The 144,179-nt window shown below is 44.1% G+C and overlaps 3 protein-coding genes, 3 long non-coding RNA genes and 3 pseudogenes across 14 annotated transcripts; 7 read left to right on the forward strand and 2 right to left on the reverse strand.

Annotated features, from left to right (window-relative positions):
• The first annotated feature begins 7,102 nt into the window (after positions 1–7,102).
• On the forward strand, positions 7,103–13,937 carry LOC102141835 (class I histocompatibility antigen, Gogo-B*0101 alpha chain). Its single transcript, XM_045390098.3, is given in 10 exon segments — positions 7,103–7,646; positions 7,776–8,045; positions 8,290–8,525; positions 8,527–8,566; positions 9,147–9,422; positions 9,527–9,643; positions 11,068–11,100; positions 11,207–11,254; positions 12,552–12,699; positions 13,761–13,937. Coding segments are annotated over 9 exon segments (1,125 nt in total). The 5' UTR covers positions 7,103–7,582; the 3' UTR covers positions 12,593–12,699; positions 13,761–13,937.
• A 27,108-nt stretch (positions 13,938–41,045) lies between these two features.
• On the reverse strand, positions 41,046–42,212 carry LOC135970438 (uncharacterized). Its single transcript, XR_010586115.2, has 2 exons — positions 42,088–42,212; positions 41,046–41,983 (listed from the first exon to the last, which is right to left on the reverse strand). It is a non-coding gene; the product is annotated as an uncharacterized lncRNA (long non-coding RNA).
• On the forward strand, positions 41,786–42,838 carry LOC102137496 (dihydrofolate reductase-like; annotated as a pseudogene).
• A 9,021-nt stretch (positions 42,839–51,859) lies between these two features.
• LOC135970336 (class I histocompatibility antigen, Gogo-B*0102 alpha chain) lies at positions 51,860–55,157 on the forward strand. Of its 8 annotated transcripts, none has more exons than XM_065543024.2 (8): positions 51,860–51,959; positions 52,090–52,359; positions 52,587–52,862; positions 53,428–53,703; positions 53,823–53,939; positions 54,383–54,403; positions 54,510–54,569; positions 54,735–55,157. In XM_065543024.2, the coding sequence occupies exons 1-8, from the start codon at positions 51,896–51,898 to the stop codon at positions 54,737–54,739; spliced, it is 1,089 nt and encodes a 362-aa protein (XP_065399096.1). In that variant the 5' UTR covers positions 51,860–51,895; the 3' UTR covers positions 54,740–55,157. The 8 variants fall into 8 exon arrangements, 6 of the variants coding, with proteins under 6 accessions (XP_065399096.1, XP_065399098.1, XP_065399095.1 ...); XM_065543026.2 differs by having other exon boundaries at positions 52,202–52,359; XR_012434006.1 differs by lacking the exon at positions 54,383–54,403 and having other exon boundaries at positions 52,587–52,858.
• Positions 55,158–66,014: 10,857 nt separating this feature from the next.
• Positions 66,015–70,422, forward strand: LOC141410131 (uncharacterized). The gene is made up of 2 exons (XR_012434009.1): positions 66,015–66,876; positions 67,001–70,422. It is a non-coding gene; the product is annotated as an uncharacterized lncRNA (long non-coding RNA).
• LOC135970339 (uncharacterized) lies at positions 69,160–78,704 on the reverse strand. Of its 2 annotated transcripts, none has more exons than XR_012434010.1 (2): positions 78,290–78,704; positions 69,160–69,995 (listed from the first exon to the last, which is right to left on the reverse strand). It is a non-coding gene; the product is annotated as an uncharacterized lncRNA (long non-coding RNA). The 2 variants fall into 2 exon arrangements; XR_010586037.2 differs by lacking the exon at positions 69,160–69,995 and adding an exon at positions 77,238–77,445 and having other exon boundaries at positions 78,290–78,408.
• A 1,272-nt stretch (positions 78,705–79,976) lies between these two features.
• LOC123571630 (class I histocompatibility antigen, Gogo-B*0103 alpha chain-like) lies at positions 79,977–99,699 on the forward strand (annotated as a pseudogene).
• Positions 99,700–109,932: 10,233 nt separating this feature from the next.
• LOC102142212 (dihydrofolate reductase pseudogene) lies at positions 109,933–110,491 on the forward strand (annotated as a pseudogene).
• A 5,131-nt stretch (positions 110,492–115,622) lies between these two features.
• On the forward strand, positions 115,623–119,205 carry LOC135970333 (patr class I histocompatibility antigen, B-2 alpha chain-like). Its single transcript, XM_065543022.2, is given in 9 exon segments — positions 115,623–115,691; positions 115,821–116,090; positions 116,335–116,610; positions 117,185–117,460; positions 117,565–117,681; positions 118,123–118,155; positions 118,262–118,287; positions 118,290–118,309; positions 118,471–119,205. Coding segments are annotated over 9 exon segments (1,212 nt in total). The 5' UTR covers positions 115,623–115,627; the 3' UTR covers positions 118,601–119,205.
• The last annotated feature ends 24,974 nt before the right edge of the window (positions 119,206–144,179 follow it).

The following is a 144,179-nucleotide window of genomic DNA, read 5'->3' on the forward strand; positions in this document are numbered from 1 at the left end:
GAAATATTCCAGTTATGGAACTGGCTTTAAAAAGAAACAGTGAAAATATTAATAGGTTAGCTGGGTGGAATGGCCCATGTCTGTAGTTCCAGCTACTCAGCAGTCTAAGCAAGAGGATGGTTTGAGCCCAAGAGTTCCAGACCAGGCTGGCCACCATAGTGAGGTCCCTTCACTTAGAAATAATAATAAGTTATTGCCAAATTTGGGGCATTTGGAAGTAAGTCCATTGTAGATAAAGCAAAAGTAAAAAAGCAAGGGGAGAAGGGTGGTTAGGCAATCATTAATTCTAGGGCAGAAAGTAGTACAGGACAGGAAGAGCATAATACTCTGTTTTTCTCAACAGTGAGCAATATGTACTTAGTCGTAATGATGTGGTGACTGCTTAGCCCCTAAATCTGGTAACTACTTTGGGACAATATGAGAGGGAAAGTGAAGATAGTGATGGTGTAAGAGCTAAATCCTCATCTGTCATATCAAGAAATCACTATAGAATGTATAAAATAATCAAGAAATGACTGAGTAGTTATGTGAGGAGAAAAATAGAGTTGCTATTTTTTTTTTGCTAAGAGAGTTAAAAGTCATTACTCTGGAGGATTAGGAGGGATGGGGCAGGGGACTGTTAGGATGCATTATAGACTGAAGAAGCTTTTTAAAATTACATGTATTAATATATGCACCCACTTGAAAAACTAAAAAAAATAATTTGGAAAAACCCATGAAGGTAACTACCAGAAAGAAAGACTAAGAGAATGCAAAGTGCTTGTCTCTGGAAAGAACAACTGGCAAGACTGTTGTTTTCATTGTAAGATTTTGGAATCATTTGATCTTACTTAACCATTTTCATGTATTTATTTAATAAAAACAATTTTATCTTAATAAAAAGTTACACTCGTGCATAAAACAAAACAAAACAAAACAAAGAAAAAAACCTTCCTGCCCAGCCCATCTCGATCTCCCCAAATCCTCCACACTAATGAGAACTGTCTCCTTCTTGCCTCCCTGGACTGAACTTTTTAACACTGGAAAGTGGATGTGATTTCTAGTTTCAGCATGTCCTGGTTTATTGTGCTGTCAGCAAAATAAAATCAAAACATACGTTGAAAAAATATTAAATAAAATAACCCATAGTGAGCAAAGGTTTACAATGTATTTTTTATGTCAAGTTCTCACCCTGTGGCCTAGGCTGGAGTCCAGTGGTGCAATCATAGCTTCACTGGAGCTTTGCTTTCATGAGCTCAAGGGATCTTCCCACCTCAGCCTCCCCAATACCTGGGAATATGAGTGCCCACCACTATGCCCAGCTAAGTTTACTTATTTTTATTCTTTTTTAGAGACAAGGGTCTCACTATGTTGTCCAAGCTGGTCTCCAACTCCTGATCTCAAGCAATCCTCTGGCCTTAGCATCCTGAACTGCTGGGATTACAGGGGTGAGCTGTCATGCCCGGCTTGTAATGTACTGATGCCATCAAGGTTTCATTCTCCAAGTGTGGACACAGCAGCAGAGGCCCCTTGTCTCTTGGGTCAGGACACTGGGTAGAGTGGAATAGCAGGACAACAAAGTCACTGCAGAAAGTGCCCATGTGGAAGAGGTCCAGCAGGAAGGGCCAACTGACCCAGGGCTACCATATTTAGGGATAACTTCTCTTTCTGGGCAGGACTGTTCTTTGATTACTTTTGTATTCACAATAGTTCTGAAATCGTAGGATGATGAGACTCAAGACTGGCTGGGATTTGTTTTCAAAAAACCATCTCCAAGATTTGTTGATCTTTTGAATGGTTTTTATTGTCGCAATTTCCTTCAGAACTTAACTCATTCTTAACATTTCGCAGTCTACTTTCAGTTAATAATGTACTAGTACCCGTAAATATAGAAATACTGCAACCATTTATCATCTATAAAATGTCCATCTTTTATGGTATATATATTATATGGAATATATCTATATAGGTTGTAAGTCCCACGATAAAAAACTTTTTCTTTAAACAGTTCTATGTATATAAAGTAAGAATAAATGAGGGGAGCAAGATAGCCTTTTGCTCAGTATTTACCATTTTTGATCATCTTCATCTTTTCTGATAATCTCATTTTCCACCTGGTGTCATTTGCCTCTAGTCTGAAGAATTTTCTTTACCAGTTGTTATTGTACAGATCTGCTGGTGAGAAATTCTCTTAATTTTCTTTTACCTGAAATATCTCCTTATTTGCCTATCCTTGAAGGACATCTATGCTGGATATAGAATTCGTAGTTGACCTTTTTGTCTTCCAGCACTTTAAAGATGTTATTCTATTTTCTTTCGTTTCTATGGTTTCTAATAAGAAGTCATTGGTCAGGACAAGAGGAACAGAGAAACCATAACTGGGAAAATAACATGGTAGACCTAAAACTTGTCATATCAATAATGACAAAAACCTGTATGAATCACCACTCTAATGAAGGGTAGAGATTGTGTGACTTGGTTTAAGAAAACACGGAACCCAACCATATGCTCTTTCCAGACATGCACTTTGTTTGTTTGTTTTAACTTTTATTTTTAGCTAAGGGGCACATGTACAGGTTTGTTATATAGGTAAACTTGTGTCATGGGTTTTGTTGTACAGATTATTTCTATACCCATTAGTACCCACCCAAGTATTAAGCCTTAGTACCCATTAGCTATTTTTCCTGATCCTCTCCCTCCTCCCACCCTCCACCCTCAAGTGGACCCCAGTGTGTGTTGTTTCCTTTACGTGACCATGTATTCTCATCATTTAGCTCCCATTTATAAGTGAGAACATGTGGTATATAGTTTTCTGTTCCTGCGTTAGTTTGCTAAGAATAATGGCCTCCAAATCCATCCATATTCCTGCAAAGGACATAATCTCATTCTTTTTTATGGCTGTATAGTATTCTATGGTGTATATGTGCCACATTTTCTTTATCCAGTCTACCATTGATGGGCATTTAGGTTGATTCCAGGTCTTTGCTATTGTGAATAGTGCTGCAATGAACATATGTGTACATGTAAGACATGCTCTTTCTTTTTAACTTTAATTTATTTTACTTTAAGTTCCAGGATACATGTGCAGAACGTGCAGGTTTGTTACATACATATAGTCTGCCATGGTGGTTTGCTGCACCTATTCACCCGTCCTGTAAGTTCCCTCCACTTGCCCCCAACTCCCCAACAGGCCCTGGTGTGTGTTGTTCCCCTCCTTGTGTCCATGTGTTCTCATTGTTCAACTCCCACTTAGGAGTGAGAACATGCGGTGTTTGTTTTTCTGTGCCCATGTTAGTTTGCAGAGGAAGATGACTTCCAGCTTCATCCATGTTTCTGCAAAGGACATGAACTCATTCCTTTTTATGGCTGTGTAGTATTCCATGGTGTATATCTACCACATTTTCTTTACCCAGGCTATCATTTATGGGCATGTGGGTTGGTTCCATGTCTTTGCTATTGAAAGTAGTGCTTCAATAAATAGACATGTGCATGTGTCTTTATAGTAGAATGATTCATATTCCTTTGGGTGTATACCCAGTAATGGGGTTGCTGGGTCAAATAGTATTTGTGGTTCTAGATCTTTGAGGAATGGTCACACCATCCTCCACAATAGTTGAACTATTTTACATCCCTGCCAACAGTGGAAAAGCATTCCTTTTTCTCCACAGTCTCGCCAGCATCTGTTGTTTCTTCACTTTTTAATAATTGCCATTCTGACTGGCAGGAGATAGTATATTGTGGTTTTGATTTGCTTTTCTCTAATGATCATTGATATTGATTTTTTTTTCGTTTGTTTCTTCTGCTGAGAAGTGTCTGTTCATATCCTTTGCCAATTTTTTATGGGGCTGTTTTTTTCCTTGTAAATTTAAGTTCCTTGTAAACAAACATGTGAGCTCATTGTTCTTGTTTAAACACCTAAGAGGCACTCTAACCAGTGCAACATTGCAAGAAAATTAACTAAGAGACCAATAGAAGGACGGGGTATGGTGGCTCATGCCTATAATCCCTGCATTTTGGGAGGCTGAGGTGGGAATATCACTTGAGTTCAGGAGTTTGAGACCAGCCTGATAGTGAGATCTCATCTCTACCAAATAAAAATAATTTTAAAAGAAAATGATCAATAGATAAGAAAGGAAGAAACAAAAGTCTTTCTTTGTCACCAGCTTCATTGCATATGTAGAAAACGCTAGGAGATTCTGAAAAAGTCTCTGGAATTAATCATTGAATTTGCAAAATAGTTCACAAAATATATTTAATAAGTCACTCAGATGAACATGAAAAGATAGTAAACAATACTAATCATCAAAGAAATGCAAGTTAAACCACAATGAGAAACCATCACACATCACCTAGAATAGGTAAAGCTAAAAAGACATATGATAAGTCTAAATACCATCAAGAATATGGAAAAAATAGGAATGTCTGATATTGCTGGTAGGAATGCAAAAAATGTGGCAGCCAATTTGTAAAGTGGTATGGCAATTTCTTATACAGTTACCCATCCATTACCACATGACCCAGCAATTCCACAAATATGTATTTATTGAAAAGAAGTAAAAATGTAAGACCACACTTGTAAGCAGTTATTTCTAGTGGCTTCATTAATAACAAACCCTAGCTGGAGTAATCCACATGTCAATCAACTAGAGAATAGAGAAAGCAATGAATAAACTGGGATTCCAGCAATACTCAGCAGCTGCTCAGCAACAAAAATGAGTGAATGGCATCATCTCAAACATCATTATGCTAAGTGAGAGACCAAACGAAAGACTACATACCATACGATTGCATGTCCATTAAATTCTAGAAATTTCAGTATTGCAGTGACAGAAAACAGAGCGGTGGTTGAGTGAAGGGAAGGGGTCAGGGTGGGAGGCAAGGATTAAATAGAAAGGGGCACAAAGAAAGTTTCTAGGGAAAAGAACCTGTTCTCTACAGTGCCACAGTTCAGGAGTAACTGGGTGGTGGGAACTAAGGGGAGAGGAAGGTGTGAGGGATGAGGGCAGAGAGAAGGGCTGGGGAAGCAGGAGGTGAGGAGAAGGAGCAGGGGAAAGGACTCCAAAGCAGTGGAGGAGCCTAGCAGGGGGTTCTCTGCATTCGGTGTTTCTCTACTGGGCAGTGTGGTAGTTACACGACTATAAATAATTACCAATATTCACCAAAAACCGCAGCTAAAACTGGTGAATTTTATTACATGTAAATGCCCTAATAAGCAAAAAAAAAAAAAAAAAAAAAAAAAAAAAAAAAAAGGAGGGGGAAGGAGAGGGGAGGCAAAAATAAAGACATTTTTAGATCATCAAAGCCATAAAATTCATTTCCTAGGAGTCCTGTACCATATGTAATTTTAAAGGAAGTTCTTCAGGCTGAAGGGAAATGATACTAGATGGTGACCCAGATACACAGAAAGGAACAATTAACAACAGGAATGATGCACATACACATGTCACATTCACACTCATTTTCTTAATTTCCTGAAGACATGTGGCTGCTTGTCTAAAACAAAAAGTATTACACTGTATCATTGAGTTTATAATATAGATTGATGTAATATATAAAACCATAATAGCATAATGTTAGGTTAAACGAAGCTACACTGTTACAAGTGTCCTCTATTTTGCCGGGTGTTGGGTGTCGTTTAATATAACCTGAACTTCACTGTGAAAAGCCAAGGAATTGGGTTTCCATTCTTACAACAGTAAAAAATTAGTGTAAAGAAATATAGCCAAAAGCCACTAGGAGAATTAAAATCATAAACTACAAAATGTTTATTTGACACATAAAAAAGTAGTAGAGGAGGAGCAGAAACAAAGAGATGAGACCAATTGAAAACATATAGCAAATTGTAGACCAAAATCCAGCAATAGTAAGTGAAGAAATGACAGGACTTTGCTCACATTAGCAGGACTGCTGAGCACTGTGGGGAGAACAGACATGGGCAGGAGGTGAGTGTTGGGGTCTGCATGTTTCCTAAACAAAGGAATGAACACACAAGACAACACAAGACAAGACAAACATGGCGGCCGCCCTGAACGGCATGTTCTGCTTTATTTTATACAGTCGTTTGTGGAATGTTGCCAAGTCACAAGACACATTGTTGTTTTTCTGACCTTCCCCTGATTTTCTGGATTTTCAAGATGTTTACACATAAACAAGCCCCCAGGGTCTGCAGTTTGCAGCTAGCTCCTTTGTCCTCCCTGTTTGCAGGGAAGGAACGCCCTGCTTCCTTTGCAAGAGCAGGACTTATCGGGAATGCCCTGCTTCCTTTGCAAGAGCAGGACTTACCAGGAATGCCTCGTTTGCGAGCACGTAGTCCTCTACAAGTGAGGGGCAGTGTTAGTGCCACAATTCAGGAGTGACAGGGTGGCGGGGACTAAGGGGAGAGGAGGGTGTGAGGGATGAGGGGGCAGAGAGAAGGGCTGGAGAAGCAGGAGGTGAGGAAAAGGAGCAGGGGAAAGAATTTTAAAGCAGGGGAAGAGCCTAGCAGGGGGTTCTTTGCATTCGGTATTTAATACATTTTGTGGGACTGCCAAAAACCTAATTGATTCCTTACGATTAAAACAAACAAAAAAAAAGAGTTACAAAAATACCAAGTGTCCAGATAAAATATGCACACTGCTTAGATGTGCAGAGTTCACGAAAATAGGCAGTGCTTGAGCGTCCGTGAAGAGCATTGGGACTGCATGGAGCACTCGCGACTTTGAGGTGATGACTACAAGGCTCTGGGTTAAAATAGACACTAGCAAAACTTCTTTGTATTCAGGAGATGTTCTGGACTCATGCAGGGAAACTCGGGCTAGGGAATGAAGATAATTTTAAATGCAACAAACCAGAGTAACAGATCCATAGTCTGGGAAAGTAAAAGTTAGGAGCTTTGAAAGTTTAATTGTAATGCTGTTTTGACACAGGTCTCTTACAGATTGGAATTCTAATCATTCAGGGATTACCAACATTGTGCTACCTACTGTATTAATAAACAAAAAGGAAACTGGTCTCTATGAGAATCTCTGTGTGGTGCCTTCAGACAAAACTTCACCAGGTTTAGAGAGAAAACCCCTGTCTCTACACCTCCATTCCCAGGGCGAGCTCACTCTCTGGCATCAAGTTCCCTGTGGTGAGTTTTCCTGTACAAAGGTCCAAGGGGAGAGGTAAGGAATGGCAGGCAGGGAGTCCAGTTCAGGGTCGGGGATTTCAGAACGAGTAGTGAAGGGAAAGGGGCTGGGTGCAGTCTCGGGGTCCTCCCTGGTTTCCACAGACAGATACTTGTCCAGGACTTGGGCAGACAGGGGGACAAAGAGGCTTGGTGTAGGAGAGGGATCAGGACGAAGTCGCAGGTCCCGGGCGTGGCTGTCAGGGTCTCAGGCTCCCAGAGCCTCCTCTGCATTGGGGAGGCGCTGGGTTGGTGATTCCCCACTCCCCTGAGTTTCACTTCTCCCAGTCTGTGTCGGGTCCTTCTTCCAGGATACTCACGACGAGTCCCCAGTTCCCACTCCCATTGGGGGTCGGGTTTCTAGGGAAGGCAATCAACGTCGCCCCGGTTCCAGTTCTAAAGTCTCCACGCACCCACCCGGGCTCAGAGTCTCCTCAGACGCACAGGGTGCGGGTCATGATGCCCGGAACCGTCCTCCTGCTGCTCTCGGGGGCCCTGGCCCTGACCGAGACCTGGGCCGGTGAGTGCGGGGTCTGGAGGGAAATGGCCTCTGCGGGGAGGAGCGAGGGGACCGCAGGTGGGGGCGCAGGACCCGGGGAGCCGCGCGGGGAGGAGGGTCGGGCGGGTCTCAGCCTCTCCTCGCCCCCAGGCTCGCACTCCTTGAGGTATTTCACCACCTCCGTGTCCCGGCCCGGCCGCGGGGAGCCCCGCTTCATCTCCGTGGGCTACGTGGACGACACGCAGTTCCTGCGGTTCGACAGCGACGCCGCGAGTCCGAGGATGGAGCCGCAGGCGCCGTGGGTGGAGCAGGAGGGGCGGGAGTATTGGGACCGGGAGACGCGGAACGCCGAGGGCCACGCACAGACTCACCGAGAGAACCTGCAGACCCTGCTCCGCTACTACAACCAGAGCGAGGCCAGTGAGTGGCCCCGGCCCGGGGCGCAGGTCACGGCCCCTCCCCATCCCCACGGACGACCCGGGTCGCCCCGAGTCCCTGGGTCCTAGATCCGCCCCGAGGCCGCGGGACCCGCCCAGACCTTTGACCGGAGAGAGCCCCAGGCGCGTTTACGCGGTTTTATTTTCAGTGGAGGCCAAAGTCTCAGCGGGTTGGTCGGGGCGGGGCGTGGCTCGGCGGGCGGGGCTGACCGCGGGGGCGGGGCCAGGGTCTCACACCATCCAGAGGGTGTTTGGCTGCGACCTGGGGCCCGACGGGCGCCCCCTCCGCGGATATAACCAGCACGCCTACGATGGCAAGGATTACATTGCCCTGAACGAGGACCTGCGCTCCTGGACCGCGGCGGACACGGCGGCTCAGAACACCCAGCGCAAGTGGGAGGCGTGCGGTGAGGCGGAGGAGTGGAGCGTCTACCTGGAGGGCGAGTGCCTGGAGTGGCTCCGCAGACAACCTGGAGAACGGGAAGGAGACGCTGCAGCGCGCGGGTACCCTGCAGGGGCTGTGGGGAGACTTCCCCGTCTCCTATAAATCTCCCGGGATGGCTTCCCATGAGGAGGGGAGGAAAATGGGATCAGCGCTAGAATGTCGCCCTCCCTTGAATAGAGAATGGCATGAGTTTCCCTGATTTCCTCTGAGGGCCCCCTCTACTCTCTAGGACAATTAAGGGATGACGTCTCTGAGGACATGGAGGGGAAGACAGTCTCTAGAATACAGATCAGGGGTCCCCTTTGACTCCTGCAGCAGCCTTGGGCTTTGTGACTTTTTCCTCTCAGGCCTTGTTCTCTGCCTCACACTCAATGTGTTTGAAGGTCTGATTCCAGCTTTTCTGAGTCCCTCGGCCTCCACTCAGGTCAGGACCAGAAGTCCCTGTTCCTCCCTCAGAGACTAGAACTCTCCAAGGAATAGGAGATTATCCCAGATGCCTGTGTCCAGGCTGGTGTCTGGCTTCTGTGCTCCCTTCCCCACCCCAGGTGTCCTGTTCATTCTCAGGATGGTCACATTCGTGCTGCTGGAGTGTCCCATGAGAGATGCAAAGCGCCTGAATTTTCTGACTCTTCCCATCAGATCCCCCAAAGACACACGTGACCCACCACCCCATATCTGACCATGAGGCCACCCTGAGGTGCTGGGCCCTGGGCTTCTACCCTGCGGAGATCACACTGACCTGGCAGCGGGATGGGGAGGACCAAACTCAGGACACCGAGCTTGTGGAGACCAGGCCCGCAGGGGATGGAACCTTCCAGAAGTGGGCAGCTGTGGTGGTGTCTTCTGGAGAAGAGCAGAGATACACGTGCCATGTGCAGCACCAGGGGCTGCTGGAGCCCCTCACCCTGAGATGGGGTAAGGAGTGGGATGAAGGATCACGTCTCTCCTCAGGGAAAGTAGGAGCCCTTCTGGAGCCCTTCAGCAGGGTCAGGACCCCTCACCTTCCCCTCCTTTCCCAGAGCCATCTTCCCAGTCCGCCATCCCCATCTTGGGCTTCGTTGCTGGCCTGGCTGTCCTAGCCTTTTTGGTCACTGGAGCTGTGGTCACTGCTGTGTTGTGGAGGAGGAAGAGCTCAGGTAGGGAAGGGGTGAGGGGTGGAGTCTGGGTTTTCTCGTCCCACTGGGGGTTTCAAGCCCCAGGTAGAAGTGTGCCCCGCCTCATTAGTGAAGGGGTGGCTTGCCCCTCCACACCTGTGGGCGTTTCTCGTTAGGTGGAAGGAGAGACTTGAGAAAAGAAATGAGACACAGAGACAAAGTATAGAGAAAGAAAAAGTGGGCCCAGGGGACCGGCGCTCAGCATACAGAGGACCCACATCGGCACCGGTCTCTGAGTTCCCTTGGTATTTATTGATAATTATCTTTGCCATCTTAAAGAAAAGGAAGTGGCAGGATAATAGGATCATTGTAGGGAGAAAGTCAGCAGTAAGACATGTGAATAAAGTTCTCTGTGACATGAATAAGTTTAAGGAAAAGTGCTGTGCCTTGATATGCATATGTAAACATCTCCATAAACCTTTTTAGTGCATAAAGAGCAGCATTGTGCTAGCAAATCCCGCCTTTCGCCCTAAGGCGGTTTTCTCCTTTCTCAGTAAACAGAACATATGATGGGATTTTATACCCAGATGTTCTATTGCCCAGGGACGGGCAGGAGACAGATGCTTTTCTCTATCTCAACTGCCAACAACCACCAAGAGGCCTTCTTTCCTCTTGTACTAGTCCTCCTCAGCACAGACCCTTCACGGGTGTCAGGCTGGGGGACGATCAGGTCTTTCCCTTCCCACGAGGCCATATTTCAGACTATCACATGGGAAGAAACCTTGGACAATACCTAGCTTTCCTAGGCAGAGGTCCCTGTGACCTTTGGCAGTGTGCGTATCCCTGGGTACTTGAGATTAAGAGAATGATGATGACTTTTAACCAGCAAGCTGCCTTCAGGCACTTGTTTAACAAAGCACACCCTGCACAGCCCAAAATCCTTTAAACCTTGAATCACCATAGCACATGTCTCTTGCAAGGACAAGGTTGGGGGTAGGGTCACAGATTAACAGCATCTCAAATACAGAACAGAATGGAGTCTCTTATGTCTACTTCTTTCTGTATAGACACAGTCACAGTCTGATCTTTCTTTCTTTTCCCCACAATTATTGGGAAGCAGCATCCACACATGGGCCATCCCAGCCTGGGGCCCTGTGTGCCGGCACTTACTCTTTTGTGAAGTACATGTGACAATGAAGGACAATGTATCACCTTGATGGTTGTGGTGTTGGGGTCCAGATTCCAGCATTCATGAGTCAGGGGAAGGTCCCTGCTAAGGACAGGCCTTAGGAGGGCCGTTGGTCCAGCACCCACCCCTGCTTTCCTGGTGTTTCCTGATTCTGCCCTGGGTCTGTAGTCACAGTTCCGAAAACTTCTCTCCGGTACAAGACTAGGAGGTTCCTTCCTCTAAGGTCTCGTGTCCCTGCCTCCTCCTTGTCCCCTCACAGAACATTTTCTTCCCACAGGTGGAAAAGGAGGGAGCTACTCTCAGGCTGTGTGTAAGTGGTGGGGGTGGGAGTGTGGAGGAGCTCACCCACCCCATAATTCCTCCTGTCCCACGTTTCCTGCGGGCTCTGACCAGATGCTGTTTTTGTTCTACCCCAGCCAGCGACAGTGCCCAGGGCTCTGATGTGTCTCTCAGGGATTGTAAAGGTGAGATTCTTGGGGTCTGAAGTGGGTGGGGGTGGGGCAAAGGGGAAAGGACTGGGTTATGGGGCTTCTTTGATTGGGATGTTTCGAGTGTGTGGGGCACTGTTCAGAGTGTCATCACTTAACATGACTGACTTGGATTTGTTTATGACTATTGCTTTCTGTAGCCTGAGACAGCTGCCTTGTGTGAGACTGAGATGCAAGATTTCTTCAGGCGTTTCCTTTGTGACTTCAAGAGCATCTGGCAAAGGCATCTGAATGTGTCTGCATCCCTATTAGCATAATGTGAGGAGGTGGAAAGACTGCCCACCCCCGGGTCCACCGTGACCCCTGTTCCCACACTGACCTGTGTTCCCTCCCCAGTTACCCTTCCTGTTCCAGAGAGTTGGGGCTGGATGTCTCCATCTCTGTCTCAACTTCATGGTACACAGAGCTGCAACCTCTTACTTCCCTACTAAAAATAAGAATCTGAATAGAAATTTGTTTTCTCAAATATTTGCCATGAGAAGATGATGGGTTAATTAAATAAGTCAATTCCTAGAACTTGAGAGAGGAAATAAAGACCTGAGAACCTTCCAGAATCTACATGTTCGCTGTTCTGAGTCTGTTGCAGGTGGGAGTGGAGAAGGCTATGAGGAGCCGAGTGTGGAGGGGCCTGTGCCCAGTTGCTGTTCAATCCACTGTGGGCTTTATGTGGTCAGTCCTCAGCTGGGTGACCTTCACTGTTCCATTGTTCTTGTCCCTTCAGTGGAAACTTGTCCAGCAGAACTGTGACCACAGAGCCTCACACATCACCAGGGCGACTCCTGCACACAGGAGTCTCTGTGCATTCTGTGACAAGTTTTCAGACCCATTCAGCTCCTGCCCTCCTTCTAGGGCTCCCCTTCTGCTCTGATCTCCTGCCCTATCTCCCTGCCCTCGTTCCAGTGATCTTGGTGCTGGCTCCAATATCAACTCATGAATCTAAAGCATAATCTAATTTAGATTTATATTTGTTTGTGAAATTGGACCCATCATCAAGGACTGTTCTTTCCTGAAGAGAGAAACCTGATTGTGTGCTGCAGTGTGCAGGTGGGGAGAGGGGGTTGGTGTGGGAGGAGGGATGGGAGAGGGAGGACCACAAGCAGCACTGTTGAGAAAAGCACAGGCGGCCTCAGTGTCAATGTGAGGGGACCTTGTGCTGTAGCTGCCACAAAACAGCATTTGGCCTGAGGCTATGTTAATAATAAAGATATTGCCTTTAGAATAGGGAGGTGCTCTACAGTGATCATTCATGCAACTGACCTTTGTTTTCTGTCAGACATAGGACAGAGTGGTTCTGCATCTGGCGAACATCACTGAAGTAAAATGAGAATAATCTCTGACCTTGTGGAGCATGTGTTCCAGTGGGAAGACGCAGATGATAGATACCTGATAACCAGAGCAAGGAAAGAAAGTGCTATAAGGTGGTAAGTGCTGTGAGGCATGTGATCCAGGGTGTGGGCAGTGGGGACAGGGAAGGGGGCTGTTGTGCTGGGTGGTCTTTGTGTGCCTTGTTGCAAAGGTGACCTTTGAGGAAAGATTTGAGGGACATGAGGAGTTGTCCATGAAGATGTCTGCGGAAGTTCTTTCCAGGCAGAGGATCCTCCAGTTCAAATGTACTGGGGCAGGAAGGTGTCTGTGTTCCCAGAAGAGCAAGGAGGCCAGGAGGGCTGGACAGAGAGAAACTGGGATGAGGTCAGAGGTGCGGCCAGAGCAGGTGGGCCAGCAGGGAATGGGGAAGCATCTGACCTCTGCTCTGAGTGAGATGGAAAGGTAGAGGACAGTTTTGAGCAGAAGCGGGACATGATGTGACTTCTCTTTTAAAAGGATCTCTGACTGCTGTGCTGAGAACGGAATTGAGAGGCGAGGGACGAGGGAGGCAGAAGGGAAAACAGTAGGAAGCGAGTGCAGTATTCCAGGCTGGAGATGTCAGTGACCTTGACTGGGGTGTGAGCAGGGGAAATAGTGGGACGTGAAGGTGTCCTGGATGCATTTGAAGATGGACTGACAGCATTTGACAATGGATTGTATCTGTGGTGTGAGAAAGATGAATCAAGGACACCCATAGTTGTAAAATGAGTGAGTAGAAGGAAGGATGGAGCTGCTGTCAGTGGAGATGGGGAGACTCTGGCAGGAGCATACTGAGGAGGGGGCATCACAGGCACTCAATAGAGGAGATGTCTACTAGGAATGCAGGTGGGGGAGCTGGGGTGGAATTTAGACAGACAACTCCAGAGTTTAGCAGAAAGGAGAAGTAGACTGGGCTGGAGAAATAGATTTAGTAGGTCACACCATATAAACAATACTTAAAATCTCAAGGATGGATGAAGCACCAAGGGAGTGATTGACTGTGGAAAAGAATGAGGGCAAGGACTGAACCCTGGACCTCCAGTTCTAAGGGATCGGAGCAGACCACACCCAAAGCAGACTGCACACTTCTGACCACAGGTCTAGAGAACACTTAGATAAGGAATGCTCATGTCCACAGGGATCACCTGGACATGGTGCTGAGATCCAGGAAGTCTGGAGTCGAGCAAGAGATTCTTGATTTATGACAAGGCTGGAGCTCATGTTGCTGGTCTCCAGATCAAGAACACCAGGATCCCACATACCTAAGCATCAGTCTCACCTGTAGCACTTGTTATATAAGTGATTCCTTGGTCTTGTGCGTAATACTCTGAGACAGACATTCTGGGAAATGGCCTGCGTATTTTCTAAGCCCCACCAGCAATCCTGTTGCTCAGCCAGATTGGGAACCACTGAGATCAGAGATCAGAGAGTGGCCAGGGTGGGTGGGTGGGGTGGGTTTTCAAACTTTGTTTAAAAGAGGATTTTTCTTGCAAAAGAAAAGGGAGGATATATATCATCAGTTATGAGATGTGACATTCCCTGTTGTTCTCTCCACCATGGGGTAGAGGCCAGGTACACAATTCAGGATGTGGCTCTCGCACAAAGAACACCCCTGATTGCCACTCTCTGACACTCGTCCACAGACTCATTTCTCACTCACTTCTTGGAGCAAACTATGGAAACCAGTTCTCTAATTTACACATGAAGAAGTATACGTGGTATTGGGGGCTAATTTTATTGTGGGGAATGTTAGGGACAAACTGCCCCAAAAAGCTTCTTGGTACTGCGGACACTGCCCCAAAACCTCTCTGAGCTGCCCACCCCTCCCCCTAATGCTCTGCGACTCTTCTCCTTCCCCCAAGCCTCTTTACATTTCTAAGCCCTTATCTAGGTGCAGCGGTGAAGCCAGCAGACTTCACTTATCACACTTTCCTGCAATAAGCAAACCCCAATTACAAACCATCCAGACTGCACAGGGGGAGGTCCTGCGAAGCATAAATAAACTGTACCTAAACCCTCCCGTAATAAACGTCACAAGGTGATATATGGCAAAATTAACCAGCAAACAACCCCAGGAGGCGGCCATACCAAAGACCTCCCTCACACTCCCCTCCTCAATATAAATCCCTCATTCTGTAAGCTTAGTGCTGCCTCCTCTGTCTGTGGTGGAGCAGCCGGCAGGTTAACAAACTTCCGCGTCTGACCTTGGGTTTCCTTCTCATCCTTTCTCTTGGCTGACCTTACAGGGAAGGCCACAGAACCAGCGTGGAAACTACACATCCAGGAACAGAATACACAGCCCACCCTGGATCAGGTCCCTCCTGGGAACAAGTGCCCCTGCTGCTGAGCACAGACGCCACTGCTCACACCTCTGACACCTGGTGCTGGACACTGGACCCCGAGGCCAGGAGAGATGTCACTGCTGCACCTGGAAACTGGACATCACTACTCCCATTCAACCACTTCTACTAAAATACATTCTACACAGTCCCAGCCTCTCTCTCCCCTGTTTCTGGCTCAGAGTCTGGCAGTGATATAGGAGTTGAGAAGAAATTATTTCGGCAGATAGTGAGGGTATGGAAGTCCTCTGTAAGGTTTTAAAAAATGAAATGCAGCCCCCAAATCATTTCCTTTTCTAACAAAGAGCATCCTGTAAAATTACTACATGTAACGATAGATAGACTGCAATACAATTAGAGAGGAGACTTCAACATCCCAACCTCAGCATGAGACTGATCATCTACACAGAAAATCAGGAAAGAAACATTGGATTTAAACTGAACTTTAGACCAAATAAAGATAATAGATATTTATAGAGCACTTTATTTAGCACTAGAGAATATACACTCTTTTCATGAACACGTGGAACATTTTCCAGGAGAGAGCCTATGTTAAGCCACAAAACAAGTCTCAACAAATTTTCAAAAACTGAAATCATATCAAATATCTTCTCTGGCCACAATGGAAATATACTAGAAATATACACCAAGGGAAAGTTTGGCAACTAGACAAATACATTTAGCTTCCACTGATAAGTGAGAACATGCAGTATTTGGTTTTGTCTTCCTGCATTAGTTTGCTAAGGATAATGGCTTCCAGCTCCATCCATGTCTTTGCAAAGAACATGATCTTGTTCCTTTTACTGGCTGCATAGTATTACATGGTATGTATCTATCATTGCCTTTATCCAGTCTATCATTGATGGACATTTAAGTTGATTCCGTGTCTTTTCTATTGTGAATGTTGCTGCAATGAACATATGTGCCTATGTCTTTACAATAGAATGATTTATATTCTTTTGGATATAATGGTACTTCTGTCTTAAGGCCTTTGAGAAATCACTGCACAATGGCTGATCTAATTTACAGTCTCACCAAAAGTGTATAAGTGTTCCTTTTTCTCCACAACCTTGCCAGCATCTTTAATTTTTTGACTTTTTATTAATCACCATTCTGCCTGGTGTGAAATGGTTATCTCATTGTGGTTTTGATTTGCATTGAGCTTTTTTTCATGTTTGTTGGCTGCATGTATGTCTTCTTTTCAGAAGTGTCTGTTCATACTGTTTGCTCTCTTTTTAATGGAGTTAGTTTGTTTTTTCTTGTGAATTTGTTTAAGTTCCTTATAGATGCTAGATATTAGATCTTTGTTGGATTCACAATTTGCAAAAAATTTCCCCTCATTCTGTAGGCTGTCTGTTTCCTCTGTTGATAATTTCTTTTGCTGTGCAGAAGCTCTTTAGTTTAATTAGATCCTATTTGTCAATTTTTGCTTTGGTGTACTTGCTTTTGGCATCTTTGTTATAAAGTCATTGCCCATGCCTATGTCCTGAGTGGTATTGCCTCGGTTGTCTTCCAGGGTTTTTATAGTTTTGGGTTTTACATTTAAGTCTTTAATCCATGTTGAGGTGATTTCTGTATATGGTGTAAGGAAGGGGTTCAGGTTCAATCTTCTGCATATGGCTAACCAGTTATCCCAGCACCATTTATAAATAGGGAATTCTTTCCCCATTTCTTGTTTTTGTCAGGTTTGTCAAAGATAACAGTTGTAGGTATGTGGTCTTATTTCTGGGTTCTCTATTCTGTTCCATTGGTTTATATGACTGTTTTTGTACCAGTACCATGCTGTTTTGGTTACTGTAGACCTGAAGTATAGTTGAAATCTGGTACCATAATACCTACAGCTTTGTTCCTCTTGCCTAGGATTGCCTTGGCTATTCGGGCTCTTTTTTAGTTCCATGAGAATTTTTAAATTATTTTTTCTAGTTCTGTGAAGAATGTCAATGATAGTTTGATAGGAATATCATTGAATCTATACATTGTTTTGGGCAATATGGCCATTTCCATGATATTGATTTTTCCTATCCATAAGCATAAGAAAATTTTCCATTTGTTTGCATTATCTCTGATTTCTTTGAACAGCAGTTTGTAGTTTCCGTTGTAGAGATCTTTTACCTCCCAAGTTAGCTGTATTCCTATGTATTTTATTCTTTTTGTGGCAGTTGTGAATGGCAGTTCATTACTGATTTGGCTCTCAGCTTACCTGTTGTTGGTGTGTAGAAATGCTAGAAATTTTGCACATTGTTTTTTGTGTCCTGAGACTTTGCTGACGTTGTTTATCAGCTTAAGAAGTTTTTGGGCTGAGACTATAGATTTTTCTAGATATCCAATCATGCCATCTGCAAACAGGAATAGTTTGACTTCCTCTCTTTCTATATGAATATCATTTATTTATTTCACTTGCCTGATTATCCTGGCCAGAACTTCCAATACTACATTGAAGAGGAGTAGTGAGAGAAGGCATCCTTGTCTTGTTTCAGCTTTCAAGGGGAAGGTTTTGCCCATTCAGTATGATGTTGGCTGTGGGTTTGCCATAGATGGCTTTTTTTACTATTTTGAGGTATGTTCCTTCAATACCTAGTTTACTGAGTGGTTTTTGTTTTGTTTTGTTTAGGCTTTTTTGAGACGGAGTGTCGCTCTGTCACCTGGGTTGGAGTGCTGTGGTACGCTCTCGGCTCACTGCAACCTCTGCCTCCTGGGTTCAAATGATTTTCCTGCCTCAGTTTCCTGAGTAGCTGGGATTACAGGCACCCGCCATCACACCATCACATGCAGCTTTTTTTTTTTTGTATTTTTTTTTAGTAGAGACTGGGTTTCACCATGTTGGCCAGGATGGTCTTGAACTCCTGACCTCGTGATTTGAGAGGTGTTTTTTTTTTTTTTTTTTAACATGAATAGATGTTGAATTTTCTCAAAAGCTTTTTCTGCATCTACTGAGATAATCACGTAGTTTTTGCCTTTAGTTCTGTTTATGTGATGAATCCATTTATTGGTTTGCATATGTTGAACCAACCTTGCATCCTGGGGATGAAGCCTACTTGATTGTGGTGGATAAGCTTTCTGATGTGCTGCTGGATTAGGTTTGCCAGCGTTGTGTTGAAGATTTTTGTGTCAGTGTTCATCAAGAATATTGGCCTGAAGTTTTCTTTTCTGTTGTTGTTGTATCTCTGCCACATTTTGGTATCGGGATGATGCTGCCCTAATAGAAGGAGTTAGGGAGGACTTTCTCCTCCTCATTTTTTTGGAATGTAGTTTCAGTAAGAATGGTACCATCTCTTCTTTGTACATCTAATAGAACTCACCTGTCAATCATCTGGTCCTGGGGTTTTTTGGTGGTTTGTAGGCTGCTTATTACTGACTCAAGTTCAGAACTCATTATTTGTTCAGGGATTCAATTTCTTCCTGGTTCAATCTTGGGGGTGGTGTATTTGTCCAGGAATTGATCCTTGTCTTCTAGATTTTTGAGTTTACGTGCATAGAGGTGTTCATAATATTTTCTGGTGGTTACTTGTATTTCTGTGGGGTCAGTGGTAATGTTCTTATTGTTTCTGATTGCGTTTATTTGAATTTTCTCTCTTTTCTTCTTTGTTAGTCTAGCTCGTGGTCTATATATTTTATTATTATTATTTTTTAAAAGCCTCCTGACTTCACTGATCTTTTGAATGATTTTTCATGTCTCTGTGTCCTTCAGAAGAAAATCTGTTAATGTTTTTGGTTATTTCTTGTCCCCTGCTAGCTTTGGGATATGTTTGCTCTTCGTTCTCACGTTCTCTTAGTTGTGATTGTAGGTTGTTGACATGAGATCTTTCTAACTTTTTGATGTGGGTACTTATGACTATAAATTTCCCTTGTAACACTGCCTTAGCTGTTTCCCGGAGATTCTGGTACACTGTATCTTTGTTCTCATTAGTTTCGAAGAACTTCTTGATTTCTGCCCTAATTTCATTATTTACCCAAAAGTCACTCAAGAACAGGTTATCCAACTTTTATACAATTGTATGGTTGGAGTGAATTTCTTATTCTTGATTTTGAATTTGATTGCACTGTGGTCTGAGGGACTGTTTGTTATGATTTCAGTTCTTTTGCATTTGCTGAGGAGTATTTTAATTGTGTAATCAGTTTTAGAGTAAGTGGCATGTGGTAATGAGAAAAATGTATATTCTGTTGTTTTGGTGTGGAGAGTTCTATAGACATCTATTAGTTCCACTTAATCCAGGGCTGAGTTCAGATCCTGAATATCTTTGTTAATTTTCTCTCTTGATTATCTGTCTAATATTGTCAGTGGGGAAATTAAAGTCTCCCATTATTATTGTGTGAGATTCTACATCTCTTTGAAGGTCTCTAAGAATGTGCCTTATGAATCTGTGTGCTCCTGTATTAGATGCATATATATTTAAGAGAGTTAGATCTCCATGCTGAACTGAACCCTTTACCATTATGTAATTCCCTTCTTTGTCTGTTTAGATCTTTGTTGGCTTAAAGTCTGTTTTGTCAGGAAGTAGGATTGCAACTCTGGCTTTTTTCTGCTTTCCATTTGCTTGATAAATTTTCCTCCATTATTTTGACCCAATGTGTGTTATTGCATGTGAGATGGGTGCATTGAAGACTGCATACTGATAGGTCTTGGTTCTTTATCCAGCTTGCCACTCTGTGTCTTTTAAATGGGGCATTTAGCGCATTTACATTTAAAGTTAGTATTGATATGTATGGATTTCATCCTGTCATCATGACGTTAGGTGGTTACTTTGCAGACTTGCTTCTTTCATTACAACCTTGGAGAATTTGATGACTATATGTCTTGGGGATGATCTTCTCATGGAAGAAATTACTGGGGTCCTCTGCATTTCTGAATTTGAATGTTCGCCTGTCTAACTAGGTTGGGGAAGTTTTCATGGATAATATCCTGAAATGTTTTCCAAATTGGTTCCATTCTCCGCATCTCTTTCAGGTACACCAATCATTTGTAGATTCAGTTTCTTTACATAATCCCATGTTTCTGGGAGGTTTTGTTCATTACTTTTCATTATTTTTTCTCTATTATTGTCTTCCTGTATTATTTCAGAAAGCCAGTCTTCAAGCACCGAGATTCTTTTCTCCATTTGCTCTATTCTGCTGTTAATACTGGTGACTACACTATGAAATTCCTGTAGTGTGTTTTTCAGCCCTATCATGTTGTTTACATTCTTCTTTATACTGGCTATTTTGTCATTCACTCCAGCAATGTTTTATCATGATTTTTAGCTTCCTTGCATTGGATTACAGTGTGCTTCTTTAGCACAGTGAACTTTATTCCTATCCATATTCTGAATTCTACTTCTGTTGTTTCAGCCGTCTCAGCCTTAGCCTGGTTCTGAACCCTTGCTGGCTTTTTAGTTTTCAGCATTTTTGTGCTGATTCTTTTTTACCTTTGTGGGCTTATCTACCTTCAGTCTTTGAGGCTGCTGAACTTTGAATGGGTTCTGTTTTTCTCTTCTTTTGTTTTCTTTTTTAACAGTCTGGCCGTTTTTCTGTAGGGCTGCAGCAGTTTGCTGGGGGCCTCCTCCAGTTTCTCGTTGCCTCAAATTTTCCAGTACCTGGAGGTATCACCAGTGAAGGTTATGTAACAGCAAAGACGGCAGTCTGCCCCTTCCTCTAAGAGCTGTGTCTCAGGGAAGTAGAGGGCTGTTGCCAGTCCGAACATACCTGTAGGAGGTGCTGGAGACCCTGGTTGGGAAGTTTTGCCCAGTCAGGAGGAATAGCATTGGAGACCTGTTTTAAAACATATTCTGGCCATGTTTTTTGTAGAGCAGCTATGGTGTGTTGGGGCTCCACTTTGACCCCTGGTTGCCTCGGACACTGTGAAGCTTGAAGGCTGGAATGGCATGGTCACCCAAACAACAAAGTTGGAGGCCCACCCCTCCCTGGGGAACTCTGTCCCAGTTAGGCGCAACACTGCAACTAGTGGCTGGAATTCCAAGTCAATTGATCTTATCCTGTGAAGCGACGTGGAAATGGGGCCTGCAGAACACTACTGTTTGGCCCTGTGGATTCAGCCTGTTTCCTATGGATATTTATGGGCGTCTAACCTCCCACTTTGCCAGAGTTGCAGTTACTTTGCCAGGAAGCTAGAAACCTAGAGTATCTAAAGCTCCATGGGTTGAGTTGTTTCCTTGATTAATCCCAGTGAAAGTACTTGGATGTTTCAGTTGAAGGTACTGCATTTACTTGCTCCTTTGTTCCTCTCCATGAGAGCCACACACCCTAGGTTCTTTTAGTTGGCCATCTTGACCACTCCCCCAGGACCTTGACCTAAGGAGTGAGGGCTCATAAGGCAAAAATGGATAAGTGGAATGCAGTAGAACTGTCTCTATTTAGAAAAATAGTAAACCACATGCAATACTATATTTCTGGAGGGAGTGCAGGGATTAGTACAATGATCAAAAGTTTAAAATATGCAGGGAAAACAATTCCCACCAGATGCCCATTCAACTCATTTATTTGATCAGTGTGGAAAACAAATGTATCTTAAAGACGTTGGTTGATAACTGTAAATTTAACTAGATTGTGACCTTAATTGCAGCCACTGTGCCAGATGTGGTTTTATTACTTGAGAAAATAAGACTTCTCCTGTTACCTGGTATGCAGCTATTGATAGGGCAACTGTTTTTTCCCTGAGATCAACTACGAAAGAGCGTAAGAAACAGTTACTTTCAACTGCCAAGACCGGTAATACACACGCACTGTCCTACTGCAGGGATACATCAGTTCTCGAGCCCTATATTATAATTTAGTCTGCAAGAAACTTGATCACCTTTCCCATCCAGAAGACCCTGCGCTGACCCCTTCCATGGATGACATTATGCCGACTGGATCTAGTAAGTAAGAAGAAGTAACTCCTCTAGACTTATTAAAAATAAATTTGGGTTTCAGAGTATGGAAATTCATCTGATAAAAATCAGGAGCCCTCCTCCACTCCCACAGTGAAATTTCTTAGGGGTCCAGTGATGGGGGCCGTTAAGATAGTCCTTCTAAGGTGAAGGATAACTTGTTGCATCTGGCTCTACCTACATCCAAAAAGCAGGCACAACACCTACTTCACTTTGGTTTTGGAGGCAGCATATTCCTCATTTGGGTGTGCCACTCTAGCCCATTTACTGACTGACCTGAAAAGCTGCTAGTTTTGAGTGGGGCCCAGAATATAAGAGGGCTCTGCATCAGGTCCAGGATGCTGTGCAAGTTACTCTGCCACTTGGATGATATGATCCAGCAGATCCAACAGAGACTGAATTGTCAGAGGCAGATAAAGAACTACGTGGAGCCTTTGGCAGCCTCCTGTGAGTGAATCACAGGGAATAACTTTAGGTGCAGGCTAGGGGAGAAAAGGTAAAGTGGCAGGACTAAGAGCCATGAGCACAGCCCTGCCACCTTCTGCAGATAACCACTCTCCTTTTGAGAAAAGCTTTTGGCTTGCAACTAGGCCTTAGTAGAGACTGAATGATTCATTACAGGCCACCAAATGACCATATGATCTGAGCTACCCGTCATTAATTGGGTGTTATCTGACCCACAATCCATAGTGTTGAGGGTGCACAGCAGCACTCCATCAGCTAATGGAATTGATATACAGGAGATCAAGTTGAAGGAAGCCCTGAAGGCACAAGTACACAACACCAGGAAATGGCCCAAATGCTCATGGCTCCCAGTTCTGCTATGTTACCTTTTCTCTCCTGGCCTGTACCTATGGCCTCATAGAGGAGTTCCTTATAATTATTGACTCAGGAAGGGAAAACGAAGGTCTGTGTATAAATAGTTCTGTATGGTATGCAGGCATCCCTTCTGAGACATCCCTGAAGAACTGTATTGAAGGGAGATGTTTCTAGTAGACAGAACTTTGAGTAGTGTAGCGGATTATTAATTTTGCTTGAAAAGAGAAATGAACACAGACATGACTGTATATGGATTCATAGGCTATGGCCAATGGCTTGGATGGATGGTCAGAGAATTTTAAAGAACATGATTGGAAAATAGTTGGAAAGGGATTCTCAGTATAAGGCATGTGGATACACCTTTTTAAATGTGCAGATATCTGTCTCTCATGTGACTAATTTCCACAAGGTGACCTCAGCAGGAGAGGTTTTGATAAAGTGGATGGGAAGACTCATTCTTTGTATACCTCTCATCCTCTTTGCTTAGTGGACTCATGAACAAAATGGCTGTGGTGGTACGGGTGGAGATGATGCCTGGCCTCGGTAACATAGATTTCTACTCACCAAAGCCAACCTGGCTACAACCACTGCTGGATATGTACCAATTCTGCCATCAGCAGAAACCTACACTGAGTCTCCGATATGATGCCATTCCTGGAGGTGATTAGCCAGTTACTGGTGCAGGTTGATTACATTGAACACTTACCATTGTGAAAGGAGCAGGGGTTTGTTCCTCCTGGAACAGACATTTTCTCTGGATGCAAATTTATCTTCCCTGCAAGCAGTGCTTCTGGCAAAACAATATTCCTGGACTTCAGAATGCCATATCTGCCATATAGTGTCGCACACAGCATTGCTCGCGATCAAGCAATTCACTTCACAGAAAATTAAATGCTGCAATGGGCCCATGCTCATGAAATTCACAGGTCTTACTGTGCTCTCCATCATCCTGAAGCAGCTGGTTTTACAGAAGGGCAATGTGACCTTTTCATCATGCAGTTACAGGGTCAGCAAGGTGGCAATAATTTGCGGGTTTTCAGCAGCGTTCCCCAGAAGTTGTACATGCTCTGAATCTGCATCCATTATGTGGTGTTGTTCATCTCATAGCCAAGATCCATGTGTCCAGAAATTACCAAATAGAAATGGGAGTCGCATGATTCACTATTACCCATGGAGATCCACTTGCAATATCTTTGCTTCCTGTTCTCACAACCTTATGTCCTGAGGGTCTAGACATTTTCCAAAGGGAGGAATGCTCCCTCAGGAGACACAGAAATGATTCCACTGAGCTGGAAGCTGAGACAGCCACCCGGCCCCTTCAGCTGCTCATGCTTCTGAATCAACAGACAAAGGAAAGAGTTATTACTCTGTCTGGGGTGACTGGTCTCGGTCCTCAGGGGGAAATTGGTCTGCTACCACACAATGGCAGCAAATAAGACTATGTTTCTAACACAGGAGATCTTTTAGAGCATCTCTTAGGAATACTCTGCCCTATAATTAAAGTCAATAAAAACTGCAACAACCCAAGTCAGGTAGGACTTCTAATGACCCATTCTCTTGCAGAAATGAATGTTTGAGTCACCCAAGCAGGAAAAGAAACCTGATGAGCTGAGGGACTTGCTGAAGGCAATGGGAATATGAGACGGTTAGTGAAAAAAGCTATTTATAAATACGAGTTGTGGCCAGCATGGTGGCTCATGCCTGTAATCCCAGCACTTCGGGAGGCTGAGGCAGGTGGGTTGCTTAAGTCTAGGAATGTGAGACCAACCTGGGCAACATGCTGAAACTCCATCTCTACTGAAAATAAATACAACAAATTAGTCAGACTTGGAGGTGTGCTTGTAGTCCCAGCTACTTAGGGCGTTGAGATAGGAGGATCACTTCTGCCCAGGAGGTGGAGGTTGCAGTGAGCCGAGGTAATGCCACTGCACTCCAGCCTAGGCAACAGAACAAGAACCTGTCTCAAATAAATCAGTAAATAAATAAATAACCAGCTGTAACCATGTGACCAGTTACAGAAATAAAGACGGTAAATGTTATGAGCATTACTTCCTTATGTTTTCATAAAGATATTAATGTCTGTGTGTACGTACCCATACATGTATTAAGCAAGTACCTTTGTTTTCATCTTTTCTTTATCATCTAATAATAAAACATAAGATGTACTACTAATAATTCCCTTTCATTAATGATGGTTTAACTTTTTTTAAACATGGTATTTAGGTTACAGTACATCAAAGAGAAGAGTGCATATTATGCATTCAGTTTGAATCTTTTTCTGTGGAAAGGGTTAGTGTGTTTTTAGTTGGATGCAAGATAGTTGTATCATCTTTGGCAAAAGTACAACTTTATAATTGTTTTTATTTAGAGACTAAGTATGGTTTGAGAGAACATTTATGGATGTGAGTTCACAAGCATGGGCTGGGATGGTTGGTCTTATGTGTCAATTTGACACCAACTTTTGGCTCTTTTTTTTGTTCTCACTGCAAGAACAAAATTTCAGAGTATCAAGAGACAGAATCAGGCTAAAGAGATTTACTCTATTTTATTCTTTAGAAAATGCAATCTCAAGGATAATCTAGATTGTTATGGGCTAAATTGTACCCCCCAAAATTGGCATGTTGATGTCCTAACCCCCAGTACCTGAGAAAGTGACTGCATTTGGAGAGGTCTTTAAGGAATTCATTAAGGTAAAATGAGGTCATATGAGTGTGCCCTAATTCAATGTGACCAGTGTCCTTATAAAAAGAGAAGATTAGACACAGACAGATACATAGGAGTGACCATGTGAAGACACAGAGACAATACATCTACAAACCAAGGAAAGAAGCCTCAGAAGAAACCAGCACTGCCAACACCGTGACCTTGAACGTCCAGTCTCCAGAACCGTGGGACAATGAATTTCTGTTAAGTCACCCAGTGTGTTACTTTGTTATGGCAGCCCCAGCAAATTAAAACAAACATATTACCCTGCCCAACACCGAGTTCTGCCTGACTCCACTCTGGCTCCAATTGGATCAAGGTATATATGTTCTGGGACCTCTCCAGCTCCTACTCAGAAATGGCAAAGAATCCCATGTCCAGCTCCTGGGGTTCCTGATGGCAGTAAGAGGCAGCTCGTCATGGGGAAGAGCTTTGGGGTGACCAAGACCTCATAGACTGTAGTACTGTTCATGGGGGGTGATTTCCCACTTGCTGGTCTCATGATAGTGAGTTCTCACAAGATCTGATTGGTTAAGAGTGTGGCACCTCCTCCCACCCCCTCCTGCTGCCCTGTAAGATGTGCCTTGCTTCCCCTTCACCTTCTACCATGATTGTAACTTTCCTGGGAGCTCCCCCACCGCCATGTGGAATGCTGAGTTAATTAAACCTCTTTTCTTTATAAATTGCCCAATCTCATGTAGTTTATAGCACTGTGAAACACACTATTGCAGGCACACATAAGTCCAAGTCAAATGAAAATGGATGCAAAAAGCAATGTCATGCAAACAGTAAACTTAAGGAGGTTGAAAGAGTTATAGTACTACCAGTAAAAAAGAGACTTTCAAATGAAATGTATTACCAGAGATTAAAAAAAGGAGACACTTCATAACAAAAGGATCAATTCAACAAAAAGACATGCAATCCGAAATGGGCCCAATTGCATAACTTCAGAGTTCATGAAAAAAATTGACAAAATTACAGAGATAGAAATGGAGAATTGCATGAGCATGATTAGATATGTTAAAATTTTCTCTAGCAATACATTTAAAAACTATAAAAAATTCCAACAAATACCTAGAAAACCAAAAAGCATTAGCCTCGCAGACTTTATTGACTTATATACATATGAACGTCAATGAAAAAATATATATGATCTCAAGTGTGAATGAGACATTTACCAAGAGAAACTGTTTCAGGCCATAAAACAATACATTTGAAAATATTGAAATCATACAAGATGTATTTTCTGACCGTATGGAAACACATTAAAAATCAGTAACAATAAGATGATCCTGTGGACTGAATGTTTTTGTCATCCCCTAAATTCACATATTGAAACCTAATCCCTAATGTGATGGTGTTTGGAGGTGGGGCCTGTAGGAGGTGATTAAGTCCTGAGGGCAGAGCCCTTATTAGTGAGATTAGTCCCCTTATAAAAAGGACCTCATTGAACTCCTTTGCTCCTTCCACCATGTAAGGACACCAAGAAAAGACAACATCTGTGAATCAGGATGCACCCTTCATCACACACTCTCTCTGCCATTGTCTTGACCTTGGACTTCCCAGGCTCTGGAATTGTGAGAATTGTGAGAAATAGATTTCTGTTGTTTATAAGCCACATAGACTACAGTGTTCTGTTTCAACAGCCCAAATGGACTAAGATACATTATCATAAAAAATACCAAGTATCTGGAAATTAAACATCACAATTCTGATCGACAATTTGGTCAATGAAGAAATCACAAGAGAAATTAGGACGTCTTCTAAACTGAAGGATATGAAAGTACAATAAATCAAAATGTATGGAATGTAGCTGTAGTACTAGAGAAAATTTGGTATCTTTACTTTCCTGTATCAAAAAAGAAGAAAGGTCTCAAATTAGTAACTTAGCTTCTGCCATAAAAAAACAAACAGGAACAAAGTGAACCAAAGCATGCAGAGGAAGGAAATAATAATGAAACTGAAGTCAATGAATCAGAAAGATAAATAAAATTAATAAATCCAAAAGTTGGTTATATGGGAAAATAATCAGTAAATTTTATAAACCCCTAGCTAGATTGATCAAGACATAAAGACCCAAATTAACAATATCAGGAAGAAAAGAACATCAGTGCACAGTCTTCAGGTCCTGAAAAGAAATATTAATAATTTCATGCCAGTAAGTTTGACAACCAAATGAACAATTTCCTTGAGAGAGAAAACTCATGAAAACTGACCCAAGAAGAAATAGAAAATGTGGCCAGCTATATATAAATTGTAGAAATTGAATGTGTAATTGAATTCCTTCCCATAGAGGAAACTCTAGGTCCAGAAGACTTCACTGATGAATTGTATGGAACATATAACATCAATTTTAAACATGTCATTTTTGAAATTAAAGGAGGCAACCATTTTCAACTCCATGAGGCCAATATTACTAAGATTAAGAAAAAAGAAGAGAAAACCCAGACAACAAAATCACAAGAAAAAAGAACCACAAACAAGTATTTATCTTGAACCCAGACCCAAAAATCTATGCAAAAATTATCAAATTCAAATAAACATAAAAAGAACAATATGTCATGTCAGACTGGTTTTATATGGGGAAGTAAGTTTGATTTAACATCTGGAAATTAAATAATACAACTCAATCAATATAGTAAAAAACAGTCTGGGTGCTGTGGCTCACGCCTGTAATCCCAGCACTTTGGGTGCCCGAGGTGGGGAGATTACTTGACGTCAGCAGTTTGGGACCAGCCTGGCCAACATGGCGAAACCCCATCTCTACTAAAAATACTAAATTAGCCGCGCCTGGTGGTCGGCGCCTGTAATCCCAGCTACTCAGGAGGATGAGGCAGGAGAATCTCTTGAACCAAGGAGGCGGAGGTTGCAGTGAGCCAAGATCACGCCACTGCACTCCAACCTGGGCGACAAAGTGAGACTCCGTCTCTAAATAAATAAATACATAAATAAATAGATACATAAATAAAATAAATAATTTTTTTTTTGAAACAGGGTCTCTGTCACCAAGGCTGAGTGCAATGGCACAATCATAGCTAATTGCAGCCTCGACCTCTCAGGTTCAAGCAATCTTCCTGGCTGTTGCAGCTGTCTGTGCCAGTGCAAGAACAGATAGCAGCAACTCCACCCCCGCCAAGCTACCACTACTGCTGGCGCCAGCATTGTAAAAGAACACCACAGCCCCACTCCCGGCGGTATCCCCACACCAGCCAAAGCACCTGCTCCCCGCGATGCTGCCTCAGCTGTTGGCAAGTGCCCTGAAACTAAAATAAAAGGCAAAAAAAAAAAAAAAAAAAAAATTTAAAAAACATGTTTAAAAGGTATCAAAAGAAGATACCAGAAGTTAAGTGCAACAAAAACAAACATTGACAAATGGAATCTAATAAAAGAGATTCTGCACAGCAAAATAAACTATCAACAGAATAAACAGTCAGCCTACAGAATGGGAGAAAATATCACAAACTATGCATCTGACAAAGGCCTAATTATCCAGAACCTATGAGGAATTTAAACAAATTAACAAGCAGAAAACAACCCCATTAAAAAGTAGGCAAAGGACATGAACAGACATTTTTCAAAAGAAGTCATACACATGGCCAATAAGCATATGAAAAAATGATCGACATCACTAATCATTAGAGAAATATGAATCCAAACCACAATGAGATATCATCTCACACCAATCGAATGGATATTATTAAAAAGCCAAAAAATTACAGTTACTGGCAAGGTTGCAGGGAACAGGGAACACTTATACACTGCTAGTGGGAATGCAAATTAATTAGTTGAGCCATTATGGAAAATAGTTTGGCAATTTTTCAAAGAGAACTACCATTTGACCCAGCAATCCCTTTACTGGGTCTATTCCCAAAGGAATATAAATCATTCTACCATAAAGACACATGCACGGGTATGTTCACTGCAGTGCTATTCAGAATAACAAAGATATGGAATCAACTTAAAAACCCATCAATGGTAGACTAGATAAGGAAAAGGTGGTACACAGACACCATGGAATACTATGCAGCCATAAAAAAGGACAAGGTCATGTCCTTTGCAGGAACATGGATGGAGCTAGAGGTCATTATTCTGAGAACTACCACAGGAACAGAAAACCAAACACCATGAGTTCTCGCTGATAAGTGGGAGCTCAACAGTGAGTACACATGGACTCAAAAGAAGGAAACAGTAAACACCAGGGCCTACTAGAGGGTCGAGGATGGGAGAAGAGTGAGGATTAAAAAACATCCTATCAAGTACCATGCTTGTAACCCGCATGATAAATTAATCTGTACACCAAACCCCTATGACATGGAATTTAAATACATAACAAGCCTGCACATGTACCACAGAACCTAAAAGTTAAAAAAATAAATTAATAAAAAATAGAATGCAACACTCACTTGTGATAAAATGTGTCAGTGAATAGGAATTGTAGTCAAGTTCTTCAATCTGATCAAGGGCTTCTATGTAAAACCAACAACTCACATCATATTTTATGATGAAAAGTGATTACTCTCTACCTAAGATCAAGAAAATGGCAAAGATATTGTCCTGGAGGTCCTGGCCAGAGCATTAAGCCAAGAAAAAGAAATGAAAGACTTATAAATGAAAGAGAAGTAAAATGTCCTAGTTTGCAGGTGACAATATTATGCAAGTGGAAAATCCTAAGGCAAATACAACTTCTAGAAATAATAAGTGAATTTATGAAAATTGTAGGGTACAATTCCTATACAAAAGTAATGTATCTACAAGTAATGTAAAATCAGAATGATGAAAAATTTAAAAATCCACTTATAAAACAATGATTAAAGTAATACCATGTCCAGGCATCAATGTTTTAATAGTGTGTATGATTTGTACACTAAGTTCTACATGGCACCACCAACAGAAAGTGAAGAAGATCGATATAAACAGAGAGATAGTGCATTCAAGAACTGGAATCTCCGATGTTATTAATTCTCCAAAATTGAGCTATTACATTAAGTGTAATATCAATTAAAACACTAGTGAGCTTTAAAAGAAATGTTTAAAGAAATGGCAAGCTGAATCTACCATTTCTATGGAAATACAAATAACTGAATAGCCAAAATAATCTTTAAAAGAATAAATTTGGAGGATGCTATTGGGTGATTTCAAGATTTACTATAAACATCTAGTAATAAAAAGCAGTGTGATATTGGCATAAAATAGGTATAAATCAATGGAATACAATAAAGCGTACATGAATAGAACCACACAGACACGGCTGATCCCAACCCTGACATAGGGTAGGCGCGCCCTCTTGTGTTCAGACCCCTGTCCTGCTGGCTGGTGCCCAGGGAGACCCAGAGGAGGTCTTGGCTGAGCAGGTGAGGTAGGACCTCAGGGCTACCATCCTTAGCCCTGTGGCCACACGGGGGACGCCGCCGCGCTGCTCTCAGATTCTCTGAGCAGAAGAAGGGAGTGGGCTGTAAGTCAGGCAGAGATGGCTGACCCCGGGCTGAGCATCAGTGGGGGTGAAGGAGCCTCTGGGCAGCAAGGGACTCCAGAACGATGAGAGGAGAGGGAAGCTCTGGAGCCTTGTGCCGTCCCTGAGGTTTCTGTCTCCTCCCTGCAAACCCTCTCTCCAGCCCTTCATGACAACACTCTGGAAAACCGAAGAGAAGAAGCATTTTCTTCCTCTCCTTCTTTCTTTTCAGTGCTCCTTCTTCATGTAACAACAATAACACGTGCACAGCTGCTTTCCAGGAAGGATGCATGAGACTTGGCAACATGCTCATTTCTGGCAGAGGACATGGGGGAGGAAATTTTCCCTGTAATACCTTTGGAATGTTTTGAAGAATCTTTTCAAAACGTGTTACGTGAAAAATCCCTCTTGGGGCCAGGCGTGGTGGCTCACGCCTGTAATCCCAGCACTTTGGGAGGCCGAGGCAGGTGGATCACTTGAGGTCAGGAGTTCAAGACCAGCCTGGCCAACATGGTGAAACCCCGTCTGTGCTAAAAAGACAAAAAATTAGCCAGGCACGGTGGTGGACACCTGTAATCCCAGCTACTCGGGAGGCTGAGACAGGAGAATCCCTTGAACCTGGGAGATGGAGCCTGGAAACTCATCTCCAGGGCTCCCGTCCACCCTGACATTCTCCTCATTCCCACGAGAGTCCATCCCTGCACTGCCCACTTCATGTGGCATCTCCCATTGCCTCTGACCCCACTCTGCTTTGTTTTTGTTCACAACCCTTTTACTGACATTTAAGAATTATTTACTTATTTATTTATTTGGAGAGACCGGGTTGTGCTCTGTCACCCAGGCTGAAGTGCAGTGGTGCAATCTCGGCTCACTGTAGCCTGGAACTCCTGGGCTCAAGTGATACTCCCACCTCAGCTTCCCAAGTAACTGGGGACTACAGGTGTGTGCCACCACACTTAGCTAGTTTGTTTGTTTGTTTGTTTGTTTTGGTACAAATAGAGTCTTGCTGTGTTTCCCACACTGGTCTCAAACTCCTGGACTCAAGGGGTCCTCCAGCTTTAGCCTCCCAAAGTGCTGGGATTACACACATTTGTGCCCAGCTATGAATGTATTTATTTTAATTGCTTATTTCTCTCCTCTAGAACACAAGCTTCATGAGGACAAGGACAGTGATTTTGATTGTTCACAGCTGCATTTCCCTTGCCCTGAATAGTGCCTGATTGTTACTTTAAATATACTAGTTGAGTGAATGAATGAATGAATGAATGCACGCATAGACTCACACACCAACACACGCAGACACAAAGATGCCGCCACACAGATTGATATACGCTCTTACTCAGATACTGTCTACACAATGACACAGTCACACAAAATACACACAACTGACATATTCTTGTGCACATGCTCTTGAATGCTCTTAAATGCTAAATATTCCTTCTTTTTTTTTTTTTTTTTTTTTTTTTTGAGACAAGGTCTTGCTCTGTCACTGAGGCTAAATTGCAGTGGTGTGATCACAGCTCACTATAACCTTGAACTCCTAGGCTTAAGCAATCACCCTGACTCAGCTTCCCAGCTAGCTAGAGACACAGGTACCTGCCACCAGGTTCAATTAATTGTTTAGGATTTTGTAGAGGTGGGGTTTTGCCCAGACTGCTCTCGAACTCCCGGCCTAAAGTGATCCTCTCACCTCAGCCTCTCAAAGCTGTGGGATTACGGGCATGAGCCACCTCATCTGGTCTCGAAACTTAATTTCCATTCCACATGATGTGGTGAACATTTCTCGTGTGATTATGTGTTATTAGCCTTAAAATTTTCTCCAAATTATTGTAAAAAATTTCCAAGAGTCCTAAAGTTTCAAAGAATACAATGGTCACCATAGATCTAATTATTTCCTTTGTATATGTAATAAATTATATTTCCATAATTTTTGTTGAAACTTTGGTAATCACTGCTAACATCACGACCCTCATTCCTAAATACGTCAGTACTCATCTCTTAACAAATAACATTTTTCCAACAATAATATTGTTATTACACTGAAGAGAGCTCCTAGAATTCCCTAATATTACAGAATTTCAAAGTAATGGGAAATTGTCTTAATAATTTCCCAAATGTCTTTCTTGTGGAGGTGAGCAGAGCTCAGGAGCTCCAGCCCTTTCCGAGGTTTCTGTTTTCCCTGCAACTTCTCTCTCCAGCCCCTTGACAGCAACATTCGGGAAAACTGAAAAGCAGAAACATTTTCTTCTTCTCTCCATTGCTCAGGTTTTTTAAAACTCCTGTTTACTCAGTTTTGTTTTATTTGGAAACAACATCTCCACTTCCACATCATATTTTAAGATGTGAACATGCATATTGGCATAATCAAATCTGAGCACAGCTCCCCTGGGCCTCCATCTCCTCAGCAGGGAAGAAGAGGGCCCTATCCTGGGGTCACACGTGGGACCCAGAAGTGACACCACCTGCAGAAGGTGTCAGAGTAGACCTGAGACCTGGAATGAGCTCACTTCCCTTCCTCACGTTCAAGGGTCAATCCTCTAGGAATCCCCCTGCCTCAGGCACTCCATTCTGTCATCAGGGGGTCAAGAAAGGTCCAGACAGCACTAAGACCCAACCACTCCACCATCCTCACCTCCATGGACAAAGCCCAGGTGAGAGCCACCCCTGCTCCTCCTCCCTCGTCTCCCACAGCCTCAGCACCATCGTCTGCCTCGAGTCCACCAGGACTGAGTTCCTCATGCCCTTTCCCTGTTTGTGTCAGTCACTCTGGGTCCCCCAAACACCCTGCACTCGCATCCCCACAAGTCACTGCACACCCCTCTTCTGTCCCCCTCATCCTCCCACCGCAACTCCAGAAATCTTTCCACTGCACCCCCTGGAATTCTCAGCCCTTGATCAGCGAAACCTCCACATCCTCTCTCAGGATGTTCCTGATCTCGCAGCTCCAGCAGGAACCTGGGTTTCCCGAAGGACACAGACCCTTCAGAAGTCCTCCCACATGGGGACTTTCCCCAGGGACTTGTACCTTTGGACTCATTTCTCATTGTGGTTTTGAGACCTTTCTGCCTCCCTCCTCCCAAACCTCCCTCAGCTGTCATCAGATTAGGGCCCCACTCCCTTCATTGTAGCCATTCCCTGTGGGCCCCAGGCCGTTCCTCTCAATCCTGACTTGTAGCTCCTGGTTCCCTGGCTCCCTCTCCAGCAGTGCTGTCTCCTTGATATTGATGACTTCAACATATGCAGATGTGGTCGGCTGAGTAATGGTCCCCAAAGAAGTCCAGCCTCAATCTTAGAACCTGTGAACAGCTTGCATTACATGGCAAAAGAGACATTACTCATGTAATGAAGATTAAGGACCTTAAAATAGGGAGATTCTCCTGGACTCTCTGTGTGGCCCAATCAAATCACATGAGCCATTAAAAGTGGAGAACGTGCTCTGGCTGGAGTCACAGATGTTGCAGAAGAGGGAAGAAGAGAAGACACAGCAGAGGAAGCCAGAAGTTCCAAGCCGGGAGGTTGGATGCGCCACGGGAAAAGAAACGGGGACTTCAGTCCTATCTACAAGAATGTGAATTCAGACAAGAGCCTGAATGAACTTGGGAGTGGATTTTTCTCCAGAGTCTCCAGGAAGGAACACAGACCTGCCCATACCTTGGTCTCAGCTCCATGAGACTGGGTGGACTTGCAACCCACACAACTGTGACATGACAAAGAGGTGCTGTTTAAAGCCACTTGGCCTGTGGTAATTTTTATGACAGCAATAGACACCCATACAGCAGAGAGAATGCCCTCACTCCCTGGTTTCTGAGGTCCTAAACCTCATCTCCTCAATGACCTTTTCCTCTGCTGTGCCTGGGCCCTGTGCCCTTGTCATCTAGGCCTCATCATGGCCAAGAACCCCAGCACTTAAATACTCTCAATCTCACACTTCCCACTCTCTGACCGTCTTCCCACTCATCCCCTTGCAGGGTGGCCACAGACTCTGAGAACACAGATACTATCATTTTATCATATGCTATAATTTGATATCAGCAAATAATTCACTCTACATGTATGTGTTTTTCAGGCTTGGTGTCCACCCTGTAGTACATCAATTCCAGCAATCCTTTGACCCCCTGGGCCCCCCGGGATTCCCAATCTAGTGATCCTGCCATCCACCCATTGTCCCTCAGCCTTGAATGTCCTCTCCTCCCTCCTCTCCCATTTTGGATTCTATGGTAGATGATTTCCCTTGCCTCTCCCTTTTGTTGTCACACTTGCTTGGCAAAACTACTCAGCTGGTGGATTCCACCTCTGCCTACACTGCACCTGCTTCCTGAGCTGCAGGAGAGCAGCACACAGGAATCTGACTGCTCTCTCTACCTTCATGACCCAAACCTCATGGGGAGCCCCCACCACGGCCAGCAATCACCTTCTCCCTGCATGGCTCACCCTCAGCCTCCTCCGGGCTGGGTGACTCTTACACACCTTCTCTCTGTGCTCACATGTCCAACCCTCCTTCTCCATTCTTAATTCAGCTGATGGCCTTGTTTCCTACCTCACTGAGAGAAGTGAACACATTAGAAGACAACTTCACAGATTCCACCACCATGAGCTCATGCATTTACAGCTGCACTGCTTGAATGGGCCTTCCACCACATAGACAGTTGCTGTAGGCTGACCTAGTCCCAGCCAGAGCCAGTTCCTCTGCCGGTGTCCAAACCGCATCCTATCTCATCTACTAATTGAACAGTCCATTCCTTTTTTTTCTTTTATCATCATCATTTTTTCTCTCACCACTGGGCCATTGTGGCAGTCACAGGAATGCACATCTGAGACCCTCAGCTAGAGGAAGTATAACTGATGATGGTCCCAGCTATTCTAGCCTGAAGCCTATCACTACATTTTCTCTGAAACCATGTTCCCATGAGCTTCTTCCAGCCAACGGTTGAGAACAGCAGGGAAACTAAAGCAAGATCTTTCCTCCACTGAAGGCAAACTGAGCTCCAGGGCTCCCTGATCCTCTTACTGAACTTCCCTTAGCCTGCACTGGGTCTAGGGCACTTCCAGCTGACTCTCCCTCCCTCTCTCCTTCACTGGGGTTTAGACTTGCATCACCCACAATGGCTCTACCAGCGTTTTCTGTCTTCCTCCCCAATTTCACTCATAAGCATTTCCCTGAATAAAATATCACACTTTTAATAGATATTAGGGTCTTCTCCTCAAGGGACCCTAACTAACAAGAGTGGTGTCAGGAGTGTTCCAAGAACACAGGCCAAAGCATGGGGATTTGGGATGAGCTCACCCACTGCCTGGCTGGCCAAGAGGACGCCATCTGGGTTGGTGGAGGACACAGAAAGTGCATAGCACAAGGTGCAGCCGAGCAACTGTGGATCTGCCCAGTGCTGACCTGAGAAGATGCCCTGGTTAGGGGAAGCTATGGCAGGTGTGATGATAGAAGCCTCTGCACAGTAACGACAGGGTGAGAGGGAAACATACAGAGACAGTGGAGTTGGCTGAATACTACTCAGCTGTGTTGGTGTCCTATAAAAGGAGAAAGAGAAATTGAGGATTGTTAACAGCAGTCGTGACTATGTGTGAGAGCCTCTGCAGTGTCTCATGGACAGTCCTTTATCTCCTCTAGAGGAAGGGCAGGTAGTGTGGAATAGCAGCTGAAGACATCATTGTGCGGGTCACAGCACTCCAGAGATGTTTGACACTCAGCCAAGGCACGCCTGTTGTGGGAAAGTCAGGGCCCTGCTGGGGAAACCTGAGATTCTACAAACTGGAACAGAGTTATCCGATTGGTGCCCTCCAGGACCCTCTGGGCATGCAGGGGAGGCTCCCTTTTCTCTGGTAATAGTTCCTGCTTCCTGTACTGGAAGATGCTGCAGAAGCCTCCCCCCTGTGATGCTGCGGGAATCCCTCTCAGGAGCTCTGCAGGAACCAGCCGGCATGGCCTTGTAGGAGCCCACGGAGCACTTCCGGGATTGGAATGTGAGGGTGTTTGATCAAAGCATCAGAATGTCAGGCTGGATGAATAAAAATCCTTTGACTTGAGGGCAGTTTCTCAGGACATGGGTTTATCAGGGACTCCAGGGCATGAGGCACACTCACTGCTGGGTGGCTCTATGTAGATGGGGAAAAAATAATGCCCAACTCTCAACAAGTTAATCATGACTTAGTTGCCCTGGAACATGCAGAGGATGAAATAAGAAGCCTGAGGAAAGTCGAGGTGTGGATGAAGCCATTATGTGAGGCCAGAGGCCCATCAGGGTCATATCCCACCAGAAGGCCCAGAGGGCACACCTTGCACCAGAGCCCTCATGAACGTGCTGGTGAGAGAGATCTGCATCACTAAGAAATGTCGGGGTTCTGTCCTCTGTAGGATGGGGATGATGATAGGAAATGTGGCCCCAGAGTTGGGCTAGTTACTATCTGTTGGGAGAGTGTGGCCCCGAAGAGATAGAGATCAAGTGGTGGCAGTGACCTGCAAAAGTCAGAGGGCACAGTTACCATGACAACCCCAACGGAGCAGCCAAGGTGGTGCTTGACCTGCAGGGATGTGGGGAAGGTTAATAGAGGGCAGTGTCTCAGGTTCAGAACAGAAGGACAGCCAGCAAGGGCGCTGCTTGATATCTATGAAAAGAAAGCAAGAGTTGAGGAGCAGGAGGGTGAGGGTCGTTGACTCAGTACAAAATCATGTTCCATTCTCAATGCCTGTAGACCTCAGTCAACTGTCAGATTCACATCCCAGTGACAGAGAAGGAGTCCATACCCATAGGAGGAAGGACCCTGGAACAGCATGGAAGTGTATGTTGGCTCAATTCCCTGAGCTCTTTTGCAAAGGAACCTACAGCCATTTACTCAGTACACTGGGCAAGGGAAATAGGCAGAATTTGGGGGAGGATTGACATTGGGTGTGAGCTGACATTGATGTCCAGATTTCCACAGCTCCATCATGTTCATCAGAGAGGGGCTTCCAGAGGCCAGGACACATTATAACTCATAATCCTGTAGTCCCAGCCCTGTTTGTTTCCCTATTCCATGAGAACGTAATTGGCAATGATGCACTGGCAGCTGGAGTCACCCCCACACTGGATCCCTCGCCTGTGCAGTAAGGGCTTTTTTTGGGCTGAAGGCCAAAGGGAAGTCTCTGAAACTGCCGCTTTCTCAACTGAATCGGAAGTGATATGACATCCCAGGGCAGGTCTTGTGGAGGTTATTGCAGGTATTGTGGGGGTGGCACCACCAGTAGAGAGCTGTAGGAAGTGGGGTGGTGTTGGGGTTGCCTGTTATCTCTGTGTATTCTGTCCTTGCTGAAGCCTGATGGGGCCTAAAGAATGAACAGGATTACTTCAGACTTGAGCTAGTGGCAGTCTTGATTGCAGCCGCCATGCTGGCCGCATATCACTGCTAGCGGAGGTTAACAAGGCTGCAGGCCAATGGTGTGCAGCCGGGGATTTGCTGAGTGCTTTCCTTTCCAATTAGAAAGTGGATATGGAGTTATTCACATTCATACCACATTTATTTACAGTTTCCCTGAGAGCTATTAGAACTCTCCTGCCATCTATAACAGAGTCTTAAGAGACCATGGACATTCTACAGAATGTTAAATTTGTTCATTTCATTGGCAACATCATAGATTGGGAAGGATGAGAAAGAAGGTGGAAAGTATGCTGGAGGCCTTGGTAAAACACATGCACCCCAGAGAGAGGAGGACAAATCTTACAGAACTTCAGGAGTGGCCACTGCAGTGAAATTGTATGAGTCCGGTGGCTAGGGGCATGCAGGGAAATTTCTTCCGATAAGAACATAACAAAACAAAACAAAAAACCCATTACATCTTTCATCCTCACGGAAACGAAAAAAGAGAAAGAGAAGCAGATTGCCTAGTGAATCTCTTCGGGTTCTGACAACACCACATTCCATACGTAGGTATATCTTTTGGCCCACATTTTGGGTGACATACGAGGATGCCAGCTTCAAGTGGGGCCTACACAAAAAAGGACACTGCAGCAGATCCACGCTGTGGTGCAGGCAGTCACCATCCCTCAGTCCCCCTGGTGCTGGAGGTGGCAGGGGTGGGGAAAGATGCGGGATGGAGCTGAACCAAGCATCAGTGGGAAAGTCACAATGGAGGGCCTGGGATTCTGGAGTAAGATCATGTCATCCACAGCAAAGACATACGCCCCCTTCTCAAAGCAACTTTTAGTGTTACTGGCCCTGATCAGATAGAATTCTTGACCATGGGACACCAAGAACCATGTGATTCCAAGTACTTACATGAATTGGCTTGTGTGTCACCTACAGAGTCATAGGTTGGACAGGCCCCTCATGAGATGGAAATAGTCCATGTGGAAAGAGCCTGAACCCCAAGTTAACACCCCATCCACGCAGAAAATACCTACCCCTGAGGTGGCACTGAACAACCAAGCAGACAAATGGAAGTTAGCCAGGCTTCACTGTGGACCAGCTCAGACCTGGCAGGATGGGAATGTGCACGCAGGAACCACACTAGCTGCCTTCACGCGCCCATCCTGCCAGGTCACTCAACGGCCTTGGTAGGTGGGAGTCAGTGCTGCTGGACCCATAGGTAGCCTCCAAAAGGTGAGACTCATAAACCACCCTCCCCAACCCTAGAGTAGCCACCCCTGATTTCTAACACAGAGGAGTTCTGCCAGTTCCAGTTGAATGGCATTATACATGCGCCTGGGTCTCATCATCTCGCTGTGTGTGGCTGTAGCCTATTCACTCCCATGGCTGTCCAATGCTCCACTTTATAAATAGCTCACACTTCTTGTCCCTTCACTGTTGATAGACAATTATGTCATATTTAGATTTTGCAAATCTTGCTGCTATGAATAATATTTTCATATATTTTGGCACACATATACATACATTTCTATTGGTTGATAACTAAGAGTGCAATCGCTGGGTCATAGCTGAATACATGCTTGACTTAGTCTCTCAAAAAACAAGTTTCTAGTAGTAAACAAACAGTAGGGGAGGACAAATCTCTTACTTTAGAAATTATTCAGATAATAAATGAAGAAGGAATGAGAGACTGAGACTGTAATAACTCTTTTGCAACCGATAATGAATGAACAGATTTAGCCATTGAACAGCAATGACGATTAACAATACAAAAAAACCCCCCAAAAAACTGGCCGGGCGCGGTGGCTCACGCCTGTAATCCCAGCACTTTGGGAGGCCGAGGCAGGTGGATCACGAGGTCAGGAGATCGAGACCATCCTGGCTAACACGGTGAAACCCCGTCTCTACTAAAAACACAAAAAATTAGCCAGGCATGGTGGCGGGCGCCTGTAGTCCCAGCTACTCAGGAGACTGAGGCAGGAGAATGGCGCGAACCCGGGAGGCGGAGCTTGCAGTGAGTGGAGATCTGGACACTGCACTCCAGGCTAGAGGACAGAGAGAGACTCCGACTTAAAAAAAAGAAAATACTGTGAGATTCTTCCTCTTTTTGGAAGACAACGATACAGTAGCATCACACAAGTAAAGTGAAAAAGAGATCAAGCCTGAATAGAAGCTAATCTCCGTAGCCAGTTACCAGTTTAGAGGTATAACAGATACTAGAAATACATATTAAACTACAATTTGGGGAGCAATCAGCAAAATGCACACTATGGGAAGCTCTACCACACAATATAAATTTCAAGGAAGAATTGATAGAATAAAAGAGAACAAAATCATATTTCTAAAGGTAAAACTAAATTATAATTTTGGATGATAAAAATATAAAATAGAGGCCAGGCATGGTGGCTCAAGCCTGTAATCTCAGCACTTTGGGAGGCAGAGGTGGGTGGATCACGAGGTCAAGAGATCGAGACCATCCTGGCCAACATGGTGAAACCCCGTCTCTACTAAAAAAATACAAAAATTAGCTGGGTGTGTGGTGGGGTGTGCCCATAGTCCCAACTACTCAGGAGGCTGAGGCAGGAGACTCGCTTCAACCCGGGAGGTGGAGGTTGCAGTGAGCCAAGATTGCGCCACTGCACTCCAGCCTGGAGACAGAGCAAGACTCCATCTCAAAAAAAAAAAATAATAAAATAAAATAAAAAAATATATATATATGTATATAAAAGAAATGATGATCATAAAAGTCAGGATGTGTTTTTACTTGGGGGAGGAAAGAATTTATTGTTGAAGTGGGGCAAATGATGGGGCCTCTGGTTTGCCCCGTAAACGTCTATCCCTAATGGTTAATGGGTGTTTACTTTTTATTAAAGGACACACATTTTAGATAGTTATTTTTTTTCCTTTTGGAGTCTTTTATTTTATGACACAAATAATGTATAGAGCATGGTTACTATTTTGCACAAAGTCTCCTTCTCATTCTCCTCTCTGGACACTGAGCAAGTAGAACAACCAGTAGCCCCAGGACCCCCAGCAGGGGTGACCTCACTTCTAGGTGTGCGTGGAGCTCACATCACCAGAGGCAATATGCAGGTCTACTCCTTGACTCTTGGAAGAATCTGATAGGACACAGCTGAGGGGAAGCCTTCTCCGCCGTCTGCAGGCTCTTGGCCTTCAGTGTAGAGGGAGCGGGTCCTCACCCCTCCAAAGGCGCCTTCATGGCCAGAGCCTCCTCTCTGCATGGGGAATAAGGTCTGGCGCTTCCCCTGAACACGGTGACATGGATCTCGCCAAAGGTGGGGAATGACACCATTCCTTCTCCAGCAACCTCACCCTTCTTTTGCTTTACAGGAAAGTTGACGCAGGATGGTGTCCAGTGAAGAAATCCCAGGTGCATGGAAAGGAGAGGAGGGTCTCAGGGCTGTGAGTGATCTGCAAAAGGAAGCGCATGGACCACCAGGGGGCGCTGCTGCGCTGCTCCTGCTCCCAGGAGGTGGATGCCCAGGATGAGCTTTAAGGTGGAGAGAGGGATGTCATTGTTCATCCTCCAGGTTCCAAGTAAAAACCTTCCGGCCAATCTTGGCCGCGCGTCCCTGTGTAGCGAGCGGGCTCGGAGGTGCTCACCGCTGCTGTCATGGTTCATTTGCTAAACTGCATCGTCGCTGTGTCCCAGAACACGGGCATTGGCAAGAACCGGGACCTGCCCTGGCCACCGCTCAGGAATGAATTCAGGTATTTCCAGAGAATGACACAAACTCTTCAGTAGAAGGTAAACAGAATCTGGTGATTATGCGTAGGAAGACCTGGTTCTCCATTCCTGAGAAGCATCGACCTTTAAAGGATAGAATTAATTTAGTTCTCAGCAGAGAACTCAAGGAACCTCCACAAGGAGGTTCATTTTCTTGCCAGAAGTATGGACGATGCCTTAAAACTTACTGAACAACCGACCGGGCGCGGTGGCTCACTCCTGTAATCCCAGGACTTTGGGAGGCCAGACGGGCAGATCACGAGGTCAGGGAATCGAGACCATCCTGGCTAACACAGTGAAACTCCATCTCCACTAAAAATAAAAAAATAAATAAATTAGCCGGGAGTGGCGGCGTGCGCCTGTAGTCCCAGCTACTCGGGAGGCTGAGGCAGGAGAATGGCGTGAACCCGAGAGGTGGAGCTTGCAGTGAGCAGGACCATATCACTGCACTCCAACCTGGGCGACAGAAAGAGACTCCGTCTCAAAAAAAAAAAAAAAAACAAAACAAAAAACACAAAACAACAACAACAAAAAAACCAAAAACTTACTGAACAACCAGATTAGCAAATAAAGTAGAGATGATTTGGTTAGTTGGTGGCAGTTCTGTTTATAAGGAAACCATGAATCACCCAGGCCACCTTAAACTATTTGTGACAAGGATCAGGCAGGACTTTGAAAGTGACACGTATTTTCCAGAAATTGATTTGGAGAAATATAAACTTCTGCCAGAATACCCAGGTTTTCTCTCGGATGTCCAGGAGGAGAAAGGCATTAACTACAAATTTGAAGTATATGAGAAGAATGATTAATATGAAGGTGTGTTCTGGTTTATTTTAAGTTGTTCCCCCTCCCTCTGAAAAAAGTATTTTTACATTAGAAAAAAAAGACTTTTGTTGACTTTAGATTTATGGATAATTATTTCTAAGCAACGTGTTTTTATTCCCCACTAATCTTGACTGTATCAGATATCATTTATGAAACACTCTTGCTATAACTAAGTGCCTCTCCAAGACCCCAACTGAGTCCCCGCACCTGCTACAGTGACCTGCCATTCCACACCCATCACACATGGGACTCTGGCCAGTCCTTGACATTGTCTGACTTTTCAAATGTCGGTAGTATTTACTAAAGATGAAGATGCACATACCCTCCAACTGAGCAGTTTCACTAGTAGGAAATACTGAAAGCTTCCTACGTGTATACCTAGAGGTTTGTAGACAAATGTTCCAGCCTTGTTTGTAACGGTGAAAAATTGACAACAACTTGGAAGTCCAGTGATGGGAAAATGAATATATTTCTGCCTTAGACTGGGGAAGCCAAAGGAGATTCCAAGACTGAAATTTCAGTGAAAACAGTTTATTTGCTATATCTTACCAGAAAGCATCAATTGAGGTATGGAGAAATGGAACTGAGAAGGTAAGAAAAGCAGTTTAAAGTCAGTGAGCAGGTTCTCATCGGTATCAAGCTCCATACTGCTGAGATACAGGGAAACAGAGGGGAGAAAGCTGGAGTGTTGATCCTCCACTCCTTGGTTGTCAGCTCCCTGTCCTGTGTGTGGGTGGAACGTACTCCAGCTGCTCTATAGCAAGTCCCAGGTGTTTGCAGTAAGAAGCTGCTGGCATGCACAAGAACAGTGGATACCAAACACTTAAAGCAATTCCTTGTTTAAGTATGTAAGCTCTTCATACTTTTTATTTATTTATTTATTTTTAGACAGAGTTTCGCTCTTGTTGCCCAGACGGAGTGCAATGGCGTGACCTCGGCTCACTGCAAACTCCGCCTTCCCGGGTTCAAGCAATTCTCCTGCCCCAGGCTCCCAAATAGCTGGGACTACAGGTGCGTGCCACCACACCCGGCTAATTTTGTGTTTTTGATGGAGATGGGGTTTCATCATGTTGGTCAGGCTGGTCTCAAACTCCTGACCTCAAGTGATCCACCCACCTCAGCCTCCCAAAGTACTGGAATTACAGGCATGAGCCATCGCACCCAGCAGATCTTCATTCTTTTTATGTAGTAAAATGTATAAAGCCACACATGGTTTATTTGAAATATTTTATGATTTAAAAAAATACAGAAGCAGGAAAACCAATTCTAAGTTCAAGTGAGGGATGATGGTAGCTTGAACCAAAGGGTTGCATGTAGTAAGAAACTGTGATTTAAGATATATTTTAAGGTTGGAAGTAGCAGGATATTCTGATGGAGTTTGACTTTGGTTTTGGGCCCACTGAGTTTGAGATGCCTTTGAGAAATGAAGGACGTAGAGAAAGAATACAAGAAAAACTGGCCGGGCACATTGGCTCACGCCTGTAATCCCCGCACTTTGGGAGGCCAAGGCAGGCGGATCACTTGTGACCAGCTTGAGCAACATGGTGAGGTCCCATCCCTACAAAAAATACAAACGTTGGCTGGGCCCTGTGGCGCCCACCTGTAGTCCCATCTGCTCAGGGCCTGAGGTGGATGAATTGAGCCCGCGCGGTCACGGCTGCAGGGAGTTGTGATTGCGCCACTGCACTGCAGCCTGGGTGACAGAAGAGACCCTGCCTTGAAAAAGAAGCTGAAAACAATGGAAGCATGCCTTCAGAATTCTAGAAAGAAAGTTATTTTCAACAGATAAATCTATATTCAGCCAAATAATCAAGGGTGAATGTAAAATAATACATTTTTAGACAAGCAAAGACTCAGGGGTTACCTCCATGTATCCTTTCTTAGGAAGCTATTGGAGAAAATACTCCAGCAAAATGAAGGAGTAGACAAACCAGAGAATGACATGGATCCAGCAAATAGGATCCAACACAGGAAATATTCCAGCTATGGAGCTGGCTTTAAAAAGAAACAGTGAAAATATTAATAGGTTAGCTGGGTGGAATGGCCCATGCCTGTAGTTCCAGCTACTCAGGAGTCTGAGCAAGAGGATTTTTGAACCCAAGAGTTCCAGACCAGGCTGGCCACCATAGTGAGGTCCCTTCTCTTAAAAATAATAATAGGTTATTGCCAGATTTGGGACATTTGGAAAGAAGTTCAAGGAAGATAAAGCAAAAGTAAAAAAGCAAGGGGGAAGGGTGGTTAGGCAATCATTAATTCTAGGGCAGAAAGAAGTACAGGATACGAAGAGCATATTACGCTGTTTTTCTCAACAATGAGCAATATGTACATAGTCATAATGATGTGGTGACTGCTTAGCCCCTAACTCTGGTAACTACTTTGGGACAATATGGGAGGAAAAGTGAAGATAGTGATGGTGTAAGAGCTAAATCCTCATCTGTCATATTAAGAAATCACTATAGAATGTATAAAATAATCAAGAAATGACTAAGTAGTTATGTGAGGAGAAGAACAGAAGACATTGCTAAAAGAGTTGAAAGTCATTGCTCTGGAGGATTAGGAGGGATGGGGCAGGGGACGGTTGGGATGCATTATAAACAGAAGAGGGTTTTAAAAATTACATGTATTAATATATGCACCCACTTGAAAAACTGAAAAAATAATAATTTGGAAAAACCCACGAAGGCAACTACCAGAAGGAAAAACTGAGAGAATGAAAAGTGCTTGTCTCTGGAAAGAACAACTGGCAGGACTGTTGCTTTCATTGTAAGACTTTTGGAGCCATTTGATCTTATTTAAACTTTTTCATATATATATCTTCAATAAAAACAATTCTGTCTTAATAAAAAGTTACACTCGTTCATAAAAAACAAACAAACAAACAAACAAAAACAAAGAAAAAAACCCTTCCTGCCCAGCCCATCTCGATCTCCCCAAATCCTCAGCGCTAATGAGGACTGTCTCCTTCTCACCTCTCTGGACTGGGCTTTTTACCACTGGAAAGTGGATGTGATTTCTAGTTTCTGCATGTCTTGGTTTATTGTGCTGCCAGCGAAATAAAATCAAAACACAAATTGAATAAATAATAAATAAAATAACCCATAGTGAGCAAAGGTTTACGATGTATTTTTTTATGTCAAGTTCTCACTCTGTGGCCTGGGCTGGAGTCCAGTGGTGCGATCATAGCTCACTACAGCCTTGAATTCATGAGCTCAAAAGATCTTCCCACCTCAGCCTCCCCAATACTTGGGAATACAAGTGCCCACCACCATGCCAGCTAAGTTTACTTATTTTTATTCTGGTTTAGAGACAAGGGTCTCACTATATTGTCCAAGCTGGTCTCTAATTCCTGACCTCTGGCCTTAACGTCCTGAACTGCTGGGATTACAGGGGTGAGCTGTCATGCCCGGCTTGTAATGTACTGATGTCATCAAGGTTTCCTTCTCCAAGTGTGGACACAGCAGCAGACGCCCCTTGTCTGTTGGGTCAGGACACTGGGTAGAGTGGAATAGCAGGACAACAAAGTCACTGCAGAAAGTGCCCATCCAGAAGAGGTCCAGCAGGGAGGGCCAACTGTCCCAGGGCCACCATATTTAGGAATAACTCCTCTTTCTGGGCAGGACTGTTCTTTGATTACTTTTGTATTCGCAATAGTTCTAAAATTGTAGGATGGTGAGACTCAAGACTGGCTAAGGTTTTGTTTTGTTTTCAAAAAACCATCTCTGAGATTTGTTGATCTCTTGAATGGTTTTTTGTGTCTCAATTCCCTTCAGAAATTAACTTATTCTTAACATTTCACAGTCCACTTTCAATTAATAATGTACTAGTACTGATAAATACAGAAATCTTGCAACCACTTATCCTCTGTAAAATGTCCATCTTTTGTGGTATAGACATTATATGCAATATATCTATATAGGTTATAAGTCCCACGAGAAAAGTTTTTTTCTTATCTTTAAACAGTTCTATGAATATAAAGAGTAAATGAGGGGAGCAAGATAGCCTTTGAACTTAGCTCAGTATTTACCATTTTTGATCATCTTCATATTTTCTGATAATCTCATTTTCCACCTGGTATAATTTGCCTCTAGCCTGAAGAATTTTCTTTACCAATTGTTATTGTACAGATCTGCTGATGAGAAATTCTCTTCATTTTCTTTTACCTGAGATATCCCCTTATTTTGTCTGTCCTTGGAAGACATCTGTGCTGGATATAGAATTCTTTTTGACCTTTTTCTCTTCCAGCATTTTAAAGATGTTTTTCTACTTTCTTTTGTTTCTATGGTTTTTAATAAAAAGTAATTGGTCATGACAAGAGGAACAGAGAAACAAAAACTGGGAAAATAGCATAGTAGACCTAAAACTTGTCATATCAATAATGACAAAAACCTGGATGAATCAACACTCCAATGAAGGGCAGAGATTATAAGACTTGGTTTAAAAAAAAACACAGAACCCAACCATATGCTCTTTCCAGATATGCACTTTGTTAGTTGTTGTTGTTGTTGTTTTTTTAAATTTAACTTTTATTTTTAGTTAAGGGGTACATGTGCAGGTTTGTTATATAGGTAAACTTGTGTCATGGGATTGTGTTGTACAAATTATTTCTATACCCATTAGTACCCACCCAAGTATTAAGCCTTAGTACCCATTAGCTATTTTTCCAATCTTCTCCCTCCTCCTACCCTCCACCATTAAGTGGACCCCAGTGTGTGTTGTTCCCCTCTGTGTGTCCATGGGCTCTCATAGTTTAGCTCCCACTTATAAGTGAGAACATGTGGTAGTTGGTTTTCTGTTCCTTTCTTAGTTTGTTAAGGATAATGGCCTCCAACTCCACCCATGTTCCTGCAAAGGACATGATCTCATTCTTTTTATGGCTACATAGTATTCTATGGTGTATATGTGCCACATTTTATTTATCCAGTCTACCACTGATGGACATTTAGGTTGATTCCACGTCTTTGCTATTGTGAATTGTGCTGCAATGAACATATGTATACATGTAAGACATGCGTTTTCTTTTTTTTTATTTAACTTATATTATTTTACTTTAAGTTCCAGGATACATGTGCAGAATGTGTAGGTTTATTACATATGCATAATCTGCCATGGTGGTTTGCTGCACCTACTGATCCATCCTCTAAGTTCTCTCCCTTCACCACCCACTCCCCAACAGGCCCTGATGTGTATTGCTCCCCTCCTTGTGTCCATGTGTTCTCAATGTTCAACTCCCACTTAGGAGTGAGGACATGAAGTGTTTGGTTTTCTCTTCCTGTGTTAGTTTGCTGAGGACGATGACTTCTAGCTTCATCCATGTTTCTGCAAAGGACATGAACTCATTCATTTTTCTGGCTGTGTGGTATTCCATGGTGTATATACACCACATTTTCTTTATCCAGTCTCTCACCGATGGGCATTAGGGTTGGTTCTTTTTCTTTGCTATTGTAAATAGTGCTGCAATAAACATATGTGTGCATGTGTCTTTACAGTAGAATTATTTATATCCCTTTATATCCCAGTAGAATTATTTATACCCTTACTGGGTATCTCATTACCCAGTAATGAGATTGCTTGGTCAAATAGTATTTCTGGTTCTATAACTTTGGGGAATGGCCACACGGTCCTCAACAGTGGTTGAACTAGTTTACATTCCCACCAACAGTGTAAGAGTGTTCCTATTTCTCCACAGCCTCGCCAGCATCTAGTGTTTCTTCACTTTTTAATAATTGCCATTCTGACTGGTAGGAGATGGTATCTCATTGTGGTTTTGATTTGCATTTTTCTAATGATCAGTGATATTGAGCTTTTTTCCATATGTTTGTTGGTCACACAAATGTCTTCTTCTGAGAAGTGTCTGTTCATATCCTTTGCTCACTTTTTGATGGGGGTGTTTTTTCTTCTTGTAAATTTGTTTAAGTTCCTTGTAAACAAACATGTGAGCTCTCATCATTCTTGCTTAAATGCCTAACAGGCATCCTAACCAGTGTTAACAAGGACGGGGCATGGTGCCTCACGCCTGTAATCCCTGCATTTTGGGAGGCTGAGTGGGGAGGATCACTTGAGTTCAGGAGTTTGAGACCACTCTGATAGGTGAGACCTCATCTCTACCAAATAAAAATAATTTTAAAAGAAAAAAGGTCGATAGATAAGAAAGGACGAAAAAGACTTTCTTTGTTACCAGCTTCATTGCTTATTTAGAAAACACTAGGGAATTCTGAAAAAGTCTCTGGAATTAATCAGTGAATTTACAAAATAATTCATAAAATATATGTAATAAGTCACTTAGATGAACATGAAAGGATAGCAAACAATACTAGTCATCTAAGAAGTGCAAGTTAAAACCACAATGAGAAGCCATCACACATCAACTAGAGTAGGTTAAGTTAAAAAGACATATGATAAGTCTAAACACTGATAAGAATATGGAAAAAACAAGAATGTCTGATATTGCTGGTAGGAATGCAAAAAATGTGGCAGCCAATTTGTAAAGTGGTATGACAATTTCTTACACAGTTACCCATCCATTACCACATGACCCAGCAATTCCACAAATATGTAGTTATCCAAAAGAAATAAAAATGTAAGGCCACACTTATAAGCAGTTATTTCTAGTGGCTTCATTAATAATAAACCCTAACTGGAGGAGTCCACATGTGTATCAACTGGAGAATAGAGAAAGCAACGAATAAACTGGGATTCCAACAATAGTCAGCAGCTGCTCAGCAATAAAAATGAATGAATGGCATCATCTCAAACATCGTTATGCTAAAGGAGAGACCAAACAAAAGACTACATAACATATGACTGCATGTCCGTGACATTCTAGAAATGTCACCATTGCAGCGACAGAAAGCAGAGCAGTGGTTGAATGAGGGGAAGAGGGTGAGGGTGGGAGGCAAGGATTAAATAGAAAGGGGCATAAAGAAGGTTTTTAGGGAAAAGAAACTGTTCTCTACAGTGCCACAGTTCAGGAGTAACTGGGTGGTGGGAACTAAGGGGAGAGGAAGGTGTGAGGGATGAGGGCAGAGAGAAGGGCTGGGGAAGCAGGAGGTGAGGACAAGGAGCAGGGGAAAGGACTCCAAAGCAGTGGAGGAGCCTAGCAGGGGGTTCTCTGCATTCGGTGTTTCTCTACTGGGCAGTGTGGTAGTTACACGACTATAAATACTTACCAATATTCACCAAAAGGCGCAGCTAAAGCTGTTGAATTTTATTACACATAAATATCCTACTAAGCAGAAAAAAAAAAGAGGGGGAAAGAAGGCAAAAATAAAGACATTTTTATATCATCAAAGCCATAAAATTCATTTCCTAGAGGTCCTGTATTATATTTAATTTTAAAGGAAATTCTTCAGGGTGAAGGGAAATGATACTAGATGGTGACCCAGATACACAGAAAGGAACAATTAACAACAGAAATGATGCACATACACATGTCACATTCACACTCATTTTCTTAATTTCCTGAAGACATATGGCTACTTGTCTAAAACAAAAGGTATTACACTGTATCATTGAGTTTATAATATAGATTGATATAATATATAAAACAATAATAGCATAATGGTAGGTTAAATGAAACTACACTGTTACAAGTATCCTTTATTTTGCCGAATGTAGTTTACTATAATCTGAACTTCACTGTGAAAAGTCAAGGAATCCGGTTCCATTCTTACAACAATAAAACATTAGTGTAAAGAAATATAGCTAAAAGTCACTAGGAGAATTAAAACCAAAACTAAAAAATGTTCACTTGACACATAGCAAAGGACGAACAGAAACAAAAAGATACGAGACAAATTGAAAACATATAAATTGTAGACCAAAATCCAGCCATAGTAAGTGAAGAAATGACACGACATGAGTCACATTAGCAGGACCGCTGAGCACTGTGGGGAGAACAGACATGGGTAGGAGGTGAGGGACAGTGTTAGTGCCACAATTCAGGAGCGAAAGGGTGGCGGGGACTAAGGGGAGAGGAGGGTGTGAGGGATGAGAGGGGCAGAGAGAAGGGCTGGAAGCAGGAGGTGAGGAAAAGGAGACAGGAAAGAATTCTAAAGCAGTGGAAGAGCCTAGTAGGGGGTTGTTTGCATTTGATATTTAATACATTTTGTGGGACTGCCAAAAACTAATGACCCCCTCATGATTAAAAAAAGGGGGGGTTTACAAAAATACCAAGTGTCCAAATAACATGTGCACACTGCTTAGATGTGCAGAGTTCAGGAAAACAGGCAGTGCTTGAGCGTTGGTGAAGAGCCTTGGGACTGCATGGAGCACTGGCAGATTTGAGGTGATGACTACAGGCTCCCGGTTGCAATAGACAGTAACAAACTCTGCTTCTTCGTATTGAGGAGATGTTCTGGACTCACACAGGGAAACTCGGGCTAGGGAATGAAGACAATTTTAAATGCAACAACTCAGAGTCACAGATCCATAGTCTGGGAAAGTAAAACAGGAGCTTTGATAGTTTAATTATAATGCTGTTTTGACACAGGTCTTTTACAGATTGGAATTCTAATCATATAGGGATTACCAATATTGTACTATCTACTGTATTAAAAAACAAAAAGGAAACTGGTCTCCATGAGAATCTCTGTGTGGTGCCTTCAGACAAAACCTCACTAGGTTTAGAGAAAAAATCCCTGTCTCTACACCTCCATTCCCAGGGCGAGCTCACTCTCTGGCATCAAGTTCCCCGTGGTCAGTTTCCCTGTACAAAGGTCCAAGGGGAGAGGCAGGAGAGGGAGGGAGGGAGTCGAGTTCAGGGTCGGGGATTCCAGGACGAGCACTGAAGAGGAAGGATCTGGGCGCAGCCTGGGGGTCTGTCCCTGGTTTCCACAGACAGATCCTTGTCCAGGACTTAGGCAGACAGTGTGACAAAGAGGCTTGGTGTAGGAGAAGAGGGATCAGGACCAAGCCCCAGGTCTCAGGCGTCGCTCTCAGGGTCTCAGGGTACTGTTTGCACTGGGCAGGCGCTGCGTTGGGGATTCCCCACTCCGCTGAGTTTCACTTCTCCCAACCTGTGTTGGGTCCTTTTTACAGGACTCTCGTGACGCGGCCCCAGTTCCCACTCCCATTGGGTGTCGGATTCTAGAGAAGCCAATCAGGGTCTCTGCGGTCCGGCTTCTAAAGTCCCCACTCAGACTCACACTCTCCCCGGACGCCTAGGATGGGGTCATGGCGCCTCGAGCCCTCCTCCTGCTGCTCTCGGGGGCCCTGGCCCTGACCGAGACCTGGGCCGGTGAGTCCGGGGTCGGGAGGGAGACGGCCTCGGCGGGGAGGAGCGAGGGGTCCGCCCGACGGGGGCGCAGGGCCCGGGGAGCCGCGCGGGGAGGAGGGTCGGGCGGGTCTCAGCCCCTCCTCGCCCCCAGGCTCCCACTCCATGAGGTATTTCCACACCGCCGTGTCCCGGCCCGGCCGCGGGGAGCCCCGCTTCATCTCCGTGGGTTACGTGGATGACACGCAGTTCGTGCGGTTCGACAGCAACGCCGCGAGTCCGAGGATGGAGGCGCGGGCGCCGTGGATAGAGCAGGAGGGACCGGAGTATTGGGACCGGGAGACACAGAAAGCCAAGGCCCACGCACAGGTTTTCCGAGTGAACCTGCGCACAGCGCTTCGCTACTACAACCAGAGCGAGGCCGGTGAGTGACCCGGCCCGGGGCGCAGGTCACGACCCCTCCCCATGCCCCACGGACGGCCCGGGTCCGAGATCCACCCCGAGGCAGCAGGACCAGCCCAAGACCCTCGACCTGGGAGTGCCGCGGGCGCCTTTGCCCGGTTTCGGTTTCAGTTTAGGCCGAAATCCCCAAGGGTTGGTCGGGGCGGGGCGGTGCTCTGTGGGCGGGGCTGACCGCGGGGCCGGGGCCAGGGTCTCACACCTTCCAGAGGATGCATGGCTGCGACCTGGGGCCTGACGGGCGCCTCCTCCGCGGGTATCACCAGTTAGCCTATGATGGCAAGGATTACATCGCCCTGAACGGGGACCTGAGCTCCTGGAGCGCCGCGGATATGGCGGCTCAGGTCACACAGCGCAAGTGGGAGGCGGCCGGTGAAGCTGAGCAGCGGAGAGCCTACCTGGAGGGCGAGTGCCTGGAGTCGCTCCGCAGATACCTGGAGAACGGGAAGGAGACACTGCAGCGCGTGGGTACCAGGGGCAGTGGGGAGCCTTCCCCGTCTCCTATAAATCTCCCAGGATGGCCTCCCACGAGGAGGGGAGGATAATGGGATCAGCGCTAGAATGTCGCCCTCCCTTGAATGGAGAATGGCATGAATTTTCCTGATTTCCTCTGAGGGCCCCCTCTGCTCTCTAGGACAATTAAGGGATGACGTCTCTGAGGAAATGGAGGGGAAGACAGTCCCTAAATACTGATCAGGGTTCCCCTTTGACCACCGCAGCAGCCTTGAGCTTTTTCCTCTCAGGCCTTGTTCTCTTCCTCACACTCAACGTGTTTGAAGGTCTGATTCCAGCTTTTCTGAGTCCTCGGCCTCCACTCAGGTCAGGACCAGAAGTCCCTGTTCCTCCCTCAGAGACTAGAACTCTCCAAGGAATAGGAGATTATCCCAGATGCCTGTGTCAGGCTGGTGTCTGGCTTCTGTGCTCCCTCCCCCACCCCAGGTGTCCTGTTCATTCTCAGGGTGGTCACATGGGTGCTGCTGGGCTGTCTCATGAGAGATGCAAAGCCCCTGAATTTTCTGATTCTTCCCATCAGATCTCCCAAAGACACACGTGACCCACCACCCCGTCTCTGACCATGAGGCCACCCTGAGGTGCTGGGCCCTGGGCTTCTACCCTGCGGAGATCACACTGACCTGGCAGCGGGATGGGGAGGAGCAAACTCAGGACACTGAGCTTGTGGAGACCAGGCCAGCAGGGGACAGAACCTTCCAGAAATGGGCAGCTGTGGTGGTACCTTCTGGAGAAGAGCAGAGATACACGTGCCATGTGCAGCACCAGGGGCTGCTGGAGCCCCTCACCCTGAGATGGGGTAAGGAGGGGGATGAGGGATCACATCTCAGGGAAAGCGGGAGCCCTTCTGGAGCCCTTCAGCAGGATCAGGGCTTAGGCCTTGGGGTCAGGGCCCCTCACCTTCTCCTCCTTCCCCAGAACGGGCTTCCCAGCCCTCCATCCCCATCGTGGGCATCGTTGCTGGCCTGGCTGTCTTAGGAACTGTGGTCACCGTAGCTGTGGTTGCTGCTGTGATGCGGAAGACAGAGAGCTCAGGTAGGGAAGGGGTGAGGGGTGGGATCTGGATTTTCTTGTCCCACTGGGGGTTTCAAACCCCAGGTAGAAGTGTTCCCTGCCTCATTACTGGAAAGCACCATCCACTCATGGGCCGACCTTGCCTGGGTCCTGTGTGCCAGCACTTACTCTTCTGTGCAGCACACGTGACAAGGAAGGACAGTGAATCACCTTCATGGTTGTGGTGTTGGGATCGTGATTCCTGCATTCATGAGTCAGGGGAAGGTCCCTGCTAAGGACAGACCTTAGGAGGGCGGTTGGTCCAGGACCCATACCTGCTTTCCTGGTGTTTCCTGATCCTGCCCTGGGTCTGTAGTCATAGTTCTAGAAACTTCTCTTGGGTTCAAGACTAGGAGGTTCCTCTAAGATCCCATGGTTCCTCTAAGATTCCTCTAAGATCCTCACAGGACATTTACTTCCCGCAGGTGGAAAAAGCGGGAGCTACTGTAAGTGGCGGGGGCAGGAGTGTGGAGGAGTTCACCCACTCCATTATTCCTCCTGCACCACGTCTCCTGTGGGCTCTGACCAGGTCCTGTTTTTGTTCTACCCCAGGGAGCAGCAGTGCCCAGGGCTCTGATCAGGACTCTGATGAGTCTCTCATGGCCTGTAAAGGTGAGACCCTGGGGATTTGAAGTGGGTGGGGGTGGGGCAGAGGGGAAAGGCCTGGGTAATGGAGATTCTTTGACTGGGATGTTTCGAGTCTGTGGGGGGACTGTTCAGAGTGTCATCACTTACCATGACTGACCTGAATTTGTTCATGACTACTGTTTTCTGTAGCCTGAGACAGCTGCCTTGTGTGGGACTGAGATGCAGGATTTCTTCACGCCTCCCCTTTGTGACGTCAAGAGACTCTGGCATCTCTTTCTGCAAAGGCATCTGAATGTGTCTGCGTCCCTGTTAGCAAAATGTGAGGAGGTGGAGAGACAGCCCAGCCCCGTGTCCACCGTGACCCCTGTTCCCACGCTGACCTGTGTTTCCTCCCCAGTCATCTTTCCTGTTCCAGAGAGGTGGGACTGGATGTCTCCATCTCAGTCTCAACTTCATGCTGCATTGAGCTGCAACCTCTTACTTCCCTACTGAAAAAGAATCTGAATAGAAATTTGTTTTCTCAATATTTGCCATGAGAAGTTGATGGGTTAATTAAATAAGTCAATTCCTAAAATTTGAGAGAGGAAATAAAGACCTGAGAACCTTCCAGAATCCACATGTTCCCTGTGCCGAGTCTGTTGCAGGTGGGGACTGGAGAAGGCTGTGAGGAGCCGAATGTGGACGGGGTCTGTGCCTAGTTGCTGTTCAGTCCCTCATAGGCTTTATGTGGTCAGTCCTCAGCTGGGTCACTTCACTGCTCCATTGTCCTTGTCCCTTCAGTGGAAACTTGTCCAGCTGGAGCTGTGACTACAGAGGCTCACACATCACCCAGGGTGGCCCCTGCACATGGGAGTCCCTGTGCTTTCTGAGACAAATTTTCAGATCCATTCAATCCTACCCTCCTTCTAGGGCTCCTCTCCTGCCCTCTCTCCTTGCCCTGGTTCTAGTGATCTTGGTGCTGGCTCAAATCCCAACTCAAATCTAAAGCAGAGTGAAATTTAGGTTTATATTTGTTTGTGAAATTGGGCCCATCATCAAGGACTGTTCTTTCCTGAAGAGAGAAACCTGATTGTGTGCTGTGGTGTGTGGGGGGGTTGGTGTGGGAGGAAGGATGGAGGAGGGAGGACCACAAGCAGCACTGCTGAGAAAAGCACAGGCAGCCTCGGTGTCAGTGTGAGGGGACCTTGTGCTGTGGCCACCACAAAACAGCATTTAGCCTGAAGCTATGTTAATAAAGATACTGGCTTTAGAATAGGGAGGTGCTCTACACTGATCATTCATTCAACTGACCTTTGTCGTCAGCCAGACATAGGACAGAGGGGTTCTGCATCTGGGGAACATCACTGAAGTAAAATGAGAAAAATCTCTGACCTTGGGTAGCATGTGTTCCAATGCGAACAGGCAGACGAAAGATACATTATAACCAGAGCAAGGGAAGAAAGTGGTAAGTGCTGTGAGACAGGTGACCCAGGGTGTGGGCAGTGGGGACAGGGAAGGTGGCTGTTGTGCTGGGGTGGTCAGTGTGTGCCACGTTGCAAAGGTGACCTTTGAGGAAAGATTTGAGGGACATGAAGAGTTGTCCATGAGGATGTCTGGGGAAGTTCTTTCCAGGCAGAGGATCCTCCAGTTCAAATGTACTAGAGCAGGAAGGTGTCTGTGTTTCCTGAAAAGCAAGGAGGCCAGGAGGGCTGGACAGAGAGAAACTGAGGTGAGGTCAGAGGTACAGCCAGAGCAGGTGGGCTTGAGGGGAGTGGGGAAGGATCTGACCTTTGCTCTGAGCGAGATGGGAGGTAGACGACAATTTTGAGCAGAAGAGGGACATGGTACAACTATTTATTTATTTATTTATTTATTTATTCATTTATTTATTTAAGATGTCTTGCTCTGTCACCCAGGCTGGAGTGCAATGGCATGATTCCCGCTCACTGCACCTCCGTCTTCCAGGTTCAAGCGATTCTCCTGCCTCAGCCTCCTGAGTAACTGGGATTACAGGTACCCACCACCAAGCCCGGCTAATTTTCGTAGTTTTAGTAGAGACAGGGTTTCGCCACGTTGGCCAGGCTAGTCTCAAACTTCCAACCTCAAGTGATCTGCCCGTGTCGGCCTCCCAAAGTGCTGGGATACAGGCGTGAGCCACCAAGCCCAGCCACAACTTCTCTTCTAAAAGGATCTCTGACTGCTGTACTGAGAACAGAATTGAGAGGTGAGGGACGAGGGAGGCAGAAGGGAAGAACAGTAGGAAGCGAGTGCAGTATTCCAGGCTGGAGATGTCGGTGACCTTGACTGGGGTGTGAGCAGGGGAAATAGTGGGACGTGAGGGGATTCTGGATGCATTTGAAGATGGACTCACAACATGTGCCAATGGATTGTATCTGTGGTGTGAGAAAGACGAATCAAGGACACCCATGGTTGTAAAATGAGTGAGTAGAAGGAAGGGTGGAGCTGCTGTCAGTGGAGATGCGGAGACTCCGGCAGGAGCATACTGAGGAGGGGGCATCACAGGCACTCAGTGGAGATGTCTACTAGGAATGCAGGTTGGGGAGCTGGGGTGGAATTTGGACAGACAACTCCAGAGTTTAGGGGAAAGGAGAAATAGACTGGGCAGGAGAAATAGATTTAGGAGCTCACACTGTATAAATGATACTTAAAACCTCAAGCATGGATGAGGGCACCAAGGGAGTGATTGACTGTGGAAAAGAATGAGGGCAAGGACAGAACCCTGAACCTCCAGTTCTAAGGGATCTGAGCAGACCACATCCAGAGCAGACTGCACAGTTCTGACCCCAAGTCTAGAGGACACTTAGACAAGGAACTCCCACGTCCACAGGGATCACCTGGACGTGGTGCTGAGATCCAGGAAGTCCGGAGTTAAACAAGAGATTCTTGATTTATGACAAGGCTGGAGCTCATGCTGCTGGTCTCCAGATCAAGAACACCAGGATCCCACATGTCTGAGCATCAGCCTTGCCCATAGGGCTTGTTATATAAGTGATTCCTTGGTCTTGTGCATAATATTCTGAGACAGGGATTCTGGGGAGTGGCCTGTGTATTTTCTAAGCCCCGCCAGCAATCCTGTAGCTCAGCCACATTGGGAACCACTGAGATCAGAGATCAGAGAGTGGCCAGGGTGGGTGGGTGGGGCGGGTTTTCAAACCCTGTTTAAAAGAGGATTTTTCTCACAGAAAGAAAAGGGAGGATGTGTATCATCAGTTATGAGATGTGACATTCCCTGTTGTTCTCTCCACCATGAGGTAGAGGCCAGGTAGACAGTTCAGGATGTGGCTCTCGCACAAGGAACACCTGTGAATGCCGCTCTCTGACACCCGCCCACAGACTCATTTCCCACTCACTTCTTGGAGAAAACTGTGGAAACCAAATTTCTCTAATTTACACATACAGTAGCATACATGGTACTGGGGGCTAATTTTATTGTGGGGAAGGCCATAGAACTAGACTGGAAACTACACATCCAGAAACAGAATCCACAGCCCACCCTGGATCAGGTCCCTCCTAGGAACAACTGCCCCTGCTGCTGAGTACAGACGCCACTGCTCACACCTCTGACACCTGGTGCTGGACACTGGACACTGAGGCCAGGGGAGACGTCACTGCTGCACCTGGAAGCTGGACATCACTACTGCCACTCAGTCATCTTTACTAAAATGTGTTCTGCACAGTCCCAGCCTTTCTGTGTGACCTCACTCTGGCTCAGAGGCTGGCAGTGATATAGGAGTTAAGAAGAAATTATTTAGGCAGATAGTGAGGGTACAGAAGTCCTCAGTAAGGTTTTCCTTTTAATGAAATGCAGCCCGCAAGTCATTTTCTTTTCTAACAAAGAGCAGCCTGTAAAATTACTACATCTAATAAGAGAGATAGACTCCAGTACAATAATAGTGGGGACTTCAACATCCAACCCTCAGCATTAAACAGATCATCTACACAGAAATCAAGAAGAAACATTGGATTTAAACGGAACTTTAGAACTCATAATGCTAACAGACATTTACAGAGCATTCTCTCTAACACTATAGAATATACTATACTCTTTTCATAACACATGGAATATTTTCTGGGAGATAGCCTATGTTAAGCCACAAAAAAACTCAACAAATTTTCAAAAGTTGAAACCATATCAAATATCTTCTCCAGTCACAATGGAATAAAACTGCAATTATACTCCAAGGGAAACTTTGGCAGCTAGACAAATACGTGGAAATTAAACAACATGCTCCTGAATAACTATTGAGTCAACAGAGAAATTCAGATGGAAATCAAAAAGTTTCTTGAAACCAATGAAAATGGAAACACAACATATACCAAAACCTGTGGAATACAGTTAAACAAGGCTAAAAGGGACGTTTATAGTAATAAATGCCTACCTAAGAAAAGTAAAAACACTACAAATTAACAATATAACAATGAACCTGAAGGAACTAGAAAAGCAACAACAAACCACATCCAAAATTAGCAGAAAAAATAACAAAGATCAGAACAGAACTAAAGACTTCTAAAAACCAAGTAAATGATCAACCAAGTGAAAAGATCGTTCTACAAAAAGATAAACAAAAGTGATAAACCACTAGCTAGACAAACCAAGAAACAAAGAGAGAAGACTCAAACAGAATCAGAAAAGACAAACATTATAACTGATACTGCAAAAATACAAAAGGTTATCAGAGACTATTATGAACAATTCTGTACTGACAAACTGGAAAACCTGGAGGATATGGATAAATTCCTGGAAACATACAACCTAGCAAGGTTAAATTAAGAAGAATAGAAAACCTGAAGTCCTAACATCCGTGAACCGTTCTCACAGCGGGTCCAGTGGGCCCCTGACCACCCTGTGATTATTTCCTCAGCGCTGGTTTGCATAATTGAAATAGACCTGCTCAGCAACAGGCAGAATCTGCAGTTCACTTCCTTTTTTAACTTTTATTTTCAGTTCAGGGGTACTGGTACAGGCTGTTTTATAGGTAAACTTGTGTTGTGGGAGTTTGTTGCACAGATTATTTAATCACCCAGGTTTTAAGCGTAGTAACCGTTAGTTATTTTTCCTGATCCTCTCCCTCCTTCCACCTTCAACGTTCTGTAAGGCGCTGGTGTGTGTTGTTCCCCTCTCTGTCTCTATGCGTTCTCATCATTTAGCTCCCACTTATAAGTAAGAACATGCAGTATTTGCTTCTCTGTCCCTGCATTAGTTTGCTAAGGATAATGACTTCCAGCTCCATCCATGTCCCTGCAAAGGACATGATCTTGTTACTTTTTCTGGCTGCATAGTAATCCATGGTGTATATGTACCACATTGTCTTTATCCAGTCTATCATTGATGGGCATTTAAGTTGAGTCCACGTCTTTGCTATTGTGAATGTTGCTGCAATGAGCATATGTGTGCCTATGTCTTTATAAGAGAATGATTTGTATTCCTTTGGGTATAATGGTATTCTGTCTTTAGGTCTTTCAGAAGTCACCACACAGTCTTCCACAATGGCCGACCTAATTTGCACTCCAACCAACAATGTATAAATATTCCCTTTTTCTCCACAAACTCACGAGCATCTGTTATTTTTTGGCTTTTTAATAATCGCCGTTCTGCCTGGTGTGAGATAGTATCTCATTGTGGTTTTGATTTGCATTTCTCTAATGATGAGTGATGTTGAGCTTTTTTTCATATGTTTGTTGGCTGCATGTATGTCTTCTTTTGAGAAGTGTCTGTTCATATGCTTTGCCCACTTTTTAAAGGGGTTGTTTTGTTTTTTCTTGTACATTTGTTTAAGTTCCTTATAGATGCTAGATATTAGACCTTTGTCTGATGCATAGTTCACAAAAAATTTTCCCCATTCTCTACGTTGTCTGTTCACTCTGTTGATAATTTCTTTTGCTGTGCAGTAGCTCTTTAGTTTAATTAGATCCCATTTGTCAATTTTTGTTTCTGTTATGCTTGCTTTTGGCATCTTTGTCATAAAATCATTGCCCATGCCTGTGTCCTGAATGGTACTGCCTAGGTTATCTTCCAGGGTTTTTATAGTTTTGGGTTTTACATTTAAGTCTTTAATCCATGTTGAGGTGATTTTTGTATATGTTGTAAGGAAGGGGTTCAGTTTCAATCTTCTGTGTATGGTTAGCCAGTTATCCCAGCACCATTTATAAACAGGGAATCATTCCCCATTGCTTGTTTCTGTCAGATTTGTCAAAGATCGTAGTTGTAGGTGTGTGGTCTTTTTTCTGGGTTCTCTATGCCGTTCCATTTGTCTATGTGTCTGTTTTTGTACCAGTACCATGCCGTTTTGGTTACTGCAGCCCTGAAGTATAGTTGAAATCTGGTACCTTGATATCTTCAGCTGTGTTCCTTTTGCCTAGGATTGCCTTGGCTATTTGGGCTCTTTTTTGGTCTCATGTGTATTATAAAATAATTTTTTCTAGTTCTGTGAAGAATGTCCATAGTAGTTTGATAGGAATATCATTGAATCTGTACATTGCATGAGGAAGTATGGCCATTTTCACTACATTGATTTTTCCTATCCATAAGCATAGGAAATTTTTTCATTTGTTTGCATCATCTCTGATTTCTTTGAACAGTGGTTTGTAGTTCTCCTTGTAGAGATCTTTTACCTCCCAAGTTAGCTGTATTCCTAGGTATTTTATTCTTTTTGTGGCAGTTGTAAATGGGAGTTCATTCGTGATTTGGCTCTCAGCTTACCTGTTGTTGGTGTGTAGGAATGCTAGTAATTTTTGCACATTGATTTTGTATCCTGAGACTTTGCTGAAGTTGTTTATCAGCTTAAGAAGCTTTTGGGCTGAGCCTGTTCACCTGTCAATCATCTGGTCCTGGGCTTTTTTTGTGGTTTGTAGGCTGTTTATTACTGCCTCAAGTTCAGAACTCGTTATTTGTTCAGGGATTGAATTTATTCCTAATTCAGTCTTGGGGGCGGTGTATGTGTCCAGGAATTTATCCATTTCTTCTAGATTTTCTAGTTTACATGCGTAGAGGTATTCATAATATTTTCTGGTAGTTTCTTGTATTTCTGTGGGGTCAGTGGTAATGTTCCTCTTGTTTCTAATTGTGTTTATTTGAATTTTCTTTCTTCTTTATTAGTCTAGCTAGTGGTCTATATATTTTTGTAATTTTTTTTCAGAAACCTCCTGACTTCACTGATCTTTTGAATGCTTTTGTGTGTCTCTGTCTCCTTCAGGAGACAATACCTTTGTTAATTTTTTTTGTTGTTATTTCTTGTCCTCTGCTAGCTTAGGGATGTGATTACTCTTTGTTCTCAAGTTCTTTTAGTTGTGATTTTAGGTTGTTAACTTGAGATCTTTCTAACTTTTTTATGTGGGCATTTACAGCTATAAATTTCCCTCTTAACACTGCCTTAGCCCTTTCCCAGAGATTCTGGTACATTGTATCTTTGTTCTTATTTGTTTCAAAGAACTTCTTGATTTCTGCCCTAATTTCATTATTTACCCAAAACTCATTCAAGAACAGATTATTCAATTTCTCTTTAATTGTATGGTTTGAGTGAATTTCTTATTCTTGATTTTGAATTTGATTGCACTATGGTCCAAGAGACTGTTATTATTTCAGTTCTTTTGCATTTGCTGAGGAGTGTTTTACTTCCAGTTGTGTGATTGATTTTAGAATAAGTGCCATGTGGCAATGAGAAAAATGTATATTCTGTTGTTTTGGGGTGGAGAGTTCTGTAGATGTCTATCAGGTCCATTTGATCCAGGACTGAGTTCAGGTCCTGAATACCTCTGTTAATTTTCTGTATTGCTGATCTGTCTAATATTGTCAGTGGGGAATTAAAGTCTACCACTATTATTGTGTGAGATTCTAAGTCTCTTTGAAGATCTCTAAGAACCTGCTTATGAATCTGGGTGTGCCTGTATTGGGTGCATATATATTTAGGATAGTTAGATCTCCTGTTGAATTAAACCCTTTACCCATACGTAATGCCCCTTTTTAAAAAAATCTTTTTTCATCTTTGTTGGTTTAAAGTCTGTTTTGTCAGAAACTAAGATTGCAACCCTGACTTTTTTCCTGCTTTCTATTTGCATGGTAAAGTTTCCTTCATCCCTTTATTTTGAGCCTATGTGTGTCACTGCATTGCATGAGGTGAGTGTATTGGAGACAGCATACTGATGGGTCTTGGTTCTTTATCCAGCTTGCCCATCTGCATCTTTTAAATGGGGCATTTAGCTTATTTACATTAAAGTTAGTCTTGATATGTATGGATTTGATCTTGTTATCATGATGTTAGTTGGCTACTTTGCAGACTTGCTTATGTGGTTGCTTTATTGTATATTTCACAATCTGTGTATTTCAGTGTGTTTTTGTAGTGGCTAGTAACTGTCTTTCCTTTCCACGTTTAGTGCTTGTTTTAGGAGTTCTTGTAATGCAAGTCTGGTGGTAATGAATTCCAGTGGCATTTGTTTGTCTGAAAATAATCTTATTTCTCCTTTGTTGATGAAGCTTAGTTTGACCGGATATGAAATTTTGGGTTGGAAATTCTTTTCTTTAAGAATGTTGAATATTGGCCCTCAATCTCTTCAGGCTTGTAGGGTTTCCACTGAGAGGTCCACTGTTAGTCTAATCGGCTTCCCTTTGTAGATAACCTGGCCCTTCTCTCTTGCTGCCCTTAACATTTTTTCTTTCATATCAATCTTGGAGAATCTGATGATTATGTGTCTTGGGGATGATCTTCTCATGGAGTAACTTACTGGGGTCCTCTGCATTTCTGAATTTGAATATTGGCCTGTCTAGCTAGGTTGGGGAAGTTCTCATAGATGATATCCTGAAATGTTTTGCAAATTGATTCCAATCTCTCCATCTCTTTCAGGTACACCAATCATTCCTAGATTCAGTTTCTTTACATAATCCCATGTTTCTGGGAGGTTTTGTTCATTCCTTTTCATTCTTTTTATTCTATTCTTGTCTTCCTGTCTTATGTCAGAAAACCAGTCTTCAAGCACTGGGATTCTTTCCTCCACTTGTTGTATTCTGCTGTTAATACTTGTGACTACACTATGAAATTCTTGTAGTGTGCTTTTCAGCTCTATCTGATTGGTTATGTTCTCCTTTATACTGGCTATTTTGTCATTCACTCTGGCAATGTTTTATCAGGATGTTTAGCTTTCTTGCATTGGATTACACCATACTCCTTTAGCACAGTGAAATTTATTCCTATCCACATTATGAATTCTACGTCTATTGTTTCAGCCATCTCAGCCTTAGCCTGGTTCCAAACCGGAGCTGCCTTTTTGAGTTTTCAGCATTCTTGCACTGATTCTTTCTCATCTTTGTGGGCGTATCTACCTTCAGTGTTTGAAGTTGCTGACCTTTGAGTGGGTTTTGTTTTTCTCCTCCTTTATTTTCTCCTTTAACAGTCTGGTCACTTTTCTGTAGGGCTGCTGCAGTTTATTGGGGGTCTGCTGCAGTCCCCAGTTGCCTCTGATTTTCCAGTACCTGGAGGTATCACCAGTGAAGGCTATGTAGCAGTAAAGATGGGAGTCTGCCCCTTCCCCTGGGAGCTCTGTCTCAGGGAGGTACAGACCTGTTGCTGGCCAACCCCACCTGTAGGAGGTGCTAGAGACCCTGATTGGGAGATCTTGCCCAGTCAGGAGGAACAGAATCAGGATCTAGAGGCTTACTAAAGGGAGGAATACTCCCTCAGGAGACACAGAAATGATTCCATTGAACTGAAAGCTAAGACAGCCACTCAGCCCCTTCAGCTCCTTATGCTTTTGAATCAACAGAAAAGGAAGGAGTGACTGCACCGTCTGGGGTGATTGGTCCTGGTCATCATGGGGAATTGGTCTGCTACTACACAATGGCAGCAAATAAGACTATGTCTGGAATACAGAAGATCTTTTAGAACATCTCTTAGTAATACTCTGCCCTATAATTAAAGTCAATAAAAACTGCAACAACCCACATCAGGTAGGACTAGTAATGACACAAACCCTTCAAGAACGAAGGTTTGAGTCATCCAAGCAGGAAAAGAAACCTAATCAGCTGAGGGACTTGTTGAAGGCAATGGGAATATGGGATGGTTAGTAAAAAAAGAAAAAAGTATTTATAAACATTAATTTTGGCTGGCACAGTGACTCATGCCTGTAATCCCAGCACTTCAGAGGCTGAGGCAGGTGGAATGCTTAAGTCTGGGAGTGTGAGACCAACCTGGGCAACATGCTGAAACTCCATCTCTACTGAAAACAAATGCAAAAAATTAGTCAGACTTGGTGGTGTGCTTGTAGTCCCAGCTACTTAGGAGATTGAAGTAGGAGGATCACTTGTGCTCAGGAGGTGAAGGTTGCAGTGAGCCGAGGTAATGCCACTCCAGCCTGGGCAATAGAACAAGACCCTGTATCAAATAAATCAGTAAATAAATAAATAAATAACCAGCTGTAACCATGTGACCAGTTATAGAACTAAAGATGGCAAACGTTATGAGTATTACTTTCCTATATTTTATAAAGATATTTATGTCTGTGTGTATGTATCCATACATATATTAAGCAAATAGCTTTGTTTTCATCTTTTCCTAATCATCTTAAAACATAAGACATGCTACTAATAGTTCCCTTTTATTAATGATGGTTTAACTTTTTTTAAACATGGTATTTAGGTTACAGTACATCAAAGAGAAGAGTGCATATCATGCATTCCGTTTGAATCTTTTTCTGCACAAAGGGTTAGTGTGTTTTTAGTGGATGCAAACTAGTTGTATCATCTTTGGCAAATGCATGACTTTATAGTTGTTTTTATTTGGAGACTAAGTATGACTTAAAAAAACGTTAATGGGTGCCAAGTTCACAAGCATGGACTGGGATGGTGGATCTTATGTATCAATTTTACTAAACCATAGCACCTACTTATATAATCAAACACTAATTTATATGTTGCTATGATGGTGTTTTGCAGTTGTGGTTAAAATCTGATGTCAGTTGATTTTATGAGAAGGAAATTACCCTCAAAAATCTGGGTGGGACTTTTCGAATCAGTTGAAGGCCTTTGGGCAAATATGAGGCTTCCCAGAGGAGAAAAAATTCTGCCTGAAGATGACAGTAGCAACTACAGTTTAGGCTTCCAGTCTCCCAGCCTGGTCTACAAATTTCAGACTGAAGCCTGCAACATTGTGACTTTCCAGCCTGCCAGCCTGCCGGGGTGTAATTTGTGACATCAATAAGGTAAAATGAGGGGTGGAAAAAGATGTAATGAAGCAGGCCAGGTGTGGTGGCTTATGCCTGAAATCCCAGCACTTTGGGAGGCCGAGGCAGGCAGATTGCCTGAGCCCGAGTTCAAACCCAGTCTGGCCAACATGGCGTCTCTACTAAAAATACAAAAAATTAGCATGGCTTGATGGCAGGCACCTGTAATCCCAGCTACTCGGGAGGCTGAGGCAGGAGAAGTGCTTGAACCCAGGAGGTGGAGGTTGCAGTGAGCGGAGATCATGCCACTATACTCCAGCCTGGGTGACAGAGTGAGACTCTCTCTCAAAAAACAAAACAAAACAAAACAAAACAAAAAACAGAACTCTCATATATGATTGAAGTTGGTTTCAATTCAAGATTGTTATAACTGTATTGTTATATGTAATACCATAGTAATCACAAAGAAAACATACATAAAATATACATAAAAGAAAATGAGAAGGCGTTTAAAATATATTGCTTGAAAAAATTGACTAAACACAAAGGAAGGTTGGAATGAAGGACATGAAAGATGAAACAGCTTTAAGACATGCATAAAACCAACATTAAAATTACAGAAGTAAGTCTTTCCTTTTCAGTAATTACTTTTAAAGGTAAATGGATTAAACTGCCCAATCAGAACTCAGAGATTATCACAATGGATAGAATATAAAGAATCTAACCATACGCTGGCTACAATATACTCACTTTGCATACAAGGACACATACTAGTTGAAACTGGAGGGATAGAAAGGGACATTCATGAAAATAGTAACAAAGAATTTTTTATGATCTCTCAAAGGGTTCTGTGTTGGCTGGGTTCAGATGATGGCCTGGGAGTTTCACATAGTTCAGGAATTGAAGTGGAAGGAACCAGATGCAGGCAGGATGGTTAATGGCAGTGCCCAGAACGGACACAACCACACTTCTGCCATATTTTATTTGCTAATGCAGATATCAGATCTGCTCATGTTTAAGGGGATGGAGAGACCTTATCTCTTGGTGAGGGAGTGGTGGGTCAAACTAAAGAAAAGCAAGTGTGATGGAAGATATTTTTTCAGCCTTCTTAGGAAAATACATGCAATCCAAAACATCCTGTCTGCCAGAAAGGAAGAACACCATCACGCCTGACCCCTCCAGTGTAAGTCCTGTGATTCTACAGTCTCCTGGGGAAGGATCATGTCTTAGGAAGCAGGTGGGCAGTCGAAGCTCTAAATAAAGCCACAATTTCACTTTATTTTGATGAAATTTTGTGTCATTTTCAGTAAAGCAGGGGCTCACGAACTCTATTCAGGGATATCTCCAGTGGCGGGGACGATATGCTTCCTCCTCCACCGTTCTACTTTACAGGTAAGTGGATCTAGGTCTCAATTTCAGTTATTTAAAACACCAGAGACTTGGATGCATGCAGGTCACAAAGGGGTGAAAGAATACTCTCTGTCACTTTCCCTTCTCTCACTCACTGCACCCTGAACAAGAACCTGCTCTACCTTGACATTTTCAATGGGGAGGAGATTCATTCCAGTTTCCAGAGACAAACCTGCTGCCCAAGCAGCATGGTTCATTATAAAGACTAAACCCTACACCAAGAGCTCTCCCCTTATCCATCATGGCAGAAAGTGAATCCCATGGAAAGGCCCAGAAAATGCTGGCTCAAAAGGACCAGTGTCATGTTCTTTCCACCAAAATGAAGCCAACATATTCATCACAATATGGAGTAGTGATAAGGATATCAAAACGATTACCAAAAAAATTTGACAAATATGTTCTTTTTATTACATCAACGTTTTTTTGTCCTCCACATATAATGAAAATAAGCCTGCCCAGCAGGAGAAGTTGTTCCCCTGGGAGATCATCCTCTTTCCAGTTGAAAATCTGGAACTGGAATCACTAGAATGGAGCAAGGCTTTCTGGTATGACACAGCACTGGGTCTTGGGGCAGCCAGAGTTATGGAGGGCTCACCTTCTGGGTGACATCAATCTTTGACTCTCCATTTTTTTGTTCTCATTGTAGAACAAAATTTCAGAGTATCAAGAGCCAAAGAGATTTACTCTATTTTATTGTTTAGAAAATGCAATCTCAAGGATAATCCAGACTGTTATGGGCTAAATTGTATCCCCCCAAAATTGGCATGTTGATGTCCTAACCCCCAGTACCTGAGAAAGTGACTGCACTTGGAGAGGTCCTTAAGGAGGTCATTAAGGTAAAATGAGGTCATATGAGTGTGCCCTGATTCAATGTGACTAGTGTCCTTATAAAAAGAGAAGATTAGACACAGACGGATAGAGAGGAGTGACCATGTGAAGACATAGACAGAATACATCCACAAACCAAGGAAAGAAGCCTTAGAAGAAACCAGCACTGCCAACACTGTGACCTTGAACGTCCAACCTCCAGAACTGTGAGACAATGAATTTCTGTTGTTTAAGTCACCCAGTGTGTGGTACTTTGTTATGGCAGCCCCAGCAAATTAAAACAAACATATTATACTGCCCAATGGAGAGTTTTACCCGACTGTGCTCTGACTCCAATTTGATCAAGGTCCATATGCTCTGGGACTTCTCCAGCTCCTCATGAGAAATGACAAAGAATGGCATGTCCAGCTCCTGGGGTCCCTGATGGCAGTGAGAGGCAGCTCCTAATGGGGGGAGCTTTGGAGTGACCAAGACCTCACAGACTTCATCACTGTTGGGCCACTTGGCTTCAGTCCCCTGACCACAATGGATCCATGGGCCTGGATTCACCTCTGATATTCGTGTCTTTTTTTTCTTGGACTTCCACAAGTGGTCTCTGGTAGAGATGGAGGGAAAGGACATAGGGATTCAAAATCCTGACTACCCTAGTGGCCTCCCCTCACTTCCACTCAGAGACAACACGGCCATTTCTCTAAACTCCTTAGGATGTGGCCAAACTAAGTAATAGAGCACGGGGAGGTGCCTTGAATAGAGTTCCAAGGAAGGGTGGCTGGTGCCCTCTAGACCCTTTGACTATACGCGCTGGGCTTCTTTAGCATGAAATGTCCCAGAGACAGCCACATTCTACGCTTGGATCCTCAAACCAAAGTGTGTGAGGGTCTTAGCCCTAACCAAATGAGCACTGAATTCAAGAGAGACCAGGAAACATTCTGAACGTTGGGACACTTTACTCCTGAATCCTGAATCCTGGAAGTTGGCTTCTGGCCAGGGAGGCAGGTGTCATTATATCTGGGCTGCCTCTGTGAGGCCTCTTTTCCCTCTGCCTTTCACATCTTTCTGCCCCGTTAATCCCAGAACAGACAGAAACATTCTGCCTTCTTAGATGCCTCTTGCTATAAGTTTCAATGCCATTTGATTGAATTAATAAATGAAAGCAACTTTAATATAAGATGAGGTTTAAAGAATGATATTTGACATGGGTTTAGAATGAATAAATGGATCAAGTAATGGATTTTGAGAAAATTCATGTAAAATTTATTTTTAACCATTTTATTAATCTGACTGTGGAATTAATAAATGATTCCAAATTAATACAAAAAAGTGCAATCACAAATGTGTGAATGCACAGAAGTGTGAATGAGGGGCAATGCACACAAGAAAAAAAGGTGTGCACAGGAAGAAATTCTTCATTCCAGGTTTTCACTGATCCCTCTGGGTCAAGATGGGCTAAAAGTCCAAAAATCTGCTTTCCTTACATGGTCAAAAGATTCAGCATAAACTACAACTGATTGAACACAATTATCTATGCTTTTTTTAAATACATTAGAAAAAACCAATAAGGAAAAATAATCCTACCATCACTAAGATTTTAAATTATAATAAAATAAAGCCTAAAAATATATCTTTTGTTCCCAATTCCAATGATTATAGGATTGCAGCGTTTGGCTTTCAAAAGACCATTTAAAACGACTCAGAGAAGTTTTTTTAACAAACTCTATAGCATGACCACAGCTAAACCTATGAGCAGTAGTAGAAGTAAACAATGACACCACTGCCTTTAAAATTTCATTTTGAAAAGCATGTTTGAAAGTGGCTGACTAGCTCCTAATTTAATCACTACCATTTGAAGTCATATGTTAGATTGGCAAAATCGTCATAATTTTATGTATTTTATTTTTGTAATGCAAGTGCTTCACTCTGCTATCTGATAAAAGAAAATGTCAAGCCAGGCATGGTGATGCCTGCCTTGTAGTCCCAGCTACTCAAGCATCTGAGGCAGGAGGAGTCATTAAGTTCAGGAGTTCAAGACTACAGCAAGCTATGATGGTGCCACTGCACTCCAGCCTGTGCAACAGAGAGAGAATACAATGTTAATGTAAAATCTTAGTGTTAGGAGTTCAACCCTGAACTGATTCTGTGAGATTCTATTTGAGAGAAGCTGTTGTGTACAATGAGGTTTGGGGAATATCAACAAGAAGTAAATGCCAACATTGTTTCTAATTTACAAACTAAAAGGAAATTCTATGAACTTTTAATGCTAAGCTAAATCACTGTAGAATGAATGACAAAAAATTATCCTACGAAACACAACCAGTTGCTAGATATATCTGAATATTAATTAGAAAAAAAGATCAATGAAAGACATGTTTTAGGAATAAAAACTATAAAAGAACTGTAAAAGCTTATCACCCCCTTGTCTGGAGTTACATAAAGCTACTACTCATCTGTAAATTGGGATTCCCATGGTGACTACTTCTTAAAGTTGATACAATGATTAAATGTGTGTGTGTGTGTGTTTTTAATTATGATACTTTAAGTTCTAGGGTACATGTGCACAATGTGCAGGTTTGTTACATATGTATACACGTGCCATGTTGGTGTGCTGCACCCATTAACTCCTCATTTACATTAGGTGTATCTCCTAATGCTATCGCTCCCTCCTCCCCCAACCCCATGACAGGCCCCAGTGTGTGATGTTCCCCTTCCTGTATCCAAGTGTTCTCATTGTTCAATGCCCACCTATGAGTGAGAACATGCGGTGTTTGGTTTTTTGTCCTTGCGATACTTTGCTGAGAATGATGGTTTCCAGCTTCATCCATGTCTCTACAAAGGACATGAACTCATCCGTTTTTATGGCTGCATAGTATTCCATGGTGTACATGTGCCACATTTTCTTAGGGGATTAAATGTGTTTTGATGCATCAAAAGCACCTAGAAAAGTGTCTGAGACATAGTGAGTGCTAAAGTCTCCCTAAGTAAATAAAAAATATATAAAAGCGATGCTAAATTCAAGGTCCTGATCCTCTGCACACACCCAATGTGTTTAAAATTCTGTTCATCCTCTCTTCCACATTCACAGTGAAACGTTTCTAATGAACTTAATGGGCTGTGTGAGGTGTTCATCATCTTTTACATTAAACTTGGTACATTGTACAACACTCTTATATTGCAATAATTTACCAAGCTAACACAGGCTTACCTTGTTTTTAATCCTTTTCACACACAGCATAGAACTGTACTGCTATGTTTTTAAATTTCAGATTATTTGAAAAATATTTACACTATAGTAGCCAAACAGTAATAATTATAAGCAACTTGGATAAAACATTTGAAATTAGAGAACTATATTTAGAATAAATTTCTCACCTTACAGAAAAATTTCTTATTGAAAACCCCTTTATTTCACATACAAATAAGAATTCAGCATATTTTTCTACACTCAGAGAGAACAGAGATAAACAGAGTCCTTTCGTGTGGTTTGGGTATTTTATTAGATGCTGAGTTCAAGAAAGTCTCACCCCTGAAGAACCTGAAATTCCACTTTTCTTTGAAATGGAGTCTTTTCAAAGTTAGTAACAATGAAGCTGTCGTTCACATGATGGCTGGCTGAACAGAAAGACAGAGACAGCGGATGCTGCATTTTGTTTTTGTAATGTTGCCTTGTCCACGAGGCACTATTTACACTTAAATCAATTAAAATTACATTAATTTTAAAAGTCGGTTTTCCCAGGTTCTCTCTTGTACTAGCCACATTTCAAGTACTCAGAATTCATGGGTGGCCGGTGACTGACGTAATGAACAGCACAGATATAGTCATTCTATCACCACAGAAGGGAGCTGGACAGCAGTGTTCCCATGTTTTAAGGACAGAATCCTGAGTATAATTATAGGATGATGACAATTCCAAGTTCCCCTTCCAATTCTCGGTCTCTTCTCTGATGAGTGGTGTAGGGGGAAACCCATCTCTTTTGTGAATAAAGGTTAATTTTTCCAACTACAGATAAGTAGTTAACATTACTTTTTTTAAAACCAGTTTTACACTGTTAAGTTACAACCAAAAGTGCGGGGTATGAATTATATTTACATTTTAACATACGGTTTTAAAGGGAAGATCCGTGTGAAAAAGAAACAAAACTCAGAAAAAACCCCCAGAAGTTTTCATACCAATTCCCATAGTAATAACAATCCCTTTTCTGTCATTAGAGTTCACCCTCATTCTGATTTCATAGTAATCCTGTTCATGTCTTTCTTTAAAGCTTTATCCCTTGCATACATTCTAAAACAACATAGGCTATCTCAAATTTTATATAAATTTTGAATTTTTCATACAAATGGAATCATGCTGTGTATATTCTTACAATACCTCATTTTAGATCAAATGCATGTTTGCTAAGTTGTTATAGGTGTCTGCAGAGTGTTCATGTTTATTATTTGTAACATTTCTTTGAATAAATACATCATATATTAAATTAACCCTTCTCTCTTTTATGGTCACTTCGTTTGTTGTCAGATTTTTTAAATTGCAAGCAACGCTGTTACAAGCCTTCTGGCACTAGTATGTCGGCACAATGAGCACATATCTGTCAAAATTACACACCTAGGAGTGGACTTACTGGTATATGTGTATGATAGCCCACCCAAAGAGATGATGCCACGCTGCTAGATAAAGTGGCTGTGGCAAGCAGTGTGTGGTAGATCTTGATGGTCTGTATTCTCACCAATATTTGGAATATTCATTGGTTTTAATATAGAAATTCTAGTGGATTTTTCAAAATATCTCATTATGTTTTCTTCATTAAACTTTATTGAGATATAAATCACATACTATTCACCCATCTGAAGTATACAATTCAATGACTTTTCACATATTCAGTTTTAAATCTGCACATTTAATTTTAGAACATTTTCATCATCCTGAGATAATCCATGGCTTTTTAATATGTCTCTCTATACACTGAAGTAAATCCATAAATTTTGAGTTTTCACTTCAAGAGTGTTTTTTCTATCATTGGCAACTTCCCTAGCTTGACAAGCACCTTTCCAAGTACCTTTAAAAATTCTATTTTTAATAGAGATTTCATTCAGTAATCAGATTTGGAGAGTACTGACAAGTTTTGCCACATTGAGACTTAGAATTCATGAACATGGAATGTTTATTTATTAAATACTCTTAAATAAAGTACTGCTGTTTTTACTTGTGCATCTTTTAGTAGATTTATCCCAAAGATCTTGAAATATTGTGCTAATTCACAGTATCTCTTTCTTTGTTGAATTTCAGTGTCGGTTGTGGTATGTATAAATATAAATAATTTTTTATAGTTTTAATTCAATGACTTTGCTTAAAGCTTTTATTACTTCATGTAGTTTATACATTCTCTTGCCTGATTGAACTAGCTAGGAAATCCAGTGTAATTTTGAGTTCGATGGAGAGGGCAGGTCTGCTGGCATCTTCTCTGTGCCCTCCTGATCCACACTCCACATACTCTCCCTGCTCTGTGTCCTGGACACTGTGCTGCATGGCCTGCTGGACCACAAAAGGCAACCTTGCTGTCTGGCTTTTATTTGGGATCGGCTAAATGGGAGCATCATCACGGAGAGAGTGAAGAGGAGCACTGGTTGGAGGGATTTCTCCCCAGGGCTTTCAGTATGGACACAGGGAGAAATGAGACACGATTGACCTGGATTCATTAATATGAGATCTTCACCCAGTATCTTAAATTAAATGTGTTATTTTGAAAACCTAAGAGTGATGCTAATAGTCAGCCGGGTTAGCTAATTAAAACCCGAATTCAACTGTGGCCTAGCACAGTGTTTCTCAAATTTAACTACACTTTCAATCACATGGGAGATTTTAAGTAGCCCCAGGTCTAGATCAACACATAAAACCAATTAAATCTAATTCATCAAAAGTAGGATCCTGTCAACAGTATTGTTCCGAAAACTCTCCAGGTTTGACTCTAATCAGCAGACAAGTTAAAAACTAGTGGCTCAAAGCAGTGGTTCTCAATATTTCGTATGTATCAAAATCATCTGGGAATTGTAGTAAAACTACACAGGCCCAGATATTCTAATTTAACAGGCTAGAGCCTTGAGTTTATTAAAAGAAATCATCTCTCCAGATTTTGCTATATGCAACAATTGGTGAAAAAGACTAGCCTATATCAACAGAATCCCTATCACAGGCATACTGCAGAGGAAAGTGTCTGAACACAGCTCAGAGAGACGGAAAAGTGGGAATGTATCCATTATGTGCAACCTACTTAACATCTCCTAACCACATCTCCCTGAAGGGCTGAGAGGATGCCCCCTCACCAAGGCATTAAGGTGCCATATGACACATACAGGTACAAAAATTGCTAGGTCGGCAGGGCGCGGTGGCTCAAGCCTGTAATCCCAGCACTTTGGGAGGCCGAGACAGGCGGATCACGAGGTCAGGAGATCGAGACCATCCTGGCTAACACGGTGAAACCCTGTCTCTACTAAAAAATACAAAAAACTAGCTGGGCAAGGTGGTGGGCGCCTGTAGTCCCAGTTACTCGGGAGGCTGAGGCAGGAGAATGGTGTGAACCTGGGAGGCAGAGCTTGCAGTGAGCTGAGATCCGGCCACTGCACTCCAGCCAGGGCGACAGAGCCAGACTCCGTCTTAAAAAAAACAAAAACAAACAAACAAAAAAACCCAAAAAAACCTGCTAGGTCTCCTGAACAGTCACCAACCTCGAGTCCTGGGTATTCAGAAATTCTTATCCAGTAGCTACACCAAAGCCAGTTGATATGTCAGAGCCCCTCAAATAAGCAGAAGGCTGGTGCCTTTGAGAAAAGACCCTATAATTCACTTGGAGATACATTCTTTTTACAGGCTTTTCCCAGAGGAACGTTTAGGCATTTATCGCTGTGTACTGGGGAATGGAATACCCCAAATAATCTGGGAGCTCAACTTTAATGTCTTTAATCCTGTCAAAGGTTACCCTGGGGTTAATACTTTGTTGTAACCTGTATAAAAATCTTTCCCTACACTAAATGTTATTTAAAGAGATGAGTACAATAACATTTTTTTTTTTTACAAGAGATGAGTACGATTGCATTTTTTCCTTACAGATAACCCATTGTTCTTAAATTATTTTCTAAATCGTTTTCCTTTACCCACTGATCTGTAATGTTGCCTCTGCCGTACATATGTTCAGGGCTTTCTATTCTGTTCCAAAGTTGTAGTTTACTACCCCTGTCTCAACATCCTGACTCTCTCAACATCCCGACTCTCTCAATTAAAATAACTCTAATATAAGTGTTAATATCTGCTAAGGATATTCTCTCTGCGTATTCTTATTTAGAGTGTCACAGTTACTTTTTGTCTTTCATATTTTGATATAAAGCTTAAAATTGGCTATGTGTCACAAAAATGCTTGATAAATGTTTGATTAAGATGTACTTGAGTTCTTAGAGCACCATAGGAAATTAATGTCTTTTTTTTTTTTGTGACGGAGTCTTGCTCTGTCGCCCAGGCTGGAGTGCAGTAGGGCGATCTCATCTCACTGCACGCTCTGCCTCCTGGGTTCACACCATTCTCCTACCTCAGCCTCCAGAGCAGCTGGGACTACAGGCGCCCACCACAACGCCCAGCTAATTTTTTGTATTTTTAGTAGAGACGGGGTTTCATCATGTTAGCCAGGATGGTCTTGATCTCCTGACCTCGTGATTCACCCGCATCGGCCTCCCAAAGTGCTGGGATTACAGGCGTGAGCCACCGCACCCGGCCATTAATGTCATTATTATATTGAATCATCCAAGCCAGGATCTTGGTAAATTGATTCAGTTAATTCATTGTCTTCTTTAATTACTGTCTTCTATTATTACTCAGTAGAGTGTTTTAAATATCCCAATTGATATCTTGTATAGAATTTGTTAGGTTTGGTTTTAGAAGTTTATATGTATGCACTTTTGCTGTATCAGTTTTTTAAAAATTCTCATTTTCTATCTGTGCAAAACAGCTCTATAATTTCTTCTACCTACCATGCAAAAATATCTTATTAGCTTCAAGTGTGTTCTAATCATTTGTATTTTCTGCATTCAGCATATCACCATTTGCAAATTATAAGAGTTCTGTGCCTTCTTTTCAAACCTTTTTATGTGTGTTTCTTTTCTTCTTTACAACACTGGGAAGATCCTCAATTACAATTTTCAGTAAGAGCAGTGAAAACTGCTGGCCCACCCAAACAAAAGTTGAGCTGCAACTCCTGAGAACTGACTATGTTGCTCTTATGCACCACAAATGCACCCTGCAGCCTTTAGATGTAGTCTTTATCCACCTAGCCCTTGAAGGCCTCAGACACTGCCCAGAGCAGCCAACATCACCCAAGACAAAAGCATCCCCGCAGCGCAACTTGCTCTTCTAGATTTCTGCCTTCTGCTGGTTCCCCGCCTGGCAAACCTTTACTGGTTGGTTAGCCCCTCCATACTTTCCATCAGATTTTTCAAACATGTACTTTTTTCCCACTTGCCCAGTAGTACTCAATGGGAGGGATGATCCAAATTACATAATTAATAATTGCTGAAAACTAAAGTAGAATGTACAATTTTTATATCATTGTCACATGCCAAGAGAGAAAATACATAGGTATCAGTAGTGACTACTTAAACATGTGTAACTTAGAGGTAATAAAAACAAAAATGTTAGATAATATCTATCCCCGATTAAAATATATATCAATAAACTCAAACTTCTAGGAAAAATATCTGCATATGTAATATATGACTGTGACTCTGATAGACAAACGTGGGAATATAGTATGAAGACACTTCTCATGATCTTCACTCTATGAGGCAGATAGTGTGAAATGAGACCCAGGGATTTGAAACGTGTTGCAAGACTCTGTGAAAGGCACTAGAGTAAGTTCTACACAAATAAATCAAAGCAATCTCCTCATAAATTACATTGGGCCTATCTGTGAGATGCATGTCCTTATCAAAATGGAGTTAATTCTAGGTAGGTGATCTTGATTAAATAAAATGGACTCTGACTCACTAGCTACAGGTCCACCATCAGTTTTTCCCTTTACTAAAAGGGAGGCCCCACCCTGAGCCAGCATTTCCCAAGAGGAGGTCTCTTGCTGACATCAGCTTCCAACAGGGTAAATTTTCATGGGAACCCAAAGAGAAGAGGAAGAGCTCAAGAAAAAGTGCCTAAAGAAATGACAAGAATGATAACATTTTACACTTTTATTGTGCTATGTGTCAAATAGTGGTCTTAGCACTTTAAAAAATGCCAATTCATTTTATTCTGACTACACATCTATGGCTTGTGCCTGTTAGTTTTCCCTTTTATAGTTAATGCCATAGGAATGAAGATCACACACAAGTAGGGATGGAGCTGGGTTTGCACCCAGACAATCCTGCCCCAGGGCCATGCTCACACCACTGCACTTTTCCAGAATGTGAGGGTGGGCGGAGAGTACAGCTCAGGGAGAGAGACGGGAGTGAGAGAAGAAGGAGAGTGGGCCGACTGGATCACTGTGGTGGTCTAGACACACGATTCCAGGAAAGAAAGACAAGGATTATGTCACTCAGAAAAAATACCCAAAGTTTCTGGTTTAAACTTAAGCATCTCCAGCTCTAGGACAGGTGGCTGGCGGGGAAGACAAACTAAGCCAAAGCCGCAGCTCTGAAGATTTCCCTCTCCTGAGAATTCTGCAGGAGTTTCCCTGACTCCATGGCCACCTCTCACCCTTTGCTCTTGATTTTTCCCCCAGGACTGAGGACGGCGTCCTATCTGGTTTCCATTGGGTCCCAGGTTCTAGAGAAGCCATCAGAGTGAGTGGAGGATGAGCTTCATAAAGTGGGAGATCTCCAGGATCCTCCCTGGATCCAAGATACCCGGAGAGGCCGGGTCCTGTGTCCCGGAACTCCCTTCCTGCTCCTCTGTGGACCCTGACTTGGGGAGACCTGGGCTGGTGAGGAGAGGATCAGGATGAACTGGGCTGGGGAGGCAAGACGGAAAGGGCGACTTGGAGGGCTCAGCAGCTCCTCTCGCGACGCCTCCGCCCCGGGCTGGGGTCTGCAGACTCCTCAGGTCGTTTGTCTCAGAGCCGCCGCCCCACGCCACCCTCCCCTGGTTCCCGTCCCTCTGTCCCCTTCCCACCTTCCCCGACACAGTAAGAAGCTCCCAAGTGAGCGGCTCCGGTGCCGGGCGGGGACGTGGGAGGGAGCTCGGGAGGCTGGGTCCCCGCGGGGAGGCGGAGCGAGGGCGTCCCAGAGACACGGGGCGGGTGGGGACCCGAGGGGAGCGGGTCGGCGTCCCAGGCTCCCTGCGCCTCTCCCGCCCGCAACGTGTCGGTTCCCGGAGCCCAGGCCCGCAGCCCGGGTACCTGAAGGCGGTCGGGCTGCGCCTTCACCGTGTGGGCCCTGAGCTCCCAAGCGGTGCCTTCGTGGGCGACACGCGGTTCCTGAGCTTCCACAGTCGCGACGAGAATCAGAGCGTGAAGCCGCGGGCGCCGCGGGTGGAGAAGATGGGACAGGGCTGTGGGCGCCCTGAGGAAAGTTCTCGAAGACCGCAGGGAATGTGTTACTGAGGGGCCTGAGGTTCCTGGGCCGGCACCACCAGGGTCAACCAGTGAGTGACCTCAGACTCCAGGCACAGGTATTGGCCCCCGCATCCCCGACCCCAGAGGTACGAGCCCGGATCTCCCAGGGATGGGGGCGGGGCTTCAGCCGATCCCTCCAAGGTGGGGAAGCGCTGGGGACATTTTGCTCCAGGTTTCTCTTTCCATCTGGATCATGACTGATTTGTGCTGTGACCAATCACAGAGGGAGGAAGGAGCTGGGGTGGCGGGGAGACCTCTCTCCCCTCCCCGGCACCGCCTCCGGCTCTCCCTGGGGCAGGTCGGGGCACCGCACTTGCAAATGCTACTGCCTGGCTGGGTGGTGACTCCGGACAGGAGCTTCCTCGAGGGACACTTTCAGTCCACCTACGACAGGGAGATTTCGTGTCCCTGAACGAGGACCTGCAGACCTGGACAGCGGCTCAAAGAGCGGCTTGGAGGATCCAGCGCACTTGGGAGAGGTTCTGGACCGCGGAGGCCACAAGGGAAGACCTGATAGGTCATTGCAATAGGTGGTTGTTCAGACATCTGGAGCATGGCAAGGTGACACTACTACCGGCAGGTACTGGGGTCCTCCGGGGCCGCACGTCAGGACCTCTCGGAGCTGAAATTATGTTCCTTGGAGGCATCCATATTTGAGGAACGAGGGGACCCAACACAGTCTCCTCCTCCTCCTCCTTCTCCTCAGCATTTCTACTGCGGGGTTGGGGATTCTGGCCCAGGCTCCTGAGGCTGTCCCGAGGGTGGGTGGGGAGGGAGGACAGAGAGAAGGAGTGCAGGGAGGTAAACAGGAAAGCACAGTAGTTACTCTTGTCAACAGTGATGTACATGGGTCCAGCTTCACCGGGAATCTTTTCTTTCCTGGTCCTCTGTGCCCAACAATTTCATATAGTCTTTAACTCAACCGGAAGATAAAACACCAGGAAACGGAATCAGCAGAGACACAGTGGATGAAAGTACCACGCAGGACTGCTAGGTTCTAATAGAATGTAGCAGATGTATCAAAAGTTATAAACGTTTTTGCAAATCAGAAAAGAAACAGACATTTTAAGACTGAAAAGTGATATCACCAATGTTAGAATCAAAAAACTGGACCTGAGGGTGTCTCACCGGAGGGGCTTGAGTTAAACTCTGTTCCTGTTCCTTCTGGAGCCCCGTGGAGACTCCTGCTGTGCAGCAAAGCCTGGGAGGGGCCCCTGGCCGTGGAGGACAGGCTGAGACATCGTCGGAGAGATAGGAGGAAGAGGACCTGCTGGACTCCCGGAGGCCTGGTACCCAGGGAAGGCCAGTTCCTGGGGCTGCCTTTGGGCTCCAGAACCTTGATCTAAAGTCAGGTTTTCCCGCTTCTCCATGAGCTTCCAGGAGCAGGGCCACATGGGTCTCAGAAAGTCCCACAGTGCCTGGGAAGTGGGTCTGTCTCTTGTGGGACAAAAATTCTCAGGTCTTTCTCTTTCAGATTCTTACATTTCTTAAAAGAGATTGAATTGGAATTACCCAGGCCCCAAACTGAATTAATGAATTGGAAGTGTGTAATGTGCGTGTGTCTATCTGTGCCCATGTGGATGTATAAACAGGTATGGGCGTCTGTGGGTATGTGTGTGTTTATAAGTGCATATATGTATGTATCTGTACATATTTATGTATATAAGCAGGTATGGGTATGTATGTATGTGTGTGTGTGTTACTCTGTGACTTTCCCATACTTGGCACCATCCTGGCCTTTACCTGGTTGCTCCCTACACTGTAGGTTGTAAGGGACAGAACAGCTCTCCACCGGCGGGCATGGAAGGGGGATCAGGAGAAGTGTTGGGGAGAGCTGGTTTCATCACACTTGGATAAGGAAACAGGACATAAATGGATGGGTCCCACTCTTTTACAGAATTGTGCCTTTAAAAAAGTGTCAGTCACGTTCCTAAGGGATTTACATGAATTAAATCATTTAAACCTCACAAGAGCCCTATGACCTAGAGACAGCTATCAGCCCCATTTTCAGACAAGGAAACTGAGGTCACTAGGAAGTTTAGTAACTGTCAATGGGGTGACTCATGACTCTAAGGAGACAGTCTGACTGCTGAGCCCTCGTGACCGCTCTTTCACACTCACCCTCATAGGCATCTACTGGCTCCCTGTGGGTCACCGCCTGTGGGCTCTGACCAGCTTCCCTTTCTTCTCTAGGCACAGAGACTGGACCAGAGTCTATTGCATTTGCCACAGTCCCGACGGGGGAGTCATGGGGTTCAAGTGACCCATAGGCTGATGGAATGTGCTTGCTGGATGCGGGGGAAAGAGAGATTTATATCTGCCCTGGAGGGAGTCAGTGGTGTTTGTATCATGGCATACGAGGTGCACTATCTAGAATGCTGAAGGGTAAAGACCAGCGGAGGCCATGTAGAGTCTATTCATCACTGTTTTATTTCACAGCCTGCATGGGCCTGAGAGCGGTGGGGTGTTCACTCATCTCCTTCCAATCCCTGATGATTCCTGACCTCTCTTCTTCCAACTGGTAATACCTGCACTCAAGGTTGAACCATGAGGAGGAGTCTACCCACACCCCAGACCACGGCACTTCCTCCTCTCTGTCTGCCAGTCCCTAGTGGGGCCTCCTGGATGGTGTGAGAGGACAGCAATGGAGATAGTAAGAGAACTTGACATTTACACTGGTAAAGAGAAAGCGGGATGTCAACCTAGGAGAAAGATAAGGGCTGCCACAGGGAAGGGGATGAGAGAAGTTCTAACTGGCCCCAAGGGTCACTTAACTCAAAGCTGTGGGAAGTGTTTTCAGCTATCTATTTCTATGTAAGAAATTGCCACAAACTTAGCAGCTTACAACAACACATATGTATTATCCCACATTTCTATGGGTCAGGAATCCAGACACAGCTGTGCAGCTTTCTCATATGATTTTCATCAGAATGCCATGGCTGGGTCTTATCTGGAGGCTGAACGGGGGAAGGATCCACTTCCAAGCCCCAGCAATTGTTGGCAGGATTCATTCCTCCATGCCTGTTAGACTGACAGCCTCAGTTCCTTACTGGCTGGTGGCCAGAGGCTGACTTCAGTTCCTTGCCACACAGGCCTTTCTGCTTCATTAAAACTTGCAAACAAAGAAGGCAGAAGACAGAGTCATCTAGTAATACAGGAGTGGGGCTGTTATGACCTCATCACAGAAGTGGCATCATTTTTGCCACGTTCTGTTGCTTAGAAGCAAGTTTAGGTCCCACCGGTTCTCAGCTGAATGAGATGCCACGAGACAGGATCACTGGGCATCATCTTAGGATCTCTATGCACAGGCTGGACCATGACTGAACAAGATCATTACAAACCTGGGTCGCGGACTGGGCCAGATGATCTGTAGAACTAAGCTGTGTTTATGAAATCAAAGCCCTGGAAACAAAAATCAAGAGATGCCCACTGGAAAGGCTGGTCTTGCATTCTGTGTGAAAGCTAAGATGGCGTTCTCTCCAAATATTTTTCTCTATTAGTTTTCAAACCTCCTGCATCTGTAAAGAAGCAACACCACTAAACCTATGTGTTTTTTCTTTTTTCATTCGAGTGTCATACTGTTAGGCAAATCTTCTGCTTTCACTATTTCTTCAAGCTTGTTTTCATGCAGAATCCCACAAACTTCTGGTAATTATACTTTGTTGATTTCTTTTCCTTCACTCAGTTTATTTTTTAGTGATTTTATTTCTCTTGTATGGATAAATTAGTCAATTTAATTAGGGAATTTGTGTCTTCTAAAGAAATCTTTCTACTATTTTTTAGACCATATGGGCTAAGATCCTCTTGCCAAGCCTCAGCTCCCTTCTCACATGGACACAAGACAAAATTAGTCGGGGCCCTGGGAAGTCAGGGATTGGCATAGTTCTTAAGCAGGACCAGACATGTAGGTCACAAAGATATAAGGCAGATACCTTTGATTTCCTTATGTCCCTGATGACAGCATACCTGGCACTCAATACCTGTCTGTAGAGGTGAACTCAACTAAACTCCTCCCTGATCACTCAATACCATGCGAGCCCAAGCACCTCTTATGTCATGGGCCAAATTCCCTTGTTTTATGTCATTTTTCCAGATGGGGTGCTGTTCACATGGGGACCTTTCTCCTTTTCCACCTCATTTTCCATGTGTGAAACAGTGGATCTTGATCACTCAGATCTCTCAGGGTCCTTTCTACCCTTTCCTCCATCCTAATATTCTCCCTACATTTCCCGCCAGGGTTTCCCCGAACCTCTTCTTCTCCATGTATCCAGTCTAGCATCTCTCAGTTCATTCTTCACACTTAACCCAGAGTGATTCTTCTGGAATGCAGATCTGATCAAGGTTCTTCCTGACTTCAGTGCTGCCAATGCTGCACATTGTCCTCGAATAAAAGCCAAGGTTCTCCCCAACCCCACAAGCCTTAGTCATTGAAACTGCTCACTGCTCCAAGCTTGCTTTTGGCCCCTGTGCTCCTTTCTCTCTAATCTCCACCCTGAACTGCTGGCAGTTCCCCCAGACTTCCTGTGTGCTCTGTCTTCCGAGACTTTGTTTGTGATACTGATTCCCTAAAAGATTTCTCCTGCCATTCACCTGGATTAACTGTGTTCCTCATCCAGTTCTCTGTTTAGACATTGCATCCTCCTGGAAGCAGTTTTCCCCCACTTATTAGAGTAGACTGCATTTACCTGTTTTTTGAGTCCCCTTGTGGAATCTTTGATGTTTCACTCACTGAGGCCTAGGAGAGCCTGACACATAGTAAACGGCCTAATAAATGTTTGCTAAATAAATGTGGGGTTCACCATGAGATACCACCTTATACATGCAAGAATGGCATTAATTTGGCTGAGTGGTGGCTCAAGCCTGTAATCCCAGCATTTTGGGAGGCCAAAGCAGGCAGATCACAAGGTCAGGAGATTGAGACCATCCTGGCTAACACGGTGAAATCCTGTCTCTACCAAAATACAAAAAATTATCCAGGTGTGGGGAATGTGCCTACAGTTGAACCTACTCAGTAGGCTGAGGCAAGAGAGTTGCTTGATCCTGGGAGGTGGAAGTTGCAGTAAGCTGAGATAGCACCACTGCACTCCAGCCTGGGTCTTGCTCTGTCTCAAAAAAAAAAAAAAAAAAAAAAAAAGGAGAAGAAAAAGAAAAAAATGTCATTAATTATAAAGTCAGAAAACAATACATATTGGCATGAATATGGTGAAGAGAGAACACTTTTACACTGCTGGTGGTGAGAATGTAAATTAGTACAACCACTATGGAAAGCAGTATGGCAATTCCTTAAAGAACTAAAACTAGATCTACCATTTGACCCAGCAATCCCACTACTGGGTATCTACCCAAAGGAAAATAAGTAATTATATGGAAAAGACACATGCACACACACATTTATAGCAACACAATTCAGAATTGCAAAGATATGGAACCAAGCTAAGTGCCCATTGACCAACCAGTGGCTAAAGAAAGTGTCATGTGGGAGGTTAAGATGGCCAAATAGGAACAGCTCCAGTCTGCAGCTCCCAGTGTGAGTGATGCAGAAGATGGGTGATTTCTGCATTTGCAACTGAGGTACTGGGTTCATCTCACTGGGGCTTGTCAGACAGTAGGTGCAGCCCACAGAGCAGGATGGGGTATTGTCTCACCCAGGAAGTGCAGGGGGTTGGAGAATTCCCTTTCCTAGCCAAAGGAAGCCATGACAGACAGTATCTGGAAAATTGGGACACTCCCACCCTAACACTGTACTTTTCCAGTGGCCTTAGCAAATGGCAGACCAGGAGATTATATCCCGTGCCTGGCTCGGAGGGTCCCATACCCACAGATCCTCACTCACTGCTAGTACAGCAGTCTGAGATCAAACCGCAAGGTGGCAGTGAGGCTGGGGGAGGAGAGTCCGCCATTGCTGAGGCTTGAGTAGGTAAACAAAGTGGCTGGGAAGCTCCAACTGAGTGGAGCCCACCGCAGCTCAAGGAGGCCTGTGTGTCTCTGTAGACCCCACCTCTGGGGGCAGGGCATAGCTGAACAAAAGGCAGCAGAAACTTCTGCAGACTTAAATGTCCCTGTCTGACAGCTTTGAAGAGAGTAGTGGTTCTCCCAGCATGGAATTTGAGATCTGAGAACTGACAGACTGGCTCCTCAAGTAGGTCCCTGACCCCTAAGTAGCCTAACTGGGAGACGCCTCCTGGTAGGGGGCCAATTGACACCTCATACAACCGGGTGCCCCTCTGAGATGAAGCTTCCAGAGGGAGGATCAGGCAGCAACATCTGCCATTCTGCAATATTTGCTGTTCTGCAGCTTCCGCTGGTGATACCCAGGCAAACAGGGTCTGGAGTGGACCTCTAGCAAACTCCAACAGAGCTGCAGCTGAAGGTTCTGACTGTTAGAAGGAAAACTAACAAACAGAAAGGACATCCACACCAAAACCCCATCTGTATGCCACCATCATCAAAGACCAAAGGTATATAAAACCACAAAGATGGAGAGAAACCAGAGCAGAAAAGCTGAAAATTCTAAAAATCAGAGCACCTCTTCTCCTCCAAAGGAATGCAGCTCCTCACTAGCAACAGAACAAAGCTGTATGGAGAATGGCTTTGACGAGTTGAGAGAAGAAGGCTTCAGACGATCAGTAATAACAAACTTCTCCAAACTAAAAGAGGATGCTCGAACCCATCACAAAGAAACTAAAAACCTTAAAAAAGATTAGATGAATGGCTAACTAGAATAAACAGTATAGAGAAGTCCTTAAATGATCTGATGGAGTTGAAAACCATGGTACAAGAACTACGTGATGCATGCGCAAGCTTCATTAGCTGATTTGATCAAGTGGAAGAAAGGGTATCAGTGATTGAAAATCAAATGAATGAAAAGAAGTGAGAAGAGAAGTTTAGAGAAAAAAGAGTAAAAAGAAACAAACAAAGCCTCCAAGAAATATGGGACTACGTGAAAAGACCAAATCTACGTCTGATTGGTGTACCTGAAAGTGATGGGGAGAATGGAACCAAGTTGGAAAACACTCTTTGGAATATTATCCAGGAGAACTTCCCCAACCTAGAGAGGCAGGCCAACATTCAAATTCAGGAAATACAGAGAATGCCACAAAGATACTCCTCAAGAAGAGCAACTCCAATACACATAATTGTCAGATTCACCAAAGTTGAAATGAAGGAAAAAATGTTAAGGGCAGCCAGAGAAAAAGGTTGGGTTACACATAAAGGGAAGCCCATCAGACTAACAACGGATCTCTCAGCAGAAGCTCTACAAGCCAGAAGAGAGTGGGGACTGATATTCAACACTCTTAAAGAGAAGAATTTTCAACCCAGAATGTCATATCCAGCCAAACTAAGCTTCATAAGTGAAGGAGAAATAAAAGCCTTTACAGAAAAACAAATGCTGAGAGATTTTGTCACCACCAGGCCTGCTTTATAAGAGCTCCTGAAGGAAGCACTAAACATGGAAAGGAACAACTGGTACCAGCCACTGCAAAAACATGGCAAATTGTAAAGACCATCAATGCTAGGAAGAAACTGCATCAACTAATGAACAAAATAACCAGCTAACATCATAATGACAGGATCAGATTCATACATAACAATATTAACCTTAAATGTAAATGGGCTAAATGCTCCAATTAAAAGACACAGACTGACAAATTGGATAAAGAGTCAAGACCCATCAGTGTGCTGTATTCAGGAGACCCATCTCATGTGCAGAGACACACATAGGCTCAAAATAAAGGGATGGAGGAAGATCTACCAAGCAAACAGAAAACATAAAAAAGCAGGGGTTGCAATCCTAGTCTCTGATAAAATAGACTTTAAACCAACAAAGATCTAAAGAGACAAGGCCATTACATTATGGTAAAGGGATCAATTCATTAAGAAGAGCTAACTATCCTAAATATATATGCACCCAATACAGGAGCACCCAGATTCATAAAGCAAGTCCTTAGAGACCTACAAAGAGACTTAGACTCCCACATAATAATAATGGGAGACTTAAAAAAATTTTTTTTATTATACTTTAAGTTCTAGGGTACATGTGCACAACATGCAGGTTTGTTACATATATATACATGTGCCATGTTGGTGTGCTGCACCCATTAACTCGTCATTTATGTTAGATATATCTCCTAAAGCTATCCCTCCCCCCCCACACCATGACAGGCTCCGGTGTGTGATGTTGCCCACCCTGTGTCCAAGTGTTCTCGTTGTTCAATTCCCACCTATGAGTGAGAACATGCGGTGTTTGGTTTTCTGTCCTTGCGATAGTTTGCTCAGAATGATGGTTTCCAGCTGCATCCATGTCCCTACAAAGGACATGAACTCATCCTTTTTTATGGTTGCATAGTATTCCATGGTGTGTATGTGCCACATTTTCTTAATCCAGCCTATCATTGATGGACATTTGGGTAGGTTCCAAGTCTTTGCTATTGTGAATAGTGCTGCATTAAACATACATGTGCATGTGTCTTTATAGCAGCATGATTTATAATCCTTTGGGTATATACCCAGTAATACCAAATGGTTGGGTCAAGTGATATTTCTAGTTTTAGATCCTTGAGGAATTGCCACACTGTCTTCCACAATAGTTGAACTAGTTTACAGTCCCACCAACAGTGTAAATGTGTTCCTATTTCTCCACATCCTCTCCAGCACCTGTTGTTTCCTGACTTCTTAATGATCGCCATTCTAACTGGTGTGAAATGGTATCTCATGTGGTTTTATTTGCATTTCTCTGATGGCCAGTGATGATGAGCATTTTTTTCATGTGTCTGTTGACTGCATAAATGTCTTCTTTTGAGAAGTGTCTGTTCATATCCTTTGCCTACTTTTTGATGGAGTTGTTTGATTTTTTTCTAGTAAATTTGTTTAAGTTCTTTGTAGATTCTGGATATTAGCTCTTTGTCAGATGGGTAGATTGTAAAAATTTTCTCCCATTCTGTAGGTTGCCTGTTCACTCTGATGGTAGTTTCTTTTGCCGTGTAGAAGCTCTTTAGTTTAATTAGATCCCATTTGTCAATTTTGGCTTTTGTTGCTATTGCTTTCTGGTGTTTTAGTCATGAAGTCCTTGCCCATGCCTATGGCCTGAATGGTATTGCCCAGATTTTCTTCTAGGGTTTTAATGGTTTTAGGTCTAACATTTAAGTTTTTAATCCATCTTGAATTAATTTTTGTATAGGTGTAAGGAAGGGATCCAGTTTCAGCTTTCTACATATGGCGAGCCAAGTTTCCCAGCACCATTTATTAAATAGGAAATCCTTTCCCCATTTCTTGTTTTTGTCAGGTTTGTCAGAGATCAGATGGTTGTAGATGTGTGGTGTTATTTCCGAGGGCTCTATTCTGTTCCATTGGTCTATATCTCTGTTTTGGAACCAGTACCATGCTGTTTTGGTTACTGTATCCTTGTAGTATAATTTGAAGTCAGGTAGCGTGATGTCTCCAGCTTTGTTCTTTTGGCTTAGGATTGTCTTGGCAATGCAGGCTATTTATAGTTCCATATGAACTTTAAAGTAGTTTTTTCCAATTCTGTGAAGAAAGTCATTGGTAGCTTGATGGGGATGGCATTGAATCTATAAATTACCTTGGGCAGTATGGTCATTTTCACACTATTGATTCTTCCTATCCATGAGCATGGAATGTTCTTCCATTTGTTTGTGTCCTCTTGTATATCATTGAGCAGTGGTTTGTAGTTCTCGTTGGAAAGGTCCTTCACATCCCTTGTAAGTTGGATTCCTAGGTATTTTATTCTATTTGAAGCAATTGTGAATGGGAATTCACTCATGATTTGGCTCTCTGTCTGTTATTGGTGTATAAGAATGCTTGTGAGTTTTGCACATTTAGAAAACCTGATCATCTCAGCTCAAAATCTCCTGAAGCTGATAAGCAACTTCAGTAAGTCTCAGGATACAAAATCAATGTGCAAAAATCACAAAAACATACAAAATGACTTAATGGACTCTAGGGACTTGTTGGTGAAATTTGGGAGTAGGGTGAGGTATAAAAGACAACAATGGGTACAGAGTACACTGCTTGGGTGATGGTGCACCAAAATCTCAGAATTCACTACTAAAGAACTCACACACATAACCAAAAACTACCTTTCCCCCAAACACTATTGAAATAAAAATTTTTTTAATAAATGTGAAGTTGATTTGTAATTTAAAATTTATTTTGAATGGCAACTACAAGAAAAAGATTTAAAAAGATTATAATAATAAAAATGTGCATAGAGTGAAAAGCAAATTTCCTCCTCCATCTCATCCACATTTATTCCAAATTCCTTGCCTGGACACAACCACTGTTACCAGTTTCAGCAAGAAATTAAGACAGAAATTAAAGTTCTGTTCCTCATAATAATCAGGATCAATTATCCCTGCTCATACAGTAACCCCTCCTTTTCCCAACAGCCTCCTAGCCTGAGGAACCCAAATTGAACAGGTAAAATACATACCCCTAAATGTAATGTAACTTGTGCTCTGTTCCATGGTAGGAACTTCCTTCTCTGGGATCCCAAACTCCTAGACAAGCTAAGTATGTCGAGGGGATGGGAAGCACCAACACCCCACGTGTGTTACCGGAAGTGCTGGTGAGTATAGTCATTCATTCTTCCACCACTGGTTGTTAGAGACTTACTCTACCTGTTGGAGACTTGGCACCATGTAACAGCTGCTGGCATAACCTTAGTGTATGCTTCATCCTGAAGGACATTACCCATCCTGATAGGATGTGATCTTGAAGATAAAACCCAGTTGCACCCTCAAGAGAACATTCCACTGCTCTGTCAGCTGGCAGTGTGTGTGGTGCAGTATGGGGTAGAACCAGAAGGTCTCATGGTCATGTGTCCACTGCCAGACGCTCTTCGCTGTAAAGTAGGTCTCTTAGTCTGGGGCAATGTTATGTGGATCCCCTATTAGAAGATCATACATATGTGAGCCCTTGAATAATGGTTCTGAGTGTGGCACTGTGGAAAGAAAGAACAAACTCATACCCCTAATACAAGGTCACCTAAATCTGAAAGAACCCCTGACTTTTTCATTGTGAAAAAGTAAAAGTATAATCAATTTGCCACCAAATTGCTCATTGACCTCTGTAAGTGAAGGTAATCTGTTGGAGTTTGTTTATCGCTGGAAGGTAGGTTGTGACAATAACCATGTCAGCCATGCTAAAGGGAGCCCAAGCCTTGGGTGCATCTCTGCCACCATAGATACTACTTTCAAGAGCCTGTTTCATGAGCACTGGGATGGTTAAGGACAGAGGCTGGCTGATGTGTACTGAATGATTCATCCTGTACATGTGGTTGTTTAGACTATTTGTATAGAGGCTAATTTTTGCTGAGCATTAACATCTCATACAAAAGATCCTAGCACTTTGTGTGTACTGTATGCGTCTTTCCAGATATTCCTGTTCCTGATCTTCCAATCTTGCTCCTTCAGGGCCCCTGACCCGCTGTTTAAGCCATTTGCCGTTGCCTATGAGTCTGTGCATATTCTCACCTCAGGCCACTTCTGTCTACACAAAGTGGGCGAATCAGAGCCCCACCTGCCTATTGGTAGGACCCTCTTCAACGCTGTCTCTGCTCATTGCCGAGTTGCCCACACTGCAGGCACACTCTACTGCTGCCTCATACCAATGCACTAAGCTGGCATGTTTATGAAGAAGCTCAGAATTTTCCTTTTAAGTCAGCTGGTCATAGAAACTACCCATAAGGTCATTGGTGAGAGTTGAGGTCAAGGCAAAAGTCCAGCAGTGCGAGGTGACATGAAGTCTGAGCAAGGTCTTTATGTAATTAGCATCAGTACTCAGAACATGCATACTTTCACCCAAGGATCAGCTATTGGTTTCAGTAAAGGCCCAAATGGTTTCCCTTCGCTGTATGTGTGTTCATTCCCCTCCCCGAAGCTATGTGTAACCCCATAGGGATCACAGAGGTTCCCATCAACCACAGCCAGTTACATCCACAAAAGCCTTGATCCTTGTTAGCAGATGGGAGAGGGTGGCTTTGAGGATTGAAATCCCTCCTTCATAGGACTCTGGATACTTACACAGTTGCTTCCTCCTGTGCGTCTCCATGAATCTCAGCACTGTGTTTGGGACACCATCTGCACTCTTACTCTTCACGCAATTCTGTTTGCTCCCCCGATGGCTGCTTTTCCTTTGAAGCACAACAGTGGCCGTCACGTTCTTGGCCTGAGGGTTACTGGCTTACTCTGTGGGATTCTGGGGTCAGTTCCTTCCCTTTTTTAGCCATCCTTGGGCTTCACAAAACTTAGCTTCACAATTATACTCATCTCTCTCTGTGTGCACCTCTAAGACATTACTGATAAAACAACTGAGTTTTTTTGAAATTACAAAAACATGCACAAGAAAATGTTTATGGGGCCAATTGATTAGCATGGAAAAGCATAAACCTTCCTGTTCTCTGCCTCTCATTAGAATTTAATCCCCCAAAATTGAACTCATTTCAAACTTCTGGATTAACTAGGAGTTGCTGTAGCCAGCCCATTCTAGGCAGCATCCTGTAAGCCCCTGGGATTGGTGGACACAAGACCACTTTTTCCATTCATATATGTGGTTCTGTTCTGGTCAAATCAGTGGACTTCCAGTGCCCTTCCTGAGTATACTGAGGTAAATTACTCAGACCACGAACTGACGTTTTTGTTTTATTTTTTAATTTTTTTTTAGACGGAGTCTCACTCTGTTGCCCAGGCTGGAGTGCAGTGGCACGATCTTGGCTCACTGCAAGCTCCGCCTCCCAGATTCATGCCATTCTCCTGCCTCAGCCTCCTGAGTAGCTGGGACTACAGGCATCCGCCACCACGCCTGGCTAATTTTTTTGTATTTTTAGTAAAGACGGGGTTTCACTGTGTTAGCCAAGATGGTCTCAATCTCCTGACCTCGTGATCCACCCACCTCAGCCTCCCAAAGTGCTGGGATTGCAGGTGTGAGCCACCGTGCCCAGCCCACGAACTCACATTTTTTAAATAAATAAAATAGCAGCATAGTTAAGAATTTATTTATCCTGTTACTGGATATGTACCTGAAGGATTATAAATCATTCTACTATACTATAAAGACACATGCACACATATGTTCATTGCAGCACTATTTACAATAGTAAAGACTTGGAACCAACCCAAATGCCCATCAATGAAAGACTGGATAAAGAAAATGTGGCACATATACACCATGGAATATTATGCAGCCATAAAAAAGAATGAGTTCGTGTCCTTTGCAGAGACATGGATGAAGCTGGAAACAATCATTCCCAGCAGACTAACACAGAAACAGAAAACCAAACACTGCATGTTCTCACTCATACGCGGGAGTTGAACAATGAGAACATGTGGACCCAGGGAGGGAAACATCACATGCCTGGGCCTGTCGGGGGATGGGGGCAAGAGGAGGGATAGCATTAGGAGAAATACCTAATGCATGTGGGGCTTAAAACCTAGATGATGGGTTGATGGATGCAGCAAACCACCATGGCACATGCATACCTATATAATGAAGTTGCACATTTGGCACATGTATCCAGAACTTAAAGTACAATAAAAAATAATTTATTTCATTTGTACAGTCCATTAAATTTTTTGGACATTTTTTAAAACTGCACTTTTCATAGTTTTTGATACATCCTAGCTCCAATAAATAACTTGCTAAAATGACTAAATCTCATAGATATATCAATGGTTTACATCATCTAACGGCACATTTGCTTGTCAAACTGAGGTCAGCCAGTCCACCTTCATTCACTGTTAGTAACTCATGTGCTACATTGTTAAAAACCCAGTATCACCTCATATCCCCTCTAGTGTATTCTCTGCAGAGGAGAATCCAGGCACTATATCTCCCAGGATCCCCTTCCCTGTATAGTTCCAGTTTACATTTTCCAATGAGAGAGACTTGCATGAGAAATGGGGCCCAGGAGAGATGGTGGGACAGGCCTGTAGCCATCAGTGGTGGCTGCAGGTAGAGGAGCAGGCAGATGTCAGGTTCTCAGTGGCTCCCCTGCTAGGCTAGAGACCCACCTGCTTTGCCTGTGCAGACTAAGATGAGTGATAAGAGCTTTCTCACACGTTCTGGAGAATATAACAATCTTGCAGCAGGATTCTGAGAACCTCCCATCCATGCTTCAAGCTGAAGTCTTCAGTATATGCTTCCCTGACCTCCCAACTGCAGCTTTCAGGAGCTCCAATGGTGACTGGTATTATTATAGTATCCTGCTGCTGCTATAACAAATTACCACAACTAAGTGGCTTAAAACAACACAAGTGTATTCTCTTACAGTTCTGGAGGTAAGAAGTAAAAAATGGGTCACTATGGGCTAAAAGTAACATGTCATCAGAGCTGCATTTCTTTTGAGGCTGTAAAGGAAAATCTGTTTCCTCACCCTTTCCAGCTTCTTGGGGCTGCCTGCATTCTTTGGCTTGTGGTCTCTTCCTCCATCTTCCAAGTCAGCAGTCACATCACTGACCTCTGATTCTGTTGCCATAGCTCTAACTCTGATGCTGCTCTCTACTCCTTTCACTTATAAGGACTATTGTGATTACATTGAACCTACCCAGATAATCCAGGATAATCTTCCCATCTCAAGAGCCTCAGCTTAATCACATCTGAAAAGTTCCTTTTGCCCTATTAGGAGACATTTTTACAAGTTCCAGGGATTAGGACACAGACATATTTAGGAGACCACTACTCTGCCTGTCACATGACTTCACCAATATTTGTTACCCGTGGTTTCCAAACATTAGTATATGCTCTTATTTCTATTTATTCCTGAAATACCAGAGTGAGTCTGTTTTTCTGAAAACGGCTCCCTAATGCCCAGAGGAGCTCAAAAATTTTCTGTCTGTTGTCTCAAAGTCTCCAAATTGTACTGATTCTTCAGTGTGCAATGGCTGTAAATTAGGCAATAATCTTGCTGGGGTGTTGGAGGGAGAAGAAAGGAAATGACTAGACAGCCCTTCTGATTCTGTCCTCTGTCCCTGATGGCTGGCCGTCTTGAGCTGTAAGCCAGTTTCCCTCCCAAGTAGACCCGGTCATTTCTGACTCCCCAAGAGGTTTTAACAGTATTCATACCCACTTCCTTCATCAGTCATCTTCTTGTCTTATGTCTCCATGTTTACATTTTTCTTCTCTTCTACTACTGTAGTTCTGCCTTGATTCTTCTGCCATTGCCTCCCTTTTACATGCATGTGCTTCAACCAGTTCTCTAGGAAGACATTCCAGACAGCTCTTTATCATGTTACTGTATTTGACTGCAGAGCTTTCAAGATTTGTAACATTTTATTTTGAAATTTTTAGTGTAAAAATAATTCATGCTCACAATAGGAAATGAAACAATCAAAATATGCATAAATATACTTTTAAATCTCTCCTGTCACTAAATCCAAACCCACTTTACTAAGGTGATTACTATTGTATCAGCCTTCTCTCTGCATGTCTACTTTCTTCAGTTGCATGCAAACCATATTGAGTGTTTTTATCTGGTAGCTTTTGTTGAACTGCAATGACTGTAAATTTTATGTGTAATTTAATCATTTTCCAGACAACTTGTGATATAACTTAAATAGTATAAAATCCACACATATACAATATACAATTCAGTGGTTTTTAGAATATTCACAGTTGTGCCTCCAGTACCACAATCAATTACAGATCCTTTTATCTCCATATCCAAAGCCCAGGCCTAAGAAACTACCAACCTATGTTTTAGCTCTACAGATTTACCTATTCTGAACATTTTATGTAATGAAATTATACAACATGTGGCTGTTTGTGTCTGTCTTCTTTTACTTACCAGAACGTATTCAAAGTTTGAATGAGTCGTAGCTTGTATCAGTACTTAACATCTTTTTCATTGCTTAATTATATTCCATTGTATGGATATATCACAATTTATTTATTAGTTGGCAACATTTTGGTCCTTCTCATTTGGCTTGTGATGAATAATGCTGCTACAAACATGGTATATAAGTTTTTATGTGAACTTAAGTTTTTATTTCACTTGGGTATACTGTATACATAGGAGGAGATTGCTGGTTCATGTAATAACTTAATGTTCAACAATTTGAGCTACTGATAGCCTGCTTTCTAAAGGGGCTATGTCTCTTAAATCCCCACCAGCAAAATGTGAGTGTTCTAGTATCTCCACATTCTCATCAACACTAATTATTACTTTTTAAATTATGGCCATTCTAGTGGGTGGGAAATAGTATCTCATTTTTGGGTTGATGTGCATTTCGCTGATGGTAAATGATGTTGAACATGTTTCTATGTGCTTATGAGCCTTTTGTATATTATTTGTCTTATTATTTTATTTATTGTGTATTATTATCTTATTATTACTAATATTATTATAATGAGTTACAACCATTCTTTATATATTCTAAATACAAGTCCTTTCCTTGCCAGATGTAAGATTTGCAAAAATTTTCTCCCATTCGATGAGTTTCTTTTCACTTTCTTGGTGGTGTCCTTACACTCACACATTTTAAATTTTGATGATGTTCGATTTATCTTTTATTTCCTCTTTTTGCTTGTGCCTTTGGTATCATTTAAGATCAGGTATTTTTACCTAATCCAAAGTCATGAAGACATATACCTATATTTTCTTCTAAGAGTTTTCTAGTGTTAAGTCTCACATTTAGGTCTTTGGTACACGTTGAGGTAATGTTTATATGTAGTGTGAAGTAGGGATCCAGCTTTATTCTTTTGCATATGGATAGCCTGTTGTCTCAGCACCACTTGATGAAAAGATAATTTCTTCCCCCACTGAATTATATTAGCACTGTTTTCCAAAACCAATTAACCATAGAAGTGAAGAGTATTGCTGGGCCCTCAATTTTGTTCTGACTTCATTCTTTTTAATGCTGTTGTAAGTTGGATTTTTAAATAACATTTGTATTAATGCATTGATACTCTATAGAAGCACATTCAATTTTTGTGTTTTGATCTTGTAGCCTACCAATGTGCCAAACTCATTTAGTATTAGTAGTTTAGTAGTTGCTAAACTCATTTAGTGTCCAGATAAAATATGCACACTGCTTAGATGTGCAGAGTTCAGGAAAACAGGCAGTGCTTGAGCGTCCGTGAAGAGCATTGGGTCTGCATGGAGCACTCGCAACTTTGAGGTGATGACTACAGGCTCCCGGTCGCAATAGACAGTAACAAACTCTGCTTCTTTGTATTCAAGAGATGTTCTGGACTCACGCAGGGAAATTCGGGCTAGGGAATGAAGATAATTTTAAATGCAACAACTCAGAGTCACAGATGCATAGTCTGGGAAAGTAAAACTTAGGAGCTTTGAGAGTTTAATTGTAATGCTGTTTTGACACAGGTCTTTTACAGATTGGAATTCTAATCATTCAGGGATTACCAATATTGTGCTACCTACTATATTAATAAACAAAAAGGAAACTGATCTCTATGAGAATCTCTGTGTGGTGCCTTCAGACAAAACTTCACCAGGTTTAGAGAGAAAACCCCTGTCTCTACACCTCCATTCCCAGGGCGAGCTCACTCCGGCATGAAGTTCCGTGGTCAGTTTCCCTGCACAAAGGTCCAAAGGGAGAGGTAAGGAGTGGGAGGCAGGGAGCCCAGTTCAGGATCGGGGATTCCAGGACGAGTAGGGAAGGGGAAGGGGCTAGGCGCAGCCTGGGGGGTCTCTCCCTGGTTTCCACAGACAGATCTTTGTCCAGGACTCAGGCAGACAGTGTGACAAAGAGGCTTGGTGTAGGAAAAGAGGGATCAAGACGAAATCCCAGGTCCTGGGCGTGGCTCTCAGGGCCTGGGGCCTTATCTGCATTGGAGAGGCACAGAGTTGGGGATTCCCCACTCCCCTAGTTTCACTTCTCCCAACAGGTGGCGGGTCCTTCCTCCAGGATACTCGTCACGCGTCCCCAGTTCCCACTCTCATTGGGTGTCGGATGTCTAGAGAAGCCAATCAGCGTCGCCGCGGTCTCAGTTCTAAAGTCCCCACGCGCCCACCCGGACTCAGAGTCTCCTCAGACGCCGAGATTCGGGTCATGGTGCCCCGAACCTTCCTCCTGCTGCTCTCGGGGGCCCTGGCCCTGACCGAGACCTGGGCCGGTGAGTGCGGGGTCGGGAGAGAAATGGCCTCTGCGGGGAGGAGCGAGGGGACAGCAGGAGGGGGCGCAGGACCCGGGGAGCCGCGCGGGGAGGAGGGTCGGGCCGGTCTCAGCCTCTCCTCGCCCCCAGGCTCGCACTCCTTGAGGTGTTTCAGCGCCGGCACATCCCGGCCCGGCCACTGGGAGCCCCGCTTCATCGCCGTGGGCTACGTGGACGACACGCAGTTCCTGCGGTTCGACAGCGACGCCGCGAGTCCAAGGATGGAGTCGCGGGCGCCGTGGTTGGAGCAGGAGGGGCCGGAGTATTGAGAAGAGCAGACAGAGCTCGCCAAGAACATCACACAATCTTTCCGAGTGAGCCTGCGGAACCTGTGCGGCTACTACAACCAGAGCGAGGCCGGTGAGTGGTCCCGGCCCGGGGCGCAGGTCACGACCCCTCCCCAACCCCGACGGACGGCCCGGGTCTCCCCGAGTCTCCGGGTCCAAGATCCGCCCCGAGGCCGTGGGACCCGCCCAGACCCTCGACCGGGGAGAGCCCCAGGCGCCTTTACCCGCTTTCATTTTCAGTTGAGGCCAAAGTCCTCGCGGGTTGGTCGAGGCGGGGCGGGGCTCGGGGGACGGGCTGACCGCGGGGGCGGGGCAGGGTTTCACACCATCCAGTGGATGTACGGCTGCGACCTGGGACCCGACGGGCACCTCTTCCGCGGGTATCACCAGTTCGCCTACGACGGCAAGGATTACATCGCCCTGAACGAGGACCTGCGCTCCTGGACCGCGGCAGACACGGCGGCTCAGATCACCCAGCGCAAGTGGGAGGCGGCCCGCGAGGCAGAGCAGTGGAGAGCCCACCTGGAGGGCGAGTGCGTGCAGTGGCTCCGGAGACACCTGGAGAACGGGAAGGAGACGCTGCAGCGCGCAGGTACCAGGGGCAGTGGGGCGCCTTCCCCATCACCTCTAGATCGCCCGTGATGGCCTCCCATGAGGAGGGGAGGAAAATGGGATCAGCCCTAGAATGTCGCCCTCCCTTGAATGGAGAATGGCATGAGTTTCCCTGATTTCCTCTGAGGGCCCCCTCTGCTCTCTAGGACAATTAAGGGATGACGTCTCTGAGGAAATGGAGGGGAAGACAGTCCCTGGAATACTGATCAGAGGTCCCCTTAGACCCCTGCAGCAACTTTGGGCACCGTGAATTTTTCTCTCAGGCCTTGTTCTCTGCCTCACACTAAATACGTCTGAAGGTCTGATTCCAGCTTTTCTGAGTCCCTCGGCCTCCACTCAGGTCAGGACCAGAAGTCCCTGTTCCTCTCTCAGAGTCTAGAACTCTCCAAGGAATAGGAGATTATCCCAGATGCTGTGTCCAGTCTGGTGTCTGGGTTCTGTGCTCCCTCCTCCACCTCAGGTGTCCTGTTCATTCTCAGGGTGGTCACATGAGTGCTGCTGGGGTGTCCCATGAGAGATGCAAAGCTCCTGAATTTTCTGACTCTTTCCATCAGATCCCCCAAAGACACACGTGACCCACCAGCCCATCTCTGACCATGAGGCCACCCTGAGGTGCTGGGCCCTGGGCTTCTACCCTGCGGAGATCACACTGACCTGGCAGCGGGATGGGGAGGACCAAACTCAGGACACTGAGCTTGTGGAGACCAGGCCAGGAGGAGATGGAACCTTCCAGAAGTGGGGAGCTGTGGTGGTGCCTTCTGGAGAAGAGCAGAGATACACATGCCATGTGCAGCCTGAGGGGCTGCCGGAGCCCCTCACCCTGAGATGGGGTAAGGAGGGGGATGAGGGGTCATGTCTCTTCTCAGGGAAAACAGGAGCCCTTCTGGAGCCCTTCAGCAGGGTCAGGGCCCCTCAACTTCCCCTCCTTTCCCAGAGCCATCTTCCCAGTCCACCATCCCCATCGTGGGCATCGTTGCTGGCCTGGCTGTCCTAGCAGTTGTGGTCACCAGAGCTGTGGTCGCTGCTGTGATGTGGAGGAGGAAGAGCTCAGGCAGGGAAGGGGTGAGGGGTGGAGTCTGGGTTTTCTTGTCCCACTGGGGGTTTCAAGCCCCAGGTAGAAGTGTTCCCTGACTCATTACTGGGAAGCAGCATCCACACAGGGGCTAACCCAGCCTGGGGCCCTGTGTGCCAGCACTTACTCTGTTGTGCAGCACATGTGACAATGAAGGACAGATGTATCACCTTGATTTCCTGATTCCAGCATTCATGAGTCAGGGGAAGGTCCCTGCTAAGGACAGACCTTAGGAGGGCAGTTGGTCCAGGACACACACCTGCTTCCCTCCTGTTTGCTGATCCTGCCCTGGGTCTGTAGTCATAGTTCTGGAAATTTCTTTTGGGTCCAAGACTAGGAGGTTCCTCTAAGATCTCATGACCCTGCTTCCTCCCAGTCCCCTCACAGGACATTTTCTTCCCACAGGTGGAAAAGGAGGGAGCTACTCTCAGGCTGCTTGTAAGTGGTGGGGGTGGGAGTGTGGAGGAGCTCACCCATCCCATAATTCCTCCTGTCCCATGTCTCCTGTGGGCTCTGACCAGGTCCTGTTTTTGTTCTACCCCAGCCAGCGACAGTGCCCAGGGCTCTGATGTGTCTCTCACGGCTTGAAAAGGTGAGATTCTTGGGGTCTAGAGTCAGGGGCGGGGGAACAGAGGGGAAAGGTCTGCGTAATGGAGATTCTTTGATTGTGACGTTTCGAGTGTGTGGTGGCTGTTCAGAGTGTCATCACTTACCATGACTGACTTGAATTTGTTCATGACTGTTGTTTTCTGTAGCCTGAGACAACTGTCTTGTGTGGGACTGAGATGCAGGATTTCTTCACATCTCCCTTTTGTGACTTCAAGATACTCTGGCATCTCTTTCTGCAAAGGCATCTGAATGTGTCTGCGTCCCTGTTAGCATAATGTGAGGAGGTGGAGAGACAGCCCACCCCGTGTCCCCCGTGACCCCTGTTCCCACACTGACCAGTGTTTCCTCCCCAGTCATCTTTCCTGTTCCAGAGAGGTGGGGCTGGATGTCTCCATCTCAGTCTCAACTTTATGTGCACTGAGCTGCACCTTCTTACTTCCCTACTGAAAATAAGAATCTGAATATAAATTTGTTTTCTCAAATAACTGCTATGAGAGGTTGATGGATTAACTAAATAAGTAAACCCTAGAACTTGAGAGAGCAAATAAAGACCTGAGAACCTTCCAGAATCCGCATGTTCGCTGTGCTGCATCTGTTGCAGGTGGGGGTGGAGAAGGCTGTGAGGAGCCCAGTGTGGACTGGGCCTGTGCCTAGTTGCTGTTCAGTTCTTCATGGACTTTATGTGGTCAGTCCTCAGCTGGGTCACCTCACTGCTCCGTTGTCCTTGTCCCTTCAGTGGAACCTTGTCCAGCGGGAGCTGTGACCACAGAGGCTCAGACATCACCCAGGGTGGCCCCTGCGCACGGGGGTCTCTGTGCATTCTGAGACAAATTTTCAGAGCCATTCACCTCCTGCCCTGCTTCTAGAGCTTCTGTTCTGCTCTGCTTTCCTGCCCTCTCTCCCTGCCCTGGTTCTAGTGATCTTGGTGCTGAATCCAATCCCAACTCATGAATCTATAAAGCAGAGTCTAATTTAGACTTATATTTGTCCGTGAAATTGGACCCATTATCAAGGACTGTTCTTTCCTGAAGAGAGAACCTGGTTGTGAGCTGCAGTGTGCTGTGGGGGGTGGGCACCAAGGGAGTGATTGACTGTGGAAAAGAATGAGGGCAAGGACTGAACCCTGGACCTCCAGTTGTAAGGGATGTGATCAGACCACACCCAGAGCAGACTGCACAGTTCTGACCCCAAGTCTAGAGGACACTTAGACAAGGAACTTCCGTGTGTACGGAGATCACCCGGACGTGGTGCTGAGATCCAGGAAGTCTGGAGTTGAGCTACAGATTCTGTATTTATGACAAGGCTGGAGTTCATGTTGCTGTTCTCCAGATTACACTTGGAGTATCAAGAACAGCAGGATCCCACATGTCTGAGCATCAGCCTCACCTCTAGGGCTTGTTATATAAACGATTCCTTGGTCTTGTGCGTAATACTCTGAGACAGGAGTTCTGGGGAGTGGCCTGAGTATTTTCTAAGCTCCCGCCAGCAATCCTGTTGCTCAGCCAGATTGGGAACCACTGAGATCAGAGATCAGAGAGTGCCCAGGGTGGGTGGATGGGGTGGGTTTTCAAACCTGTTTAAAAGAGGATTTTTCTCACAGTAAGAAAAGGGAGGATGTGTATCATCAGTTATGAGATGTGACATTCCCTGTTGTTCTCTCCACAGTGGGGTAGACACCAGGTAGAGAATTCAGGATGTGGCTCTCGCACAAGGAACACCTGTGAATGCCGCTCTCTGACACCCGCCCACAGACTCATTTCACACTCACTTCTTGGAGCAAACCATGGAAACCAAATTTCTGTAATGTACACAAAAAGTCGTATATCTGGTATTGGGGGCTAGTTTTATTGTGGGGAAGGCCACAGAAGCAGGCTGGAACCTACACATCCAGGAACAGAATCCACAGCCCCCCCTGGATCAGGTCCCTCCTGGGAACAACTGCCCCTGCTGCTGAGCACAGACGCCACTGCTCACACCTCTGACACCTGGTGCTGGACACTGGACCCTGAGGCCAGGACAGACGTCACTGCTGCACCTGGTAATTGGACATCACTACTGTCACTCAGCCATCTTTACTAAAATGTGTTCTGCACAGTCCCAGCCTCTCTGTCACCTCAGTCTGGCTGAGAGATTGGCAGTGATACAGGAGTTAAGAAGAAATTATTTAGACAGGTAGTGAGGGTATGGAAGGCTTTTAATGAAAAGCAGGCTTCAAATTATTTTCTTTTCTAACAAGGTGCAGCCTGTTATATCAAGCTTCAGACACAGACAAGTAAGCTGGAAGCTTGCACAGGTGAATGCCGGCAGCTGTGCGAATAGGAATCGGACACCTGGAACTGGGCGTGTTCACAATGGCGACTCCATCTTCCCTTCTCTTTGCCAGGTACGTTTACAGTAAGGAGCAGACAACCTGGCGCTGGCCAAGTGGAAAGTCCATTTGCATAATAGGATGAGGGTGGGGCGAACAGCCTTCCACACCCCTTATGTAAATATCACACCTGGTCCAACCAATCTGTGGGCCCTACATAAATCAGACAGCATCTCCTCAAGCCTGCCTGTAAAATCCGATGCACTGCCATTCCAGGCCAGAATTCCCTTTTGGGTGCCCCTCTCTCTCACAAGAAGAGAATTGTTCCCCTTTGTCTTTCTTTTGCCTATTAAATGCTTTGCTCCTAAACTCACTCCTCGTGTGTCAGTGTCCTTAATCTTCTTGGCGTGAGATGACAAACCCTTAGTATTTACCTGAGACAATGACACCTCTTCAGCAGGTGGTCATCGGACTGGTGGAGCTTAAGACGTATGTCCATGATCAACTGCAGGGATGACTGGAGTGTTGTCCTCTTCCAAGGAGGGAGGTGGTGTCTGTCTTCTCTCAACATTTTGCATGTTGTAAACCAAAAATAAACATCAAAGCCACCCCCTCCTAACCATCTCAATTGACACCCTCAGCCAGGGTGCTCAAAAGTTAACCTGAAAGACTGGCTGAGGCCACCATGGGAAGCAGGTGTTGAACATGCCTCATTATGCCCTCTTCCCTTTTGGAATTCAGGAAAAGCTGACCAGCATTTGCTACCAACACAGACCTTCAATCTGTTCAGAAACATTTACAATCTATTCTCTCTGAAGCCTGGCACCTGGAGGCATCATCTGCATGAGAAAATTTTGGACTCCACAACCTCTTATCATAACCCAGATATTTCCTTTCCATTGATAGTAACTCAATCAATTGCCAATCAGAAAAATTAAAAATCTAATTATAACCCAGAAGCACTACCCCACAACCCTTGCTTTCTTCATATTGTCCCAACTTTCTGGATCGAAACAATGTATAGCTTAAATGTATTTGATTGATGTCTCATATGTTCCTAAAATGTATAACACCAACCTGTGCCCCAACCACCTTGAGCACATGTTCTCAGGGTCTCCTGAGGACTGCATCATGGGCCGTGGTCCCTCATTTTTGGCTCAGAATTGATCTTTTCAAATATGCTACCGAGTTTGACTCTGTTCATTGACAGTGTGGAATTCTGATGTAGTAAGAGGGTTCAAGTGCTGGAGTGTGAGGGGTGGCGAAAAGTGACAAATTTTAATTATTGGAGCAGTGATCCAGGAAGAGAACTTTATCTGGTACCTGGTAGGCACGCAGAGTGGCTGAATGAGCCAAGACTAATAAATAACATATTTCCACTCATTCCTTTGAGGATAGATTATTACATCAAGTTTTTGTCTTTCCCAGTTTATAGTCTAGATTATTGGAGTGGCATTGTGTGATGATGAAATGATTATTCAAATATCTCCCCTCAGCATTGTCTCTTACTAGGATTAAAACACCCAGGTTTGTAAGACCTCAGAGGTTCTGGGTCCACACCAATGTTTTATATTAATATCTATATTTTCTTGTGTGTGGAAATATCTCTGGGGAGAGAATCTCTAACATTTATTAGTTTTTATGTGACACCCTCAAAGGCCTAAAAAATCCTAACTTCTAGATTAGAGGTAGGACCATTCCACGTCTGGACAATGAACAGCTGGTAGTAACCTGTGTTTAACAGATTAGGGACGTGAAGTAAATACTTACATTTTGTTTATCTTTTCCTCTGGGACCAAAAAGATAGAGGTGTACTTGCTTACTCTTACTCTAAGTTTCTCTCTGTGGGATGGTGATGGGGTTTTCCTCCACCCAAATTTCTGATTCTCCAACAGCAGCTGGGAGTCCTAGAGTTTGACTCTATTCTGACACTAACTACCTGGAGTTCACCTCGGGCTCCACAGGTTTAAGGGCTCAGTCTCACAAGTCTGTCCTCACTTCAAATGCAAGTCCCAAGTATCGGGTCCCAGGTTACCTGCACTTCTGTCTATCATGGCTGCAAAGTCAGGGATCTCTCACCTCCCAAGGACTGATAATTCTTAAAGTGAGTCAAATAACTCAGGAAGTTGCTATAGTCATGTAAACCAAAAAACGTCTGAGACAGGTCTCAGTCAGTTTAGAAGTTGATTTTGCCGAGCTGAAGATGCACCTTGGAAACAGAGACACAAATCATTGTAGCATCTGTGGTCCATGCTTTTTCCTAACAGGGTTTTGAGGACTGAAATATTATAGGGGAAAGAGCAGCCAGGAGAGGAAAAAAACAGTCAACTATGCATTCATCTCGTGCTCAGTAAATCTGCATTTTACATAAGATAAAGTAAATGTTGGGTAGAAAAGTCACCGGGTAGGTGAAGGGATGATGTCTAGTCTTGTCTTTGTCTTGTACCTGTGAAGATAAGCTGTTAATTTACACTGTCAGGGGGAAATTCAACAAAACTCCATTTTAGAGTAAAGATGTTGGGGCCTACAAGGAATTATCTTGTGAGCAGTTTGTGAGGGAGGCCACCTGGGGAGATATGGGGTCTTCTATCTTTGCAGTTATTTGTTTAGGAACAAAAGAAAGGCAGTTTTTCCATCACTCAGTCTCCAAACTTAACTTTTCCCTTTGGTATAGTGAATTTGGAGTCCTGAAATTTTACTTTCCCTTCACAGTCAGTATTTCAGTTTTTTTATTTTTATAGCTTAAAGCCCCACCATTTTGGCACCCGAGACCGGTTTCACAGAAGACAGTTTTTCCATGGACCAGTGGAGGTGGCAGAAGGCAGAGGGAAACGGTTTTGGATGAAACTGTTGCACCTCAGATGACCAGGCATTAGTGTTTCATAAGGAGCATGCAACCTGGATCTCTCGCATGCAGAGCTCACAATAGGGTTCGTGCTTCTATGAGATTCTAATTCCGCCACTGATCTGACAGGAGACGGAACTCTGGTGGTCATGCTCATGCTCTCTCGCCCACCGATCAACTCCTGCTGTGAGGTCTGATTCCTACCAGGCCAGAAATATGTACCAGTCCGCAGCCCGGGGATTAGGGACCCCTGGTTTAAATTATGCCACTATAGCAGAACACCTGAGACTGGATAACTTATAACAAACAGAAATTTGTTTCATTCATGGTGTGGAAGATGGGAATTCCCAGATCAAGAGACTGTATCTGGTAGAAAACAAAAGGGCAAGAGAGGATGAGAGGTAGGGGGAAAAGGAGGTCAAACTAACAGCCTCAGGTCCTTTTATGATGAGCCTTAATCCATTAATGAAGGCAGAGCTCTGATGGTCCAATCACCTCTCAAAGATCCTATTTCTTAAAAATGTTGCATTCGGGAAGAAATATCCAACAGATGCTTTTTTGGGGAAACATCCAAACCATAGCAAATATAAAGGATACAAATGAGCAGCCAAATGAAGAGGTGCACAGGGTAAGGTCTGGAAGGGCTCTGAGCACAGGAGCCTCTGTCCCCTTGAAGATGGAGTTCACCACCCTCCCAGCACATGGACACACGGATGTGCTCACCAACTGGGAAGCTCTCCGAAACCCAATCTCTAGAGGTTTCTAAGGAAATTTCATTGTTTGGCAAGATTAATTAAATCACCGGCCATTGTGTGACTGAACTCAACCTCGAGCCTCTCTTTCCTTCCCAGACTTTAGGGATGGGGCTAAAAGTTCCAATCCTTTAATTGCTACTTCGTGTTTCTGGCAACCGGCCCCCATTCTGAAGGTATCTAGGAGCCCCTCGCCCCACAGTCATCTCATTGCCATATTGAAGTCATGTTTATCACTGAGGAGTTTGCAAATGTTGTAGAACATGGTTGTCAGGAAACAGGGACAAAGACCAAATATGTTTATTGGACCACAGATCACACCCTGGTTTTGACCACATTATCTCTTCTTATAATATTTATTATTTTATTTTAGAGTTAATCTCTTGCTTTGTTGCCCAGGGTAGAATGCAGTGGCACAATCATAGTTCACTGTAACCTCGAATTCCTGGACTCGAGTCATCCTTCTGCCTCGGCCTCCTGAGTAGATAGCATTACAGGTGCACACCACCATGCCCAACTAATTTTTAAATATTTTATAGGAATGGGTCTCACTATTTTGCAGAGGCTGGTCTCAAATCCTGACCTTAAACGATGTTCCCACCATTGCTTCCCAAACTGACGGAATTACAAGCGTGAGCCACTGTGCCTGGCCAATCACAGATCTCCTATGCCAGAAGAATCATAACAGTGAAAAGATCCTGGCACATTACTAGAATCCTGTTTGGTCATTAACAATTATCCCAGTGCAGTCCAAAAATAGGAATAGTCTCAGCAACATATGGCTGCACCCTTCAGGCATCTGGTAAAATTGAGCTAAGAGACAATATCATCTCTTGCTTATACCTCTTTCACATAGTTCAGGTAACATTGAATTTTCCTCATTACACAAACCATGTGTTCATTCATTTACCCTCAGCTACTATTTCTTTTTCTCTTCATTTATACCAACATTTCTAGTTTTGGAAGGGACATTAGGCTCTGCTGCTGTGCTGGCTTGGACTGCAGGGACCAATACTGTTCTAGCAATTGTCTCACATCATCCATTCCAGTTCATAGAGGGTAGGGTTATGCAGGTAGAGAACTGGGTGGGTATCTGACCCCAGGCAATACAGCTGCATTCAGTGTTAACCCCAACTTTGCCAGGTGCAGTGAAGGCACAACCTACTTCTCCAGGCCCTTAGGAATTATTACATAAAGGACATAAAATATGTTTACAGTTTCTTGCTTAGGAATAATTCCTGTTTCTGGACTCTATTTGCATCCCTAGTCCTGGGACCGCTGCATCAGGGATGAGAAAAGCAAGTTGAGGTGAATTACAGTCATCATTCCAGTGTCCTCCCACCATGGGAAGGAATATGCGTAGATCACACCAGCACCTTCCCCTGATCCACCAGGAAAAGAGAGGATGTTCTCATGTCAAGTGTGAGCACACTCATGAAGGTGTATAAGGCCACCCTTCGTGCTTGTTTCCCCACTCTTGCTTTATACACCCAATGTTTCAACTGGCTATTTTAATTCTCTATGGAACTCTTCCTTTGAGGAGGATGTCTCTCTGACCATTGTTGGACATTTTGAGCAGGTGCATTTTCCGGTGTAAAGAAATGTGACTCAGTGGTCCACATGGTTGCAGTACCTCCCATTCAAGTTCTTTGTAGCACTCCGAGCATTTGCATCTGAGATAAAGCAGGGACCTCTCTTAGAAGACTGCCAGGGCCTCCCAACCTGGAAATAAAGAAAAACCTTCAGTTCCTTCAAGAGAAATTCCAGGCATCTAGCCAGCCCTAAAAAGCAAGTGAGTGACGTTATAAACAAGAAGGTAATGATAGCTTAAAACAATAGCCAAGGAAGTTAGAGTCACAGGATGTTTGATTCTCTACAGAAACTAAAAAATCTTAACATATGTCCCTGAGTTGTTTTTCAGAAACACGGGATCTCATCTAATAGATCCACTGACAGGGAGACCTTATAAAGGGGAAACTGAGGACTGAACTCTGACCACAGTTCTTTGTTCTAAATTTCTTCCTGAGGGGACTGGAGAGAGTCAAGGCCACAGGCCAGACCTGAATATTCCTCTCTACTCTCCTAGCTGTGTAAGGAAGCTTTGCTTCCTTATCTATCACAAATCAGAGCATCTTTAAATCTACCTAAGACCTGTAAGCTCCCTCATGAGGATTTTCCACCTTTTAAGGCCGAAGCAGTGTATCACTTCTATGCATTGATTTATGATGTTACCTGTAACTATGCTTTCCTGAAATTTGCCCCGGCCTTTGAAAATCCTTGTTTGTGAGCCATCAAAAATGTTGGGACTTAAGCGTGAGCTGCCCGATTCTCCTTGTTCGGCGCCCTGCACATAAATGCCCTCCTTTCTCCCACTACAGTCTCAGTGTGGATGTTTGTTTTTACTGCCCCAGGTGAGTGGACCCCAATTTAGTTTGGTAACACACCTTCCACCAGCTGAACAAAGCCCACTCCAGGGTGAGGATCTATTCCTGCCAAGACCCATTTGCTGCTTCCTGGGGCTAATGGTATCAGTCTAACTTGCCAGCTATGTATTTTCAAGGTCTTCTCATAAAAGAATCTGCCACATAGCCATATGCTATCTCTCTCTCTTTTTTTTCTTTTGTTAAGGAAAGCACTTCTTATGTGTATTTTATGCCTGTGATGTGTGGAATGCAAGAGGAATATGTCTTGATTCCACCTATCTCTGCATTGCTAAGGCCCCAATGTCTACTTATTTCATGGACTCAGGAGATCACCACAAGCAAATGTGGATTTTTTGTTGTTGTTGCTTTTGAGATGTGGTCTTGATATGTTTCCCACTTTATAAATAGCTCATATTTCCTGTCCTTTCACTATTGATAGACAATTGTGTTGTATCCAGATTTTACAAGTCGTGCTGCTATGAATAATATTTTCATATATTTTGGCACACACATACAAGTATTTCTACTGGTTGATAACTAAGAGTGCTATTGCTGGGTCATAGGTGAGTAGATGCTTGGCTTAGTCTCTGGTTAACAAATTTCTAGTACTAAGCAAACAGTAGAGGAGCGTGAATCTCTTACTTAGAAATTATTCGGATGATAAATAAGGAAGGAATGAGAGACCGAGACTATAATAACTCTTTTGCAAACCATCATGAGTTAACGGATTTAACCATTGAACAGCAATGGCAATTAACAACACAATAAAACAAAAAACTAATGTCAGGTTCTTCCTCTTGATGGAAGAACACAATACAGCACCATCAAACAAGTACAAGTGACAAAGAAACCAAGCCTGAATATAAGCTAACCTCCATAGCCAATTACCAATTTAGAGGCAATACAGATAATAAAAACACACATTAAACAATGGCTTGGGGAGCAATCAGCAAAATGCACACTATCGGAAGCTCTACCACACAATATAAATTTCAAGAAAGAATCTATAGAATAAAAGAACAAAAGCATATTTCTAAAGGTAAAACTAAATTATAATTTTGGATGATAAAAATATAAAATAGAACAAAGAAGTGATGATGTGAAAGTCAGGATGTATTTTCATTTGGGGGAGGAAAGAGTTTACTGCTGAGCTGGGCCAAATGATGGGGCTTCTGGTTTGCTCCACAAACGTCCATCCCTGGTGGTTAATGGGTGTTCACTTTTTATTCAAGGACACAAATTTTAGACCGTTTCTTTTTCCTTCTGGAGTCCTACATTTTATTTTATGACACAAAGGTTAAGGAAAAAATAATTTATAGAGTATGGTTACTGTTTTGCACAAAGCCCCCTCCCCATCTTCCCTCTGAGCACCCAGAACAACCAGCAGACCCAGGACCCCCAGCAGGGATGACCTCACTTCTAGGTGTGCGTGCAGCTCACATCAGCAGAGGCAATATGCAGGTCTACTCCTTGACTCTTGGAAAAACCTGATAGGACACAGCTGAGGGGAAGCCTTCCCCGCCGTCTGCAGGCTCTTGGCCATCAGTGTAGAGGGAGCGGCTCCTCACCTCTCCCACAGGCACCTTCACAGCCACAGCCTCCTCTCTGCATGGGGAGTTCATGGCCCTTCCCCTGAACACGGTGACATGGATCTCGCCAAAGGTGGCGATGACACCATTCCTCCCCCCACTATCGTTTGCTATAGAGCAACTGGAGTACGTTCCACCCACACACAGGACAGGGAGCTGACAACCAAGGAGGGAAGCATCAATACTCCAGCTTTCTCTACTTGTAATAAGTTCTCCCCATTGACATAATCTTGTTCATAGTCTCAAAATTATTTAAACTGCTACTATATCTTTAGTGGCATATTTATCTATCATAATATTATTTTATTCTTAATTACCATTTCCTGTTTTATTTCTCCAGCCCCCCAAAAAATAGCTGCTTTTGGTTGGCTGGGCCCTCAGCAGTGGCAGCTGCCAAGTCAGCCTTGGTGAGTGGCGGCGACTCAGTTGCTGTGCCCATGCAGTGTCCATGGCAGCCACCACGGCCACTTTGTGCAGGGACTCCATGAGCAAACCCTGTGCGCTTCTTTTGCTTTATAGGAAAGTTGACGCAGGTTGGTGTCCAGTGAAGAAATCCCGGGTGCATGGAAAGGAGAGGAGGGTCTCAGGGCTGTGAGTGACCTGCAAAAGGAAGTACATGGACCACCAGGTGGCGCTGCCGCGCTGCCCCCGCTCCCAGGAGGTGAATGCTCAGGACGAGCTTTGAGGTGGAGAGATGTCATTGCTCATCCTCCAGGTTCAAAGTAAAAACCTTCAGGCCAATCTTGGCCGCGCGTTCTGGTGTAGCCAGCGGGTTCGGAGGTGCTCACCGCTGCTGCTGTTATGGTTCGTTTGCTAAACTGCATCGTCGCTGTGTCCCAGAACATGGGCATTGGCAAGAACGGGCAGATGCCCTGGCCACCGCTCAGGAATGAATTTAGGTATTTCCAGAGAATGACACAAACTCTTCACTAGAATCTGGTGTTATGTGTAGGAAGATCCGGTTCTCCATTCCTGAGAAGAATCGATCTTTAAAGGATAGAATTAATTTAGTTCTCAGCAGAGAACTCAAGGGACCTCCACAAGGAGCTCATTCTCTTGCCAGAAGTCTGGATGATATCCTAAAACTTACAGAACAACCAGAATTAGCAAATAAAGTAGAGATTATTTGGATAGTTGGTGGCAGTTCTGTTTATAAGGAAGCCATGAATCACCCAGGCCATCTTAAACTATTTGTGACAAGGATCATGCGGGACTTTGAAAATGACACTTTTTTTTTTTTTTTCCAGAAATTGATTTGGAGAAATGTAAACTTCTGCTAGAATACCCAGGTGTTCTCTCTGATGTCCAGGAGGAGAAAGACATTAAGTTCAAATTTGAAGTATATGAGAAGAATGATTAATATGAAGGTATTTTCTGGTTTATTTTAAGTTGTTCCCCTCCCTCTGGAAAAAAAATTATATATTTTTACAAGAGAAGAAAAAGACTTGTTGACTTTAGATCTATGAATAATTATTTCTAAGCAACGTGTATTTATTCCGCATTAATCTTGAATATATCAGATACCATTTATGAAACACTCTTGCTATAACAAAGTGCCTCTCCAAGACCCCAACTGAGTCCCCGCACCTGCTACAGTGAGCTGCCATTCCACACCCATCGCACATGGGACTCTGGCCAGTCCTTGACACTGTCTGGCTTTTCAAATGTCGGTAGTATTTATTAAAGATGAAGATGCACATACCCTCCAATTGAGCAGTTTCACTAGTAGGAAATACCGAAATCTTCCTACATGTATATGTAGAGGTTTGTAGACAAATGTTGTAGCCTTGTTTGTAACAGTGAAAAATTGAAAACAACCTGAAAGTCCAGTGATGGGAAAATGAATATATTTCTGTCTCAGATTGGGGAACCCAAAGCAGGTTCCAAGACTGAAATTTCAGTGAAGATAGTTTATTTTCTAGGTCTTACCAGAAAGCATCAGTTGAGGTATGGAAAAATGGAACTGAGAAGGTAAGAAAAGCAGTTTAAAGTCAGTGAGCAGGTTCTCATCGGTAACAAGCTCCATACTGCTGAGATACAGGGAAACAGAGGGGAGAAAGCTGGAGTATTGATCCTCCACTCCTTGGTTGTCAGCTCCCTGTCCTGTGTGTGGGTGGAACGTACTCCAGCTGCTCTATAGCAAGTCCCAGGTGTTTGCAGTAAGAAGCTGCTGGCATGCATGGGAACCGTGAATGGCAAACACTTAAAGCAATTCCATGTTTAAGTATATAACCTCTTCATATCTTTTTTTTTTTTTTTTTGACAGAGTTTCACTCTTGTTACCCAGATGGAGTGCAATGGCATGAACTCAGCTCACTGCAACCTCCGACTTCCTGGGTTCAAGCGATTCTCCTGCCTCAGGCTCCCAAGTAGCTGGGACTACAGGCGCACGCCACAACACCAGCTAATTTTGCATTTTTGGTGGAGACGAAGTTTCACCATGTTGGTCAAGCTGGTATCGAACTTCTGACCTCAAGTGATACGCCCGCCTCGGCCTCCCAAAGTGCTGGGATTACAGGCGTGAGCCACCGCACGTGGCAGATCTTCATTCTTTTTATGTAGTAAAAAGTATAAAGTCACACATGGTTTATTTGAAATAATTTATGATAAAAAAAATAAGGAGCAGGAAAACCAATTCTAAGTTCAAGTGAGGGATCGTGGTAGTTTGAACCAGAAGGTTTAAAATATATATTAAGGTTGGAAATAGGAGGATATTCTGATGGAGTTTGACTTTGGTTTGGGGTCCACTGAGTTTGAGATGTCTTTGAGAAATGAAGGAAGAAGAGAGAGAATAAAAGAAAAACTAGCCAGGCTCAGTGGCTCATACCTGTAACACATTGGCTCAGCATTTTGGGAGGCGGAGACAGACAGATCCCTTAAGACCAGCTTGGGCAACATGGTGAAGCCCCATCTCTACAAAAACTACAAAAGTTAGCTGGGCCCTGTGGCGCCCACCTGTAGTCCCATCTGCTCAGGGGCTGAGGTGGATGAACTGAGCCCGCGCGGTCACGGCTGCAGGGAGTTGTGATTGCGCCACTGCACTCCAGCCTGGGTGACAGAAGACACCCTGCCTCGAAAAAGAAGCTGAAAACAATGGAAGCATGCCTTCAGAATTCTAGAAAGAAAGTTATTTTCAACGGATAAATCTATATTCAGCCAAATAATCAAGGGTGAAGGTAAAATAATACATTTTTAGGCAAGCAAAGACTCAGGGGTTACCTCCATGGACCCTTTCTTGGGAAACTATTGGAGAAAATACTCCCGCAAAATGAAGGAGGAGACAAACCAGAGAATGACATGGATCCAGCAAATAGGATCCAACACAGGAAATATTCCAGCTATGGAGCTGGCTTTAAAAAAAAACAAAAAACAGTAAAAATATTAATAGATTAGCTGGGTGGAATGGCTCATGTCTGTAGTCCCAGCTACTCAGGAGGCTAAAAGCAAGAGGTTGACTTGAGTCCAACATTTCCAGACCAGCCTGGCCACCATAGTGAGGTCCCTTCTCTTAAAAATAATAATACGTTATTGCCAGATTTGGGGCATTTGGAAAGAAGTTCATTGAAGATAAAGCAAAAGTGAAAAAAACAAGGGGGAAGGGTGGTTAGGCAATCATTAATTCTAGGGCAGGAGGAAGTACCGGATAGGAAGTAAGAGCATATTACGCTGTTTTTCTCAACAATGAGCAATATGTACATAGTCATAATGATGTGGTGACTGCTTAGCCCCTAACTCTGGTAACTACTTTGGGACAATATGGGAGGAAAAGTAAAGACAGTGATGGTGTAAGAGCTAAATCCTCATCTGTCATTCAAGAAATCACTATAAAATGTGTAAAATAATCAAGAAATGACTAAGTAGTTATGTGAGGAGAAAGAAGACATTGCTGAAAGAGTTAAAAGTCATTGCTTTGAAAGATTAGGAGGGAGGGGGCAGGGAACTATTAGGATGCATTATAATCAGAAGAGGCTTTTAAAAATTACATGTATTAATATATGCACCCACTTGAAAAACTGAAAAAATAATAATTTGGAAAAACCCATGAAGGCAACTACCAGAAGGAAAAACTGAGAGAATGAAAAGTGCTTGTCTCTGGAGAGAACAACTGGCAGGACTGTTGCTTTCATTGTAAGACTTTTAGAGCCATTTGATTTTACTTAACCATTTTCATCTATTTCTTTAATAAAACAACTCTATCATAATAAAAAGTTACATTTATTCATAGAAAACAAACAAACAAACAAAAAACCTTCGTGCCCAGCCCATCTCATTCTCGGAGGGTGTGAGGGATGAGGGCAGAGGGAAGGGCTGGGGAAGCAGGAGGTGAGGACAAGGAGCAGGGGAAAGGACTCCAAAGCAGTGGAGGAGCCTAGTAGGGGGTTCTCTGCATTCGGTGTTTCTCTACTGGACAGTGTGGTAGTTACATGACTATAAATAATTACCAATATTCACCAAAAAGCGCAGCTAAAACTGGTGAATTTTATGACACGTAAATGCCCTAATAAGCAAAAAAAAAAAAAAAAAAAAAAAAAAAAAAAAAAAGGGGGGGGGGGCAGGAGGCAAAAATAAAGACATTTTTAAATCATCAAAACCATAAAATTCATTTCCTAGGGATCCTGTACTATATTTAATTTTAAAGGAAGTTCTTCAGGGTGAAGGGAAATGATACTAGATGGTGACCCAGATACACAGAAAGGAACAATTAACAGCAGGAATGATGCACACACACGTGTCACATTCACACTCATTTTCTTAATTTCCTGAAGACATATGGCTGCTTGTCTAAAACAAAAAGTATTACACTGTATCATTGAGTTTATAATATAGATTGATGTCATATATAAAACAATAGTAGCATAATGGTAGGTTAAAGGAAACTACACTGTTGCAGGTATCCTTTATTTTGCTGGATGTAGTTTAATAGAACCTGAACTTCACTGTGAGAAGTCAAGAAATTGGGTTTTCATTCTTACAACAATAAAAAACTAGTGTAAAGAAATATAGCTAAAAGCCACTAAGAGAATTAAAACCATAAACTAAAAACTGTTTGACACATAAGAAAGTAGCAAAGGAGGAACAGAAACAAAAAGATATGAGACAAATTGAAAACATTTAGCAAAACTGTAGACCAAAATCCAACCATTGTAAGTAAAGAAATGACAGGACCTTGCTCACATTAGCAGGACCGCTGAGCACTGTGGGGAGAACAGACATGGGCAGGAGGTGAGGGGCAGTGTTAGTGCCACTATTCAGGAGTGACAGGGCAGCGGGGACTAATGGGAAGGGGGAGTGTGAGGGATGACAGGGACAGAGAGAAGGGCTGGAGAAGCAGGAGGTGAGGAAAAGGAGCAGAGGAAAGAATTCTAAAGCAGGGGAAGAGCCTAGCAGGGGGTTCTTTGCATTCGGTATTCAATACACTTTGTTGGACTTCCTAAAAATTAATTGCCTCCTTATGATTAAAAAAAAAAAAAGAATTACAAAAATGCCAAGTCTCCAGATAAAATACGCACACTGCTTAGATGTGCAAAGTTCAGGAAAACAGGCAGTGTTTGAGCGTCGGTGAAGAGCATTGGGACTGCATGCAGCACTCGCAACTTTGAGGTGATGACTACAGGCTCCCGGTTGCAATAGACAGTAACAAACTCTGCTTCTTTGTATTGAGAAGATGTTCTGGACTCACACAGGGAAACTCGGGCTAAGGAATGAAGGTAATTTTAAATGTAACAACCCAGAGTCACAGAGCCATAATCTGGGAAAGTAAAACTTAGGAGCTTTGTAATGCTGTTTTGACACAGGTCTTTTACAAATCGGAATTCTAATCATTCCGGGATTACCAACATTGTGCTACCTACTGTATTAATAAACAAAAAGAAACTGGTCTCTATGAGAATCTCTATGTGGTGCCTTCAGACAAAACTTCACCAGGTTTAGAGAGAAAACCTCTGTCTCTACACCTCCATTCCCAGGGCGAGCTCTCTCTCTGGCATCAAGTTCCCCGTGGTGAGTTTCCCTGTACAAAGGTCCAAGGGGAGAGGTAGGAGTGGGAGGCAGGGAGTCCAGTTCAGGGTCGGGGATTCCAGGACGAGTAGGGAAGGGGAAGGGGCTGGGCGCAACCTGGGGGTCTCTCCCTGGTTTCCACAGACAGATCCTTTTCCAGGACTCAGGCAGACAGTGTGACAAAGAGGCTTGGTGTAGGAGAAGAGGGATCAAGACGAAGTCCCAGGTCCCGGGCGTGGCTCTCAGGGTCTCAGGCTCCGAGAGCCTTGTCTGCATTGGAGAGGCGCAGAGTTGGGGATTCCCCACTGCCCTAGTTTCACTTCTTCTCCCAACCTGTGTCGGGTCCTTCCTCCAGGATACTCGTGACGCGTCCCAGTTCCCACTCTCATTGGGTGTCGGATGTCTAGAGAAGCCAATCAGCGTCGCCGCGGTCCCAGTTCTAAGGTCCCCACGCGCCCATCCGGGTTCAGAGTCTCCTGAGACGCCGAGGGTTCGGGTCATGGCGCCCCGAACCCTCCTCCTGCTGCTCTCGGGGGCCCTGGCCCTGACCGAGACCTGGGCCGGTGAGTGCGGGGTCGGGAGGGAAACGGCCTCTGCGGGGAGGAGCGAGGGGACCGCAGGCGGGGGCGCAGGACCCGGGGAGCCGCGCGGGGAGGAGGGTCGGGCCGGTCTCAGCCTCTCCTCGCCCCCAGGCTCGCACTCCTTGAGGTATTTCCACACCGCCGTGTCCCGGCCCGGCCGCTGGGAGCCCCGCTTCATCGCCGTGGGCTACGTGGACGACACGCAGTTCCTGCGGTTCGACAGCGACGCCGCGAGTCCGAGAGAGGAGCCGCGGGCGCCGTGGGCGGAGCAGGAGGGGCCGGAGTATTGGGAAGAGCAGACACGGAACGCCGAGGCCCACGCACAGACTCACCGAGTGAGCCTGCGGAACCTGCGCGGCTACTACAACCAGAGCGAGTGGGGTGGGTGGCCCCGGCCCGGGGCGCAGGTCACGACCCCTCCCCATCCCCCACGGACGGCCCGGGTGGCCCCGAGTCTCCGGGTCCGAGATCCGGCCCGAGGCCGCGGGACCAGCCCAGACCCTGGACTGGAGAGAGCCCCAGGCGCGTTTACCCGGTTTCATTTTCAGTTTAGGCCAAAATCCCCGCGGGTTGGTCGGGGCGGGGCGGGGCTCCGGGGAAGAGCTGACCGCGGGGGCGGGGCCAGGGTCTCACACCCTCCAGAAGATGTACGGCTGCGACCTGGGACCCGACGGGCGCCTCCTCCGCGGGTATGACCAGTACGCCTACGACGGCAAGGATTACATCGCCCTGAACGAGGACCTGCGCTCCTGGACGGCCGCGGACATGGCGGCTCAGAACACCCAGCGCAAGTGGGAGGCGGCCCGTGCGGCGGAGAAGCTGAGAGCCTACCTGGAGGGGACGTGCGTGGAGTGGCTCCGCAGATACCTGGAGAACGGGAAGGAGACACTGCAGCGTGCGGGTACCAGGGGCAGTGGGGAGCCTTCCCCATCACCTCTAGATTGCCCGGGATGGCCTCCCATGAGGAGGGGAGGAATATGGGATCAGCGCTAGAATGTCCCCTCCCTTGAACGGAGAATGGCATGAGTTTTGCTGATTTCCTCTGAGGGCCCCCTCTGCTCTCTAAGACAATTAAGGGATGACGTCTCTGAGGAAATGGAGGGGAAGACAGTCCCTAGAATACTGATCAGGGGTCTCCTTTGAACCCTGCAGCAGCCTTGGGCACCGTGAAATCTTCTCTCAGGCCTTGTTCTCTGCCTCACACTCAATGCGTTTGAAGGTCTGATTCCAGCTTTTCTCAGTCCCTCGGCCTCCACTCAGGTCAGGACCAGAAGTCCCTGTTCCTCCCTCAGAGACTAGAACTCTCCAAGGAATAGGAGATTATCCCAGATGCCTGTGTCCAGGCTGGTGTCTGGGTTCTGTGCTCCCTTCCCCACCCCAGGTGTCCTGTTCATTCTCAGGATGGTCACATGCGTGCTGCTGGGGTGTCCCATGAGAGATACAAAGCCCCTGAATTTTCTGACTCTTCCCATCAGATCCCCCAAAGACACACGTGACCCACCACCCCGTCTCTGACCATGAGGCCACCCTGAGGTGCTGGGCCCTGGGCTTCTACCCTGCGGAGATCACACTGACCTGGCAGCGGGATGGGGAGGATCAAACTCAGGACACCGAACTTGTGGAGACCAGGCCCGCAGGGGATGGAACCTTCCAGAAGTGGGGAGCTGTGGTGGTGCCTTCTGGAGAAGAGCAGAGATACACGTGCCATGTGCAGCACAAGGGGCTGCCGGAGCCCCTCACCCTGAGATGGGGTAAGGAGGGGGATGAGGGGTCATGTCTCTTCTCAGGGAAAGCAGGAGCCCTTCTGGAGCCCTTCAGCAGGGTCAGGGCCCCTCATCTTCCCCTCCTTTCCCAGAGCCATCTTCCCAGTCCACCATCCCCATCGTGGGCATTGTTGCTGGCCTGGCTGTCCTAGCAGTTGTGGTCACCGGAGCTGTGGTCGCTGCTGTGATGTGGAGGAGGAAGAGCTCAGGTAGGGAAGGGGTGAGGGGTGGGGTCTGGGTTTTCTTGTCCCTCTGGGGGTTTCAAGCCCCAGGTAGAAATGTTCCCTGACTCATTCCTGGGAAGCAGCATCCACACAGGGGCTAACCCAGCCTGGGACCCTGTGTGCCAGCACTTACTCTTTTGTGCAGCACATGTGACAATGAAGGACGGATGTATCACCTTGATGGTTGTGCTGTTGGGGTCCTGATTCCAGCATTCATGAGTCAGGGGAAGGTCCCTGCTAAGGACAGACCTTAGGAGGGCAGTTGGTCCAGGACACACACCTGCTTTCCCCCTGTTTCCTGATCCTGCCCTGGGTCTGTAGTCATAGTTCTGGAAATTTCTCTTGGGTCCAAAACTAGGAGGTTCCGGTAAGATCTTATGGCCCTGCTTCCTCCCAGTCCCCTCACAGGATATTTTCTTCCTACAGGTGGAAAAGGAGGGAGCTACTCTCAGGCTGTGTGTAAGTGTTAGGGGTGGGTGTGTGGAGGAGCTCACCCACCCCATAATTCCTCCTGTCCCACGTCTCCTGCGGGCTCTGACCAGCTCCTGTTTTTGTTCTTCTCCAGCCAGCGACAGTGCCCAGGGCTCTGATGTGTCTCTCACAGCTTGAAAAGGTGAGATTCTTGGGGTCTAGAGTAGGGGGCACGGGGACAGAGGGGAAAGGCCTGCGTAATGGAGATTCTTTGATTGTGACGTTTCAAGTGTGGTGGCTGTTCAGAGTGTCATCACTTACCATGACTGACTTGAATTTGTCCATGACTGTTGTTTTCTGTAGCCTGAGACAACTGTCTTGTGTGGGGCTGAGATGCAAGATTTCTTCACGCCTCTCCTTTTGTGACTTCAGGAGACTCTGGCCTCTCTTTCTGCAAAGGCATCTGAACGTGTCTGTGTCCCTGTTAGCATAATGTGAGGAGGTGGAGAGACAGCCCACCCCTGTGTCCACCGTGACCCCTGTTCCCACGCTGACCAGTGTTTCCTCCCCAGTCATCTTTCCTGTTCCAGAGAGGTGGGGCTGGATGTCTCCATCTCAGTCTCAACTTTATGTGCACTGAGCTGCAACTTCTTACTTCCCTACAGAAAATAAGAATCTGCCGGGCGCGGTGGCTCACGCCTGTAATCCCAGCACTTTGGGAGGCTGAGGCGGGCGGATCACGAAGTCAGGAGATCGAGACCATCCTGGCTAACACGGTGAAACCCTGTCTCTACTAAAAATACAAAAAATTAGCCGCGGTGCGCCCTTGTAGTCCCAGCTACTCGGAGGCTGAGGCAGGAGAATGGCGTGAACCCAGGAGGTGGAGCTTGTAGCGAGCCAAGATGGCATCACTGCACTCCAGCCTGGGCGACAAAGCGTGACTCCGTCTCAAAAAAGAAAAAAAAAAAAAAAACCAGAAAATAAAAATCTAAATATAAATTTGTTTTCTCAAATATTTGCTATGAGAGGTTGATGGATTAATTAAATAGGTCAATTCCTAGAATTTGAGAGAGCAAATAAAGACCTGAGAACCTTCCAGAATCTGTATGTTCACTGTGCTGCGTCTATTGCAGGTGGGGGTGGAGAAGGCTGTGAGGAGCCCAGTGTGGACTGGGCCTGTGCCTAGTTGCTGTTCAGTTCTTCATGTGCTTTATGTGGTCAGTCCTTAGCTGGGTCACCTTCACTGCTCCGTCGTCCTTGTCCCATCAGTGGAAACTTGTCCAGTGGGAGCTGTGACCACAGAGGCTCAGACATCGCCCAGGGCGGCCCCTGCACACGGGGGTCTCTGTGCATTCTGAGACAAATGTTCAGAGCCATTCACCTCCTGCCCTGCTTCTAGAGCTTCTGTTCTGCTCTGCTCTCCTGACCTCTATCCCTGCCCTGGTTCTAGTGATCTTGGTGCTGAATCCAATCCCAACTCATGAATCTATAAAGCAGAGTCTAATTTAGATTTATATTTGTCTGTGAAATTGGACCCATCATCAAGGACTGTTCTTTCCTGAAGAGAGAACCTGGTTGTGTGCTGCAGTGTGCTGGGGTGGGGGGCATGGGGGTCGTTGCTGTGGAAAGAGGGATGGGGGAAGGAGGGCACACAAGCAGCACTGCTGAGAAAAACATAGGCGGCCTCTATCTCAGTGTGAGGGGACCTTGTGCTGTAGCTGCCACAAAACAGCATTTGCCTAAGTCTATGTTAATAAAGATACTGCCTTTAGAATAGGGAGGTGCTCTACAGTGATCATTCATTCAACTGACCTTTGTCATTGGCCAGACATAGGACAGAATGGTTCTGCATCTGGGGAACACCACTGAAGTAAAATCAGAAAAATCTCTGGCCTTTTGTAGCACATGTTCCAGTGGAAAGAGGCAGATGATAAATACACTATAACTATTACCAGAGTAAGGAAGGAAAGTGCTAGAAGGTGGTAAGTGCTGTTAGACAGGTGATCCAGGATGTGGGCAGTGGGGACAGGGAAGGTGGCTATTGTGCTGGGTGGCCAGTGTGTGCCTTGTTGCAAAGGTGACTTGAGGAAGGATTTGAGGGACATGAGGATGTCTGGGGAAGTTCTTTCCAGGCAGAGGATCCTCCAGTCCAAATGCACTATAGCAGGAAGGCGTCTGTGTTCCCAGAAGAACAAGGAGGCCAGGAGGGCTGGACAGAGAGAAACTGAGGTGATGTCAGAGGTGTGGCCGGAGCAGGTGGGCTTGAGGGGAATGGGGTTGGATCTGACCTTTGATCTGAGTGGGATGAAGAGTCAGAGGACAGTTTTGACCAGAAGAGGGCCATGATATAACTTCTCTTTTAAAAGGATCTCTGACTGCTGTGCTGAGAACAGAATTGAGAGATGAGGGGCGAGGGAGGCAGAAGGGAAAACAGTAGGAAGCGAGTGCAGTATTCCAGGCTGGAGATGTCGGTTACCTCGACTAGGGCGTGAGAAGGGGAAAGAGTGGGACGTGAGGGGATTCTGGATGCATTTGAAGATGAACTCACAGCATTTGTCAATGGATTGTATCTGTGGTGTGAGAAAGACGAATCAAGGACACCCATAGTTGTAAAATGAGTGAGTAGAAGGAAGGGTGGAGCTGCTGTCAGTGGAGATGGGGAGACTCTGGCAGGAGCATACTGAGGAGGGGGCATCACAGGCACTCAGTGGAGATGTCTACTAGGAATGCAGGTTGGGGAGCTGGGGTGGAATTTGGACAGACAATTCCAGAGTTTAGAGGAAAGGAGAAATAGACTGGGCAGGAGAAATAGATTTAGGAGCTCATACCATATAAACGATACTTAAAACCTCAAGCATGGATGAGGGCACCAAGGGAGTGATTGTGGAAAAGAATGAGGGCAAGGACTGAACCCTGGACCTCCAGTTGTAAGGGATGTGATCAGACCACATCCAGAGCAGACTCCACAGTTCTGACCCGGTATCTAGAGGACACTTAGACAAGGAACTCCCGTGTGCACAGGGATCACCCGGACGTGGTGCTGAGATCCAGGAAGTCTGGAGTGGAGCAAGAGATTCTGTATTTATGACAAGGCTGGATTTCATGTTGCTGTTCTCCAGATTACACTTGGAGTATCAAGAACATGAGGATCCCACAGGTCTGAGCATCAGCCTCATCTCTAGGGCTTGTTATATAAACGATTCCTTGGTCGTATGCATAATACTCTGAGACAGGGGTTCTGGGGAGTGGCCTGAGTGTTTTCTAAGCCCCGCCAGCAATCCTGTTGCTCAGCCAGATCAGGAACCACTGAGATCAGAGATCAGAGAGTGGCCAGGGTGGGTGGGTGGGGTGGGTTTTCAAACCCTGTTGAAAAGAGGATTTTCCTCACAGAAGAAAAGGGAGGATGTGTATCATCAGTTATGAGATGTGACATTCCCTGTTGTTCTCTCCACAGTGGGGTAGACACCAGGTAGAGAATTCAGGATGTGGCTCTCGCACAAGGAACACCTCTGAATGGGGCTCTCTGACACCCACCCACAGACTCGTTTCTCACTCACTTCTTAGAGCAAACTATGGAAAACAAATTTCTGTAATGTACACATAAAGTCGTATATCTGGTATTGGGGGCTAGTTTTATTGTGGGGAAGGCCACAGAAGCAGGCTGGAACCTACACATCCAGGAACAGAATCCACAGCCCACCCTGGATCAGGTCCCTCCTAGGAACAACTGCCCCTGCTGCTGAGCACAGACGCCACTGCTCACACCTCTGACACCTGGTGCTGGACACTGGACCCTGAGACCAGGACAGATGTCACTGCTGCACCTGGAAACTGGACATCACTACTGTCACTCAGCCATCTTTACTAAAATGTTTTCTGTACAGTCTCAGCCTCTCTGTCACCTCATTCTGGCTCAGAGGGTGGCAGTGATATAGGAGTTAAGAAGAAATTATTTAGACAGGTAGTGAGGATACGGAAGGCTTTTAATGAAAAGCAGGCTCCAAATTATTTTCTTTTCTAACAAGGAGCAGCCTGTAATATCAAGCTTCAGACATAGACAAGTAAGCTGGAAGCTTGCACGGGTGAATGCTGGCAGCTGTGCCAATAGGAACAGGACACCTGCGACGGGGCATGTTCACAATGGTGACTCCATCTTCCCTTCTGCTTGCCAGGCACGTTTACAGTAAGCAGACAGCATGGCGCCAGCCGAGTGGAAAGCCCATTTGCATAATAGGATGAGGGTGGGATGAACAGCCTTCCACTCGCACTGTGTAAATATCATACCTGGTCCAACCAACCTGTGGGCCCTACATAAATCAGACACCATCTCCTCAAGCCCGCCTGTAAAATCCGATGCACTGCCATTCCAGGCCGGAATTCCCTTTTGGGTGCCCCTCTCTCTCATAAGAAGAGAGCTGTTCCCCTTTGTCTTTCTTTTGCCTATTCAACCCTTTGCTCCTAAACTCACTTCTCGTGTGTCAGTGTCCTTAATCTTCTTGGCGTGAGATGACACACCCTTAGTATTTACCTGAGACAACGACACGTCTTCAGCAGGTGGTCATCGGACTGGTGGAGCTTAAGACTCATGTCCATGATCAACTGCAGGGGTGACTGGAATGTTGTCCTCATCCAGGGATGGAGGTGGTGTCTGTCTCCTCTCAATATTTTACATGCTGTAAACCAAAAATAAAAATCAAAACCACTCCCTCCCAGTCATTTTAATGGACACCCTCAGCCAGTGTGTTCAAAAGTTAACCTGAAAGACTGACTCAAGCCATCATGGAAAGCAGGTGTTGAACATGCCTCATTATGCCCTCTTCCCTTTTGGAATTCAGGAAAATCTGACCAGGATTTACCATCAACAGAGACCTTAAATCTGATCAGAAACATTTACAATCTATTCTCTCTGAAGCCTGGTACCTGGAGGCTTGATCTGCATCAGAAAATTTGGGACTCCACAACCTCTTATCATAACCCAGACGTTCCTTTCTATTGATAGTAACTCAACCAATTACCAATCAGAAAAATTAAAAATCTACTTATAACCCAGAAGCACTACCCCGCAACCCTTGCTTGCTTCAAATTGTTCCAATGTTTTGGACCGAACCAATGTATAGCTTAAATGTATTTGATTGATGTCACATATCTTCCTAAAATGTATAAAACCAATCTGTGCCACAACCACGTTGAGCACATGTTCTCCTGAGGGCTGTGTCATGGGCTGTGGTCACTCATTTTTGGCTCAGAATAAATCTCTTCAAATATGTCACCGAGTTTGACTCTTTTCACCGACAGTGTGGAATTCTGGTGCAGTAAGAGGGTTCAAGTGCTGGAGTGTGAGGGGTGGCGAAAAGTGACAAATTTTAATTATTGGAGCAGTGATCCAGGATGAGGACTTTATCTACTACCTGGTAGGCACGCAGAGTGGCTGAATGAACCAGTGACTAATAAATAACATATTTCCACCCATTCCCTTGAGGATAGATTATTACATCTAGTTTTTGTCTATCCCACTTCATACTCTAGATTATTGGAGTGGCATTCTGTGATAGTGAAATGATTATTCAAACAGCTTCCCTTGGCTTTGTCTCTTACTAGGAGTAAAACACCCAGGTTTGTAAGATCTCCGAGAATCTGGGTCCACACCGATGTTTTATATTAATATCTATATTTTCTTCTGTGTGGAAATATTTCTGGGGAGAGAATTTCTAACATTTATTGGTTTTTATGTGACAGCCTCAAAGGCCTAAAAAATCCTAACTTCTAGGTTAGAGGTAGGGCCACTCCACGTCTGGACAATGAACAGCTGGTAGTAACCTGTGTTTAATAGATTAGGGACATGAAATAAATACTTACATTTTTTCTATCTTTTCCTCTGGGACCAAAAAGATAGAGGTGTACTTGCTTACTCTTACTCTAAGTTTCTCTCTGTGGGATGGTGATGGGGTTTTCCTCCAACCAAATAACTTTCTGATTCTCTAACAGTAGCTGGGAGTCCTACAATTCGACTCAATTCTGACACTAACCACCTGGAGTTCACCAGGTAGACACTAACTACCAGGGCTCCCCAGGTTTAAGGGCTCAGTCCCAGAAGACTGTCCTCACTTCAGATGGAAGTCACAAGTATCGGGTCCCAGGTCACCTGCACTTCTATCACGGCTGCAAAGTCAGGGGTCTCTCACCTCCCAAGGACTGATAATTCTTAAACTAACTCAAAGGACTCAGGAAGTTGCTTTAGCCATGTAAAGCCAAAAGAAAAAAAAAAAAAAAAAAAAAAGCCAAAAAGCATCTGAGACAGGTCTCAGTCAGTTTAGAGGTTTATTTTGCCAAGCTGAAGACGCACCTTGGAAACAGAGACACAAATCATTGTAGCATCTGTGGCCCATGCTTTTTCCTAACAGGGTTTTGAGGACTTCAATATTTATAGGGGAAAGAGCAGCCAGGAGAGGAAAAAAACAGTCAACTATGCATTCATCTCATGCTCAGGACATCTGCATTTTACATAAGATAAAGTACACTTTGGGTAGAAAAGTCATGGGGATGGGGGCGGGATGAAGGGATGATGTCTTTGTCTTTGTCTTGTACCTGTGAAGATAAGCTGTTAATTTACATTGTCGGGGGGAAGGCAACGAAACTCTGTTTTAGAGTAAACATGTTGGGGCCCTCGAGGAATTGTCTTGTGAGCAGTTTGTGAGGGAGGCCACCTGGGGAGATATGGGGTCTTCTATCTTTGCAGTTATTTGTTTAGGATCAAAAGAAAGGCAATTTTTCCATCACTCAGTCTCCAAACTTAACTTTTCCCTTTGGTATAGTGAATTTGGAGTCCTGAAATTTTATTTTCCATTCACACTCAGTATTGCAGTTTCTTTTATTGTTGTAGCTTAAATCCCCACTTTTTTGGCACCCGAGACCAGTTTCACGGAAGACAGTTTTTCCATGGACCAGTGGAGGTGGCGGAAGGCAGAGGGAAATGGTTTTGGATGAAACTGTTGCACCTCAGATGATCAGGCATTAGTGTTTCATAAGGAGCATGCAACCTAGATCTCTCGCATGCAGAGCTCACAATAGAGTTTGTGCTTCTATGAGAATCTAATTCCGCCACTGATCTGACAGGAGGCGGAACTCTGGTGGTCATGCTCATGCTCTCTCGCCCACTGATCACCTCCTGCTGTGCGGTCTGGTTCCTATCAGGCCAGAAACTTGTACCAGTCCACAGCCCGGGGGTTAGAGACCCCTGGTTTAAATTATGCCACTATAGCAGAACACCTGAGACTGGATAACTTATAACAAACAGAAATTTGTTTCATTCATGGTGTGGAGGATGGGAATTCCCAGATAAAGGGACTGTATCTGGTAGAAAACAAAAGGGCAAGAGAGGGTGAGAGGTGGGGGGAAAAGGAGGTCAAAGTGACAGCCTCAGGTCCTTTTATGATGAGCCTTAATCCATTAATGAAGGCAGAGCTCTGATGGTCCAATCACCTCTCAAAGGTCCCATTTCTTAAAAATGTTGCATTCGGGATGAAATATCCAACACATGCTTTTTTGGGGAAACATTCAAACCTTAGCACTTATAAAGGATACAAATGGGCAGCCAGATGAAGAGGTGCACAGGGTGAGGTCTGGAAGGGATCTGAGCACAGGAGCCTCTGTCCCCATGGAGATGGAGTTCACCACCCTCCCAGCACATGGACAGAGGGATGTGCTCACCAATTGGGAAGCTCTCCGAAACCCAATCTCTAGAGGTTTCTATGTAAATTTCATTGTGTAGGCAAGACTAATTAAATCACCAGCCATTGTGTGACTGAACTCAACCTCGAGCCCCTCTTTCCTTCCTACACTTTAGGGATGGGGCTAAAAGTTCTAATCCTCCAATCACAGCTTCATGTTTCTGGCAACCAGCCCCCATGCTGAAGCTATCTAGGAGCCCCTCACCCCATAGTCAACTCATTGCCCTACTGAAGTCATGTTTATCACTGAGGAGATTGCAAATGTTTTCGAACCTGGTTGTCAGGAAACAGGGACAAAGACCAAATATTTTTATTGGAACACAGATCACACCCTGGTTTTCACCACATTATCTCTTTTTATAATATTTATTATTTTATTTTAGAGACAATCTCTTGCTCTGTTGCCCAGGGTAGAATGCAGAGGCACAATCACAGCTCACTGTAACCTCGAATTCCTGGACTCAAGTGATCCTTCTGCCTTGGCCTCCTGAGTAGATAGCATTACAGATGCACACCACCATGCCCAACTAATTTTTAAATATTTTGTAGGAATGGGTCTCACTATTTTGCAGAGACTGGTCTCAAATCCTGACCTTAAACGATGTTCCTACCATTGCCTCCCAAACTGATGGAATTACAAGCGTGAGCCACTGTGCCTGGCCAATCACAGATCTCCTACACCAGAAGAATCATAACAGTGAAAAGATCCTGGCACATTACCAGAATCCTCTTTGGTCATTAACAATTATCCCAGTGCAGTCCAAAAATAGGAACAGTCTCAGCAACATATGGCGCACCCTTTCAGGCATCTGGTGAAGTCGAGCTAAGAGACAATAGTATCTCTTGCTTATACCTCTTTCGAGTAGTTCATGTAACATTGGATTTTCCTCACTACATAACCCATTTATTCATTCATTTACCCTCAGCTACTATTTCTCCTTCTCTTCATTTATACTAAACATTTATAATTTCGGAAGGAACACTAGGCTCTGCTGCTGTACTGGCTTAGACTGTAGGGACCAATACTGTTCTAGCAAGTGTCTGCCGTCATCCGTTCCAGTTCATAGAGGGGTGGGTTATGCAGGTGGAGAACTGGGTGACTATCTGATCCCAGGCAATACAGCTGCATTCAGTGTTAGCCCCAACTTTGCCAGGTGCAGTGAAGGCACAACCTACTTCTCCAGGCCCTTAGGAATTATTACATAAAGGACATAAAATATGTTTACAGTTTCTTGCTTAGGAATAATTCCTGTTTCTGGACTTTATTTGCATCCCTAGTCCTGGGACCACTGCATTAGGGATGAGAAATGCAAGTTGAGGTGAATTACAGTCATTATTCCAGTGTCCTCCCACCATGGGAAGGAATATATGTAGATCACACCAGCACCTTCCCCTGATCCACCAGGAAAAGAGAGGATACTCTCATGTCAAGTGTGAGCACACTCATGAAGGTGTATAAGCCCACCCTTCGTGCTTGTTTCCCCACTCTTGCTTTATACACCCAATGTTTCAATTGGCTATTGTAATTCTCTATAGAACTCTTCCTTTGAGGAGGGTATCTCTCTGACCATTGTTGGACATTTTGAGCCTGTGCATTTTCCAGTGTAAAGAAATGTGACTCAGTGGGCCACATGATTGCAGTACCCCCCATTCAAGTTCTTTGTAGTACTCTGAGCATTTGCATCTGAGATAAAGGAGGAACCTCTCTTAGAAGCCTGCCAGGGCCTCCCAACCTGGAAATAAAGAAAAACCTTCAGTTCCTTCAAGAGAAACTCCAGGCACCTGGCCAGCCCTAAAAAGGAAGTGAGTGACCTTATAAACAAGAAGGTAATGATAGCTTAAAACAATAGCCAAGGAAGTTAGGTCACAAGATGTTTGATTCTCAACAGAAACTAAAAATAACATCTTAACATATGTCCCTGAGTTGTTTTTCAGAAATATAGATTCCCACCTAATAGATCCACTGACAGGGAGACCTTATAAAGGGGAAACTGAGGACTGAACTTGACTGCTGTTCTTTGTTCTAAATTTCTTCCTGAGGAGACTGGAGAAAGTCAAGGCCACAGGCCAGGCCTGAACATTCCTCTCTACTCCCCCAAACTGTGTAAGGAAGCTTTGCTTCCTTATCTATCACAAATCAGAGAATCTTTAAATCTACCTAAGACCTGTAAGCTCCCTCATCAGGATTTTCCACCTTTTAAGGTCGAAGCAGTGTATCACTTCTGTGCATTGATTTATGATGTTGCCTGTAACTCCGCTTTCCTGAAATTTGCCCCTGCCTTTAAAAATCCTTGCTTGTGAGTCATCAAAAAGGTTGGGACTTAACCATGAGCTGCCCGATTCTCGTTGTTTGGCGCCTTGCACATAAATGCCCTCCTTTCTCCCACTACAGTCTCAGTGTGGATGTTTGTTTTTACTGCCCCAGGTGAGTGGACCCCAGTTTAGTTTGGTGACACACCTACCACCAGCTGAACAAAGCCCACTCCAGGGTGAGGATCTATTCCTGCCAAGACCCATTTGTTGCTTCCTGGGGATAATAGTATCAGTCTAACTTGCCAGCTATGTAGTTTCAAGGCCTTCCCATAAAAGAATCTGCCAGATAGCCATATGCTATCTTTCTTTTTTTTGCTAAAGAAAGCCCTTCTTATGTGTATTTTGTGCCTGTGATGTGTGGAATGCAAGAGGAATATGTCTTCATTCCACCTATCTCTGCATTGCTAAGGCCCCAATGTCTGCTTATTTCATGGACTCAGGTGATCACCACAAGCAAACGTGGATTTTTTATTGTTGTTGCTTTTGAGATATGGTCTTGATATGTTTCCCTGGCTGGCCTCAAATGTTGCTCAGGCTAAAATCTAACTCCTGGACTCAAGATATCGTTCTGCCTCAGCCACTCTCATAGCTGGAATTTCAGGTGCACCTGGCAAACACTTGGAGACAAATTCTTGTTGATTTCAATCACCTTCCAAACCTGGAAGGGAGTTATTCTTAGGGGCCCTGAACAGCACTGAGGGGACGGTGCTAAATGATTCATGAGAAACTGACCTCATGATCCAACCACCTCCCTCCCTCCAGGCCCCACCTATAATGCTGGGGATCACATTTCAACATGGGATCTGCAAAAGAACAGTGTCCAATCTATATCAGGAATCAACAGATCTTACATTAATGAACCCCTCAAATTACCATAGTGATTTCCACAGGACTTGCCTCATATGGGCATTCTTTTCATAGGTAACTTTCCCATTGCTCTCCTGATTAATTATACGGTCAGGCCATTAGTCACTCCCTGTAAGTCAGTAAAAATTAAAACATAGGAGCTTTATCATTGTTCATTTCTTCCACCACTGCTAAGAAATCACTATGCAATTAAGTCCACAAGAGCTCTTTTGTTTTTACCTTCTTTGATCAAACAGGTGGACTTCCAAACAGGATGTTGTCCATTCATCTTGCAAACGCTGGACACAAACCAACCAGCTGTTTGTGGGTCAGTTGACTGATACTGCAGTTAAAATCCCAGCGCTGTCTGCTGCAGAGTTCCATCTTCCTCGAGGAAGGTCAGTGTTTTGTTTAATTTACACTTTCAATGAATTGAATGAAGCCCACCCACATGATAGAAATCAATCTACTTTATTCAAAGTCTAGCTATTTATATGTTAATCTCATCCAACAAACATCCTCACAAATCATCCAGAATAACGCGTGATCACCTATCTAGGCACCATGCTTTAGTCAAGATGACCCATATTTTTTTTCATTATTATACTTCAAGTTCTAGGGTACATGTGCACAATGTGCAGGTTTGTTACATATGTATACATGTGTCATGTTGGTGTGCTGCACCCGTTAACTCGTCATTTACATTAGGTATGTCTCCTAATGCTATCCCTCCCCACTGCCCCCACCTCATAACAGGCCCCAGTGTGTTATGTTCCCCACCTGTGTCCAAGTGTTCTCATTGTTCAATTCCCACCTATGAGTGAGAACATGCAGTGTTTGATTTTCTGTCCTTGCAATAGTTTGCTCAGAATGATGATTTCCAGCTTCATCCATGTCCCTACAAAGGACATTTGGGTTGCTTCCAAGTCGTTGGTATTGTGAATACTGCCACAATAAACATACATGTGCATGTGTCTTTATAGCAACATGATTTATAATCCTTTGGGTATATATCCAGTAATGGGATCACTGTGTCAAATGGTATTTCTAGTTCTAGATCCTTGAGGAATCACCACACTGTCTTCCACAATGGTTGAACTAGCAGAAAACTGCTTAAGGTCATTCTTAAACCACAAACAATAGCATGAGTGATCTGTGCCTTAAGGACATGCTCCTGCTGCAGATAACTAGCCAAACACATCCCTTTATTATGGCCCATCCCTTTGATTCCCATAAGGAATACTTTTAGTTAATTTATAATCTATAGAAACAATGCTTATCACTGGCTTGAGTTAATAAATATGTGGGTAAATCTCTGTTCGAGGCTGTCTGCTCTGAAGGCTGTAACACTCCTGATTTCCCACTTCACACCTCTATATTTCTGTGTGCATGACTTTAATTCCTCTAGCACCACTGGGTTAGGGTCTCCCTGACAGAGTTGGTCTCGGCACAAAGCCTCACATATTAATAAAAATATGGAATGTAAACAGATTAAATTCTCCACTTATAAGATTTAGAATGGCTGAATGGGTAGAAAACATGATCTAAGTATATTCTGCTTACAAAAAAACTTAACCGGTAATGCCACCTCATGACAATCCATAGACACAGAAGGTAAAAGAATGCCAAAAGGATATCTATGTAAATGGAAACCAAAAGTGAGCAGGAGTAGCTATACTTATAGCAGACAAAATAAACGGTAAGTTAAGAACAATTTTTTTAAGAAATAAGAGAGGTCATCACATAATCATAAAGAGATCCATCCAAGAAGAGAATAGAACAATTCTAAATACATATTCACTAAACACTGGAGCACCTAGATTCATAAAACAAATATTACTATATCTAACAAGAGAGATAGACTCCAACACAATAAGAGAAAGGGGACTTCAACATCCCAGTCTCAGCATGAGACAGATCATCTACACAGAAAATCAAGAAAGAAACATTGAATTTAAACTGAATTTTACACCAAATAAAGCGAACAGATATTTACAGAGCATTCTATCTAACACTACAGAATATATACTCTTTTCATGAACACATGGAACATTTTCTAGGAGAGAGCCTTTGTTAAACCACAAAATAAGTCTCAACAAATTTTCAAAAATTGAAATCATATTAAATATCTTCTCTGGCCACAATGGAATAAAACTAGAACTATACACCAAGAGAAATGTTGGCAACTAGACCAATACCTGAAAATCAAACAACGTACTCCTGAATAACCATTGAGTAAACAGAGAAATTAAGACGTAAATCAAAAAGTTTCTTGAAACAAATGAAAATGGAAACACAACATACCAAAACTTGTGGGATACAGCTAAACAGGGCTAAACGGGAGATTTATAGCAATAAATACCTACCTAAGAAAAGTAGAAACATTACAAATTAACAATATAACAATGAACCTTAAGGAACTAGAAAAACAAGAAAAAAACTCATCCAAAATTAGCAGAAAAGAAATAATAAAGATCATAGTAGAACTAAATAAAAGCTTTTAAAAACCATGTAAATGATCAACAAAGTCCAAAATCAAAAGTTTGTTCTTCAAAAACATAAAGAAAATTGACAGACCGCTAGCTAAACAAACCTAGAAAAAAAAGAGAGAAAATTTGTTAAGAATAAAAGTTCCTCTTCAAAGTTTTCCTTTTTGGTTTTGAATGGTAAGTGTTAAGAAGATAGTTCCTCTTAAAAGCTTTCTTTAAGTTTCCCTCACTCTTCATACTAAAAAATCTTCTATTTTACTAACGACTCCTTATTGTGCCCCCAAGTAGTTGTTACATACAGTAAAGAAATAAACACATTCTATGTTCTTGTACTTGAATCAAGGCCTAACTCCTTTGTTCCCTAGTCTGCCTGGATCTGCCTGGACATGACCAGACATGTCCCAGCTTGCAGCCTATGCTCTTTCTTTATTTGGAAATATTATTGTCTTCCTGGTTTCCCATAAACAACCCCCTCCTTTCCTTTGCTCCCCATTGGGCCTTTACCTTATTTGGGAAAGTTTAAGTTTTTAGCCAACTGGGATCAGCTTAGATCGTGTGGTCCAGCTCCAGCCAATGGAGACAGGACACAATAGTAGAAACAACTTGCGTTAGGAATAAAAACCCCTGCTTTCCTTTGTTCTGGGTGCTCTCATGGCAATCAGGCTTATGGGTAGCACCCTTCTGCAGAAGTAACAATTGCCTTGCTGAGAAATCTTTTGTTCAAGTGTTTGTTTTCTTTGTGAATCCAAGCTTTATTTCTAACAATTTTCTGGGGGCTCATCCAGGATTCCCATTCTCCTTTGGTAAGGGGTCTTTGGTCACCCCATCTAGGAGAAGTGCACCCCACTGCTCCACTACAGTGGCCCCAGGGACAGGGGATTGGGACTACCCATAGTGACAAATAAATCCAGGCTCTCAGCAATGTGGAAGGAGAAGGCCTGCAAGTACCATGACGACCAGGTAACTCTGTGCACAGACCAAGGTAAAAAAAAAAAGGTTGCAAGGGCAACAGTATTTCCTTGGTGGTCAAGATATTCTGGAGGTTAAAGGGCATGAAAAGTAACAAGCACTACTGCAGTGCAGAGTGAGTGAGTCCAATCTGTGGTTCTGGGGGCACCTTATACAGCTTATGGTGGACCTCTTGTAGGGATACTAATGTTGGGTTTATGCAGTCCCACTGATGCTAAGAGGAGCCTAATTTCCTCTGGGAAAGCAGCCAGAGTGGACAAAGCCAAAGGAGAGCAGTGCAAGGAAGCTCCAGGGTAGGGATTAAACCTCCAGGGAAGGATAGGTGAGAAATCTCTAGTTCAGGGGACTGAGCCTAACCAGTATTCAATATGGGAAATACCCTGAGTAAGACAGAAGGTAAAAAGGAAAGGGCAGACAGTGAAATCACCTCTGATGGTCCTTTAGGACTCATGTTAAAATATTGGAAGGATACCAGAGGACTAAACATAAGAAAAAGCAACAGATGATAAAGTATTATTGTTTCATTTGGACCAAGGAACCTATTCTAAAGCCTTCAGTTTTCTGGCCAAAATTCGGGTCAAATGAGGATTGAACTTGCCAGCTTTTAATAGAATATGTAAATGATAAGAGTCCTGTTTCCCAGGAGAAAATACATTATGTCCTGTGTTAGCAGCAAGGGCCCATCCTCCTTTGTCATCTAAAAACTAAAGGAGACAAGCCAGAAACTACATCTCATTAAATTAATACCCCTTACTCCAAGAACCCCACCAACACGTGGGACCCCTTAGACCATCTTCTCCCACCAAACCTTCTTCCCCCCACCCCGTAGACCAACATCCCCCACCTCCCCCACCAGTACATATAACAGTCCCACACCTTTCCCCTACTCAGATTTTTTTTTCCCTCTTTATAACTCTGATTCTTGGGGTCATCCCCAGCTTGAATGCCCTCCCTCAGGAAGACTTCAACGTGAGTTAGAACAATGTAAAAAGGATATCTAAAACTTCCCTTTTCCCCCTTCCTCTAGGGGTTCGGCTACAAACCTCTTCCCATTGAGGGAAATGAGTCTAGGAGGAGGGGTCATTGGCTTTGTAAATGGTCCCCTGACCAGTTCAGAAGTCCGAAGCTTGAAGAGGGAACTCAAGCCACTCTTAGACGATCCCTATGGAGTGGCAGATCAAATTGATCAATTTTTAGGAGCCCAGTTGTATACTGGGGCTGAGTTAATGTCCATCATAGGCATCCTTTTTTCAGGGGAAGAAAGGAGCAGGATGCATAGGGCTGCTATGACCATTTGGGAGCGTGAGCATCCTCCCAGTCAAAGCGTCCCTGCAGCCAAACAGAAATTTCCTGCTCAAGATCCCCAGTGGGATAATAACAACATAGCTCATAGGAGGAATATGAGAGACCTGCAAGAAATGATAATAAAAGGAATTAGAGAATCAGTACCCTGCACCCAGAATATAACCAAAGCTTTTCACATACAACAAGAAAAGGATGAGGGGCCTATGGAATGTTTTAATAGGCTTAAGGAACAAATGAGGAAATATGCTGGTTTGGATGGAGGAGACCCACTTGGACAAGGAATGTTAAACGTTCACTTTGTCACAAACAGCTGGCCAGACATTACCAAGAAATTACAAAAGACAGAAAATTGGAAGGACCATCTCATAGGGGAACTCTTAAGGGAGGCCCAAATGGTGTATGTACAAATGGATGAAGAAAAGCAAAAGCACAAAGCGAAGATTCTGCTGTCCTTACAGCAGGGAACTCCCCAACAGGCAGCTCAAAAAATGTCGCTGGTAAATCTTTTAGGTATTCGACTGCCAGACCCTAAAACAGAGCTAAAGGAATCAAACCAGGGAACAAGGGAATAAAAAGAGGAATAGGGCAAAAGAAATGCTTCAAGTGTGGGAAGGAAGGTCACTTTATAAGAGAATGCCCTGAATGGAAAAAAGAAAAGGAAATCACCCGACTTACGATCTTTGAGGAGGAATGGGGGGCCAGGGACTCTACTCTTTTTACCTCGAGTCCGACCAAGAGCCCCTGATAAATGTAGAGGTGGGACCCAAACCTGAGAATATCACCTTTTTAATTGACTCAGGAGCTGCTCATTCCTCAGTTTGTTATCTTTCCCCTGGTGTAACTTGGTCACAAGAACTTTTTATTTTGGGAGCAAAAGGAGAGGGATTTAAAGCAAAAGTCTTAGAAGAAACAAAAATTAAATATCAGAACCACTCAGTAAATATTAAACTTCTGTTAATCCGGGGGGCAGGAACAAAACTACCAGGAAGAGATTTAATGCTAAAATTAAACCTAGGCCTTTATGTTAATCAAGGAAACATAATCAAGGAAAACTCCTCCCCTCCTTAAATTTGCTTGCTACTCTAAATGAGGGACACATTCATCCAGATGTATAGTCAAAGGAAGGAAACCAAAGAAAATTACGAATTTCCTCAATCCAAGTTAAATTGAAAAACCCGGGGGAAGAGGTAAAAAGAAAACAATATCCAATACCCTTAGAAGCTAAGATCAATTTAAAGCCCATAATAGAAAGCCTTCTCCATGACAGACTCATTGAACCCTGTATGTCTCCTTATAACACTCCCATACTGCCTGTGAAAAAGCCAGATGGGTCATATCGGCCACATCAAGCTTTATTTCTAACAGACTCATACAAAATCAGAAAAGTAAAGAGAAACATTACAACTGATATTGCAAAAATACAAAAGATGATCAGAAACTATTATGAACAATTCTGTACTGACAAACTGGAAAACCTGGAGGAAATGGATAAATTCCCGAAAACAAACAACTTACCAAGATTAAATTAGGAAGAATAGAAAACCTGAAGCCATTACATCCATGAACCGTTCTTACAGCGGGTCCAGTGGGCCCCCTGACCAACCCTGTGATTATTTCCTCAGTTCTGGTTTGCATAATCGAAACAGACCTACTCAGCAACAGGCAAAATCCACAGATCAGTTCCGTCTTTTAACTTTTATTTTCAGTTCAGGGATAAAAGTGCAGGCTGTTTTACAGGTAAGCTTGTGTTGTGGGAGTTTGGTACACAGATTTTTTAATCACCCATTTTAAGCCTAGTACCCATTAGTTATTTTCCCTGATCCTCTTCTTCCTCCGACCCTCCACCTTCTGAAAGGCCCCAGTGTGTGCTATTCCCCTGTGTGTCTCTATGCATTCTCATCATTTATCTCCCACTTATAAGTGAGAACATGCAGTATTTGGTTTTCTGTTTCTGCATTAGTTTGCTAAGGATAATGGCTTCCAGCTCCATCCATGTCCCTACAAAGGACTTGATCACATTCCTTTTACTGGCTGCATAGTATTCCATGGTATGTACGTATCACATTTTCTTTATCCAGTCTATAATTGATGGGCATTTAAGTTGATTCCATGTCTTTGCTATTGTGAATAGTTCTGCAATGAACATATGTGTGCCTATGTCTTTATAATAGAATGATTTATATTCTTTTGGGTATAATGGTATTTCTGTCTTTAGGTCTTTGAGAAATCACCACACTGTCTTCCATAATGGCTGAGCTAATTTGCACTCCCACCAACAGTGTATAAGTATTCCTTTTTCTCCACAACTTTGCCAGCATCTGTTATATTTTGACTTTTTCATAACAGCCATTCTGACTGGTGTAAAATGGCATCTTACTGTGGTTTTGATTTGCATTTCTTTAATGATCAGTGATGTTGAGCATTTTTTCATGTTTGTTGGCTGCGTGTATACCTTCTTTTGAGAAGTGTCTGTTCACATTCTTTGCCCACTTTTTAATGGGGTTGTTTTGTTTTTTCTTGTAAATTTGTTTAAGTTCCTTATAGATATTAGACTTTTGTCAGATGCATAGTTTGCAAAAAAATTTTCCCCCATTCTGTAGGTTGTTTACTCTGTTGATAGTTTCTTTTGCTGTGCAGAGCTCTTTAGTTGAATTAGATCCCATTTGACAATTTTTGCTTTTGTTACACTTGCTTTAGGCATCTTTGTCGTGAAATCGTTGCCCGTGCCTATGTTCTAAATGGTATTGCCTAGGTTGTGTTAGGGTTTTTACAGTTTTGGATCTTACATTTCAGTCTTTAATCCATTTGAAGTGATTTTGGTATATGGTGTAAGAAAGGGGTTCAGTTTTAATCTTCTGCATATGGCTAGCCAGTTATCCCAGCACCATTTATGAATAGGGAATCCTTTCCCCATTGCTTGTTTTTGTCAGGTTTGTCAACGATCATAGTTGTAGGTGTGGTCTTATTTCTGGGTTCTCTGTGCTGTTCCATTGGTCTATATGTCTGTTTTTGTACCAGTACCGTGCTGTTTTGGTTACTGTAGCCTTGAAGTATAGTTGAAATCAGGTAGCGTAGGCTGGACGTGGTGGCTCACATCTGTAATCCCAGCACTTTGGGAGGCAGAGGCAGGTGGAATATGAGGTCAGGAGCTTGAGACCATTCTGGTCAACAAGGTGAAACCCCGTCTCTACTAAAGATATAAAAAATTAGCTGGGTGTGGTGGCACATACCTGTAATCCCAGCTACTCAGGAAGCTGAGAAAAGGAGAATCACTTGAACCCAGGAGGCTGAGGTTGCAGTAAGCCAAGATCGCACTATTGCACCCCAGCCTGGATGACAGGGTGAGACTCCATCTAAAAAAAAAAAAAAAAAAAGAAAGAAATCAGGTAGTGTAATGCCTCCAGCTCTGTTCCTTTTATTTAGGATTGCCTTGGCTATTCAGGCTCTTTTTTTAGTTCCAGGTGAATTTTAAAATAGTTTTTCTCTAGTTCTGTAAAGAATATCAGTGGTAGTGGCCGGGTGCGGTGGCTCACACTTGTAATCCCAGCACTGTGGGAGGCCGAGGCAATGGATCATGAGTCAGGAGTTTGAGACCATCCTGGCTAACAGGTGAAACCCCATCTCTACTAAAACTACAAAAAATTAGCCGGGTGTGGTGGCGGGCGCCTGTAGTCCCAGCTACTCGGGAGGCTAGGGCAGGAGAATGGCATGAACCCAGGAGGTAGAGCTTGCAGTGAGCTGAGATCGCGCCACTGCACTCCAAACTAGGCAACAGAGCAATACTCCGCCTCAAAAAAAAAAAAAAAAAAAGGAATGTCAGTGGCAGTTTGATAGGAATAGCATTGAATCTATACATTGCTTTGGGTGGTATGGCCATTTTCACAATATAGATTCTTTCTATCCATGAGCATAGGAAGTTTTTCCATTTGTTTGCATCATCTCTGATTTCCTTGAACAGTGGTCTATAGTTCTCCTTGTAGAGACCTTTTACCTTCCAAGTTAGCTGTGTTCCTAGGTATTATATTCTTTTTGTGGCATTTGTGAATGGGCCTGATTTGGCTCTCAGTTTGCCTGTTGTTGGTGTGTAAAAATGCTAGCAATTTTCTCACATTGATTTTGCATCCTGAGACTTTGCTGAAGTTGTTTATCAGCTTTAAAAGTTTCTGGGCTGAGACTATGGGTTTTTCTAGTTATAGAATCACGTAATCTGCAAACAGGAATAGTCTGACTTCCTCTCTTCCTATTTGAATACCTCTGTTTATTTCTCTTGCCTGATTGCCCTGACTGGAACTTCCAATACTATGTTGAATAGGAGTAATGAGAGAAGGCATCCTTGTCTTATGTCAGTTTTCAAGGGGAATGCTTCCAGCTTTTTCCCATCAGTATGATGCTCACTGTGGGTTTGTCATAATTGGCTTTTATTATTTTGAAGTGTATTCCTTCACTATCTAGTTTATTGAGAGTTTTTTTAAAAACATGAATAGATGTTGAACTTTATCAAAGGCCCTTTCTGCATCTACTGAGATAATCATGTGTTTTTTGTCTTTAGTTCTGTTTATATAATGAGGCATATTTATTAATTTATGTATGTTGAACAAACTTAGCATACTGGTGATGAAGTCTACTTGATTGTGGTGGATAAGCTTTTTGATGTGCTGCTGGATTCGGCTTGCCAGCATTTTGTCGAAGCTTTTTGCATCAATGTTCATCAAGAATATTGGCTTGAAGTTTTCTTTTTCGTTGTTGTTGTATCTCTGCCATATTTTGGTATCAGGATGATGCTGGCCTAATAGAATGAGTTAGGGAGAAGTCTCTCCTCCCCCTTTTTTTTTTTTTTTTGTTTTGGTGGTTGTTGTTGTTGTTGGTGGTGGTGGGGTGGGGGAATAGTTTCAGTAGTAATAATATCAGCTCTTCTTTGTACATCTAATAGAAGTTGCCTGTCAATCATCTGGTCCTGGGCTTTTTTTGGTAGGTAGGCTGTTTATTACTGCCTTAATTTCAGAACTCATTTTTAGTCTGTTCAGTGATTCAATTTCTTCCTGGTTCAGTCTTGGAGGGGGCAGGTGTATGTGGCTAGGAAATTGATCCTTGTCTTCTAGATTTTCTAGTTTATTTGCATAGAGGTGTTCATAATATTTTCTGGTGGTTGCTTGAATTTCTGTGTGGTCAATGGTTATGTCCCTCTTATTGTTTCTAATCGTGTTTATTGGAATCTTCTCTCTTTTCTTCTTTACTAGCCTAGCTAGGGGTCTATTGATTTCATTAATTAAAAAAAAAAAAAACCTAGGCCAGGAGCAGTGGCCTCACACCTGTAATCTCAGCACTTTGGGCAGCTGAAGCAGGCAGATCACCTGAGGTCAGGAGTTCAAGACCAGCCTGACCAACACGGAGAAACCCCATCTCTATTAAAAATACAAAAAAATTAACCAGGCATGGTGATACATGCCTATAATCCCAGCTACTCGAAAGGTTGAGGCAGGAGAATCACTTGAACCCAGGAGGCAGAGGTTTCAGTGAGCTGAGATCGTGCCACTGCACTTCAGCCTGGGTAACAAGAATGAAACTCCATCTCAAAAAAAAAAGTAAAAAAAAAAAAAAAACAAACCTCCTGAATTCGTTGATCTTTTGAGTGGTTTTTCGTGTCTCTGCCTCCTTCAGGAGACAATGTCTTTGTTAATTTTTTTTTATTATGTCTTGTCTTCTGCTAGCTTTGGGATAAGTTTGCTCTTTGTTCTCAAGTTCTTTTGGTTGTGATTTTAGGTTGCTAACTTGAAATCTTTCTAACTTTTTGATGTGGGCATTTAATGCTATCAATTTCTCTCTTAACACTGCCTTAGCTGTTTCCCAGAGATTCTGGTACATTGTGTCTTTGTTCTCATTATCTTCAAAGAACTTCTTGATTTGCGCCTTAATTTCATTATTGACCCAAAAGTCGTTCAAGAACAGGTTATTCAATTTCTATGTAATTGTATGGTTTGAGTGAATTTCTTATTCTTTATTTTGAATTTGATTACACTGTGGTCCAAGAGACTATTTGTTATGATTTCAGTTCTTTTGCATTTGCTGAGGAGTGTTTTACTTCCAATTGTGTGATCAATTTTAGAGTAAGTGCCATGTGGCAATGAGAAAAATGTACATTCTGTTGCTTTGGGGTGAAGACTTCTGTAGATATTTATCAGGTCCGTTTGATCCAGGGCTGAGTTCGGGTCCTGAATATCTTTGTTAATTTTTTGTCTTGATCTGTCTAATGTTGTCAGTGGAGTATTAAAATCTCTTATTATTGTTGTGTGAGATTCTAAGTCTCTTTGAAGGTCTCTAGGAACCTACTTTATGAATCTGGGTGTTCCTGTGTTGGATGCATATATATTTCAGACAGTTAGATCTCCTTGTTGAATTGAACCCTTTACCATTATGTAATGCCCTTCTTTGTCTTTTGTCATCTTTGTTGGTTTAACACCTGTTTTGTTAGAAACAAGGGTTGCAACCCTGGCTTTTTTTCTGCTTTCCATTTGCTTGGTAAATTTTCTTCCTTCTTTTTATTTTGAGACTATGTGTGTCATTGCATGTGAAATGGGTGTATTGAAGACAGCATACTGATAGACCTTGGTTCTTTATCCAGCTTGCCACTCTATGTCTTTTAAATGGGGCACTTAGCCCATTTACATTTAAGGTTAGTATTGATATGTGTGGATTTGAACCTATCATCAGGATGTTAGCTAGTTACTTTGCAGACTTGCTTATGTGGTTGCTTTATTGTGTCACTAGTCTTTATACTTCACTGTGCTTTTGTAGTGGCTGGTAACTGTCTTTCCATGTTTAGTGCTTCCTTCAGGAGTTCTTGTAATGCAGGTCTGCTAGCAATGAATTCCCTTGGCATTTGTTTGCCTGAAAAGAATCTGATTTCTCCTTTGCTTATGAAGCTTAGTTTGGTTGGATATGAAATTATGGGTTGGAGACTCTTTTCTTTAAGAATGTTGAATATTGGCCCTCAATCTCATCGGGCTTGTAGGATTTCCCCTGAAAGATCCACTGTTAGTCTGATGGGCTTCCCTTTGTAGGTGATCTGGCCTTTCTCTCTGGCTACCATTGACATTTTTTTCTTTCATTTTAACCCTGGGGCATCTGATGATTATTTGTCTTGGGGATGATGGATGATCTTCCTGGAGCAACTTACTGGGGTCCTCTGCATTTCTGAATTTGAACGTTGGCCTGTTTAGCTAGGTTGGGGAAGTTCTCATGGATGATATCCTGAAATGTTGTACAAATTGGTTCCATTCTCCCCATCTCTTTCAGGTACACCAATCATTCATACATTCAGTTTCTTTACATAATCCCATGTTTTTCAGATGTTTTGTTCATTCCTTTTCATTCTTTTTTCTCTAGTCTCGTCTTCTTGTCTTATTTCAGAAAGCCAGTCTTCAAGCACTGAGGTTCTTTTCTCCACTTGCTCTATTCTGCTATTAATACTTGTGAGTTCACTGTGAAATTCTTATAGCGTGTTTTTCAGCTCTGTCAGGTTGGTTATCAGATTCTTTTGCTGATTTCTTCTCACCTTTGTGGGCTTATCTACCCTCAATCTTTGAGGTTGCTGACCTTTGAGTGGATTTTCTTTTCTCTTCTGTTTTCTCTTTTAACAGTCTGGCCACATTTCTGTAGGGCTGTACAGTTTGCTGGGGGCTGCTACAGTCCCTAGTTGCCTCAGATTTTCCAGTACCTGAAGGTATCACCAGTGAAGGGTGTATAACAGCAAAGATGGCAGTCTGCCCCTTCCTCTGGGAGGTCTGTTCCAGGAAAGTACAGACCTGTTGCCAGCCTGAAAACACCTGTAGAAGGTGCTGGAGACCCTGGCTGTGAGGTCTTTCCCAGTCTGGAGGAACAGGATCAGGATCTAGAGGTTTACAAAAGGAGGAGACACAGAAATGAACGATTGAGCTCCCTCAGGAGACACAGAAATGAAGCATTGAGCTGGAAGCAAAGACAGCCACCCGGGCCTTCAGCTCCTCATGATTCTGAATCAACAAAGGAAGGAGTGACTGCACCGTCTGGGGTGATTGGTCCTGGTCATCATGGGGAATTGGTCTGTTACTACACAATGGCAGTAATACGACTATGTCTGGAACACAGGAGATCTTTTAGAGCATCTCTTAGTAATACTCTGCCCTATAATTAAAGTCAATAAAAAACTACAACAACCCAAGTCAGGTAGGACTTCTAAAGACCCATTCCCTTCAGAAATGAAGGTTTGAGTCACCCAAGCAGGAAAAGAAACCTGATCAGCTGACGGACTTGCTGAAAGCAATGGGAATATGGGATGATTAGTGAAAAACAACAAAAGTATTTATAAATACTAGTTGTGGCCGGCACAGTGGCTCATGCCTGTAATCCCAGCACTTTGGGAGGCTGAGGCAGGTGGATTGCTTAAGTCTAGGAATGTGAGACCAACCTGAGAAAAATGCTGAAACTCCATGTCTACTGAAAATAAATACAAAAAATTAGTGAGACTTGGTGGTGTGCTTGTAGTCCCAGCTACTTAGGAGACTGAGGTGGAGGACCACTTGTGCCCAGGAGGAGGAGGTTGCAGTGAGCCAAGGTAATGCCATTGCACTCCAGCCTGGGCAACAGAACAAGACCTTGTCTCAAATAAATAAGTAAGTAAGTAAATAAATAAATAAATAACCAGCTGTAACCATGTGAGCGCTTACAGAAATAAGGACGGTAAATGTTATCAGCATTACTTCCTTATGTTTTTATAATGATATTTCTGTCTGTGTGTATGTATCCATACATGTTTTGAGCAAATACCTTTCTTTTCATCTTTTCCTGATCATCTTATAATAAAACATAAGATGTGCTAACAATAGTTCCCTTTTATTAATGATGGTGTAACTGTTATTACACATGGTATTTAGGTTACAGTACATCAAAGAGAAGAGTGCATACCATGCATTCAGTTTGAACCTTTTTCTGAGGAAAGGGTTAGTGTGTTTTTAGTTGGATGCAAGCTAATTGTATCATCTTTGGCAAAAGTATGACTTTATACTTGTTTTTTTTTTTTTTTGAGATGGAGTCTCCCTCTGTCGCCCAGGCTGGAGTGCAGTGGCCAGATCTCAGCTCACCGCAAGCTCCGCCTCCCAGGTTCACGCCATTCTCCTGCCTTAGCATCCCGAGTAGCTGGGACTACAGGCGCCCACCACCTCGCCTGGCTAGTTTTTTGTATTTTTTAGTAGAGACGGGGTTTCACCGTGTTAGCCAGGATGGTCTCGATCTCCTGACCTCGTGATCCACCCGTCTCGGCCTCCCAACGTGCTGGGATTACAGGCTTGAGCCACCACGCCCGGCCTTATACTTGTTTTTATATGGAGACGAAGTAAGGTTTAAGAAAATGTTAATGGGTGCCAAGTTCACCAGCATGGACTGGGATGGTGGGTCTTATGTGTCAATTTTACTAAACCATAGTACCTAGTTATTTAATCAAACACTAATTTATATGTTGCTATGATAGTGTTTTGCAGTTGTGATTAAAATCTGGTATCAATTGATTTTATGAAAAGGAAATTACCCTCAATAATCTGGGTGGGACTTTTTGAATCAGTTGAAGGCCTTTGGGCAAAATATGAGGCTTCCCAGAGGAGAAAAAGTTCTGCCTGAAGATGACAGTAGCAACTACAGTTTAGGTTTCCAGTCTCCCAGCCTGGTCTACAAATTTTAGACTGAAGCCTGCAACATTGTGACTTTCCAGCCTGCCAGCCTGCCGAGGTGTAATTTGTGACATCGATAATGTAAAATGAGGGGTGGGAAAAGATGTAAAGAAGCAGAGTTTCATATTGGCTTCAATTCAAGGTTGTCATAACTGTATTGTTATATGCAATACCATAGTAATCACAAAGAAATAGACATAAACTATACACAAAAGAAAATGAGAAGGCAATGAAAACATATCACTAGAAAAAAATCGACTGAAAACAAAGGAAGGTTGGAATGAAGGAGACGAGGGACAAAACAGCTATAAGACATGCATAAAACCAACATCACAATTACAAAACTAAATCCTTCCTTATCAGTAATTACTTTAAATGTAAATGGATTAAACTCCCCAATCGGAATTCAGAGATTATCACAATGGATAGAATAAAAAGAATCTGGCTGGGCACGGTGGCTCGCACTTATAATCCCAGCACTTTGGGAGGCTGAGGCTGGCGGATCACAAGGTCAGGAATTCAAGACCAGCCTGGCCAACAAGATGAAACCCCATCTCTACTAAAAATACAAAAAAATTAGCCGGGTGTAGTGGCAGGTGCCCGTAATCTCAGTTACAAGGAAGGCTAAGGCAGGAGAATTGCTGGAACCAGGGAGGCAGGGGTTAGACATGTTAAACATTAAACATTAGACATGTTGAAACTTTCTCTTTAGCAATAAATTTTAA

The sequence above is a fragment of the Macaca fascicularis genome, chromosome 4 (genome assembly GCF_037993035.2).
Source record: "Macaca fascicularis isolate 582-1 chromosome 4, T2T-MFA8v1.1".
Classification (NCBI taxonomy): domain Eukaryota; kingdom Metazoa; phylum Chordata; class Mammalia; order Primates; family Cercopithecidae; genus Macaca; species Macaca fascicularis.

What these genes read in the sequence shown, in the direction of transcription:
- LOC135970336 (XM_065543023.2), top strand. Translation starts at nt 51,896, where the DNA reads ATGGCGCCTCGAGCCCTCCTCCTGCTGCTCTCGGGGGCCCTGGCCCTG. An exon ending in CCTGACCGAGACCTGGGCCG is followed by an intron (nt 51,960 to 52,089) that starts GTGAGTCCGGGG and finishes CCTCGCCCCCAG; the next exon opens with GCTCCCACTCCATGAGGTAT. An exon ending in GCGGAAGACAGAGAGCTCAG is followed by an intron (nt 53,940 to 54,382) that starts GTAGGGAAGGGG and finishes TACTTCCCGCAG; the next exon opens with GTGGAAAAAGCGGGAGCTAC.